Here is a 144,179-nt window from a genome sequence, read left to right on the forward strand (position 1 = left end):
GACACAAACTCACTTTTAGCTGCAGCCCAGTCATGGTCCCTTCTCCTATCCTCCAAAGCAGATCCTGTTGTGAGGTGGAGCTTTGTGCTACCCAGCATGGAATTACACTGACCTGTTTTCCACCAGTGAGATGATGAACTTGCAGGAAAAAAAATGTCCTAATACATTTTACCATTTGGACATGGGTCAAATTTGCCTTGATTTCCCTGGTGTGAGTCAGAAATGGCTCTGTTACACCATTGTAAATTGGATAAGCCTTATTGGCCTCAGTGGAATGACTGAATTTGGCCCATTGCTTTAATACTGTGCTATTGAAACAGTCAGTCTTCTGGCTGCAAGGAATAATATTTAAAAAATAAAGTTTACATATGTTGGGATGTGCTCTGGATAGCAGTGGAGCAAGACAGAATATCAGACTTAATCACGTTTTGTCCCACAGTGCTGACAGCATATATGTGGCAGCACTGCAGAAAAAAGCAGCCTCCTCATTGTTCTCAGTGTGTTTTGCAGCACACCAAGGCATCTGGGCAAGGAGACTCAGAACTATGTCAGGGCTGGAAAAAAAATGCCTGAAATGAGGTGTAAAGATGAATAAAAAATTATTTCCTTATTTTAGCTTGAAGAAATGTTGTTGGATTTTTTTTCCAAAAAAAAAAAAAAAAAGCAGGAAGATAATTTGAAAAGATTTGCATCTAATGTGAACCGTTACATGTATCTTCAATTAACATAAAAAAACCATCAAAATCTACGATTAATTATGTGTTTCCTTAGTCCTGTTCACATTATACTTACATCTGAAGTGAAACCAATGCCATTTATTAATAATTTCATTAAAATAATGACAAGGGGTTTTTTGTTGTTGTTGTGTTTTTGTTTTTGTTTTTGGTAGCATGGAAAACTGTAAACATTAATTGACTAAGGTTGAGAATCATGAAATGCAATCTTAATTACCAGAAACTAGGATAGTCAGCTGAGCTGAGGCAAACAGGACACCAAACTTTTTAGAAAGGCATTTACAGCTGCTAGGGTGGAACTAACATCTTAGAATTCTGAGTTAGTCAGTACTTGGAAGTGCACAGTATTTTGGAATAAACCATTAAAACAACATAGGATGTCATCATTCTGCATTTCTTTTGAATATTCTACAGCCCTCAGAGCTTCTCCCCATATTTTATGTTCCTCTTATCTGCCAGCCCCAGGGCTTAGCAGTAAATCTCCAAGCCAGCCCTTCTTCATAATTGCGTTTCTGTCTTGTTGTTGCTCTGCTCACTACAACTAGCAAGGTTGCTTGACCATGAATAAAGATTCCTGCATCTTGCACTCTCCTGGGAGGAACTTCTCTGGCTTGCCACACAGAAACCTTCTTCTGGTTTCCTGACTGTCCCCTACTTTAAGATGGGGGGCATTTTGTTTCAGCTTCTCTGCTCAGGTTTTTACCCCTGACCCCGATGTGTTTAAAGAAAAAAAGAATTCTTTTTGTACTATCAAGATAAGAAAACAAGGTGTTAGAGCCTCCTCTTGTAAGATGGACTCAGCTTTCCCTTGACTATTATTTCTAGTTTGATTTCAACTTTCTTTAATATTGGTACCAAAGTTGTGCAAAGCTTTCTCTCTGGCTGTAGAGCAGAATGCTTTTAAAACTGGGTCACTCTCTGCAAGGGTGAACTTTTACTCCAAGTTCAAAGTCAAAAGCATCAGGAAGCTCAGAGTTATCACCCTGAGGATAAAATACAGAGCTTTTAAACCATAAATGCCGTCCATCACAGCATCTCTGTTACTACAACATGCCAAAACATGACACTGTCTGCTTTACAAGTGACACTGCCTTTTCTCTCAGTGTGTTCGTTTCTCTGCCTTTCTCCAGTGCCTCATTTCTGACTCATTGTATGAACTGTGCCAAAGAATAGGAACAGAGAGCTCGGGCTTCATGTTTTCCTTCCATGCCACTCCTGCACACTGGGAGATAAGAATTTCCCAGTTCTCTGAGTCCGTAAATTGCAGCAGACCTACAAAACATGCAAAAATGGGAATTTTTTAAGAGTTCCGATTTTTTTTAATATGGCATAATCATTAAATTAGGTAAAACAACTCGCTGGCATCACCATTTTTAAAATTGAAAACGGTTTGAAATGAGGACGAAATGAAGAGGTTGTTTGATGAAACCAATAAAACTCACGGACCAGCCAAAAAAAAAAAAAAAAAAAAATCTTAGTGAAGTGCCACCTTGTGCCTGCGGTGTGACATGGCCGAGCCTATGCACTTAAAGGAGTGAGCTGGAGCAGCTTCAGCCAGCACATCTGGGCCCTGGGGCACATGGAGTGATCAGCTGTTCCCAAATTCACTTGCAACTACCGTGCTGCTTCTCTCATCAGTGCACAGAGCAGTAGGATGCTGCCAGGAGTGGGAATGCTTCCCATCTTTGTAGCCTGCTGAAAAGCATTTTCTTCTGGGTTTATTAAAAATTAATTTTTTATGGTTTTGTTTTTAAAACGTTAGCACAAATTTTGCTGCTCGTGGCATTTTCTGTGTGTATCAAAGTTTCCCTTTTTATTTTGTGATTTGTGTTTTCTTGAAAATTAAGGGTTTTTTAAATGCAATTCCAGCCTCAGGGAATACAAGGAGAGTAGAATTTGGTGACATGAAGTGCTGAATTAGTACAAATTTCAGCAATATCTGAAATGTCTGTACTCCTTAGTTTGAACATGTAAGATCTTTATTAGGTTTTATTTAATTCTACATACATTCATCAGCTCGGAGTCACTTCAGCAATGGCAACTTACTATTATTAAGTCACATTTGCCAGGAGCACTGATGTTTGTATTCTGCCAATAGCAGAAGATGGATATACCAGGGCTGTTAAACAACTAGAAATACAATTGTCACTTACTAATTTTTCTGTTCATGTGTAACATAACTATGTTTGTCTTGAAGATAGTTTCCATAAGAAAACGTGGGGGTTTTTTTCCCCTAGAAAGCAAAATAGTATTGAACAACCTTGCATACTTAGTATAACAGAAAAACTTCTAGTGGTTTACGTGGTACATCTATTATTTTCAGAAGTATTACTCCCACAGTGAATTTCAATGCTAGTCAGTAAGGTCTGACAGTAAGTTTTAAGGAGAGAAAATAGAGTTGTGCTTTTATATGGACAATGAGCTGATTTATTTCCTGATAGTAATGATGAGCTTGTGTTTGTATAGAATTGATCAGTAATTAAATTCAGACTTTGGCACAATTTGAAGTGTTTCATGCAAAAGTGAATCCATGGTGTTTTAGAAGTAAGAATGTAGGAATCAGAAAAACACCCACTTCACAGAAATGAGAATCCAAATTGTGTGGACTTCTGTTTGCAAGTGTGAGTCCAAGAGAAGTGTTGGTTTTCCACATCCCCATCCTTCCCCAGCTCCTTCTCTTTCTCTGTCTGGTATTCATCCACTGTCAGATTATAAATGGAAGCAAAGGCTTCATGCCTAGTGTAAGCAAATGTCCCAATCCCTGTTCTTCAAGAAGTCTGGGTCAGGATTTTAATTCTTGGCTCTGGCTCCTGGTTCGATGTGTTGGGGTGCAGACTGACTCATTCACTTTTAACCAGTGCTATGAATGCAGAGCAAGGGCATCAGTTTGTAAAAACAAAATATGTTATGGTGGTGGCCAGAGAACGATCTAAGGCTGGAAAACACAGAGAAATCACTTCTAGTTTACCATAAGTCTTTCAAATATTGCTATAAAGCAGAAAGCCAATGACTACTGTGTTAAGGATTCAAAGCATGCTGGCAAATTGCCTGATAAGGCAAGTAAGGACATCTCACAATCCAGGCTTCACAATCCATCTTAAACAAGAGGGAGCAGCAATTTCTTGCATTCTGTCATTTGGCAAATACTCAGTTCTCAGATGCAACAGTACTGAGTATTTTATTGAAACTTTCAGACGTCAGCCTGCACTCTCCTTATGTTCAGGGTTTTGCAAGCTGTTTCCATGACAAAACGAGATTGATTCTGGAACCAGATAGTTAATTGGTTAAATCAATTTTGTTTACCAAAAAAATGTAGGCAAAACACTGTTCTCTTCAATACAGTAGACAGATTCCTTTTTTATGTTTTGAAACCTTCTTTTCCAAAAACTACTTTGTTTATAAAGCTTTCTCTGAGGAAGATATTTCCTTCATTACTTTTTGTTGTTTGTTGTTTCTGGTTTTCTTTCTTAATCACATTTCATTCATTAGGACAAGAAGGTTTTTTTGCTATATAGAACTTCTAAATCCAACCTTTTAAAATGCCTGTTCATTTCTGCTGTCTTCTGTAAGAGTGAAACTCCCAGGTAGCCTATATTTTGCATGAGATACTAATCATGGATCAATAGAAAGAATAATGTCCACTGTCTGTATCATTAATGTACGTGTTATAAAGTTGCTATAATCAGGAAAATGTGTTCCTGTTTTTTTTTTGTTTGTTTGTTTGTTTGGTTTTTTTGGGTTTTTTTTTTGGTTGTTGTTGTTGTTTTTGTTTGGCGTTTTTTTTCTTTTTTCCTTCAGTATGAGTAAGACAGGAAAACAGTAGTTATCCATCCACTGATCAAGTGGTAAATTAGAATATGTTTCACAAAGGGATAAGTATCATCCAGGAGTTTTATGGAGAGAAAAGCTGTTTGTAATGAAAGGATCTTTCATTTACAGACAGCTGCAGTTACTCTTCAGAAGTGGAAATTGCTCCATGTATTATTTAGAACATCATATCTTCATAGATCCGCTAAAAGAAATTATATTTTAGATGTGCAGATAAAGCCCACACATTTTAAATTATGTTAACTGATGCTGAGATTCAACATTGGAGTTGTTCCCTGAAGTCTCGGTGGCATCAGCTCACTTGCATGGCAGCAGAGGCAGTGGAAGAGGCGAGGGCAGGGGCTCGCGGGGCACACCTGGACTGTCCCCGCACCTCGGGAAAGGTAACACAGCGCAGGGTCACCCTGCACACACACAGCTCTGTGCCAGGGGCTGCTGCACTGGGGAGCCATCGCTTCCACAAGGCTTAGTGGGCTGTGACACTGCTGCTATTGGGACCCAAAGCAGCTGAGAGAAAAGCTGGACTGCAGCTGCAGTCACACTTCTCGTGGGCACTGCGGAGGAACGAAGATGGAGCAGCTGCGGCTTCCCTGCCCTTCCTTAGCAGCAGTGCTGCATCCCAGCCTGCTTCTTAGCAACTGCTGGGACACAGGCACAGCAAATACAGCAAATTATCAGGACTTTAAGGAGCAGCGTTGTGTGTGAAAAGCCATCTTGTTTCCCATTCCAAAATAGAAAGGAATAGGAACTTCTTAATTGCTGACTATTTCTTGTGGGGCAAATCCAAACATAAATCACCCCATTACTGATCACAGTGCTGTAATTGCTATTGTGAAGAAGTTAATTTTGCATTCTTTAAAATTGAAATAATCTACCCTCTTTGACTTTCCAGGGCTTTATAAGCAGCTGACACTGAAGTGAATTTCAGGGAGGTAATTTTTCACTCAGGCTGTTTTCTGTGAAGCCCAGATCAAAGCCTGCTCTGGAAAGTGCAGTAGCCCAAAGCCACAGTACTGGCTAAGGTCTTTTCTCAACCTCTTGTTACAAAGTCCTCTTTGAACACTTTTTTGCCTCATCTATTCAGCTTGTGAAGCACTGGAACAGTTTTTTCAGAGAAGCTGAGGATTCTCCATCCCTGGAAGTGTTCAAAAGCAGGCTGGATGGAGCTCTGAGCAACCTGGTCTAGTGGAAGGTGCCCATGCCCATGGCAGGGGGTTGGAACTAGGAAACCTTTGAGGCCCCTTCCAACCCAAACCATTCTGTGATTCTATGAAATGCAGAACATTATTTTACTTTCTGGTGAGAAGTGTTGTCTCTTGGAGACTGCCTCTGAAGAATGTCTCCATGAGTTTTGGAGCCAAAACTCTGCCCTGTGAAATTTGAAAAAAATAAGTACTCTGATGTTTGTAGTTTTTAAATCAGTACCTGATGCTCCAGATAATTCAGGTTCTGCATAAGATACTTCCCCCCCCCCCCCCCCCCACTAATTAATAATGGACTGTGATAACTAACTGGCTGCTAGAAATCCATTAATTAAAGTATTTACTCTGTAAAAGAAAAAAGGGAAGACAGAGATATAGTCATTCCTTTAAACTAACCTCTCCTGGAAAGTTCTTTGCATCACCATTCAGCTGATTCGAACTGTGTGGGAAGAAACTTTTTATTTAGAAAGGTGCAGCTGAAGGCTCAGTTTATTTGCTGATAGTTGTGTATCTTTATTGAAGGCATCAACCTCTTAGACCACTGTAGCTCATGTTATTTCCCAAAGCCTTCAGAAACCCCTCCATCTTCCATCCACTGTGTGCATTACAGAACTAACAGGGAAAGCAAACAAAAAGTGCCTTTGACTGTTCAAATCCTAGCAGTACTTGTTTGCAAGAGATGAGCAGCTCCATGTGTCCCAGGGACAAGTAAGGAGCACCCAGTTCTTCACAGATCTGCCACTGGCTGCACTGATAATCTACAGAAGGCCACACTATATGAGATTTGCTTGCTCTGTCTTTCTAATTCAAATGGAAAAAAATAATTTGTAATGAATATGAATGTTTCTATGGATTTCAATGGTCTTTAAATTAGGAGCTTGTTGTGTAATCAAATTCAGTGAGGATGAGAAGACACATGGTAAACAGAATGGTTTTGTCTATAGCACAAAGACTGAATTAGATTTAAAAAAGAAAATCTGGTTGGAAGTTATTGTAAGACTGTTTTATGATGCTTGTTTATGTCTTGGGAAAAGAGAAGAGTTTGGCAAGGAAATATTTTGTCCTAAATCCTGGCAAGCACATTCATATGCCAAAAATGCTGTTTTGTCTGCTTTTCATTTTTCTGAATTCTGTAGACAGAAAAAAATACTCACATGTGTTTGTGGACATTTATTCTGTTGTGACAATGCAGATTCATAATGTGAATATGAAATCAGAGGATTACAATTTAGGTATTGCAGCTATTTCACATGTACATGTTGGAAACTTAAAAGTATTCTCAGTATGCATTCTGAAGAGAAAAATACACAATTCAGTAGAAATGCTGCCTTGATCTTCCATTCACTTACGTGAGTTTTGCATTAGTGCAACCTTAATACTTTCTTCAAGCTTACTCCTGGTTTATCACATTGCAAATGGAGACAGCATCAGGTCTATATGCTTTGGCAGACTTTCATTGATCTTTGATGGGCTGCTGACCTAGTTGTAGAGACATAATTTTAGGAGAATACTAAGAAAGAAATAACAGGTCCTTCACAAGCAGTGCAAAACTTTGTTAGAACATTTATACTTCACATCTTAACAGCATTTGGAGGACATCAGATGTAGTCTAGATAGTTAACAATGTCTGAGGTCTAAAGAAGATGACAAGTATCCTTTGAAGATGGTTTTAGTGCATAACACATCTCAATGAACCAGGCTCAGAGGCACAGGAATTTTATGGACTCCTGGCTTCTGCTTCACCATTTGAGTTGCAAGAGCATTTGCAGTGTATTTCATACTGGTGGGCAGTGAATACTTCTGTCCTCTCTGTAAAATTCTGTTTCTAGTAGTGATTTTGTAGTGAGGAATGTCCAACCTTTAGCATCCAACACAAAGCAGTGAAAATTATATGTGCAAGTATTTCAACAGCTTGTGTAGCAGCTGGCAAATTATGTGTAGGAAGGTTTGTTCTCTTGTCTGTGTATGTGCTAAATACTTACTGGCTCCCACCTTTTAAATATGAAATACTAAATAATGAAATTTAAAGAAATAGAAGCTCTTAGGAAAAAGGTGCATTTGTTAATATATGCCTCATATTTCATTATGCAATGAGGATACACCTCAAATGTCAAGACAGCACTTTAAAATCATTCTTCACTCTCTCACAAGATGTCAACTTGGACTCCATGTGAATCCAAGGGCATTCAAACATATTTTGAAAAGCATTGGCTGGCCAGCTGTCTATAAATAGCAAAGGAACTGAGTAACACATCAGTAGTAATAAAATTCCTATCAAATATTTGTAATAATCAACTTTAAACTTCAGCTAGTATAAGAATCCTGTAGCAGAACCTTTAACAATTATTTTTCACTACATGGACAGGAATTATGAAAATAAGTTACAGTGCATGGTCTAAATATTTTAATACCAGTAAATAAGTAATGTAGCAAACAAGAAAGTACACCTCAAGGAGCCGTACTTTTAAACTGAGTTTATTATGAAATAATTTTGTATCAAAGTAAATTCTCATGAATTTCTGGAGGGGAAAAGAAACAGTTTGCCTGCATCCCAATTCTGTAATGGATTATAAATGGGAAATTTCTCATGCTAAAAATTTAAAGCAATTCATCGTTTTATAGAGAATACAAAGTTTCAAATAAGGCTATTTTACAAAACATGGAATGCTGAAATTATTCAATGGGAGTGTTTGGTAATCCCCAAAACGTGCCTGTGTGAGCTACACTTTATGGGTGTGCCTGTTTCAAACCCTGTCTCCCACTGTTCCCGAAAACTCATTTGGATTTCCTGGACTGGCTTTGGACACAACTTGCTCCTTGCCTTTGTCTGTCACTGTCTAGGCTATTGATGGAACAGCCACTGTCCCAGCTGTGCTCTGCTGGCACCAAGAAGCTCATGGGGCCCAGTCCTGTCTGCACTGTGGTTGCTCAGAGTTCCCTTCACTAAGCATCCCTTCTGTTACTGATGATAGGAGATTCTCAGAAAAGACTTGGGGGATTTCCAGAAAGCTGAAAAAAAAAATAATTGAAAATGGGGAGACAAGTACTAGAAAGCAACAGGAACATCCCCAGAAAGCAGCATGTGAATTCCTAGAACACTGTGAAAGCTGTGTAGGAAAAATTCCCAGAAAATAGACAGGACATTCCCACAGAGTGTCAGGATTTCTATAATGTAAGGGAAGCCCTAGAAAGTAGTGGGAAAATTCCTAGGAAACAGTGAATGAATTGCTAGAAAGCAGAAGGTGAATTCCTAGAAAGCATCAGGAATATGCATAAAATGGACTGGTGAAATTACCAGAAAGCACTAGTAGAAATCAACATTGAGTTCTTCCAGTGTTAAGGGTTTTGCAGAAAGCTGCAGGAAAAGTGCCAGAATATACCAGCATTATTCAAAGATCCAGTTATCCTTAAATCTTCAGAAAATTTATTTTTTATACCTTCATATCTTGTTTGTTTTGAAAACTTGATGCCTCCTTCTGGCCTTAAACAGTCTTCCTTTTTAATGTCTTATTGCAAATGTTTTCTCTTTCATCATGAGGAATTGCAATTTCACAGTCAGCAGCTTGTGGTTTTAGATGAAAGAGAAGAAATTGGACTTCAAGAAAAAAATAACCTTGCTGTCATCCAAATCTCCTTAATAAATAATGAACAGGGAAGAAGGAAAAAATGTAGGCTCTCAGCAGACTCAGAGTTTTCCATGAGAAGTTACTAGTTCTTAGTGAATCACATGAATCTATTAAAATACACTCTCCCTTTTTCAGTGTGTAATACCTTGGCTTGCATGCAAAGTACATGACTAGTCTGATTTGAAATTATTTAGGAGAGTGCCAAAAGAGTAGTCATATGTAGCTACATCTCAAGGGGAAGATGAATCTCCAAAATAGTGCCTGCCAAGACCTGAATATTTGTATCTATTTCTATGAAAGTTCATCCCTACCTTTGCTCTCCAAACTCCTGTTGGCTGAAATGTTTTTCCCGTTGTGCCTGGGGGATAACATGACCCAGCAGACTGGGTTCCCTACCCCATCTCTGCCAGCTCCTGCTCTTGCTTGTGCTCTTCCAAGCATGAGTTTCCCTGGCTCAGTTTACCCTGTGTCTGCTTTCCCTTTCACCCAGAGCTCCCCAGCCACTGTGGAACACTGGGAGATTTGGGAGCCACTGAGTGCCTGGGGGGGGAACTAAATTGGAGGATACCTCCTTCAGGGAGAAATCCATTTCAATGGATTCTGTACCTGAGCAGGCCCTGCAGGTTATGCTAATGGCTACATTTCATAAATACATATTTCTTGGCAAACCTGATACCCATATTTTCATACCAATGATGGATGAATGCACCATAGGGCTTGACCTGGCTATAAGCTTTTAAAATACTGGCCACATTGAATAGTTACAAGCATGCCTATGAATCTCTTGGGGCATATTCCTTCTAGATAAGAAGTTCTCCATTGTAAATGGTTTAAATGCTTTAAGGCACCAGACTTTGAATTCAGCCTTTATTGCAAATGCATCTGGTTAATGTGAAATTAAAAAATCTGGAAAGTACAGGAAATCTGTACTTTTCAGTGTATTTCTTATTTATGTAAATTTTTGGAGCTCATCCATTGCTCAAAACTAAAGTTAATTGGAAACAGTAACAGGCATGAACACAGTCCCAGCAGAACATTCTCTATCTGATGCTGAACTGTTAATTTTTTATTATTTATTCTAAGACTTTGTCCAGATTTCCATCCAGTGAAATCTTCAGATGCCAGGTGAAGGCACTATCTTTTATACTGAATCTTATCTTTTTTTCTGAAGCCTATTCCTACTCAGCAAATACTATTTGTAAGCATTGTAAGTAAGGCTGAAATAAAGCTAAATCTGTGCTCTGGTGACTTGGGGGCTTTGGCCTGCATTTGCAAGGTTTTGGGGACATTCAGAGTTCACCTAAGGCCACAGGTCTATGTTGATTCACTCATCTATGGCTCATGGAATGTGTTTCTCTAAAAAAATTACAGCCCACCAGCCATGTCTGTGGCCTCTCTGTGATGTGTCAGTCATGCTGAATCCTGACACAGTGCTTTGTAGACTGCTCCCAAGTTTAATAATAGGATGGCTTGCTACATGAGACCATTTTCCCCACTGCACATTTGTGCAGTTTTGTCAAAACATTTTCCTGCTTGGCTGAAATTTAGCTGAACTTCTTTCAGCAGAATTCAACCCAACATGTTTGCTCAGAAAACAGCACAGCAGGATCAACAGCAGGCAACTGAGCCTAAGGGTACAGAGAAGTCAGGAACTATCTCTTGGCTATTTTCTTTCCTCCTTTGAGTAAAATGGCTTTTTCTACACTGAAATGCTTTTTCCAACCTAGATATATTGGTTTTAAGTTCAACAAATGCAGGTTACCTGCCAGCATAGTGAGGCCAGCTCAGGCTCTAATGTTGTGCACACTTGAAGCAAAAAGGTAACCAGCTCTGTGCTCAAACTGTCACAGGTGCTGTTGTATTTTGCTCAAGGCAAATTCAGGTGGAAGAACAAGCCAGTGGCAGGTGTTTTTGGAGACAAAGCTCTCCTATGTGTAATGTGCCACTCAACTAGCAGAATTGGTTAAAAATCTCAAGATTCTCTGAGATAACCAAAAAGTTGGTATTAAACCATAATAAAATTTCCCTTTAGTAGGCCATGGTGATGACAGCAAGGGAGGAAGTTTGGCTGCAGGACTCCTGTGGCAGTTTGCAGATGTTATTTTGCAGAAAAAGAAGCTTTCATGGTAATGAGATCTATTTGCAGAGAAGGGCTTTTAATCTGTGATTCTGGTTTTGAAATCCTTGTGCGGCTGAGACCTTCCACATGCTGGAGTCGGTCAAGAAATATAAATAGTAGCAACAAGTAACACGATCTGCACTTTGTAATGGGAACACAAAAGTGTGTCTTGTGTGCCTGTGTCCTCGGGACAGCCTAGTTCCCAGCTGGGGCAAAGGGCTGGTGTGGGCAGGGTGCCAGCAGGTGTCCCTTGGCCAATTAACTGCAGAACAGGTCAGGCTCATCAGCCCCAGCTGAAGCCTTCTCAGTAATTCTGTGTAATTCCTGAGACCCAAGTCAGCATCTTCTGCCAGGTGTGCAGGGGTGTGCTATTGTCTCTGGAGAACTGCAGCTTTTTTACACAGCAAATCCTGCTCAGCTGCCTGAGGATATGTGCATTCAGCCAAAGGCTTTAGTACTTCCAATTTTAAGAATTATTGCTCCAAGCTTTCTTCCCTCCCTTTTGGCCATAACTGCATCTTGTTTCCTTTGCCTTTTTAGCAAGTATGGCTGGTCAGTCTGAAAAAGCAGAGAGGAGGTCTCCTGGTTTCACCAAACAACTGCCAGGTCAGATGGGGGTATCTGCTTTATGTGCCCCTGGGTTTGCATGGCCTCGCAGCTCTTTCAGAAACTTTTTTTAAACTTTTTTTCCAGAAGCAATCATAGTTTCAGGGATCCCTTCTTTCTTCCTAGGTCCTGTGGATTTTACCACAGATATCTGACTCCTTTTTATGGTTTGCCTTCTGCAATATGGGCACTCAAACATGGAAGAGGCATCTCTATTTTCTTCTCAGTCTTGCTCTTGGATAATGGGTAGACATTTTAAAAGGGTCCACATTACTTCATTTTTAGTCACTGCTTGGGGTAAACTTTTCGTTTCATGTAGAACAGACAGCACTTGATTTGTGGCCTTGACCTGAAGCATTCAAGAGTAAACTATAGGCTAGTCTTTAGAAATCAATTCAAACTAGGAAATTAGATATAAATTAGTATCACTTACATTTTGAAACTGAATTGATGAGATCTCTTGGATTTGAACTCAAAAAGACCTGAAAATTATAATCAATTCATAATCCTGAAAGTACTGGTTGGGTATTTTCCCCAAAGGAATGAGAGAGTGAATGTAGTATGTGAAAGTGTCTTGGAGGAGGTCAAATGCTGCTTACAAATATAAGAGGGGTTAAGTAAACTGTGTCAAGATTTTCTGCAACATGTTTCACTGAGACTCAAACATGTCATCATGTTTTTATGGGCTAATGTTTATAAAAGGTACAAATTGCTTTCAAGTGAGGGTTATCTGCTGAAGGTTAGCTGTTAAAAATGTTTCCCTCTCTGTTTAGAGTTTTCTAAATCTGGGTTGTCAGTGGAATTGCTGGCAACTGCTAAGTATTGCACATCTCCAAAGAGTTTGACTGAAGCACACTGTTCTGATGCATTCTTTACTGTGGACAGCGTTAGCTATTACCATGAGATAAACAGATTAAATATTGACTCCATAATTTTAGTTGCCATGATTATAAACACACAACTACTAAACTATGCAAGTAATTCATGTAAGTCTAGATCAAAACAATTTAGTAGGAAAGGAATGTTCAATTATCCTTGAAATGTGCAAATACCCAAGAAAATGGAGTTATATCCCTAGAAGTATTGAGATAAAGTAGGTAGATGTTTTATGTGTTCCCATGGAGAACCCAATTCAAAAATTGCTAAAATCAGTGGGCTTGCTTTCAGTGGTCATAAAGTCCTAAGTTATTTCACTATATCTATTTCTGTAGCAAATACGTGTCTAGTCAGTAAATTGAGACTGCAGCTCGAAACCATTACCCTGCAGTCAGCTCCAAATGGTTGGGCAGATTTTAGGGAAACATTCTAATGCATGTCTTGAATTTGGGGATATAGTCAGTCAATTTGATATGACTCAAATTCTAGAGCACATTTTCTAATGTGAACTTAAAACCACGAATAAATGTATTTTTGATGATTTGCAGAATTCAGAGAATTTTGGGGTATGTTTTCCTACTCTTCTATGTGCTTCAAACCATGAATATTTGCTTTTAACTGCTGTTAGAAAAGCCAAGGCAAAATTGTCAGAACAACTGTGATTTGATTTGAGTTTTAAGTCTTTCTCAGAAGATAAGGTAAACCAAAACAAATTTCTGGATCACAAATATGCAGGTTGCATTGCAACATTATTTTCAGCTGTTCTGGGAGCTAATTAATTTCTCATTATATCTTTTGTCTAAACATAATTTTCTATCAAGTAATTAAGCGATGAGCTTGCAATCCTGTTTCTCATAAGCATATGCTGAAGTGTATATATAATTCTCTACTGGCAAGGGGGACTGTGGAAATATTGCTCTGATTAAAAATCATGACCTGATAAAAAAGGAATTAGAGTGATAAGAAACTTGTGGTCCCATAAGATCAAATACCATTTTGTAGCAGTAATGGGCAATGTGCTATGGCTATACATTTATATACAGCTTGTAGTATTAGTCTGTACAATTAGGCTACCTCTTCTCATAATATAATCAAGTCTTTTGATAATATTTAGTTTTCATAGTGCTCCTAAGATGACAAGGATATAGAACACATGTCTCAAGTGATCTCTTTTTGTTGCTTGGTTTACATATTTTTTTTTCTCTTTGGTCTCTGGAAGATATCCTCTGGCCATGTATTACTGTTAAATTCAGTGACTTTTTGTATGGACTTGCTTTGCAATTCCTGGGTTCCGAAATTTGCTTATTATAGGTGTAACACCTATCTATAAACTGACTAGAAACCAGAAGATGTCAATACATTGACATTTTTAAACACATTTTCCTCCATGATGTAGTGTTCATGTTTTCTCTACTGTTTTAAGGCAACAACCTCAATACTGAGAAGATACAGAGTTTGCAAGGCTACTGGTGAGGCAATTAATAGGGGGAAAGTGTAAAATATCACATGGTGTGCTTTATTTCTAATTGTCAGAGGCTCAAAAGAAGAAAATTTGACCTCATTACAGTTCTAGTTTTCTCTTTTTGAAGAATTGAACAGGACTATGTCTTGGTTCATTGTGGAGCTTTCTAGTGAATAAAAGAAATATAGTTCAGGAAGAAGACCCAGTTTTAAGCCATCTTTTGTAGAGCCCATAATTTTCACCTAGCTATCATTTAAACAGTCATGCTTCCATATACTTAATTCATGCCAGGACCCTGCTTTATACCTGCTGCTTTGTATTTAGCCTATTCTGAATATGGGTATTCAGAAGAACATCACTCAGGCTTCATAGGAAAGTGCTTTTTTCCAGAACAAATCTTGAGGAGAACAATTGTCTGTAGGTTTCCATAACTTGGCTGCCAAATTTGAAATGTTTTTGCCATTTGTCTGTGCCCATTAGAAATCCTTGTCACCCTCTGCCTGGTGGTTGCCTCCACCATTTTATAGAGTACTTTTGCAGCATCCTGGATATGTAAATCATTTTAAGGGGCTGTTCTGTTTTTCACGGGCAAACCTTGCCTCTCTAATTTTTGGCCTTTCAACACTGCAATAGGAAAAAAGTAGTTATCCCTTAGGAAAATCTCAGCTACTGACTAAGGAGTAAACCATTAGATCAGATCATTGCTGACCTGAGATATTCTGATGTGCTCTTTCAGTAATGAGCATTTGCTTTGCTGTCAAGATTTTATTGAGGTTCCTGGGAGGACAAGACAACCAATCAGTTTAACAAGGAGCTCCCCAGCTCAGTGTGGAGCATTTAGCTCACATTCCAGTGTATGTCCCTTTGATATGTTCTGGCTCCTTCCAGTATAGTGGAAGTAGCCTGTTCCCCCACAGCCTCTTGCATAGAAGAGAACAGCTACCTTTCTATCTTTAAAAATATTTTAAAACTGGTGGCATTGCTTTATTTAAGCACAACAAATAACCTAAAAATAGAACTATAGCTGGAATGTGAGATATTCAACATGAATTAATGTGTTTGTTAAAAGTCTAGGGATTTCTGATGGTCTTGTGAGATACACATGACCTTTTCATGATGCTCCCTAGAGATACTGGTCATCCTGTCCAAAAGTAGCATGACATTTTTCAGGCATACACAAGCAATGTAATTAGGGCACTTTGAGCCTGGTAATGGGGTATGAACATTGAAGTCTTGCTCAGGTGGCATTTCCAAATTTACCACAGTTTTCAAATATTGTGACTATTGGTACAATTAGTACAAGGGTCTTATATCTCTAGATATAACTAAGTTTTGTGTTTTCAGTGTAAAAAGTAAAGAATAATTTTCTACTTTTAGTAAGCTTATGCAATGTGCATCTCCATGTAAGAAGGAACTGAAACTGTGTGCCTGGAGCACAGTGATCTCAGTTTACTGAAAATCCATCCAGTCACCAAAACCACTCAACATTAGCTATAAACTAATTCACATTAGCATTCTTAGAGAGATCAGGGACTGCACAAATGGTGCAGGTTAATATATCTTCCCTACAGCGAAGGGCTGAGTTCAGGATCAAAGATTATGATGGGGCAGTACAGGAAAGCTTTGGTCATTATCACCCCAGTGCTATGGGACCTCATCATTGTGCTTAGCATCACACAGACACGTAGCAAAAAAAATGTCATCACTCAGTCCTTAAATCCTAATCACTGTCCTCACCACTTGGGCACAGGGGACCTGGGTGACCTAAGGATGGCATTTCCTATGTCCATTGTATTTGCTCACTCCATTTCATACTTACACTGCTGCTGACTGCAGAAGCCATACCTCTGTGAAAACATGATAGAACTTGTTCTTATAAGCTACTTTTTAAGAGCTGTTAAGATTTTCAAGATGTCCTAATTAAGACATTCAAATAAGACATTAAAAAAGGCAAGCAGCCAGATGAACATAGTCCATGTATTCAAGACTGAGACACATAAACAAAATGTTCAGAATTAATGTGATCTTGCCATACTCATTGCACTTACAGCGTGTATTTTATGTCAAAATAATGTTTCTCTAGTGTTTATCGTGCTGTGTCATGGTCTTGGAAAAAAATAATACAGTAAGTAATGGTGATAAACAACATCCTGTCCAAATGGAACTTAAAACCAGACTTTGCTTAAAAAAATCTACTAGGGAGTATGGGGTTTTATTAATGATTACAAGTGCTGTGGCTTTTGATACATAACTGACAAAATAATCTAGATGGTGCTGCAGGGTTGATACTCTGAAAAAAGTGTTCTTTAAAGGGTTGCCTTTCACCAGGAACTTCTCGTTGACAGGTAAATGCTTATGGAAACAACCCTGAAAACTTCTGTTCACCTCTTCTGTATGTGTCTCATACCTGTTGGCCAGAGATGCTCAGCAGACAAGTTGCATGCCTGAGGTATCTCCTTATGCTTAAACGCTACAATAGGTTTATTTTTTTTTTTCAGTCTAAGCTTTTATCTGACTCTCAGAACAGCTGGACACCTTTAGTCAGCCCTGAACTCCTCCTAGGTGGTCCTCTTCCCTCATAACCATGAAGCCAAGAATACAGGATTGTTCTGACAGTGATAAACTTCCCAAAGTCACTGTAGGAGGAAGGCTTGTGGGATGAAACCCTCCAGAGCTGACTCAGCTGCAATTTTTTTAGAAGCCTGGTGTGTAACACTTTGCTCTCCCACAACCCAACACACTGCATGCCTGTGGGGAGCATCATTGTATATACCAGGGCAGAGGAGGGAGATGATAATGAAGGAAGATGTGTTTATTATCAGGCCAAATAAGAGCACATAGGAAAGGACCTCCTTTGTATTTATTAAAAAATAAATATTGAAGAGTAGTAACAGAGGAGAACACATTCAGGAGCATCAGTGAAAATGATGACAGTAGCAAAGTTCGTAGCCAGAGTCTGTGATGTTACAAATCTACTAAGAAAAATAAGTTTGAAAGTAAAACAAGCTAGTTATTTTTGAGTATGGTTATCTCAGTCATGGTAACATTAAAAGATCATCAGAGAGGCTCACGTCATAGTTCTTTGACAACTTTTCACTTTTCTAAGCTGTACATAGCTGCTATTTGGGCATGAAGTTAAGTTTCTACATGTGAAGAGAACTTCTGACATTCCTTGCTCTCCCTGGATAGCTGTACTCTGAAGTTCACTTAATATCTTTTAGGAATATGTTTGCCTCTGGCTTTCTAATTGCTAATGAAATTACTTGAAGCCAGATATACAAAGAAGAACTTTGTTAAGCCTAAACACTTTCTGTCCTGAATCTGGAAGGCAAGCTGATTGTTAGTGATTTATGCATCATATCCTGTAATACAGTATTTCTCAGGGTCAATCTTGTACAACAAATAAAATCCACCAATACCTGAACTATGTCTCTTGTTCTAGTATTTCCCTAGCAGGAAATCCAAATCCTGTGCACTGTAGATCTGCCCTAGTCAGATAATTATTGTTCTGCCAGGTTGCTGTAAGCAATACATCTGATCAAAGGCAAGGGAAAAAAAGTGTAATTGCCATGTGAGTTGTCGGATGTCCAGTTTACTAGCAGCATATGTTTTGAAATTGCATGGAACCACATGTATTTTGAAATCTACCTCAAAATTGATTGTCTTCATGTAAATGAAATATTTTGTGTGGGGTCTAATGCTCAGTGGAAAGACTTAGGTAAGACAGGAGCCCAAGAGAGAGCCAGAGGTTTGCTGCCGGTTGTATCAGAAAAGGAGGTGGAAAACTCAGAAGAAGAAAAGGCCTACTTTCAAGTGTGTTAAATATTTTGGGTAAATTTAATTGGTTTAAAATGTAGGGTTGACTTCTTGTGTTGAATTTCAAAGAACCACCTGTCATAGCAAATGGGGCTGAAAATGGCTTCCATTTTAAGGAAGGATTTTGTCTTTTTGTGTCAGAACAGATTGAAATGCCTGTGTTCCTATCCATATTTTGTTCAGCCATCATATATTTTCTTGGATTAGAAGCCCCTGAGGTGATAATGGTATTTGCATATGTTACATTTGCAAATGGCCTATGATTTTGAAGCATTCGTAGTTTTGAAGACAATGTGGTCCTGAATCAGTTTTCTGTTCTGCTTTCTTCCTCCAAGACTTGATGGAGGAGCCTTTGCACTTGCTTTATTCCCTGAGACTCCATGGAAATCTGGCAGATGGTTCAAGTCTCTTTTTATTTGTGTTTCTGATAGGTGTTCTGCAGTGCAAGCATCTTCAGAAACATGTTGATTCTATACCCTGTAAAACATTCACCTGCAGGGAAATACACGTGTATGAGATGGAATTCTCTCTGCACTGAAGCCAAACAAGCTTCCTGCCTCATGGTGGTGCAGCAGAAGTCTCCTGCAGAGTGTAGCCACCAGCTGCTAATGTTTTAAACACCTGAGATGGAAATGAAGATGAAACAGTTTTTGTCTTTATATTGGGTGCTTCTAATGGAAAGGTCCAGACTGCCTGTTTTGAGCAGCTGCAGCAGGGTTCACAGGACTGGCAGTCAGGTAAGTTCCTACTTGTGCTTTCTCTTTTCTCCACTGAGGTTTCCATTCCTCCCCCCTGTGCCCCACCCTTGATTTCCCCCCCCCGCTTCCGCCTTGTTTCAATAATTTAAAGATGTTCTAATCATCAAATTTTGTACCTCTGCTTTGGAAAACACCACCACCACAATTTAGTCCTTTTATTCTAAAATAAATTATTTTTAAAAGTCTGTCTAAAAGGCATTAACAAAACACCTGCCTCTTTAATTTAGCACTGCTTCTTTCCAAGCATGTGCTGCTGCTTGTGCTTCACGTTTGTTATCTAATGCCTCGGTCATGCCACAGAAAGTGTTGCATCTGTTCAGTTCTGGCTGATTGTTCATTTCCTTCTATTCAGATGCTGACTTTTCAAGTCTTAACATAGTGTTTACTTTGCTGCTTTTTCATGCACAGCCGTGTTTATGATGGGAAGGCAGGCAAGGTTTCCTGAGAAGAGTTGTGCAGTGAAACAAAGTATTGTTATTTCTGAGGGTGTGGAAAGTATTCTTCAGCTATTAGACTATTATGTGCCTAATGCTGAGGAAATAATAGTATTAATGTGCCAGACTGGTCCTCTTAATGGTACTGAGAATGTCAGAATTTGCACCCAAGACATACATGTGTGTCTGATAGGAGATCAGAAATCATTGCTGGTATAAGCTGCTGGTTATTCATATTCCCTATCTTACAGACACCTTTGGAAGGAAGTTGTGGTCAACAAAGAGAGAAAAATTATATAAATGTCTTGTTCAGCTTAGGACTATGTGGATTTCTCTAATATTTGATTCAAATATACAAAGAAACTCCATGGTAAAAATATTTACCTATTACTTTCTCCTCTAAGACTATGCTATTAGACTGTGCAAACAAGCAAAGGCATTAACATTCACAAAAAAAAAAAAAACAATTTAAAATATTTGTTTAACAAGTTGTAAGTGCAAAATAGAAAACAAAAATCCAAAGTACTAACTGATGGGTACTGCTTTTTTTTTTTTTCCTGAATAATCCTGCACTATTTTTAGTAGTGGCTTGAAAAAGAAGGCTTTTAATATTGTGCATGTTTTAAAGAAGCATTCGCTTATGCAATAACAATTGTACTAAGCAGAAAAAGAGCAGCTGTTACTGAAAGTTACAGCTAATTGTTGTATTTCCCAGCACAAGGTTGTTTGGTGGGAACAGAGGGGAAAAAAATGCAAGCAACTGCCAAAAAACAAGCATGTGAGGTGAAACTTGAATTTGCTCTCATGAGAACTTTTTAGGATTCATAAGTAACTGAGGAAAGCACACTGTATTTAAATCTCTGGAGATGTATTGTGCTGTATGGAGACAGATCACAGTGCACAGTGTTGTCAGAAGAAGGAAAGAACAGAAAGTCACAGGCTGATAGGAGGCTCATCAGGATGGATAGAGGATAAAATGCCTGCTGCCACTTCATATACTTTTGTTGAGGGTTGTTTTTTTTTGTTTTGGTTTGGTTTTTTTGGGTTTTTTTTTGTTTTGTTTTGCTTTTCTTTTGTGGTTCTCAGAGTAAATTTGAAGCACCTATCCTTTCCCTTGCTCCCATAGCACAGGTTTTCCTGTGCTTTTTAAACAAAACAAGCAAAGCACGCCCCTGGTACAAATCTGTAGAGGAGAAGATGCATAAATTAGCTGGGGCATTTTGCAAGCCCTCCAGGCAAAATCTGATGTGATATATGTATGCCTAAAAGCAATCTTTGAAGAGGGACTTTAGCAGAATATTCCACCTGGGCTCTGGCTGTTGTTGGAGCGGTGGGAAAGCTGTGGCAGAAAACGTCCCTGGGCAGGCTGCGGGCAGGAAGGGCAGAAGGGCCAGGGCAGGAGGCCCTGGCTCTGTGGGTGCCTCTTGGGCTGGCACTGCCCATTGCTCTGCTCTGGCACTGCTGCTCAGCCACAGCATCTGCCCCAGGGGCTGGGCTCTGGGAATCCGGCTTGTTAGTCCATCTGTTCTTCCAGAGCAAGGCTATAAAACATTGTGGGTCATAACAGGCAGCTATTTACTTCTTAAGAACTTAGGTGCCAGAGGGGAGATTTCTTTTACATATATAAAAATAGCACTGGAATGCATTTATTAGGAATTGACTGTATTTATTTTGAACCACAGTATTTGAACATCCAGATCCACAGACAAAATTCCAAGAAAGTACAATGTCTGCCATACTCTGAGCTCGGTCCTCTGATCGCTTATCCTTGCCTGTATTGCCACCCTTTGTGAATATTTTCACTGACTTTAATAAAAAACCGTGCAGTAGCCAACTTTTAATTCAGCTTTCCAAATTGCTCCAGTACTAAATTTAGCTCTAAAGAACAAACATGTTGCTCCCAAAAAGAACAAACCCAAAATGAAAATTGAGCAATGCCCTGAAATGAATTTTTTCAACATTAAAATTGAGACTGATTACTATTAATGCATTAATCAAAACATCTTTCAGCTGGAAAAACTTGTTTCCAACTGTTATTATTAGTTTAATGTAAGTGTGGCCACTGAATATCAGTTGATATTAGGAAATTGCATAGTTTATACAACGTCAAAATACTTTTTTGTTTTTTATAAAACAGCTAATGTCAGTATAAGTTTATGGAATGAGGTGATAGTTATTGTTCCCATTCCCTCGAGGAGATACTGGTCATGGTTTTGTAGTAAAGATTCAGCTGAGGTTTGTCCTGAAAACAGGAATTCATTCCTTGAAATTTAAATTGTCAGTCAGAGACAGGTCTTATAGACCTTGTTACTGAATGAATTTCTGGCATTTGTGAATCCAGGATGAATTGTGATATTAATACCATGTGTCTCCAGGGAATTCACAAAATATTGAATGATTAATTAAAATATAAGTTCTTTAAGCAAACTCAGAATTGACAACAATTTGAGAGCATATTTTAAGACATTGTTATGCTATCACACTAGTGTTTCATTGCTTAAGATTTGCATGTTAATAACTTCAGACAAGTAAATGTCACTCATACAGAGATTCTGTGCATAGGAGTGGCATGAGTAGGAGAAACAAGATTTTATGTTTTGTAGACAGAACATATTGTGATCAAAAGGATTTTGAGAAAATGAACAACTTTATGTTCCTTAGCCAATGCACAGGCATAGAGTGAGTGTGGGCTAGTCCCTGAGTAAGCTGTATAAATAAACCGTGCCTTTCTCATTCCTGACCTGTATTCTCCTTTTTTCCCATGTTTTCCATGATGAATTGAAGAAGCAGTATAGTGATGCATATGGAGCCTACTGACTATTCAAAATTCTAACACAAGCGATAATCTGCCATTACCATTTTGGATAAAATTGGTTACTTCTGGTTAATTAGCTGTTTCTTTTTATTTTCTGCACAGATATTTCATATTAGATGTTGGTGTCAGTGGTAGAGTACGTGCTTTTTAGAGCTGAGGGCAGCCCTCAAGCTGTTCCTTCCTCTGTGATCCCTCTCCAGACACAGATGGTTGGCAGCCACCTGGGAGTGCTCCTGCCCAGGGATGGCCAAGGGGTGAGAGCCAGCACTCACTCCAAGGGGTGGGGTACAGCAAAGGATCTGCAACTGCATTTACACCTCATCCTGCTTTATGTAGTGCAGTTTATCAATACCCAGGACAGAGGATCTGGCTTGCCTCTGCTGCCAACAGAAGGGCTAAAATTAGGACTGATTTTCACGTTTTACTTTTGATTCTTCTCTGCTCAGACTGAGAACTGTTTCTATAAGCTCTCCCTTCTTGTTCCTGAGACTCTCCAGCCCATGATACAAGGATGCAGTCAAATGTGCATGGATATAGCAGAATTTAACCCACAGCAGAGACACACTGAATGACATGAGCATTTTGCAAAGGGCTGATATGTCTCTGGGCAGCCTGAGTTCATTGCAGTTATGTAAGTATTCTTAAAAACATAATTACAATTGGAATTATACTCCCCGAAGTATACTGCAATATCTGACTTGGAGCTGCAGCAAGCAGAGCTTTGCTTGACCTGCTATTTCCCTTTCCTGCCATGAATTTGGCATGGCATCAGAGGGAGTGTGATCAAGACAAGCAGTGGCAAAGACCTGATTGGCCCAAATGCCGAGGCAGGTTCTGACCACAGTACTTTGTAAACATTTTCTGCAGATACTGCACAGAAGTGCACAGGCTATTAGTGGCAGCACAAAGGACTCCTCACTTCAGGAGTGAAATTGGGAATGTAGTGTGGAATTTTAGAGAGCAGAGTTACAGGAATCCACAGGGAAGAGCATCCTGAAATGAATGAATTCAACTGGTGCTCTGAAGTTTAGCCATGAAAGTAGCTCAGGAGCATTGCTGAATCAGATGCCTGTTTATTTATGATCACCACCACCAACCATGGATAGATGTATGCATAATAGAAATAAACTTTGATTTAACTGAATACATTCAATTCACAATGATTAAGCAGAAATAATTTCATTTTCAAGGCTGGATATTTAGGAAAAGGGTATATGTCCAACCATTTCACTTTAGTGAGAGAGAACCCTCACATCAGCACTCTGATGTGGATCTGGGGAATTCTAGATCTAGGACTCACTCTGAGACCAGTTTTTAATTTGAATTACTTCTACCACATTAAAAATTGCTCCCACTATACAGATGAAATCCACCTATATAAATCATCATCATCAGGATTCTTTAAAGCCTATACAGACATAAGCTTTGTGCTGACCTCTGCACAGCATCAGCCTCTTGCTGGGCCATCTCCACAGGAATGAATTGTATCCACAAAGCACAGCGGAAGCGATTCAGATTACTGTTCTACATAAGGCTTTTAATATTGGGTAGCATAAAGGTCAAGTAAATAGTCTAAAAATAACTAAACATTAATGCTATGAAGACCCTGTGCAGAAGTTACCCTTTGTCTCTTTGGTGCTGATCTTACAACAAACAGTTTTTACCTTTTGTGATCATATTGTGAGTTACTGAACCAAATCACTGAGGAGCTGGTTTCTTGCTGATCGATAGTGGCTCCATGAAATTTAGTGAAGTTCTTTTAAACTGTTTCAATTGGCATTTAGCCAAACGGGGGTGTTGTTTTAAATGTTTAGGCAAGCCATTCTTAAGAAGTGAGTGATGCTCTTGCACATTAATTCAGCACTGAACACATTAACTAGCAATGTGTGTAGTTTTGTATCAATATCTCAACTATTTTCAGTTAATTAGGCAACATGATTAAGATCATGTGAGTTAAATTAACAGGTCAGTGCCTCGTCTCACTACAATTGCATCTTGGAGATAACCTGATGTAAAAGCCATATGAAAAGGACAATTTAGCCTTCCCATTCTCAATATACCAGTTTTGAATGTGATCAGCCCAATGTTTCATGGAAAGACTTCAATTTTGAACTTGTATACAGAAATTCTGCTTTGAAAGGTAAATTCCTAATCGAGGCGTATGGATTTCAAACAGTGGTCCCAACAACCATTTGCATAAAAACTGCACAACAAAATGACAGAGGAAATTCTTCACTTCTTATGCCATATTGGTCAATTCATATTTAGTATGCACCTCATTTTCTTCTCCTGGCTGAGGATCTGAGTGATGAATTTCAATAAAAATGATATAGATCATTGCTCCAAGTACACCTCCCAGCAGAGGTGCAACTATAGGAACCCACCACCAATTATTACCAGCCCTGTAAGACAAAAAGATCAAGAATTAGTGTTATTTGTTACTCTAGTGAACACCTTTCTGTGTGTTAGTCACTGAACAGATCCACTGGTGTGCCACTTGCTATAGTGTAGACCTTTCTATTTTTGTCTCCCATTTCTGTAAATGGGTGACACCCCCCTCTGCCCCACCCAGGCTGGTTCTGATTGAAATGCTAAATAACAAGCACCAGACATGTTCTAAAATGTACTTGTATTTCAGAAAATAAGATTTTTTTTACTGCATGTCTCTCTGGGGACAGAGGATGATTTCTCCCTTGTGAAAAGCTGATTTTTCACTGACTTGCAGTGAAATGAACAGGGACATATTTATTGCCCAGCAATCTTGACTTCTGCTGTCCTCAGATACTTGTGAATAGATTTGCAGTTGTTACAAAAGTGGCTTATTTAATCTGCATGGAAACTTGCAAGTTTACACCTGCAATAGTATATGCTATCTTCCTCTTGACAAATGTAATAAATTAAACTGAATTTCGAGTATATTTACCTTAAGCAATGTAATAAAACATAGTGACTGTAACATTGATTATCCTTGACTAGAATGGTCAAGATTCAAATTTCCTGATGTAGTATCTTATCTATGTTTAAAATGTGTCTTTCAGCAAGAGGCAAATAAATGCTTAGAAGTTTATACACCTAAAACTTAATCTTGGAAATTTTGTATCCACTGAAAAAGTCCAATGTGCTGGTTCCACTGAAATATTTACATTTGTACAATTACTAGGATTCAATTCTAAATATGTAGATTTACAGCCATATTTAAAGTACGAAGTTCACCATTGAACTGTATAAAACAATAAATAACAGCCTCTTTATGCAGGAATATCGGGCTGGTAGAATTGCTCTCCTTTTCCTAGAGGTCCACATTCAGACAGTAAATAGCTGAGTATCCATTTCAGAGCACAAAATCTCTTAACTGTACTGATTCATTAAGGTGTTTTGGTTTGTTAAAGTGCTGTATTAATTGAATATGTGAATCTCTAGTGAAAATCCAGCTACCTCAATTTCATGCATATTGTAACTGGAGAGGTTTTTTTTTCTCCCAGAAATACAAAGGGACAAATTAATATATGAGAGGAACTTTACAGGAAGCTGCAGGAGAACTTTTAAACTGTCAGGATTATTATTCAGCATGCAGTTGTGTAGATTTATCCAGAAATGAACTTGTGTTTGTCAAAATGCAAGGATAGAACTGGGAGAATATGGGTGCCCTGTTGATTATACTATTGCTGTTGTTCAGAAATGCCTTGGAGGTGTATATTTTACCTTTGGAATTATTTCTATTTTGCCCTGAGGTTATGAAAGAACTTGTGATGTTGTTTTACTGAGTTTGTAAATCTGTTTGTTTTTTTGAATCACGGATGGTTGCCGAGCTCTTGAATTTCTGGAACAAGCAAGGACTACGGTTTTATTGAGTTAATCAGCAGAACAAAAGCTACGTTAAGTCCTAGCATGCGTTCTTCCTCGTGATGTGTTTTTACACGGGTGTGTCCTGAAGGTGTTTCTTGGCAGATTTCTCTCAGCTTGTTCCATGAACTGGCCCGCGTGCGTCCTCCAAACGCTGTTTGCAGCGGCTGCTGTCAGCTGTGCACCGGCTACCCTGAGCTGAGGTGCTGGGGTAAAGCCTTTGTGGAGGGTGCTGCCAAAGCCGCGGCGAGATCAGGATGCAGCCGAGTCGGAGCGTCCCCGGCTCCCAGCGCTCTCTCTGGAGCAGGAGCGCTCCGCGACAGCGCCGGGCAGCCGGGACAGAGCGCCCAGCGCCGCCGGTGCCTGTGCGGGGAGCCCGGACAGCAGAGCTGCCCTCGGCTGCGGAAATTACCGGGAAAAGTTCCCTGCAGCTCCAGGAAATTCAGCGTCTAAGCTGCCGGCGCGGGGAGCGTGGACCCCTTTAAACTTGCGGGTGCGCCTTTCGCCGGCCGGCTGCTGCGGGACGGGGAGACCCCGCTGTTTGCGAGGTAATCCGGGCTGCGGGGCTGCGCTCCGGGAACAATGCTAACTACTTCCGAAGCCGCTTTGGCGTCCAAGTGCCCGTGCAGACGGGAGATGCCCCTGCCGCCCGTTCCCGAAGCTCGGGTTCGCCCAGCGCTGCCGCCTGTCCCCGGTGCCGGCGGCCGCGAGGTGTCAGCGTTACCGCGCCGAGCCGGGCTCGGCACCCAACACCGCTCTGGAGAGCCCTACCTCTCGCTCTCTTATTGCTCTTTCACGCTTGGTTTTGCCTCTCAGGATCCAGTCTGGCATTTGAACTCAGCGCTCTGGCCGTTTTCTCACGACAGGCAATCCTTTGCTCCCCAGACTCTCCTTAAGCTCATCAGAATATTAGGCACGTGCTTTGGAAAGACTCCTGGTTTTCCGATGGAAGCCTTTAACTAAAGCAAACCATTTGCATGGGCTAGGGAAACCACACCGTAGCTTGCATCTTCTGGCTTGGTTTTGGGGAAAATGCTCCTTCAGGTGGCTTTGTGCAAAATGTAGTAATAGCAACATTTAGAAAACGCCTGCTTAAATGAATTTTATCATCTGGACAATTCCATGGTCCAGTACAAGGGTTCCCCTCCAGTCTAACTCCCTGCCTGAGAACATGCTAAAACCAGCATTTACTGTACCTGCAAGCAGAAAGAAGGGTAAAGGGGATTTCTCTAGGGGATTTCTCTGCTGTGAGGTAACTATCTCCATGTTTAGAGCATCTGCTTGGGAACAGTGTAGAAAGTCTTGCTATTGTGAATCTGATCTATTTGAAAGTGAGGCTTTCCCAGTGCTCCCTGGCTGTTCTGTAGGCAACACTGGACCGTTCACTGACATGGACTCTACTGCCTTGGGAGATGCTTCCATCCTCCCCCCAAAGAATGTTCAGTGTCTCCTGAGTATTTCCTACTGCTCAGTTTGTACAGCACTCCCCTCATGCCTCTGTGGAGGTTTCATGCTCAGGTCCCAGCTCCTGGATATGCCTTTACTAGAGAGCTGAAGCACCTGTCTCAAGGCTGTGAATTCCATTGAAGTGAACATATCCAAGGTTCATTTGTCAACGGTTGCTGCACCCTTTTAAGTTGCCCAGGCACAGCAGAGCATCAGGCAATTTAGGATCCTAACTACAATCTTTCAGGCTTTTCCCATGGCTATTTCAGCTGCCTAACAAGGCCCAGGTTCTTCTTAAGTCTCACTTGGATCCGTGCAATAAATAAATAAGAACATATTCCTGTTGTATAATTCCCTTGGACTCAGTTATAGCTGTGGATTTTTAACTGAAGGCAGGGAGGAAGATTTCTTCCTCAAATTTTCACATCCCTTATATTGTTGTAAGTTTATTCTGGCAAGAATTAGAGATCTTGTATCTTAGTTTTTATGTTCACGTTTAAAAATTTCTTAACAAGGTCTTTATGGTGGGACTGCATTCCCTCTCTTATATAAAACCTTAAACTACACTAGGAAAGAGTCCATATCGGTATAGGTGTAGAGTTTCCTGGTAGTTTTTTAATGTAAATGAGTACAACCATACTTTGGGAGAGAAGGAGAGTTTGCAGGTATTCTGTGACTAGATCACAGTACAATCAGGCTTTCAAACTTTCAGTAATGGAATAGTCAACTTCATAATACATTACCAATCATAGAATGACACCATGGCTAATACCACAATCAACAACTCCTTGTAATTACACGGGCATGAGAGAGGAGAATCCTGAGTGTGGGATGTCACCCTGCATGTCCTTGTTTTTAAAAAAGTGCAGTCCCATGGTGCAGTGGTAAGAGCTACTGGGGAGGAAAAATTTGGTGGTCACTGGACCAATGAGCTGATGTCCCAGCAGCAGCTCACCAGAGCTGGGCTGCATGCAGTCTTGGCTCTGGCCTTTGCTGTGGCTGTGTGCCTGTTTCAGCTATGCCATGCCTGGCTTTTTTGTATGAGAAAAGCTTTCCTCAAATAAGGTACATGATTTGTGTAAACAGAAATCCTACTGAATAAATAGAGATTATTTGTGCTTCTTTTATTTCTTGCTACAATAAAATCTCTACTAACCAGAGCTCTCCAGTGCTACAGTACTACTGGGGATTTCTACTTGTAAATAACTGGGAAAACAAACAATACAAAAATAAACCAAAAGATCTGCTTCCCGATGACAGATTACTCTTACTTAGATACCCCAGAGTGCCTCTTCCCCTGGATACGTGTGAGATGTGGATTTGATGTGCAGCTAATTAGTTGTGCATTGGGCCAGCCAAGAGCGTGTGCGTGCACATGGGGATTTGAGAGGGCTCTGAAATGTGGGAAAAGGAAGGGAGCTTTTTCATTCACTCCTTCGCTCCCAGCCAGGAAGTCAGGCTTTTAGATTGTTGTATGTTTCTGCAGTAACTCAGAAGTAATCATAGGCTAAATCAATCTGATATGTCTCTGGTTTTTACAGCACCCAGTAAATATTTCCTCCTAATTCTCTCCTGGTTGTTTTTTGGTGTGTTTTTTGTTTTTTTTTTGTTTTTTTTTTTTTTTTGGTGTTTTTTTGGGGGGGGTTTGGTGTTTTTTTTTTTTCTTCTTTTTTTTCTGAAAGCTTCAGGACACAAGAAGAAAGCACTCATATTTTCAGTGACCTCTAAGAAGCTCTAATATTTCAGGAAAGGTCATCTTGAAACAATGATTGATATTAAAGATTATGCATGTTTGATTTGCCCTAGGAGCAGGAAATCCTTTTTAAAGCCCAGTTCCTAGAGGATATCTGGCTTAAAGTGCATGAATAGCTGCTTCTGGTATGCAAAGAATTACCTGTATGTATATAAAGTATGACTTGGTACCATGTTGAATCAGGATCTTACTTTCCTAGAAACAATTTTAGCCAGGAGCATTTGACTTCATACTTACGTGAATACTTCCATCCCCCATCCTGCAATGGCTGTGAAGAGCCTTGGGCCAAGATCCCTGGCTGGGTTCATGGCACAGCCACTGTTCATTCCCAAGGAGCAAGTAAGAACAATTATAAGAAGTCCTACTGCAATTGGCTCCAGGCCCTTGGGTACGCTGTTATTTTTGGTGTCAAAAATAGCAAATATAGCCAGAAGAAGAACAGCTGTTGACATCACCTGGCCAAAGCAAAGAAAAGAATACTGAATAAATATGTGTAGATTCTTTCCAATAATGAAAAGAGGGGCTATGGCAGCTCTGTGGATTGGAGTGGCTTAGAGCTGGTATTCAGTTTTATCCCACTATACAGACTAGTAAAATTTGGAACTCAGTGCCTTTCTACCTCACAGTAATGAGAAGTTTTGACATCTGTGCTGAAAGACAAAGACAAGAAATGTGCTGAAGACTTTTGAGGAAAAAAAAAAAAATCTGCAACAGCCAGGTGGGGAAAGAACAGAGGATTTAAAAGGCATCTCCTGTGTGAGGTCTAATGCTTTGTTTCCACATTTTTTCCTGTCAATTTTACCCTTTTATTAACTCAATTTTTGGTAGTTCTGCCGCTATAGCAATGTAATCAGTTTCATTAATACAAAAGTGTTTTATGTGAATGTAGTTTACGCTGATGAATTAGACTGGAAATGTATCTCTTTATCCAGATATTAACATCAGAAGAAAAAGTGAAATCTGCAAAGTCAAAACTGAGCAGCTAAAATAAGAAGTACCCAAATGAGAGTTGCACTTATGACTGTACCATGAACCCTCTATTGCATATGCTAATTGAGCTGATGAAGGAAATTTTCTTGGAATTACTTCAATGCAAGTATAGCTCTGCTTAAATCAAATGCTTTGTCAATTTTGCTAATAATTAACTTGATGGGAAAACATACCAAAGCTTCAGCAATATCAAGATGCTCAATTTCTATACTGATCTGAAAAAAGCTTAAGTTTGATGGGTTTCAAAATTATTTGGTTTTCATCTGCTTTTAAGTTTGTTTTGAAACATGCATGGGTAAAAAATATCTTAGGGGAAAATCTGTTGACTGATCCAAAGATCAGAACTGTCTTTCTTACAAAACTTCAACATAATGTTTAGATTTTTTTTGAAGCCAGATTGCACAATCTTTTATGTAATGAATTTCTGTGTTCAGGCCATCCCTTGTTTTTCATACCTTACTTACGCAGTATTTATTTCATGTATTCCTGAAGAAGATTGGTAAATTGATTAGAAGTATATAAAAGATACAAAACTTCTTTTTTTTTTATTTGCTGTTGCATAAGTGGAATTAAAAGACACAGCTTAGAAATTAAAGTGAGGATTTTTCAGATTCAGTCACTTGAAAAATAAATACTACAAATCTATCTGCAAAAAGAAGGTAAGAGAGGAGAACTGTGCAAGCAGAAAACTCAGTTGTATGTTAAATACAACATGTATGTTAAACTGTCTGGTTAAGCATTGTTTGAGGAATAATAGGTCCACAAAATGGGCTGGATTTTGATGTAAATGGACATGACTGCTGAGATTTATGGAGAAACATTGATTTATGCAGAGCAAAACCTCTTACATATATTGCTTTAAAGACATTTTGAGTGCAACAATTAAGATGATGTATGAGAAAAGAACAACTTGAAATTATTTTGCTTATAAAATATTACTAAAATGTAACCCCCAGAAAACAGCATTACTTTCTCATTGTACTGTACAAGGGGACATCTGGCAAAAATGGTGAGATTTGGCACACTTTTTAGATCTATGTGGTTTTTAACTGCTTGGCTTTACAGGTTTTTTTATGGTTAATTTGTAGAATTAAGACAGCAAGTTCACTTACCTGATCTGCAAATCCATTTACGAGGGACAGATAAGGAGCTGGATATGTTGCAAAGATTTGGGCTGTTGCATTAGGTCCTGTGACTTCAAGTTTTCCATCACTATACTCCATAAAGGCATCTATAGAAAAAAACAATAACTGCTTGCACTTACCCATAAATTTTTCTAGGTTTTCTAGGACTAGAATTTATGTGATAGGTCTGAGCACTTCACCTTCTCAACTGAAACTGATCTCTAAGGTCCCTTCCAACCCAAAGCCTTTGGTGATTCTCTGATGTTTTTCTCCTGGGAGCACCATTACTTGATTACCAGTATTGGAGTGATGTACTCCTCATACCCTCCTGTCTCATCTCTCCTCCTGTGCCTTGAAGTACTTGTTTTATGTACCGCAGCTTTCCAAATGGTGCTGGTTTTCCCATGCTTATAGCTCCAAACTCAGTGCCAAGGAGCATTTTCCAATTCTGAATACAGATGTGTTATTCTGCAAAAGGTGCCACATTTGTCATGATGACCCAAGAAATGGACAGCATCCTGACTGTGCATTTGTGGATTCCCAGTCACCAGGATTTCCATTTGACAATTGTGCAGTTTTAGAAATAGGGAGATATTAAGATGGGGTACTCAAATCATCATAGAAAGACAGAAGTAACAAATTCTAATCCACTATTTAATTAGTGAATCTGGTGATGAGATGATTGTGAGTATGACTTGTGAATAAAGAAATAGTTCCCCATCTCCCAGGGAAGTCATGGTGAGAGTGATAAACTCCTCCTGAAGCTAGCAGACAAATCTATTTCTCCTTGTTTCTGTTTTTTCTGGCTTTGCTTAAAGCCACAACATGAGTGCAGAGAATTTTAGTTGTTCACTTTGATTAGACTCTTATTTGATGTATCAGATAGTTCTGTGGCATTTAACTATTGCAGGGAAAAAAAAAAATCTATGCCTGTTTTTCTACCAGTGACTTTTCAGTGGATCTCAAAGAGTATATGGCAGTCCTATAAGAAGAGGTTTGGAAATTGATTAGAGTAAGAGGACTTGAACAGAGATAGGGATATGAGAAAATCCTGCATTCCTGAATATGAGGAAGATGTCCCTAACCTAGATCTAAGCTTCCTACTTTGGCTCCCTACCCTACTGCTGCCCTTGTGGCAGAATACAGTGACTCCCCTGTCAACCCCATGTACATGTTGACACACTGCACAGCCATAATTCTCACTGTCAGGCCTGAGGAGGACTTAAATTCAGATGGAAATCCTGTCCCAGAATTCCAGTTTCCAAACTCTAACACTAATCTTAAAAAAAGTAAACAACTCTTCCCAAAACAGTTATCATCATTCCTAAAGATCTTCCTCTTTGGGGTTACTGTGGGTACTGAGCACTAGCTGACATACAAGGGGCATTTCCATTTTTGTTTTTCCTCTGCTGCACCTAGACCCAGTACAGTCTGCAGACATAATGCCCACAGGAGAGAGATGTTGGTGGAGATGGGCTGGGCCAGTAGAAGCAGAGTTTTGGAGTAGGGGGTTGGAGCAACTGATCTGACTGAGTGGATTCAGTCAGTCAGTCAGTTACTGTTTTTTTTCCTTTTGTGGCACACTGTGTAAAAAAACCCATGCCTCAAGAATAGGGGTAATTTTTTTTCTGTTTCCCTGTCAAATATGTGACCCCTTTATCACTGTACCTGGAGTTCATTGCCTTGGAGAGTCACCTCTCCAGGGTGGTCTGAGGTTTGGTCAGGAGGGACTTGATCTCATATCCTGTACCCTCAATGAACGATGATGGTGATTCTTGCCTACAGGCACTTGTAGCAGGTCTTTAATGTTTCTAATTTGCTTGGAAGATGGATAGCCCTATATCCTGGCTATTAAGTAATTTAAAATCCTTACTGAGAAATACATGATCTCAGAGTATCTGATTTCCCATGAATAATTTTTCTAAATATCAGAACATTTCCTGGAGTATTAAGTGGTTCAGTAAATTTGTACCTGGAATGTTCAAGCCATTGTTTTTCCCTTCAAACTCTTTATGCTCCTTCCTTTCTTCTTTTGTAGCTTTAGCTTCATTCCTGCCATTAGCCCTGTGTGAACAAGAGTCCTCTGCCTGCCTGACATTCATTGAAAAACTGGGGCCTTAGAGACTGCCTGACCTCTAGTTTGTCCTGTGAACATGTCTAAGGTGTACTTACTGTAATAAATCCCAAAGACAGCCGCTGCTCCAACGAATGCTCCCAGGAGTTGTGCTAATATGTAAATTGGTAATTTGGTCCATTTTAATCTTCCAGTCACGCACATGGCTAATGAAACAGCTGGGTTTATGTGACCACCTGAAAAATAAATCACAAATTAAGTCATGTGAATTACTCAGATACATAAGAATAGGTGAAGCATTTGTAAAAATGTGGGCACTTTTGAACACCAGAACAGTGCATGCTTTTCTAGATGTTCTTTTGCAGTTAAATGCTGACTGCAATTAAACTGAAACAAGATGGGTAAAACTAGAAGAGACAGGGCAAAAGCCACTAAGTTCCGTATTTACTCTTGATGCATGTGGACTGTGCTCTTTATCAGACTGCTGTCCTGCAGTATGTAACTTAGAGACAACTTTTCTAGAAAAATAGTAAATCTGCCCCGTTGGTTGTGATGGGAGGGTCCCTTATTCTGCACATATTCTCTCTCCTCGAGGCCTTTGGCTTCTTATTTTTAGGGGAGAACTGGGGCAGAAGAAAATTCCTTTAGTATCCCAAGCACATATTATGATTAAGGTTAAGGACTGTTACTGGCTTGATCGTATATCTTGAGACAGTTCTGGATTTAAGTCATGTTTGTGTCCCTGTCTTCAACCTGGGGTTACTTAGGAACTCAGTTTTCATTGAGACAAAATCAAATAATGTTAGGGCTGTCCAGTTTCATGTTGGCTGTGGGGATCTGGGGGCAGTAGTGCATAGTCCTTCACTGTTTTTTTATCTAGTTCTTGTGCTTTCCGGAAAGGTCCATGATAAGGAAACTGATAAAGTAGCTGTGCTGAAACAAAGTTCAGTTTTGTGTGAAACTTCCTTCCTTTTTGTTCAGGAGTAGCTACAGCTGAACTCATGTGCAAAAAATATTTCAGTAACACTGGAATTCTTTGTGACAATTTTAGTTTCTAAAATATATTTATTATGTCATACGGTCTCTTCCCTCAACACCTTTTCTCAACAAAAATGGTGTTGTATGCTCTTGGAAAATTTCATTGTTTACAGACACGTGGCTGCTACTTAAGAAATACAAATTGCCAAATAAATGAACAGGTACTTCTTTGTAATAAATAATGAATAATAAAACCCCCAAATTTTGCAAGGACATAGTATCCTTTGTTTATCTTCCAGGTAAGGTCTCATTTGAGTCTGTATGAATATCAGAAAAAAATGGCCTTTGTCTCTGGTAAAATAACTGAATGAGCAGGTATTTTATCTGTCAAAGGTTAGTGATGGAGAAAGGGCCTCTGTGTACAGTTTCTGTGTTTGTTTGCACTTCAGGTCAGTGAATCATTATCTTATGAAATCCAGGCACCTTTGATACATAATGAACTTAATGAACTGACAAACACAGATAATAAGCTGGATAAAACCTTCTTTGTATCATTTCCAAAATGCTGACCTAGTAGCACCAGTCTTGAATTAAAAGTTGAATTCCTCACTGTGTTTCAAATACTTCAGCACAGAGCAAGTAGATAGATGGTACCTAATTTAACAGTCCCTCATGTGAATTTAGATTAATTGTTGTCTTGTCTTTTGTTCCTTACTCTGACTGGAATTAATAATTTTCCTTTCTTTCAACACCTGATTTTTTTCCCCACCTGTATATAATACAGGGTGACTATGATGGCCAGGACAACTCATAATAATAATAATAATACAGAGGGCTGATTAACATTAAATATGGAAAAGTCTAATTGAAGGCTGTCATACTGACATAAGGGAGTTACAAGATTCTTGGTTTCTGTGCCACTGGTTTAAAAAAAAAATCACTTTGGACACCATGTTCCTCATTCTTTTGTAGTTGCAGTGAACACAGTCATGGGTTTGAGATGTTAAGTTGGATAAAACAGTGGGAAATTATCTAGACATTGAGGAAAACTGGATGGAGGAAAATTTAAAAGGGAACTTTTCTTTAAAAAGCTCAAGTGCACCAAGCATGCAGACTATATGTTTTGTTACCATTAATTTAGAATTACATAATGAACTGATGAAAAATATTTTAGCAGTACTTAAACATGAGACTTTGGCCTGAGAGCCACAGAAATTGCTAACAAATTCTACATAGGAACTTGTATTCTGAAATGTCCACTAGCAATCATGTGTTGGATAATAACAGCCTGTTGAAATATCTGTTCCTATTTTTCACAGAGAAAATGCACTGCATGCAGAATCCTTTGTCATGGGAAAAACACAGGAAGCACAATACTGCAACATCTGCAACTGCTCTGCCCTGCTGGGATTGAACTCTAATTTTCTACATAATGATGGAGATGAATATCCCTTAAAGGTGCAAATGTAGGACAGGTCTTCACAGGTTTGTTTTCATGATATTACATTAGAAGAGTTTAGCTGCCTACATGTAAACCAAGAGCTGTAGTTAAAAGTTGTTCAGATTATAGGATTGTGTTGCTGAATTAATTTTGTGTGATATTAAGGAACAGTTCTGGTCTGTATCAATGACAGTGACAAGACTGCCTGTTTTGTAGAACCTGGAGCACTTACTAATGTGAGACTTTCTAATGGAAACCTTCTGCATGGTGCCTCTGTAAAAGAATTTGTAAAGAGAAGAGAAATGGTCACAGTAATTTCTGCTAGAGCAACTATTTCTAATGCCCTAATTATACCCAAAGAAATTTGTCCAGACCAACTTAACCCTCTTTATGAAGGGTAAGAAATGCCTCTATGAGACTTGGAGTACAGGGCACCATTTGCACTAAAAGCCAATATAAACTCTGCATACAACACAAAGTATTGTGTATTTTCATGCACAGCATTGTTGTTACAGCCCATCATTTTCTATTTTAAAGTAAGTCTTTAAATGTTAAAAGCAGTTATGCTAATGTTTCTGATCCTAGTTTGGCCAAATTGAATGGTGGAACTAGGAGACAAAGCAGCATCCAATATGGCACCTGTGGATACTGGTTAGTTAGCCCAGCTAACTTAGCCCCAGCACTAAGGAGAAATTCCTGACCAGTGCATGCTGAGGAAGTGTTACAGCAGAAATAAAGGGGAAGGGACAGTACACTGACAGTGTGTCATTGAATGTATCCCTGGTACTGAATCCTTCTGCTGTTTCTGACTTCTGTGATCTGCTACTTCTGTGAATAATCAGACAGGAGCAGACTTGCTATTGCCTGTCATAGGACATGAAGAAATAAATTGCACTCTGTAAGGTGAATCTTGTTCATTATATCCATTAGTGGGTCATTCTGCTTTCTATGTAGCTGGCCACCACTTTATCTGGTGACTACTGGATTGGTCTTCATGGTTATTTCTTTAAACACAGTGCCTGTTCTGACCAGGATCATCTCTATTGACAGAATTTTCAAAGCAACACCAAGCAGATTTCTGGTTTGCACAGAACACTTTCCATAAAAGTCAAAGTTCTGCCAAGGTTTTCACACTGTAGAGATCAGAATTTGATGGGACATTTTGTCAAATACAAAGAATAGAAGGAAATAAGAACACACAAGATTTACTAGCAAAACTCCATTGTGGACTCTGCTGCAATGGTGCTTACTGTTGCTAAATTCATGATTGCTTGTACCACGAAGTGGAAGCCTTTAACAAGGGAGCCATGAGACGGTAGCAACAAATGCTATATTAAAAAAAAGTCACTTACCAGAAACGCCCCCAGACACGTACACTGCTATGGTGACTGCCATGGCAAATCCCACTGACACCGTCATGGGCCCTCCATGTGCTCCCCTGCTGAGCACAGCCTGTCCCACACAGCCACAGCCAAGAGCCTGCGTTGGGAAAGAGAAGTGTCACACACCAGCGTGTCTGCCAGATGTTACTGGCTGTGACTTCTGCTGTCCTGGTATAGCTGCAAATGCTGTTGAACACTGAAACAGTGCTAGAATTTGTCATGTGTGCCATTGGTGCTTTTGCTGCAATGCACGTTTGCCTTTTATTTTCCTCATCTCTGTCACGAGGAAGAATGTCGGCTAATGAGGACCTCTCTCCAGACAGAAAACAGTTCTCAGGCACAATGGGATACAGATCTGGGATACAGATCAGAACTTGGAGCCAGAACAAGATTGCACAGCCTCTACAACAAAACTCTGCATCCGAAAGTGAAATTAATTCTGTGTGGTAATTTTTGAATTCCAGACTGACATTATAAGCGATGAAAAATTTACTGTAAAAGTTATGAAAGATAGTTCATAAAGTTTTTAATGTTTAATGCTGGAACTCTGGATTGGGACCTTCTGGCATTTCCAGCGTGTGTTATTGTTGTGCTGACTTTATATCACATATTGCTCTAGCAAAATATTTCACTGGCTCTGCAGCTTGAACAATTAACTGAAGTGGAGATACCTAAATAACTCACACTGAATAATACTAAATGGATATAAACTAGTTTCAGATTTTTGTTGCTTCCCCTCAGAATAAAGTTCAGTAACGCATTTAAATATTTGCTTAAGATGGTGCTTATTCTGTTCTAAAGCCTCTGCTTACCTTCAAGTATATGTTTAGATCCTATTAAAGATGACAGGAAAGAGATTCAAAGGGATAAAACCTTTTAGTTAGAGATAGACTGTCTGATCCATTTCTGTGTCTTTGAAAATCTGCTTTTTGAATAAATGCTTATGTGCTCTGCTGCACAAGGAGCCCAATACTCTATGGAAGCTCTCAAATAATTTCCATAGTCTGAAAACTTTTGCTTCTCTGCAGCTATAAGTGATGTGAATCATACAATTTCTGCAATGTGACTAGATTTATCTTGAGCAACATTAATTGCAGTTGAATTCAGAAACTGCAAAGTAATGGAAAAATCTCTTGCCTTAGAAATAGACAGTACCAAAATGATTTGGTGATCGAGGTTTAACAAGTAAGTCCTGCTAGAAGAGATACAATTTAAACAGGCAAAGTCATACTTTCGTTTCCATCATTTCCCCAAGGGTTTTAGCTAATACCAAAATGTGACAGAAAAGCTCTCAATAAAATTACACTCTTAACCAGCTTTGTAATGCAGACAGTGTTTCTAAGTGCCCTGAGACTGTGTCATATACCCAGGTGCAGCTCTTGCCTTGAGGTCAAAATCATGTAAGCAAACAAAATATTGACTGGTGCAAGAGTGTTGCAGCTCTGGTTATGTAAGGGTAGGGTGGTGTTGGATAGCAGCAGTTTATTGGGCTGTGTAATGAAAGGCTCCAGGACACAGTGCAAGCTGCAGTCAGCTGCTGTGCACTGGATGAGACACGCGTTAGCCATGAGCTCACCTCACAATGCATGTGGTAAGCACAAATGCACACACAGATAGCAAACCAAGGGAAAACACACTGGGGCTGTTCACAGATGAAATTACATCGTTTTTTTAAACTTCATATGAGACCATTCATAATGCATTTATATGTGTAATATGGAAAGGATGGCTGTGCTGGAATTCATAAGAATCTAGAGGAGGTGGAATTAGCATACTCTAGTCATCACTTTCCAGATTTCTCAAAGGGAGTATTCCAAAAACTGAACCAAGCAAGATTTTGGGAAAGATATGGCTCAGATGAGGAATAAGCTCAGTGGGCTGCTCTGGGCCCCTGCACACACTGGGGTGCAGGTTGAATTCAGGTAACCAGCTCAATCTACAAGTACAGTAAGCACTTGTGTTCTGAAATGGCACAGACAGAGTTTTGCAGATTCAAAGAAAAGGCCATTATTTTGAAAGCATTACTTCTTTCTGTAAGGATGAGGAAAAAGAGAACAGAGGTAGAGGGGATGGCTATAGAAAAGGATAGGGGATAGCAACTTCTGTGTGTATCAACTACAAATTCAGAAGAGAAGGGAAGGAAATAATGGAGGGAGGCTGTGGCATCCCTTCATTACCAGAACTGAGGAGAGCCATACAGAAACAACTCTTGCATTGTAGCTCCTACTTTGCGGGTCTTAGGGAAATACACAATTTCTGTGCTAACCAATCTCTCTTCTACAGAGAAGACATGAGCTGGAACACAGCTGCACTCAGTGGACCTGCTCATGTCCAGTGACCAAACACTACTGCAGCCACAGTCAGTGTGTGTGCCCATCCAGGGATGGGGAAACTGGGAACTGAGCCTGCAGATCTGACCTGTGTCACTGTAAAACTTTCTCCATTTACTGACCTTTTAAGAAGGAGAGAATAAAGTTGCCTCATATCTACTGTAGCTCGGTTGGTGCAACTGAAATCTATCACCTAATCATGTAATTACACAAACAGCATTTTAATACCTTGTAAGTCCTTGCTTGAGTGTGTTAAAGCCAACTAGATCATTGAGTTATAATTAAACATTCTAATATTTTAGGCCAAGCTCAGCCATCAGTTGCACCCACAAAACTCATTTATTGAAGCACATGGAGTTAATGGGAGTTTAATTCACAGTAGAATATAGCCAGATCTCTTTATCTTATCTTGTCTATCTTACATTGCTGGTTTTACTCTTAGCTGTTGTCTATAGCCTGATCTGCTTAAAATTTCTGGAGTACTTTCAGCACTGGCTTTTTATTTTGTTCATAAAGTCATTAGATTACAGTCCTAAAGAACATGCTTGGGTGTGGAATAGCTGTCTGAACATTCTCTGCCAAAAAAACTTGCTTCATAGCCCATTATATCCTTCTCTCTGTCTTGGATAACAAGGCTAGTGTTAGGAAAGGAAAACAATTGGTCTTCAGTGAGTATAAGGTCCTATTACTGCCTGGAGGCTTGCAGGACTTTCTGTATCCCACTCATCAGAGAGACTAAAGATCATTTTGCTTCCATCTTACTATTTTCAGGATTATCCCAAATGCTTGTAATAGCATTTTTCAGTGTAAATAAGATTTCTGCAAGATCTGAAACCACAATTTTAGGGAATCTATTTTCCTACATGGCCAGTAAAGTTTTAGACATCTTAAAGAATGCTTATATAAAAAAAGCCCCCTTCTTATCACACAGTCCCAGAAATGGTGTGCATTTATAGTCAGACCCTCTAACTGTCACATTAAAGAGGAAGCCAAACTTTTTAGCAGTGTGGAGGCAGTGAGCTGTGCCGTGTTGGACCCTGTGCTTCCCCAGCTCCAGCTGTGGTGTGACACACACCTGCAGTGGGTTCCACAGGTGTCCCTGCAGGCTGAGTGTGGCCTCAATGCCTGCACAGCTGATGGTGCTGTGCATGACCACAGCAACTCAATGTGTTATAAGGAATGCAGTCTGGAGGTGAAAAAAAAAATAAATAAAAAATCAGTACTTAATCATAAACTGCTCACTTTCAATCGTGAAATGCTAGAAAAACAGTAGCTGCATTTGCTCTTCCTTGCAGGTAAGGATCTGTGCCTATGAAAACTTTACAGCATTCTTTATGGCATGCTGTGGTCTTGTGCAGTTCCCCTTACCCAAAATTAATATTTACAAATAGGATTATCTACTTATAAAAGTTGTAAATAAGCTTTTCAGTTTGAGGCATGCTAAATTGGTGGTGTCTTCCTAAGGGAGTGTGTTTTAGAACTCACTTTCATTTCCACCCCCTTCATTTACAAAGCAAGTCTGCTTAAGAATTTACCTATTGAATTTAATAATAAAGTGTTCTTTAATATTAGAAACTCTTTCCACATAAATGTATTTTTTGCTGTGTATTACATAGGATCTTAGTTCAGACAAGGTTCTAAGTATTCTTTCAGCAGGGATAGTAATGCTAAAAGCAACACAGAGACATGTTAGATCTTCTAAAATTCAGGGCATTAGCTCCACAAGAATTGAAGTTACCAGAAAACCCCTTCAGGAAAGACCAGTCCTCATCCAATTGAATGTTTAATATTTGCTATATGTTGTTAAATCAGAGAGTACTTAAGCTTTTAGAGGTGAGATAAAAATACAGCTTACCAGTCAAGTAATTTCTAAATACTTTTAGAGCACACAGCCCTTATTTTACCATTAATGAAATGTTTTGGTGGGGTGGGGAGGATTTCAGTGCATTATGATTTAATCAAGCTTAGAGCAATAAAAAGTCACTCTAGCCGTTCTCCTGATGATCTTCTGGGAAACAACCAATATCCTCTTGGGTTGAGATGGATTTTATTTTTTTTTTTTCAGACTTGCTATCTAATAAATAAGGGGTGAAAAAAACCCCAAACCCCTATCATTTAGTTAATTAAATAGTATAGACACAAGCCTTAAAATTATTGCCATTTTGAAAACATTTTCTAGTGACAGAAGGCATTATTACTTGATTGTAAATTTAATACAACTTCGGATGATTTGTGTTTATAAAGCTTTTAAAACATATAAATATCAAGTTCAAATTGCTTTGTGGGAAAAAATAGTGAAAATACTGAGGGACAGACTATACTGTGTTATATAAACTGATGCTTTTAAATTTTATTATTGCTTTTGCATGTGCAATAGGAGACAAATAAAAGTTTGAAATCACCTGGAGAGAATGCAAAAGCCTGTATTTACTCATATTTTATTATGATTAATATTGCACTCTTCATCCTGAAATGCTAAATGTTTTTCTTTCCTGAATTATAGAGGGCAACTGGTTTGAGTCAGTTTCTTCAGTGAAGAATGTTTTTATTTTCTTACTAAATTTTAGAAATTCAGGAGAGGAAATGAAATGTGATATTCAGACACAAACTTTCAGGAGTGAAACATTGCCTGTTGTGCTAGGGCTAGAAAGAAAAGTCCAGGCAAAAGAACAAAATCTTACCTTGCAGCCTAGGAGGGAAAAAGAACCTCTTCAGGTGCTGCTTCCCTCCCACCTTACTCATCATTTCTTGAGCTATGATGCTTTGCTTTTTACCCCAACTAAAAACTTTAAATCTTTTTAAACTCCTAAAACATGTTTGTGTTAATATCTGTGTACCAACTCTTGGGGAATTGTAGCACTGAGAAAGTGTGCAAGAGTGGGCATTGCAGACTCCAAGAACAGAGGTTTTCCATGCTCTCCTTGGAGTATAAGAGTACATGAACCTTTTCTTTCTCTAGCTCCTTTGGGTGCAGAAACAGGGGGCTGGATCTTTGCTGTGCCCTCACGGTTAGAGGTACATGGTTAGGAGTAATTAAAGCCTAAGGTGTTTGCTATTGAAAAAAAATATAAAAAATGCTTTTAATAGTAAAGAAAGGTGAGGAACGGGTTAGAGGAACTGAGTCCCGTTTGCCTTTAAACTGGACAATGGATTGGAGAGCTCCCTAGAATTCACTTTCAATCAGAATGGTTTATTGAACTGTTGAGATCTCGAAGATATGAACTCACTGCATAGCACAAACTCCATTTATTGTCTTTTATTCTGTTCTCCAACTGTTTATGACAGCTTAAAAACGTTATTATTTTTATTACCTTTCTTTTATTTGGTGAAACTTTTGAAAAAACACCTTGTAAATTTGTGTCTGTAAAGCATAAATTCAAGTTTTGCACTCACAATTGAATGTTGGATAGATGCAAGTCTTCTGTAAGTCTCAGCCAGGGGTGTCTATGATTCAGTCCTATTAGATGTAAACTTTCTGGAGAAAAGGGTATCCACAGAAAAAGGTTTTGGGAAATTAAGTTCAACTTACTGAAACCTCTTGGTTAAACAATGAGTGGTGAGTTACGTGCTGGGGCTGACATTGCAGAAATGAAGATCATTTTCTTCAAAGCTTTCATGTAACACGACATCTGAGTCACATAAAACTTTGAAATGTCATGTACTGGGAAACCTAAGTTTGGATGGAAAACAAAAGATGCCCATGATTTTTCAGAACTATTTGCTGCCATAAGTATTTTGGGGTAAAAATACAATTAGCTAACCTTCCTTTCAATTTTCTCACACTGCTAAATATTCAGCTGAATTAAAGAATGCCTTCTAAAACAGAAGGGCTGTCTAGAAAAAGCCTGATTCTGATAATAATAGGATTATAAAAATAACTGCACGATATTCAAGAACACCTCCTTAACCTCAGTACAACTAAGGGTCTTTGTTACCACTTTGTCTTCTGTTTGCAATGCTGATTTAATACAGTTTCAAAAAGAAGAGTTTGTTTATCTTCACCAGAATCATTAGCAAAATGTAATGCCATCAAAATATATGCAACTATATAACGTTAGATTCATTAGTGGCATCTATTATTTATTGGTTGTACTATATTATTGCTGCTAGAGACCCAAATGTGTGCATCTCTGACATAAGAGCTTCTTTTCAAAGTGAAAACACTGCTAAGGCTCACGGTATTTGTGGCATTACGTAATATTTTAAAAGCTGAGCAACAAATCAAAATACCAATAAATAAGTTTTAATATCCGCTTATCTAGCTTTGACAAACTGAAGTTCACAAAGAGCTAATTATACAAGATTCTCTACTCCAGGAAATTCATTGCTGATGGTAAACAAGGCAGCTGTTAGAAGGGGCTGATATTTAATTTTTTACCTTAGACAAAACTTACTATATTTTCATGCTATAGATATAAGTCTCCCTTTCACAAAAAAATTGGAACTTGGAGTTCACAAAAAAATTGGAACTTGGAATTTATCTTTGCTTTAAATTTCTAAGTAGTTAAATGTTAAACACTTATTTAAGGAGCAAAGGATCAAAAGCTATGCTTGCTTTCACGTAATAACATAATGTAATGAGAATTCTAATGGATGTTTATAGTAAGGGATATATGTTACCCTTTAGTATTGTAATTCACATGCAATGGAATGCAGGGACACAAAAAGTAGATATAGAGAAGTTGTTTAAATTTTAATCTTATGGACTGAGAAAATCCATGTAATGCCAATCTTGAAGAATTTTCTGATGAGACTCAACTCTGCAACAGAGCAGGAGTGATAACTTGCATAATGAAGTGGTCAGAATATGAAAACAAGATGAAAATATTTTGATGACAAATAGCCTTCCTCGTTAGCTGGACTATTTCAGGGTTGTCATGTAGTCAGTTCATGCTTGTGCCCTGAATCCTCTAAGCACACACAAACATTTGCTTCAATGGGAGTTGCAAGAGGCTCCTCCACCTCCAGTGGGAGACCAGGCTTATAGGAACATGTACATAGGAATATATATATATATATATATGTACATATTAGGAGCATATATGCTTGTATTTATATGCTAAATGGAAGCCTGTGTTTTGTCTCAGCAAGGAAGTGTATGCTGCTCTGGCCTCAGGAGATCCTGGCTCCTGTGCAGCTCCTTTCTGGGAAACTCTGTTCAGTAAGATGCTCTTGAGAGTGAAAATGAAATACAAACTATGTTAGGTGAGCAGTAGCTGTTAAAGGAAGCCACATGGCCTATTTGGCATCTCTTTTTGGAACTGTTTCAATTCAGATATACTTAATGGGGTAAGTCAGAGTAAATCCCATTTTGGTTGAGAGCAATGCAGTCAAGTTCCAAAGAGGAAATATGGAGAGAAGCATGATTAAAAGCAGAGACGCTGTTGGATAGGTGAGTTCCAGGCAGACTCACTAAAAAGCCACATAAACCATCTATCTGATGCAGCATGGCTTCCTGACTCCTTTGTGCTGGCACACAAGTGCTGTCCTCCAGATTAACTCACAGAAGTTCCAAGAGGAAATGTACTGAACCACGAAAAATGATGGACAATAAAAAGCTCCCTAGAGAGCTCTTCCTCAAGGGAAACCTTGGGGACAGTCCCAGCCACGGAAGGCTGAGACTGTCTGAGGCTGGGAGATTTGTGTGTGCACTGGCTCTCAGCCACCACGGTGCAAACGGGCAGGTGTTCTCCCAACTCAGGATGCTGCCAGGCTCCTGGAGTTTCGTGTTTCTTACCAAAATTGGGTGCTTTGCTAAGCAGAGAGTGTGGCTCACATGGGCTGTGCCTGTATATCAAGTTGTGTAATGTAAGCACCTGAAACCTGACTGTGGCTCTCTCAGGAGGGATTACTTATTTGGAGCACCTCCAGACTGATCCACTGGACTGAGCATCCATTAATGGTCAGCACATTTCACGTGATTCTCACCTTCTACTTTATTTTCACCTGGGAAGAATTTCGTCTACGTGCTCTGAGTCCATGCTGCAAGGCAAACTGCAGCATGTTAAGTAAGGCTGACCAGGAGATATTATCCAAACTGTGTGCCCAGTGTCTTTCTCAAGGCTTGTTGTGTCAAATCTGTCCCACATTGCAGCCGCTCCCTTCGCAGCCTGAGGTGAAGGCTGGGCTGTCTGATGAGTGATTCCACTTTCTAGATTTCCTGTTTGGAAGGGAATGTTGTAAGGCTGGGAGTTAACCAAGAGATGGTAGTTTAGGCTCCTATTAGTTTGTGGCCTGTGATGTTATTCTCCAGAAAAAAAATTAGAAAGAGGTGATTTGAAGGGACAGCATTTCACCCAGCTAACTCCCAGCCATGGGTCCCAGATTTAGGTGTGGTTTAGCACTGGTTTCCAGACAGAGCCAGGGGGTAGCATAAATGCTGTCTCAGCCTTGCTCCCTGGCACAGGTGCTCTCCACAGTCTCTCAACCCCATCACAGCTGTCTGAAATGGCTTCAGCAGAGACATGAATCAACTGTGCTGTAGGCCATGAACTCTCCCCTTGATTTGTAACAGCTTTGACACACAGTTCTTACACTATCCTTTTACTATAACTTCTTTTGCATACATGCTGTCTGTTTTTCAAGGATTTCTGTCCTCTGACTTACCAGGGTGCCCTTTTCATTAGCTCCAGTTTAAATTAAGGGTTTAATATTTATCTGTACCTCAAGTGCCTACTAGCTGACAAAGCTTAAAAGCAACAGAATAAATAGAATTACAGAACAAACTAGATTGGAAAAGACCTTTGAGATCATCAAGTCCAACCTATCACCTAACAATACCTCAACAACTAAACCATGGCACTGAGTGCCATGTCCAATCTTTTTTTAACACCTCCAGGGGCAGTGACTCCACCACCTCCTTGGGCAGGTGATTCCAGTCCCCAGTCACTCTTTCAGTGAAGATTTTTTTTTTTTTTTTCTGATGTGTAAGCTAAACTTCCCCTGCACAGCTTAAGATAACAGCAGGAAAGGCAATTTCTTCACAATAAACACTTAATACTGCTGCTAACTTGTGCAGTCTGAACACAAGATGAGGTATCCAAGCACTGAGAAAGCTGCAGTTTAATCCAGGTGAGGCTCTTTCTGCATTAGACCAAGGCTGAAACTAGAAAAGGTAAGAGAAATGAGAAACTCAGATTGTCAACAACAATTTGGTAGCTACTACACTCATACGGTGAATATACTAGAAAATGGGATCTGGGTTTGCATTTCCTTTCTAGCCTTGTGCAGCAGGACATTAAATAATAGCATTTGCAGTCTAATCTGCACTTTAATATGTTTTCTTCTCTTGCTTAATTTTATTAATGGAAAGAGGAGGAGGATCTTGTGGTGAGGACAGAGTACTGGAAGTCAGGTGATGTGGGCTATATTCGGAGTTCTGCCACAGGCTTCCTGTGCAGGCTGCTGTAATCAGGTTTGCTAATATACAAAATGAAGATAATGACATTTCCCCTCCTTGACAGGGTGTTGTGACACTTAATTCATTAATGTTTGTAAAGTGCTCTGTGCTCCTTGCCTCTAAATGTGCTCCTTACTGTAATAATGTCTTATGGATGGTATTAAATTTGAGAATAATGTTATTTTAGTGCCAGCAAACTTCAGCTGGCTGAAATGTAGTAAAGACCATAATTTCCAGTATTTTATGAGCTACTGGAATTTTTAGATTACTTACTTGAAATTTAGCTAATACAGTTACAGTTATAAAACCTATGTCAGTACTGTGCCTGCTGCTTTTTTTTTTTTGCCTTTTTCACCATGATGAAATATTTAGCAATAAACAAGACTGCATTTTCCAGACTAAAAGGAGAAAGAAAGAAAAGAAAGAAAGAAAGGAAAGAAAGAAAGGAAAGAAAGAAAGGAAAGAAAGAAAAGAAAGAAAGAAAGAAAGAAAGAAAGAAAGAAAGAAAGAAAGAAAGAAAGAAAGAAAGAAAGAAAGAAAGAAAGAAAGAAAGAAAGAAAGAAAGAAAGAATTTGGCATAAATAGTCTAGCTGCTTGACTTCTAGCTCTGCTACACAGCCTGCTCTCTCTCCAAGTGAGACACAGTCCCACTGCAAAATGCACAGAAAAACTGAGCAAGAAATAAGGTTAAAAAAACCCAAAAATCTGGGTTTATAAAAAAAAATAGGTATTCATCTAAATTGCAGCAGTACTAGAGGACCAAGCAATATATGCATAATTTATTTGGTACTGTTAAAAACAAAACAAAAAATGGTTAACTTACAAAATCTCAGAAGGTTTAGCAATGTATCTCCCAATAAATTCACTACAAACCACACAGCTGAATTCCTATATTGCACAGGAAAACAGCTCAACTGAATTTTTCTAAACACACAGTACAACACATTTGTTAATGACAACAGAATTTGTGCATAAAATGAAGTGCTGAGTTTTTAAAAAGCAGGAGAGTATTAACAGCATTCATTGTGCATATCTGGATTGTTCAGAATGTGCTCCTTCACTGAAATTCTGCACCTAGATGAAATCTATGCTAATCAATCGTAATACATAAAACAATCTGGTTTTTATAGGCAGTGATAATTGCATGGGGTGAAGAAAGGAATTACAAACTTACCGTCAGAGGAGCAATTCATTCGGGCTGTGCATGGTCAGGCTGTAACCTCACTGCTGGCACAGTGCAAGAAAAACGTACATGTCCCCTTACAAGCACTGTCCAACATTAAATTAGTAGGAGGAAAGGAAAGCAGCTGACACTTACTATCAGTATAAAAGTTCCCAGGAACTCTGAGAGAGCTTCTTTAGCCAGGCTGTTCTTCAAGGAAAATTTCTCCTTTAAACTGCTTTTGCTTTTCCGGCTCATTTTGGCTTCCTCTATTGCTCTGGTGCCCTAGTTACAAATACACACAAAATTTGTTCTGTATTCGTCCCTGCTTCAGCTGAACTTTGACACTTTTACTTAAACATTGAAATATGAGATTTCGTCCTGTACAGCCAGTGAAATCATCTGACTGCAAGCATTGGCAGAACCAACTCAACATGCCCTAACAATTCATCATGGGTTTGTCATTCTATGCCTTCTCTGCGTGCACTTCTATTTATACTGGTTAGATAATACCAGTAAGTTCACAATCAGATTTCTTCTTTATTCTTACAGAATGGATTAATCATTGCCGTTCCTATGTTACTTTTATTTTTATTTTTATTTTTTTAATCCTGGTAAGAATTAATAAAATGTTGTTTCTATCATCCTTATCAAAAAGAAAGGCAAAAAGATAAACCACAAAGTAAAGAACCAAAACATAGTTGCAAATTTCTCTCTGACCTAGATTGGCATTTAAACCATGCTACTATTGGCTGTCAAAGAATTTTTCAAGTGGTGGTTATAAAGAGAGTGAATGCTTGGAAGAATGCTGTGCTGTACCCTGTACAATAACCCTTAACTTCTGAGATATTTCAGTGGCTAATGACGAATCTTACCTTGGTGGTGTGTGTTGAATTTGCATATTCACTCACAATACTCTTTTTGGACTAAATGTCTTGCTCTCTAGTGAACTTCCCTGTTTACAAAAGAGCAATGAGGCAGAATAAATTAGGAACATTTAATGAAATCTGCTTCAGTCCAGTGGCTCCCTGCAGAACAGGGAAGTGAAGCACTGAGTGACTATATATTTCCTATATGTTTAGCTTAAAAGTGCATGGGTGCTATAATATGGAGCATTACAATATTATTTTCCATGGTCTTCAGACTTGAAGTTGCCAAATTTCTCAAAGAACTGCATCTCCTAGAGAAAAACATTACATCTTTATTTCTTCAGCATCTTGAACAGTTTTATCAGCTGTGATACCGACTTGGCACTGTCTGGTTGATTTACAAGTATTTTCCACCTTTTGACTTGACACCAGAACCTCAGCCCAGTTCTGGCAGATTATTTTGGCATGTGTTGTAGCTGCTCAGTGCAGCTGAGGTTTGTATCTGTCCTAAACAGGGCAGAGCCTTACAGGGTTAGGGAAATGTGTCACTTCTGTTATCCCATCAGTGCTCTTCCTAGCCTCCAGCTAGGTCCTGATGTGTGTTCCCTGCAGCAGTGGTCACCTTACCACCAGCAGCTTCATCCCTTAACCACCCAGTTCTCCCCCACCGCCCAATTTTAATCCTTAACTGCTTGTCTGTGTCCTTTTACTCACCTTTCTGTCTCTCTGTATCCAAACACCACTGTGCCCTTAGGAGGTTCTGAAATTGCTGGCCTGTGGAGCACCCCGGAGCTGATGGAGCAGCAGATGGCAGCGTCTGTGCTGGTGCTGCCTGAGCCGGGGACACCTGGGCAGAGGCGGGGACACTGCTGCAGGACAGCTCCAGTCCTGCTCTTCAGGTCCTGCCTGTGGCACAGACAGCTGGGCCCGCCTCTGGGAAGCCCCCAAAAACAGCCTGTGTATGGCAGCTGGAAAGCCTTTACCCCACACCGCTGAGAAACAAACATATTATTCAGGACATTCATTATCACAGCGTGCTAGAGTATATGTTTGTTATGTCTGTGAGAGAAGCCTTTCAGAATCATGTATACGTTAGAACAGAGGGAGGATGCTTGGGGGGACGCTCATTACAGCAGGAATAAGATAAACCACTTCCTCTCTTTCAGGAAAATGATGAATAAATAAACATATTTACGAAAGCAATTTTTAGTTGCTTGTCCATAGCGATTCTTTCTCTTATGCAGATGCGAGTCTTGCTCACAGCGTAGCATGTAGACACCTCTGAGTTTGGTCTCATAGCAGGTATGAAGACACTAATGCTATTTTTCAACTAATAGTGGGGGAATAACATGTCAGAGACAGAAATTCATACTCACTTGTTCAGATGTTGTCTTCCTTGTATGAATTTTCTGTCTTTGCAGTATGGAGAACTGGTACAAATACATCTATTTCACATCTGCTTTTATCAGATTTTCTTTAATGCTTTTCTTCTATTTAGAAAGAGATTCTAAGACATTTACCAATTTTAACAAATATGTGGGTAGCATTTTAAGAAAGACAAGCAAAGTGTGAAGATAAACACCATGAAATCTTCGGCTTTAATTATCATCTATTTGATTAATTCTCTGTTTTACTGCCTTTTAGTTGTATGCAATGGAACACCTGGTTGAAAAAGGGAAAGAAAATGCACTGTGATTACTGTTTTCTACTGCTCCTTCACCTGGGCCCTGCTCCCAGAGCCAGAATGATAAGGATACTGGCAGTGCCTCCCATAAATATTGACAACTGTGTCATCTGAGGGAAGAAAATGAAGACATCTTCCAAAAATGGAAGTTATGTAAGTAAGTAAGGAGCATACATTATTAAATGCAGAACCGCAAGAAAGCTCACCAAAAAGATTTTAAGGTTTTGCCAAGAATGTGAAAGTAACAGTACAAATGTTTTCAAATTCCATTGCCAGAGGAGTCCTGTGAGACTGTAAGAAGCTAAAAGAACTATTTGCCTTGCTAGATTTGGTGGGCTGAGTGTGAGCAACTGTGTGAAAATAAATTGTCATCAGGAAACACTTCAAGAGAAATTGATAAATTAACCAATAACTAATTGCTGGAGCTGTGCAGTATTTCCACCGAGGGATTAAAATGCTCAGCTTCTCAAGTGCTAGTGGCAGTGGGTTGGTTTTTTGCTGATCCTGATCCTAATGTCAGCAAAACAGAGCATAGGAAATGTACCAGTGATCTGCTGGTGCTTTGAGAGCGTCCTTCAAAGGTGATCATAGGAACAATAAAATCATCAGTGTGACTTCTGTGCCAGGAAAATTACATGAACTGCTGTAAAAAGTGAAATCAATAGACACACAGATAAATCTGATGCTCTGTAGAAATATCAAATGGATTCTGTTAAAGGAGGTTATGCCTCACAAATCTACTGGCATCCTTTAAAGACATCAAAAAGAACATTGTTACTATTTTCATTCTTGAATGCGGGATCAGTGTAACCTTAGATTGCAAGACTAAGACTCTTGGGACCCTTACCCCCAAGGCAGTCTGGAGTCAACTATTTCTTCTGTTCACCTGGATTCAAGCAGAGCAGGAATTCACATGATGTATATAACCTAACCATTTTTATAGTCATCTTCACTCCTATGGAAATAGCAAAGTAGAGAATAATGCACATAGCTCCCACAGTTTAAATCCCATGGGTAACAATATATAGCGTACTGAATTTTTAATAGTACATTATTCAGGGTATCACATAAATTGTTATTACTGATGTAATAAAACCTAAACCAACACAGCTGGAGAGACCAAGGTTGTAAATACACCATATATTTTTTTGTATTGTAATAATATGGGCCAAATTATTTTAAAGTCTGCTGATTTTAGTTGAATTAGACTAACTCTGAATGTGTACCTCTAATTCAGATCCCTGGTCAAATGCCTTTGCCTAATTTATATCTCAATTTTCATACAGAAATGCTGCATGGTGCATAAGGGGCATTCTTTGTTTTATGGATTGGATTCTCCTGCTGGGGAAGTCAAAGAAAAATTTCAGGTGAGGAACATCTGAACACACTGTAATTCAGCATTCTAAGTGCTTCAGTACATAAACCCTCTATTTTTTTTTTTTTTTTGTTCTTGTGTTTTCTGATCGCCCCTCTGTCTCTATCATAGTCCCTGGTGAAAAAGTGTTCAAGGTGAGAAATATTTGTAACATGCAGCTCAGTTTTAGCTAAGCCCACCTTGGAGGAGGGGCAGGGAACACAAGGGGACCCCTTTAGAATTTGTTCTTCTCTGTGATCTCAATGTCCAGATAAAATATTTCTGTCTGTATCATGAATATGGGATCAAACCCCCACCACGTGTGTGTGCTTCAAGCTTTTTGCTCATGATCTTTAAGGTCTGGCATATATATGTCTGCTGTTGCTGACGCTGATTTCAGGGAGAACTAAAATGGACTTTCTCTAAAGCAGGATCCAGGGTTTTGCTTTGTTCTTGACTGGCTGGGCACACCATTAGGCCTCAGTGCATAACTGATGCATACACACCTGATGATACACACATATGTATTACGTATAGCTGTATAACTGATAGTAAATCTCAAAGCTTGTATGTGTAACACAGGCCCTGCCTGAGAGTTTCTGAGCCAGTTTAATCTCCAAACAGCCGTGTTGGCACAGAGGGGCACAGATAACATTCCACTGCAGGGGGCCCCATGACAGGGCTGTCAGTGTTGGCACCACATGAAGTGTCAGGGCAATGCTGGACAGATGCTTACGTGCACCACTGTTATCAGCTGCCTTCTCAGCTCTAGGAGGAGCTTATCTGGTAGGTTATGGTATGGGCAAGTCTTACTTCCTGAATGCATCCAGAGAAAGAACTGTTTCACTATAAGAAATATTTTGGTTTTAAGGCATAGATCATTTCAGTACAGACAAATGCTTTGTTTTAGCCAATTCCCTGCTCTCTTTGTCTGCATGCTCCCTTTTCTCAAATAGTTTTGCTATTAAAGACAGAAGGCATCTTGCTAAATATATTAATGCAGCATGAAGAAAACCTCAAAGTATATCCAGTGGACTTTGCAGGCATCTAAGGCCTGTGTTTTCTCAACCTGAATGGGATATGTTACCAAAACCTTTCATTATTCTACAGGGCACAGGTTCCCTATAGCAGCCCTGAGCCTTATTAAGGCTGCGTGTAGGGTTGTGAAGGGGAGCAGATCTGAGCCTGCCCAACTAATAACAGGAAATAACATGAAAGCCAGAGATAATGACAGATTTGACTCTACTGACACACAAAAGCAAAGTTGTGTGTTTGGCAAATAAATGGAGCTAACTAGGACAGTTTATTCATGGTTCTAAAACCTGATTTCCACTAGGAAAGTGACAGTGTTTCCTGTATCTGACTCACCAACCCATCTACTTTCACCTGTCTCCCACTCTACCTGGCCTTCCAAGGAAGCCATCCAGCCACAATCTGATCCTCTGTTGGAGAAGAATATTCTGTAAGAGCTGCTGCTGCCAGTGCTTTACCTCCTCTCTCCCACAGGAGCATTTGTTTCACCTCCATGTTCCACTCATCCCTCGTCATTTAGTAGGTGAGTTGTCAATCTGCCTGGTTTTCATTCCTTTAATGCCCTTTCATTCAGAATTATTCACGTTTGATTGCTTAAATCCTCTGTCCTTCCAGATACAAGTTTTGCTTCTGGGATTCCTTTTATGTGTTAAATATTTAGAACATATATGATAGATTTTTCTCAGGCCCCTGTATAAGAATATTAGATTGCCAGGCCAAATTCCTTTGAAACTCCACAATCAAGAACTTTTAATTAAAAAAAAAGGTGTTCTCAGGTTCATAGCTGACCCTTTATAGGGTATACTTGGGAGCAGACCCAGCAGCAATCTTTTGTTACTTCTGCATGGTATCTATGTTCATTAAGGTAATGAAGCTATTAATTGAATATGTAAGTTCAGGTAATTAAATACAAGACTTATATCTTTAGTTTAAAGGGTAATAATAAAAAATTTAAACTTGCAAACTAGATCGCACATTTAGTGATGATGAATGTGAGCTGGAAAGTGCAATATTCCAATATGAATTAGTTAATTACATCCATTCATTAGGTGATACACATTAGCAGAAGGTCAATCCATTTGAGGCTCAATGTGTTTTACAAATAATAAATTTCAACAGGTAAATTGAAGAGAAATTCAAAACCGGAAGTTTTTTATACATTTAAATTCAGAATAAAATCCCTACACCCAAGAACACGTTCCCTGGAAGTTCACAGTTACCAGCACATGCTCTTCACAACATTGCTGAGGTCACTCTGGCCAGTGAGGGACAGGTGACATTTCAGCTGCTGGCTTAAACTAAAATGCTGATTTTAAACTGACCCAGTTATAAAGTGAATCAAACATTGAGCTTTTTCAAGCATTTTCTGCTTTATCACTCTCACTGAAATATTTGAAGCTTGCTTAAATCCTTACATTTGCATTTCAGTTTTGGACTAAATTTACCATAAATTTACTAAAAATTCAGCAACAACTGGTAAATTTACCAACTGTATCTGAATCCCTGTTGCTTGAACAAATTATTCTGCCCTTTAGACCTCTTTCTTCTGCAAATTTCGTAAATTTACCAACTGTTAATTTGCCAGTGTTTAACAGTTCTACTGGGTATAAAATGGCCGATATCACAGGTAAGAAAGCTGATCTGTTTGACTCATTTTACTACAAATTACCCATTTGACTCATTTTTAGTAAAAAAGTGTTACATCAAGTTTTCATTAGACATTTGTGAATATTCAGCAATAAAATGGTTGTTCTTGATATCAGCTTTTTTTTTCCCCTGGTGTTAAAGGTAATGTAGAAGCAAGGAAAGTAAAAGTAGATTTTATTTTGTTGATTTATAACTTAAGATACATCCAGAATCAGACAATTATTAATAAATTTTTATATTAAAATAATTGATTCTCTGAGATATATGAAAATAATATTTTAGAGGATCCTCACAGTATTGTGGGTGTTGCTTCACAGATCATATTGCTTGGGTGTAAAACAATACCTTTTTACTTTCTATGTATAATACAGCTTTGTCTGGAGCAAGGACTGCTCTCATCCTGCAGACAGCTCAAGGGCCATAATTCTTAAAGAGATTTCAACCAGTGAGCCTTTTGCAGTGGTCAGGCACAGAGACATTTAGAGAATTGATTCAATTAACCTAGAGGAAAAAAGTGCTATAATGTGTGATTTATGTTTGCAGATAAATTAAAATACAAGTATCTTCTGAAGAGCATTTGCTGCCCTCATGGTCAGTAATGAAAATAGCAGGCAATTAAAATAGAACACCTGAGGTTGAAGCTTTAATGTATATATCGGAAAATGAAGTTCAGATTTCCTAAGTGGAAGTCTGAGCTGAAAAATAACTTAGGGGAAGTTTTTATTCGATCTCTGCTTTCCTTCCAAAAGCAATTTATAAAGCACACAAGAAATAGGAATAGACATTTACTGAAGCAGGAGGCAAAGGGTACAGAGGAGTGGGATTTCTCAATCAATACTGAATTTGTATGAGGAACCAGGAATATCCTTGCTAAATGGTAGTGGAACAGCTGAGAGAAAAAGTTAAATATAAAAGAACTTATGGGTCATGTTGAAATAATTTTGGGGTAGATTTTGCAGTTGATCTTGAAAGGAATCATTGGAAGTGTCTGATAGAGTGATGTGACTCAGTTCCTTCCTGTGTGACAGTGCTTTCTGGAGCTCACTCAGGAGCATAAGAAATGTTCACGGATTAGAAATAGTGAGAACGGAGAGCTCTTGCTTGGAGTGTCGTTGGAGTTGCTGCATCCACTGCCCATTTCAGTGGTGTATCCATATGTGCTTTGGAACAGCCAATCTGCCCCAAAGACGTTTTGAGGTACAAAGAGTTTCGCCTCATCCTCTAGACAACAGGTACACAGTAACACAGAGCAGACAAAAACAGTACTCTGACTGAGAAACCCAGGAATGCCTTAATTACATCTCTATTGTCTTCAACATTGCAACTTTGTCTTTTGCACCCTGTCTGGCTACCACAGGTCCTCTTCCCATCAGATGGTGTTAGTATAAGCCAGGTCTATATCCTTATCTATAAATAATACCAGCTGCTGGGGGTGGGTGGAGAAATTGAGGCTTATAAATGTAACAAAGGTATGTCTTCAAATTATACATTCAGATGGCTCCAAATGTATATATTTTTTAAAAAAAACGAAGGAAAGATTTTGATGTTGGCTGTACACTAGCTTACATTCTAACACTGAAGCAGGAAACAGAGTCACTTGGTTGTTCTTCATTTTATTGACAACCATTTCATCACAAAGTGTGAAGACTGTCATCACAATCTGAAACAGAACATATTTGTCTCCTGATTTGCTGTCTAAGTAAAAGTTTAATTAAAACCCATTCATGTGAGAGAAAACAAGCCAGTCGGACTTCATTTACAGTTGATTTAGTTTTACAAGTTTAGAAAAAACCAAGCAAACAAACACCCCAAAAACCCAACCAGAAACTACAGCACTGCAATAAGTGGTTTTCTGTTGTACGGAGGTGTTTAGGCACCATTGGACCAAACCCCAAGTATTGTTTCTGTTCCTTATTTTCTCTTTTTGGATTCACCTTTTCTTTCACAAATTAATTCATTTCCTTCCTTATTCTTTTTTTTTTTTTAACAGAGTTATTGTCCTAGTGTCCTAGACAATCTCTTCCACAGTAAATTACATATTAAATATTAAACATATGCTTGCATGATTTGAAGCCATGACTCGATCTGCTATCACGAAGTAGCCAGTGGGGTGCTGAAGCCTGGAAGCAGCTCCCCAGGCTGGGTCCATCAGGGTCCCCAAAATCTCTAAGACTTCATTCCTCACTCTGCTTGGTAGAGCTGCTCTTGTCCTCGGTGAGAGCCCACCTTGGCCTGGGCACCAAGGGCTGAGGCATCGGTGTCTTCCCCGGTGGTGGAGGGGGAACTCCAATCATTCCCTCGCTGTCCAGAAGAGCAACACGTGTGCTGTGACTTCTGGGGAGCCCTCCGGGGGTGGCTGCACACCAGGAGCCTGTGGAATGGTAAGTGCAGTCCCGTTCTCCATCTGGGAGTGCCGACAAGCCCTTGGTATAAAGGTCTCCGAGGGCTTTTGCAAACTGAATTGCTTTTAGATGTAAGAAGAGTGTGGTTTGTACAGCAAGAAGTTGATGAAGGTCGCTTAAGCAGCTCCAGAGTAGGTGGGTTTGAGCTGCATCTCCACACACACTGGAATCCCTTCTCACCAAAATCGCCTGAATTTTATTGACCTAATAATGAAACTGTCATACAGTTTCCTCATTCCTGAAACTTGTTTAAATGCATTCATTTTTTGAAGGAGCACATCCCCACTCTGATTTATTTTAAAATGGCTTTTAGAAGGTGTCATCCTTGTGATGAAGTGTTAGGTCTGTGTTGCCAGTGTGCCATTAAAAATTGAATTTCTGACGTTTAAATGTCTCACTCATCTCAAGTGTCACAGTTTGACAGCTCTGCATGTCACATTACAGCAGAATATTATGAATCCATTTCCTCTGTCAGGTCAAAAAAAAAAAAAGAAGAAAAAAAGACTGAAAATGAGAAAAGGCAAAATCTGCAGTCTTCTTCATTAGTGAGACAGAAATTTACAGAAATTTACATGTTAACCCTAAAGTGACTTAACTGGCACTCTGTACCTTGTGCTGTGCCCAAGCAATCTTTGTCCCATGCTCCTGTACAAACACTACGAGAATGCTGGGACAATCTTTCAATTATGTGCAAACTTACCAGAGATGGAGTGAGGAATATAAAGGGCATCAGCAAACAAATAGTGTAACAAAATCAAAACATGGCCAGATCCCCCTGTTTATTCTTGACTATGTCAATGAAAAGGTCATGTGGTGTATTTCTTGTTGCTTTGTTTTGCCAGCTTTAGACAGCTGCAGCTTTGGTGTCCTTTCTTTGTTCGTCTATCTGGTATGTGATAACTTCAAAACATGACATCTGATCAGGTTCAAAACATCGGGAGTGCTTGCAGCAGTAAGCAGAACTTCACTGGTTTTGCCTAAAGTAATGAAAAAGGCCTGGGCTTTCAATGTTTTCTGCCTAGAAGGTTTGACCAGGGAGGGCATAGGACTTCGACAATAACTTTCGGTTGTCTGTCCGTGCGTATCTGGCTCCATTTGGCCGCTGCCTTCCCGGTAACCCGCTGTACGGCATTGCCCAGCCTCTTCTCTTGCACGACGCGGCCTCACGCCTAGAGGGCCCCCCAAAAATCAGGCGGCCGGTGCTCGAACGAATCTTTCTGCCCTTTAAGGCTCTTCCTTTTGCAGAGGACTTCGGGGAAAAGCGCGGCCGCGGGGCCTGCCCCGGCCGTGAGGCGCCGCTCCCCTCAGGCTGTGGCGGCGGGCGCGGCCGGCAGGGGGCAGCAGGCGGCCGGCGATGGCGCTGTGGCGGCGGCAGGTGGGGCCCGCGCGGGGCCGCTCGGCACCGGGACACGGCGGGGCCGAGGGTCGGGGCGCGGCCGCTCCGGCGGCACCGCCGCACGGGAGGAGAGGGGCGGCCCGGGGAGCGGCGGCCGCGCTGCGGGCACGGCTGGCGGGGACGCTCGGGGAGCGCCCGGGGGCGGGAGCGGGGCCGGGCGGGCGCGCGGCCGCCAGGTGAGGCGCGGAGCCCCCGGCCGGCAGGGCGGGCGGCCCGGGCCGGACGGGGAGCGGACACGACACGGACACGGGCACGACACGGACACGGGCACGACACGGACACGGGCACGCTGCCGCCCAGGCTGCGCCCTGTCCGTGCCCCCTCCGCTCCCCGGCCCGGGTCCCGCGAAGGGTCGCCCGCCCTGCCCCGTCAGCTCCTCGCCCGAGCTCAGCCGCCCGCCCGGGGCCGCGCTGCCGAGGCACCGTGCCCCGGTCAGCCCGGCCCGAAAGGGCTTCCCTAGTGCAGCCCCGGTCTCCCCCCGGACGCCGCTTCCCCCGCTGCGGCCGGGACTCCCCAGCCTGTGTCGAGCTGGGGCTGCCCGGGCTCTCCGCGGGATGCCGGAGCCGGGACTGGCCTCTCCCGGCCGCGGGGAGCCGAAGGGGGAGCACGATGGTCCCGGTGACCCCGCTCCCCGCGGCCGTTCCCCGGTGCCGCTGCCCGGGCGGCGGGCAGCGAGCGCTCCGGGTTCTCCGTGCTCCCACGGCGTGCTGGGAATCCCCGGGACGGGACGGGACGGGACGGGACGGGACGGGACGGGACGGGGCGCGGGGCCAGGGGCGCCCGGGGAGGCTGCGCCGCAGTGAGCGGGGCTGTGCCGCTCTCGCCCTAGGTAGGATGGACCTGCCCCCCTGCCTCTGCCCCCATGTCCAATAAGAAGAGACCCGGCTTGACACCTGCCTATATACAGAGGAGGAGAGCAACATCTTCAGCGCTGGGCTTTGGAGGGGGGGACCAACCCAAAACACAACACAGCATCAGGGCAGAGCGGGGGGCTCGGTGGTATTATAAAACCCCCCCAAGACTATGACTTCCAGTAAAATTGAGATGCCAGGGGAGGTGAAGGCAGATCCTGCAGCCCTGATGGCATCTCTGCATCTGCTGCCTTCTCCCACTCTCAACCTTGAAATCAAATACACCAAGGTAAGTTGTGTTCGTTTGTTCTGGCGAAGAAATTCATAGTTTTCTCTCCAAAGGAGGGATTTTGCTTAAAATCAGTTTCATTCTGCCCTTCCCAACCTGAGTGTATAGATTTAAAAAAACCCAAACAAACAAACAAAAAAAAACTGCTAAAAGACTGCCTTGGATGTGTAATAAAAGATTTTTAGCCCTGTAATCATCTGAAAAACCACAGGATAACAGAAAGCTAATTTGATCTGATGGGATTGGCTTTACCACTTCTCTTTAAATGTACTATTTTCTACAGAGCTGTTTGGGTTTATTTTCAGTGCAAAATCAGTAGTTCTCGGGTGTGTTTTGGTTGCTTTTGATGTACTTCATAGGACATTACTGTACATACCTGTGTATCTCAATCAGAAAATAAAAACATTTTCTTTCTTGAATTACCCTGTGTGCCCAAGGGACTCTTTTACGTTTCCTGGAGGACTCTTAATAGTACCAGGTTGTTACAGCTCTGGAACAGGTCTCTACAAACTTCCATGATTCTTGAATACACCCTTGAACAATTTTGTGAGAGGGCATGTTTTTCCTACAAACCTTGAAGAGTGATTTTCATAAAGAAGGGGTTAAGAACAAACCCACTGGGTCAATGTAGAAAAATCTGCTGGGTTTCTGTGGTGTCTTATGAGACAAAATCGGTTTTGTTGATTAAAATGGGCTTTAAAACAGTCATCTGTTTGTGAATGCGTTTTGCATTTTTAAATTAATTTCTATATTTTTCATCTTTGCATCTTCAGTATATTTAAAGAATGTTTTAATTTCTGTTGTAGAGGTTTCGGATCTATTGTATAAACAGATTACAATTGTCAGACTTTGTTTCTAATTACCAAGTAACTTAATAGGAAAATAAGCACATCAGCACTGGAAAAAGGTGATAACATTTTTATCTACTGGAAATACAACTTCAGGAGCTTTAATGCTGATAGGAGACTCATTTTGGCCGATGTAGTGTAATTTTTTCCTCCATATCATCACTTTAAAAGCTTTTCATCTTTTCTTTTTTTTAGTGGGTGCCAAAACTAATTTGTCTTCTAATTTGTTACAGCAATTCCTTGTTCTAGAAGAATGTTTCAGAGGAAAGTTCAACTATTTTAAATTTCATTACATTTTAATGCAAATTGCAGTATGCAAATCTAAAAATGCATATGGTTTCTTGCTCATAATTTCTTTATAAGTAGTTAAATAAATAAGGAATTAAGTTATTGGATGCTGTGTAGTGCTGCACCTCGGGAGCAATCCTACTGTGCAAAGAGTATTTGGCATAAATTTTGTTCATTGCTGGTTTCAGTGTGAACTGTGCTTCAGGAGGGTTTGGTGGGAAATAACTTGAGAGTAGTATCACAGCTTTTTTGCATCATAAATGTACTTGCATTTCTCTGTTCTAAAACTGGAGAACTGTTTCTAAAAATTATTGAAAAATACAGCAGTCATCAGCAATCATAGCTTTCTTTCTGTGAGAATGTACAGTGACCTTTAATAAATCAATACATAATACCATCATCTCAGATCTACAATGTTACAATGGAGCAATTAAAAGAAAGTTATTTCATTTCAATATTAAGCCAAAAACAACGGCAATGTGTTTCTTCTAAGCTTGAGTTGGAGGTATCAGGTGACTTTTCGTCGCTTTTGAGAAAATTTTTGGTTTAGGACAGGTATCAAATGTTTCACTTGGCATATCCTCTGTCTCTGTTTTTCTGTCTTGCTCTTTCCTCCTTTTTCTCTGCAGGAAATTCAAGTGATTTATAGATAATTGGAGTCTTCAGCTTGGAGTTTTGTCTTGGGCAGGACTTTTATCCAGGATCCACTTTCCCACCTATTACAAAGAAAAACAATCAAAAATTAAATAATGGATTGTAACTTGATTCTTTCTTTTGGGGGAGTGGTCCTAAATGACAAACAACTTCCATAAACAATAAATAACATTAGACTAAAGCACTTTGGCAAGGAAAAAAAAAAAAGAAAACAACAACCCCAGACCTTGTAAAATCAGACATCTGTAAGCATTCCTAGCAGTCTCTCCCCTGCTTGTTAGCTGGGAATTTTAAATACACAGCCAGGACACAGAATTCTTGAAGTCTTTATTACAGGTGTCTATAAATGTAAAAACTTAACCATTTGGGAGTTAATTCTTTATGAAAAATAGAAGTATCTATGAACATTTAAACTTAGGGAAAAAAATAAAATATTTTTTGCAAATTAAATTCTATTTGTGTAATTCTAAAGTTGGTAAATAGACAGGCTCTTTAGGGTAGAACATGTTAAAATTCCGGGATTCCCCAAGTGAGTTTTGTTAAAGATTTGTAATATGTACCAGAAAAAAGAAAAATTTTCATTAATCATTTAATAATGCATTACCCTTGGGGCTGCTATGAAAGCTCCTTCCAACTACATAGATGAAGCAAATGTCACCTGTGTAATTTTCATTCATTCAATTATTTAGCAGAATTGTTGAAACTCATGAAATACTACTCCAGTAAGTTTATTGAAATAAGCAGAAAACTGTATGTGAAATCCTTCCAATCCATACACCTGACAGAGCACCCAGAGGCAATGTAGGTTTGGATAGGTCAGAAAAAATAGGATTTAGTGATGAAAATTACCCGATGCCATGGTTTTATGTAAGATGTGCAGCAGTAGCTATTGGGACTTAAGTACTGGAAGTCAGCCTATGCTGCTTTAGAAAAACAGTCATTAGAAATATTTTTCCCAGTTTTTTAATACCTTGGAACAGTCTATGAAAAATAAAGTGTTGTAGATGTGTGTAATAAGAACTGGTGAGCAGGATGTGAACCAGACATGCAGGTGAGTGTTCAAGCACACAGGGTTAAGTTTTGTGTGGCTGGCAAGTACTAGAACTGCTACATTCGGGATTATCTCTCTTTTCACTGTGATGACTCCTTAACCCTCTTTAACATTATCATTTGGGGAGGGATTGCATCTACAGAATAGGGCGTTTTGGAGTATTGCATGGGATTAGGTTGTTCCAAAGCCCTGTGGCACAGCAACCCCTCCTCAGGCTTGTCAGGAGCCTACTGGAAATGATGTGCTCCATATGTAAGGGGGCACGTAGGTAGGAAGGGGATCCAGCCCTCCCCCGGGAATAAGTCGCACTTCTACAAAAGTCAACTTTGTGTCAGAAACTCTCCCAGAATGGGCTGTTCCAGAAATATCAGATGTGTGAGAGAAGCAGTAGCATGATGTCTGCTAAGGACATGTATTAGCATGTTTAGTATAGGCAGCACAGCCCAGAGGGTGTGCTGCCCACACACCCACAGCTTCTGAGGGTGGTCAGAGGATTTGCACTCTTACACTGATGCCCCTCTCTTTTAAGCTTTTACAAAACTCCATTTTCCTTCTGGAGACTATCTCCCAAGTATCTGACAGTAGATACAGAACCAGCCCAATGGATTGAGCCCTTTCAGTGTTTCCCTCCTCCTGTCTCCACTTGAGGAGCTAAAGGTGTTTCTGCAGGATGTGGCTGTCCTTCCTTTGTTATGGCATAATCACATCTGCTTTACAAAATATTTACTTTGTGGTTTTAAATAAGTCATGTTGGCTCTTTTCAGGACAGCCTGGTATAGAATGAAGACCCCAGGGCTCTGCCCTGTTGCAGCTCTGTCACTCTGTCAGGTAGCTGAATGAATAAACATTCTCAGTTTGCATCATATTGAGCAAACTAACTGATGTTTTAAGTTTTGTTTCTTGCTTGCCAACTGATTTAAGTCTGAGCAAGAGCTGAACAATTTTAGCATAAGGAAAAGCTGAGGAATTGTGGTTTTGAGAGCTTTTTAGAAAGAGGTGCCCTAAAGGGATGAAGTTACAGTGCAGTGGCAGTGAGGAAGTACATGAAACCCTTCTCTATTAACAGCCTATGATTTAGGTGACAATCATATCTTCTTTGTCCTGTATATGAGGTTTTGCCTCTACCCTTACACTACAGGCTAAAATCTGTCCAGTTTCTACACACAGGCCAGGTAAACTACCCAGCACTGCAACAGAAAGCTGTATACAGGAGTTTGTATGAAGTGTGGGCAAACTGCTTCTGGGTAGACAAAAGCGAATGAATACATCTCAAATTGTCATATGATAAGAATCAGGGTTTGAAGTATTTTATTGCTAGGTTTAATATATCCATTCCCATTGCGCTTCCTTGGCATTACCCTTTCCATTAAAATTTCCAGCACATGTTCTCCAGATAAAATTCTAGACTAACATTATGATAGAAGGCAGGAAATCTATCTTATTTAGATTAATATGCAGAATCTTTGTTGTTTTTTGAACAGAAGACAAGCTTTGGCAAAACTCAGGTAAGTGAGGAATACATGCACTTTCCCATCTGTCTTTCCCTGAACGAGCTACTTTAGTGCCTTTTGAAGTCAGATCCACTGAGCGATGCCTGAAGAAAAACAGCTTGGCTTTTGGGTCACCTAGGTGAGCACTGTTCTTTTACAAAAGATGGGGCACAGAAAATTAGAGACGCTTGCATGAAGAGTAGACAGAACAGCTACTTTATGCCTTTGTGGAACACTTCAGCATCTGATGCTGGCACTAGGGATGCCGCTCTGTATCATCACATATGATGTTTCAGTGTATATACTCTGTGCAGATTTACTGTTGTTTAAATCTGCCGTTTGAATTCTCTTCCAGTGAATTCACACTTTGTGTTCGGTATTACAATCCATCAGCTGAGACAGTGATCGGAAAATATTTATGCACTTCTTTCCAATTAGTAGCCTGAGTATGGGATTAGTCTTTCCTCCCAGACCTTTACAGTCTTCTTCACAAACCCAGTTCACCCAGGTTTTGCATGAGGGAACAAGAAGCAAACATAGCTTTACATGTATCCAGTCCCTGCCTTTGCTATTCCGGTACAGTCACAACAGCCGTGAGTCTTAAAAACGCAGAAAGCACGGGGCTGAACTGGCCTCAGCTAGAGAACTGCAGCAGAGTGCTGTGTTACTGAGGGGTAACTATGGCAGCAGTGACCTCTTACTGTGCTGAATCTGCAGGGAGAGGCTGGATATTTAGGGAAAATGCATCCTGGTTTAATGCATCAAGCGGTACAGTAATATATTGCTGGCTCTGTCCAGTTGGTTGGGTCAGATGATGCACTGACTTTCTCATTGCTTTTCTCATTGAAAAAATGTTTAACACTTCAAGTATTCAAATGCAAAAGATCCATGTATTTATTTTCCTACCAAAACCAGAAGGCCAGTAATAATCAGAGCACACTTGCTTTGAGTTGAAAGGCAGACAAATTCACACCCCTGCTCTGAAGCAAACTTCAATATGGATCACTAATTTCTGTTAGGGGATAGGTCCAAATTTTGCCAACTTTGGCTGTCTTTGGGAAGAATATCACATTATCTGCTGTTGGATAATTCACTTCAAAGTATTTATGAGGTCCCAGACATCAGCTTGATAGCCCAGTAGGCAGGACACTAATGAAGGAAAATTAGGATTCAGGTCTGTGCTTCAAGAATAATCATGATGTTGGACTTTGGACAGATCAAGGAATAACACGCACCCTCTCACACTCTTTCATTCTGACAAAAAAAAAAAAAAAGTCCCTCATTAATTCTCTGTTTCATTTTGTTTTTCGGAAGCACTTCCCACAGAAGTTGACCAATTCTGGTGCATTTCCATATTGCGTTTCTATCTTGTAGATCTGCATTTTCTAATACATCCCACTGTCCAAAAATTCTTGATGCAGCTTGTCCATCTCCCTGTCCATGCAAAATTGTTCCCTGCAGATCTTAATGGGCTCTGTCAGTTTGAAATTATTCACTGCCATGAACTGCCTTGGATGACCACACCATGAAACCACTGGATCCAGTTGTCTTCCTTTCTGTACAATGCACATGAACGGTTCCCTTCAGTGAGCTGTTCATGGACATTGCAAATCAGTGGGCATAGATCAGCATCCAGAAATTGTCTGAACCCTTCCTTCCAAGAGGCTTGACTTTGTATTTCCTGCCTTAGGCAAATTTCATCTCCCTTGAGTTGCCCAAATGTCATTTAACTTCAGGCCCAGTAATGTTTTCTCTGATTAGCCTGAACATTTTTATCTACAAACTCTGTACCTTACTATTAATGATCTGCAAAGGCAGGTGAGCCAAGATATTGATTGCCAGTCACAGTAATGAAGGGGCACCTTGCTATTAACCTCTTTCCAGGGAGAATTATCCATTTATTTCCAGTCTTTTTATCTTATCTCTTAACCACTTTTTAATCCATGGCAGGACTTTATCTTTCACCATATGGTTACTAACTTTCCTTAATAGCCTCTTGCTAAGGACTGTATCATCAAAAGCCTTTTTAAAGCCTAATTAAATTGTATCCACTGATTCATCTTGGTTCCTCATTTGACTAACTATCTTCCAAGAAATCTCACACATTTTCAGAGATAAATTACAAAAGATGAGTTCAGTGGTCCATATCATAAATTCTTGTTCAGGTCTTGCATAGTCATATTTCTTCTTTTAAAGTTTTGCAGCTATCTTTTGTAAGGCTGGACTGTAACATTTCTCTATTTATGTTTTGAAAAATATTTAATTCTCCCCCGTTCTAAAAAAGCCTCACAGCTTTGTATCTGTTTAGGGTTTTTTTTAGGAGTAGAACACATTCCCTGAAACAAGTAACCAACATATCAAATCTAGTTCAGCTGAAAGAAATTATAGACAAAAAATGCAATTAAACAAAGACAAGATCATAAGGAGGCTATGTAAATGTAATATAAGCACAAAAGTGTAGAGGTTTAAAAAATCTTCAGAAAACTGCAGTTCTATGCAGTTCTCTAGTGAGGAATTCTCAGACAAGGGACAAGACATCCTACTTAAAGCACAGTAAGTGCATTAGTAGCTCTGTGAAGATTTACTACCAAGTATTGTGCAGAGAACGATGAAGTGATTGCCATCCGATGTCGATTGCCATCCAAGGGCTCAATCATTCATTACTGTTGTGTTTAGCAAATGAATTCCTGTTCAAACTGCATATTCCTCTCTGGTTTTCCCCAAAACACAAATTTCCTATTTCAGAATTTGTCCAAAGCCATCTTTCTATTCATCAGTCTATCTTTTGACATGAATGAAACATATCAATGCTAAGTCACATGGTGAAGTAAAGTTTAGGAGCACTTAATTACTAGAAGTTTCCTATGTGAAGACACATCAAAGTCTTGCTCCAATAGCATTGCTGTAATAGTCTCCCAAATGACAAAAGAAAAAAAAGAACCTAATCCTTGATTACTTGGAGTAAGTGCCTTTCACAGAGAGCCTGGTGAACTATATCGATGACTTGAAACATAGTGCATTCCAGCTTTGTTGGACTGAAGTGGGAAAATACTGCAGAGAACCATCCACATCACACTCTGTGACCCAAGTGAAAATATTTAAGCTTAGCTCAATCTCAGTTGGCCTCAGCTGGAGGCTAAAACATGGGTGCCACACTGATCACTAGAGTGTACAGACCGTAATCTGTGAGGGATTCATAGGTAATGAAGCATTTGAATTGAACTCAGAATCTAAGAGTATGCTGTGGTACAGCTGTGAGGGACCTACAGGTGGTGTGGTTACAGAAAGGATATGTCTGCTAATTTCCATGTGGATTTATAGTACGCCCTAATTTAAAATAAGTGAGTTACAAAAGAATCCGTTTGGAAAGTCACAAAAATACTGGAAATGTTGCATAGTAAAACAGGCTGCTGCCCCTTTGCTGCACTTGGAAAGACGATGCCAGGGGGACACTGTCCTCTTACCAGCTCCGGTCCTGTGGCAGTGATTACACTAAATCCATTGGGTTTTACTCAGAAACTATCAGAAAGTGCCTTTCCAGACAGAAATTCCAAGCATGTATTTACACAGGTAAGGTCTTATCTCTAAAGTGAGACTGATTTCTTTCCAAAGCAGGGCTGTTTACCATTTGGGGTAAATATAGATATTTTTAGACCATCTTATCCTCTTGCGAATAGGTCAGCATGCCTCAAATTTGGCCCCAAGTGACTAGAGCTGGTTAGAATGCCAGGTGTACGTTTCATCTGAAATAGATCTCTCCAACTGGAAGATCCTTCCAGGTCTGTGCTGTGGCATTGTTTCCTCATGCTTCAGTGGGAAAAACACCACTTAAGGCATCATCATCATCATCATCCTCCTCCTCATCACCCCCACCGTCACTCTGGTACACTCTCAGTGGCCTTTAAGCAATTCCTGATGCCTTTTGAAAACTGGAAGAACTGATGCAGTAGATTTCAGGATGCATTAGCATTTAGGATTTCTTTTTATTTCAGGAACTTTATTTCAACTCCTTGCAACACAATTGGGAGTGAGGAACTGGGCCTATCTTGGACACAGCCTTAAATGATTTTTGGTATACTGCTGGTGTTAGACTTTTAGTAAAGATGATTCCCCAGAACAAGTATTTTACCTGTCATTTTCTAGTCTTCTAACTAGTGGCTCTGCTTTTCTAATTTTTGAACAGAAATACAATCTACTTTGGGATATCCAAATAAGGATCTCCCCAAAATGACCAGCTACCTGTGGAAATATCTTCAGTCTCCCTTCCATAGCCTGGGTTGTTTTCAGAATCCAGTGACTCTCCCACAGCCTGTAGCTGCTTATCTATTTATTTATATTTATTGTAGGCTTCTATTAGCTGTTTTATTTGTGTTACCTTTCCAGAAATTTTCTTCAGAATATTTAGTATGTTTAGTAGAAATTTTTATATTTTGTTTTTGCATTCTTAGTGTTTTCCAGCCTACTTTTCCTCTCATATATTCCTTTTTTGCCACCCCATTTATTTTCTTGCTTGTGCCTCCCGTTTTCAACCTTGGGAATGCAAATCTTCTTTGACTCTTTCACATTCTTAAGCCTCCATGCTGATTCTATGGATTTTAATTTCCGAGCTTCAAGCAGGGAGTTTCTAAGTTACTTCCTCTTTTATAAAAAATCTGCTTCTTGAAGTTCAGTATCCCAGAGAGTATGGCTTCTTCATATGTTTCTCTCCTGCAATGAAGTTAGAATTATTTACATGGTAACCATTTCTCAGGGGTTCAGACACAATTTTTAGTCCTTGACGGGACTATGTCAAATGTTGTTTACATTAGGATACAGAAAACTCTGTTCTCTACACTCTTTCACTGCAGCTTTCACTGAACTAATACAGAGTTATTTTGGCTCCAGCCTTACTGCCTTCATACTCTTTTTTTCCTCTTCAGTACCACTTCAATGTCACTTCAGTTGCTCTTATTTAGAAGTCAGTACCTCACTCCTGCTATTATCCTTCACGATCTACACTGCTTCTATATCTGGGGGTCTGCATTTTGTGTTATTTCTCTCCTCCAAGCAGTGCCCACGCAAAGCGTTGCACACAGAGCTGCTCCCCCCTCTGCAGCCCGACTTGTCCTCCCTGCACAGCTTACACGTAAAAACTGTGGTATGCCTCTGATAATTCTCATCCCCTTTGCTCAAAAAATGCTGTTTTTTTACCTCTCCGTGATAGAGTCCAGATCATCCATTTTCATACTCAGCTTTCTTAGTCTGGTTTATAGGCACTTGCACTTTTATATCCCAATTATAAGATGACCTAGATGAAAATTGTGACCTAGTTTGTTGAAAAACCCTGTAAAGTCTTTTCAGCTCAATTGCAAAAGCACTTCCCATGACACTGCACCTCACTTTTATTTACCACTCTGCTAGTGTAAAATGTCTTTAAAATAGAATTTAATTTTAAATTGGGTTTAATAGTTCTTTATATTGTCAAATTGATTTGAGAAGGCATTTATGTAACTGACAGGTGGATACATAGATCTCTTTTTTTTTTTTTTTTTTTTTAAAAAGGAACCACTTCATTTTGTTGTCTGAAAGATACTTGGAGTATATTTTAAATATTCTTTGCACCCACACATAAAAGCACTGTCCTGATTCCACTGGATATTTTCAAAGCTTACCATAATATATGCATTTTACATTTGCTTATGTTTCTTTTCAGCTGTAACAGAAATAGTTTATTTTTGAGTTGTTCGAAACTAGAAGGAAATTACCACCAACCTTTCAAATCAAGAGACTTCTTATTTTTTCCAGTTGCTTCAGCTGTGACACACTGTTGCAGCAGTCCTGTACCAGAATGGCCTGCATGGACCTTGAGAAACAAGCACAGTTGGTTTTCAGGACATCTGGCTAAGCCTTTACCCCCTTTTCCATCAGCCCCTGACATTTTGTTGGTCTTCCTCTTTTTGTCCTAATCACACTTTCTTTACCCTGGCTACTTAACGGCCTCTTCTCTTTTGTGATGTTTATTGGATGCTGTTTTCCTAAGAGGTGAAACTCAAGCTCTGCTTTTTTCACTATTCATTTGAAATAGTGATATAAGACTAACACTGAATGTGCTATAGCTATGCTGATGATGGCCTGGGAGTCTTGGTGGTCCAACCCTTTGATAGTGATTTTTAAATCCATTTGTTACATTACTAAAGATGTTTTTAGCTGGCATCACTCAACTGCAAGTGTTAATATTCTGCTCCTTCACATCTTTCAGAAGGCATTAATTGATTCAGCCTCACTGTAAACTGTAAAACTCTGACAAGGTTCCTTCACAGATGGGGGAGTTTAAATTTGTGGGAGTGTTACCATGACTAACTCAGACAGTAGGTCAGTGTCAGAGGCAGGATCTCTTGCTAAACCAGCCAGACTACAAGAAGATTAAGCCTCTATTTTTGTACATGGTATTCTGGGAAATGGCAGTACAGATGAATTTTGGAGCTGGTGTTTACCTGTGGATGCATGTCTGCGTTTCTGTATGTTATTAATTGCACGCTTCTCTGTGTACTCACTACACACACACGCGCGCGCGCACACACACACACACACACACGGTATAGATGAAAAAACTCCTTTCTTTTTGCTCTTTGTTCTCTTTCTGTGTCACTTCATCAGGAATTGTCTCTGTTGTTGTTCCTCTGAGTGTTGTCAGGGAGGCAGTGCCCTTCTTGCTGCAAGATCTGCATAATGAGTTCAGATGAAGCTGGAGATGTTGTTCCCCTCTGTACTTCTCTTTAGGAGAAGGAATATTCCCTCAGTGCAAAGCAGTGACAGTACTGAAACTCCAGTTCTGGTATCACTTCCATTCATGTCTGAAAGGTTTTGTATTAGTAAGGCACTCCAGCATGGAGGGAGAAGGAAGACCCCTCTGTTTAGACACCAAGCAAGAGCCCAGTGCAGAACATGCCCACTGACTGGTGCAGCACAACTCTTCCTCCCATCAGCCAAGACAATTGCTTTTAATATCTGGATTCTGCATGCAAATCTGTTCATGCTCTTGCTCTCTGTCTCAGTTAATTTCTTTCCTTGAGGGTGCAACAGGACAAATCCTTTGATAAATTGTTACCTGGTTAGAAGCCTTTACCTGCTTTCCCAGAGTGGTTCCCTTTGACTGGGAACCTTTGTAGTCAGCTCTTCCAGCTGTTTGCCTAAATGGTCTTTAGGGAGACTAAAAGCAGTGACCCAGGAATAGCAACATCTGACTTCAGCCAGGCCCCATGGGAATTTAGTTATTACTCACTGGATTGGATTGGCAACATAGCTTGTACCAGGTACCTGCCAAAGGCTGCATGCCATGAACCTCCACCAACAGCTGTCACTGGTGTGCTCCTTGCAGAAGTGGGGCACTGGGTGACATGCTCTAATTAATACAATGTCTGGGTGAAAAATTTCTCAGATTAAAGTCTTGATATTGATTTTAGCCATTTAGTGATCATTGTGTTCATTACAGGCATAGTGTCATTGTGTTCACTACAAGTATAAATCCTGTCTTGCAGACAGCAGGGAAACTAATGAGATTTGCACATATTCTGGCATCACTACAAGGGGTTCCAGCAGAGAAAAATGGAGTTTGGTTAAAAAAGGGGAAAAGAAACATGAATTTTAAAGGAAATGGGGAGAACAGATCTCAGGACTGCACGTATGAGTACTGAAGTTTTTTAAAGAAGGCTCTTTATTAACAACACTTACAGTGTGCTTTGTTCATTTAAGGAAAGCTCGGTATAACCAGGTTTTGGTTTTGCCCTAATCCACTTTTTTAATACTGCATGTTTGGCAAAAGTTTAGGGTCATGTTTTTAATTTATATACTCAAAGTAATTAGTCTGTTTCAATTTAAAGTTAAATAGAAGAGCTCATCTTTCATGCAACCCTTCATCTCTATACAAAATAGCTTGTTGGTCATGTACAAAAATGTTAAATTCTATCAAATATTGGCATTATTTTGGTATATCCTCAGGTGTTCTATTTGATTGAGACTGTAATAGGCTCTTGCAAGAACACTCCACATCCAGTTTTAGTCTTAGTACCACAGTGTACTTTGAGGTGTAAATCTGTCAGGTATCCAAGCACAGCAGGATACTTCAATAGTTTAAACCCAGTTCTCCCCAATCAGCCTTATGAGTAACAAAAAGCAGAATGGCCTATTCCAGTTTTGTACATGTAAAGACAATGACTTAACAGAAAGAACTGGAGGAGAAATCAGAACTGAACTCCGAGGAGAGTCTAATGGTTTCTTCTCTCCAGAAGAATATTATAAAGTAAATAAATAAGTATTTTCCAAGACTTTTTATTGAAAAGAATTTCCAGCCTGAGAGGTTTCATTGCATCATTGAATGAGAGGTATCGGGTTCCTTTGCATCTTCTTGAAGAGCAAAAAGAATTTATAAATCAGACTTCTGGGAATTGTTATCTCACAGCTTCTTCTAACAAACACAACAATTTGTTTTAAAGGCTTTCACCGAAGATGTCATAAGTGGTAATCCCTATGTTGTAAGTGGGTACTTAATGTGATTTAACTTAATGCTGATGATGCAAAGGTATTCTCCTCCAAAGCCCATTAAGAACATCCAATTTTCTGGTAGACTAACACTCCTGCTTAGTATCGTAGAGATAAGTGACTGTTTAAGCAGGACAATAAGGAATACTTTAAAACCAAGGCTGCAAAACTGAGTGGGCACAAAACTGGGGTTTTTTTAAAGTTCAGACTTTGAATGTAAATGTCACAAGCTGAGTTTTTTCTTTTTAGGAGTAGTTTGAATTTCTGTATGTACAGACATATACATACAGGCACTTTTTATCATCTTAATGGGAGTACTGGTGAATATCATTATTTATGGTAACAGTAGGCATGGTCTAGTAAGAAAAAGGCCAGTGCAAGACATTTGTGTAAATTAAGTAAAGAAACTGCTAAATAACGAGTTTTATTTCATGTATCTCTAAAGTGTAGATAATTCTAACAGTTTATCCAAGATAATACTTCTCTTACCCCATGCTTTTTGTGGATTCTGTACATGCAGAACAGCACAAAAGGAAATGGCTCTGGCATCTTAACAAAACATGCTAGCAGTAATATTTGAAAAGCTTCAGGATGCAAAGAAGAAGTGAAGGCAAACTTTTCAGGAGCTTAAGGCTGCTCACTTGGGTCTAATATAGACTTAGCACTTTGCAGGTCAGTGGCTCTGCTATTTGTCTCTGACCTAACAGATCTGGAGTTCTTCACATCAAAACCAAGTCTTGCTGAGCTGAGATCAAACGTGTTAAGGTAAGGATCTTGCCAGTGATTTATCGTGCCAGGGAGGGTGATCAGGCCATAAGGGGCCACTGCAAATGAAGCTGACATTCCAGCAATTTCTCATGTGTAGTTATAAGGTAATTTTCTCAAGCAGAGCTTTTAAGTCAAAATAAATTTGCTCATTGTATTTTTCTGTGTTGTCTATAATGTCTGAAATCCTAGGAGGAATATTTATTTATTTATTTATTTGTTTGTTTGTTTGTTTATTTATGCAGCACAGATAATTTCTAAATAAGAACTTGTTGCTAGTGATGAACATTTTAAATGGCAGTTACTTACAAGGGAGATTAAATTCTTCCAAATGGTAGAACACGTTTCCCGTGTACAGATAAATAGCTCACACTGTTTTCTGTAACGTGTAAGGAGCACATAAGACCTGCAATGCAAAAACAATGCACAACACAGGACAACTACACAGAGTAATATGAGTCTTGTTTGTACAAACCCCTCTTCATTCCCACCATTTCAAATGAGTGCTTCTGGAAGGGTTTCCAGGATCAAGTTCTTAATAGCCACAACTTCATTAAAGCCCAGTGACAGCCCAGTAATTGATTATGTAAACAAATACTCCTCCTCTCCACTCTTGATTTAGTGGATTTTAAAAAATCTTTCATTATTTCACTGTTTAAGGTGTAATAAATGACATCAAGGATCATACTCCATAAAAACCACTGCCATCCTTACCCAACTCATTCAGTGATGGCTTGTCTGCATAATTATTGAAAATGGAAAGCATGATTAATTTTTTAGTCATCCTGGTTTCACAAACACTGTTTTCTGATGCAGTTAAAGAGAGTAAATGTTCTTCCCCAGCAACTAAAGAGTCCCACTGATGAAAGGATAAGTAAAGACTGGGAGCTTAGTTTCTTAGGAATACATGAAATATTACCTGAACTATGTTATTGCTCCTGTATTGTTCTACTAACAGCAGACAGATTCTTCATTAATTGAAAAAAGTAAAAATTACTTTGAGGAAAGCCTTTATGTGCTGCAATGAAAGTTTCTTCCCACAGGTTTAATAAGGCAGCCAAAAGGAGTAAAATGTTTGTGGTGGGTATAGTTCAACAGACAATACAATCTGAAGTTTCTTCTCTTTAGATTAATTTTCTTGAACAAGCAGGCACAAAATAATCCCTTTAATGAGACTGAATTGAAATAATGCATGCTGTATCAGCATGTGGCACAGTGAGAAACTAAAATAGAAAAGGGTATCATCACAGTTTGGCAGCCTGGGTTTTGTGCAGGAAATACTTGGGGGGGAGGAGGAAAGTAAGCACGCTACTGCATGTTGTTAAGACTTATTTAATCTTCTTAACTAATTACTCACACTTCCTAATTCAAAATCATACAAACAAAAATGTTTAGATAAGCTGGGAGTTTTTTCAAATGGGTACCCCCTACAGCTTAGAAAACAAACATGACAGGTTTCCCCTGTCTGATGTGCTGCCATTTGCAGAAGAACAGACCCAAGTCCCAGAAAGACAGAAGACTAATTAAGACAGGAAGACAGGCAGGTCAAACATTTGGTGTGAGGGATGTGGGACATAGGGGAGAAAAAAATCATGTTACATTCCACTTTCACAGCAGACTGACAGGAGGCTTCAAGTCCTTTCTCTGATTCCATTTGCTGCTCAGAGACCCTGGATTCCACTGGTTTCTCCTCCCATCACATTGCTTTCCTAGCATACCATTCCCTAAATCTCTTCTGTTTGTGAGCTGGCTCAGTGGGGGACTTGCCCTGTCTGCCTTTAAGCACCTGAAGAACATCCAGGTGAGCAGAACAGGGCAGCAGCCCCTGCAGACAAGTCCTGCTTTGTCCTCTCCTCCCGTCTCTCTGGGACTGAAAAGGGGCCAAGCTCCTGCTTCCATCAGGGCTTGATCATGAGACTCCTCCTTCAGCTCACATCAGCCACACTGAAGCCTGACTTAATTTACACAGGCTGAAATGTCACTGAACCTTGATGTAGTCACTGCTTTCAAACACTTGGCTTCTGATTCAAAGTCCACTGGTATGAAGCACTGGCTTTAATTTTGGTGGAGTTGACTAGGCCTTGCTACTTGGGATTTACACCCAGAGAAGGCAAACACCCTGGTCTTCTCATCAGACACCTACCCTTGGCACAGGACTTTGCACAAACAGGATTGTACCAGAGCTGGCTGCTCTGCTGCACTGACAGCGAACCAGAGCAGCCCCACTCACTTCTTGGGGCATTTTATTTTCAATTCCACTTTTTTGATCCTCCTGCTGTACTATGTTTGTAAAGGTTTAAAATTCTCCAGCCTTCTCAGTACACTCAAAAGTGCGCACTCTAGATTTCTTGAGTGCAATTTCAAGCTTGAATTTATGAAGGTAATTTCTGTACCATTTCTGGAAAACCACATCCAAAAGTGATGACATTATCCATCAGGCTCTGAGGTCCGAATGAGAGTTTAAAAAAGATGAAGCACCCTACAGCACACAGAGCTTTAGAACGGAGCTCTTCTTCCTTTTCAATTTCTTTTTTTTTTTCCTTTCTCTTTCTATTTTTTTGGTGTGGGGGGGGTATGAGTAAGGAGAGAGAAGGACGACCCAGCAGCCAAAGAGGAAAAAGAAAAATCAACATATTCTGGTTTTGTTTGGCCTCTCAGACCTCACAGGCTCTAGAGCATGCGTCAAGTTTCCAATGAACAGCTTTGTTTCCCATTACAAACATCCCTCTGGAGGCTGTTGCCACTGACTCCTTTTCCTCAACCGGGGCCTGATTCAGCTCCCACTGAAATCAGCTGGATTTTTCCTTTTGTTCTGTGCTGGACCTCTTGAGCCTCTTGTAGCTGAAAACCAGCTATGTCCAAGAGAGCTTGCTTGCCTGAATTAAATTTGGTGCAAAGTTGTTCCTGTACTGGTACTGTACTCTCAAACAATTGCAGTTCCTCCACAGCTGAAAGACATCTCACTAAAGAACTCAAATCTGGGTAATTTCTGAGGATGATTCTGCTCTGGGGTAATAAACAACACGACAACCACCTGTGCTGGGGTGCTGGGCCAGCCAGGCTGCCTTGGCTGGTGCAGGGGTATCCCCTGAAAGCAGCACAGCCACTGGCACTGCCCACAGAGGCTCGTTCATGGCCCAGGAGCAGGATTCTGCACTGACAGTGCTTGCGGAGGTTGGACTTGAAGCCCATTACTCACCTTTTGTGAACTGCCACAAGAAGATGTGACTCTTGCTGGTCACCTGAGCAATCCTTTTAAAAAATAAAATTAAATGGCACTGCTGATCCATCGCCGGTCATTCAGCCAGCCGACTGCTGGTATTGGCTTTTGCTTTCCTAGTGCCTTCTTATAAACCAGGTTTTCACTGATTCCATAGCCAGCTGTTGGTTTCCAGTCACTCCCAGGAGTGCCTCACAACACACTCTAGAATGTGAGAGATTTGCTGTATCAAGACAGCCATAAAAGTGAAGGAAAACAAGGCCTGTGAAAATAAACAAGCTGCACCTCTGTTTTGCAATCCCACCTAGTTTCAGTCCCTTACAATCATACTAATCATTAGGACCCTTGAAATGTTTCCCAAGGAGAGGAAATGAAGTTGCTGAGATGGGAAAGGATATGAAATTTCCTGACCAGACTGAGGCACAGGTGCCCGGTATCTGGGATGTTATGCACTATTTACCAAGGGAAATGCTGCTGCTGGATTTTTTGCATGCCTCTAAAATTGTTGTCCATCCCTCCTAAAAAAGAAGTGCCATTATGTACTTTCTAATGCCTCCAGCTCTGAGAAGATGCTGAGGGCCAAGCAGCTGTGATTCTCTTATAAAGTACTTTGGCATCTGATGCCCCCTCCCCCATCCCAGCAGATTTAGTGTCAAAAGCTCTCTAAGGAAAAAGCCACATATGAAAAAAGGATTGTTGATGGAATGAAACTATAACCAGCTACTAAATCAATTGAGTTAGGAAATTCCCATTCCTTCCTCCATTCATCCAGAACCAAATCTCCTGTGGGAAGCCATTATTATTTAGATGTTAAAATCCTCTTCCTGTACCAAAAAACATTTCTGGAGCAGCAACAGCACAAAAACCTTGTTTATTAAATCCATGGGAAAATAATTCCACCTCCAAAGAGCTGAATGCTGGGCCACTGTCTGTGCACTGCCTGAAGTTCTTAGTTAAACAGCTGGGGAGCCTGAAGAAAATGTCTCATGACATCATCACTAAGCAATATTGAATTAAGAATGTAGATCATCATTTCACTCACACATCATTTGAGAACATTTTCAAGAAAGGAAATGAAAAGTTACATTGTTGCCACCTGTGTTGATTATTCTTATGAATTAAGAGAGCCCGAAAATCTTTTTTTTTTTCCTGTATGTTTTAAGGAAAGACAATAAAAAAGAGAGGCAGAGAACATGCAGGAATCTCCAGTGAATGTAAAAATCAGTTCAATTTCCCAAATCCAGGGCTAGCCCCAGGCTCAACAGCAGACAGAATCTGAAATGCCATAAAACTAAAGCTCCTTCAACTAAGACCTGCAATGGAGATATTAGTGCTGTGCTTCATTTTAATTAACTATATTTATACACACGCTCATGAAGATAGTTGTTTAATGCTTCCTTGCTGGTAAATAGTGATGAAAACACAAAATACATTTTCTCCCTGGTCTAAACTTTTATATTGCTGCACTGCATATCAGAATGTCCAGCCTGGGTTTGTACACATCCCTTCCTCTTTGTATACTTGTCACTCCAATTACCTGCATGGTTTAAAATTAAAAATAAGTTGCTAATAATTACTAAGCCAGTGGGGATGGATGGCTACTGAAACAAGAGAGTTTTTATTTGCAAATTAAAGAGTTGTTTATTTGCAATTCTAAATTTGCTTTGTGTTATGCTAAAAACATTTACTCTGCGCTTGATTTCAAAACTGATGAGCATCCAAAATGCTATTGAACTCAGGGTGTAATGCTTGTGAAATGCAGGTCTTGTGCAAAAAGCAATGTATGATTTTCATCCAACTACATGTCAGCATTCCAAATACCTTGGAATTTTTACATGGTAACTTTGCAGTTTGCTTTTCCTTTGTATACTTTTCAGTGTGATGGTGTGTCTCCAAGGCTCTGAACAGTTGCATGACCTGGAGGATGAATGAGATTGCTTTCTTGATGAGCCCTGTGGAACTCTCTCAACAGAGGCCATATATAATTATTTATATAATGATATTAACAGGCAGGATTTGAACCTAATAAAGACATGGTTAGGCCATTGTCTTGCAAAGTTCTAGCAAAAGATCTGTGAGAACGTGTATATGAGCAAGAGGTTATTGTCAGTACCAGGAGGGATGTGACTGTTTAAAGATAACAGGATTAGGAAAATCCATGCCCTCTCCATCTTTCATTTGGAAAGGAACAGAAATTGCCCAGAGACCTGTGTGATGTGATCTCATGAAAATGACACTCCAAGGGGCATCACGTTCACAGGGCAGCTGGGAGCTTCCACCCAGGCCTGTCACATTGGAGTGTTTGGAACAGCCCCTCCCATGCCCTCCAACCTCACATACCCAGCACCTGCACCCTCAGCTCCCTGCTGCCCTGCTCTGCTGGCCCCTTTGGCATCGCTGGGGAACAAACGTTTGGTTTCCTCCTTTGCCCACTGCACACCAACCACAGCCTCCACTTACAGGAGGCCTTGGCTGCTCTGCCACTTGGGTTTTTCTTGGCTAAACCGCTGCACTGACTGGGACATCTCAGCACAGCAACAAAGTTGGCCTTCTATCTTTGCTCTGACATTACTGCCATTACTGCCTCTACTGAGAGTAAATGTCAAACAAAATGTTTGTGTATTCCAAGATTCTTAAAGTGCTCCCTTCTTTCCTTTGCCTTTTGGCACAATGCTATTGATAGCACCCAACAGGCCAGGTTATTTAACTACCACAATACCACATAGCAAATGCATGACACATTATAGATTTTTCTTCTCCCTACTGCATATCACAAAAGGTAACACTAGGACTCAAACAAAAACAAATTACCTCAGTAACTCCTGGAAAACTCAAGTGGTTAATCAGTTACCTTTTATTTACATATATATGCTTAATGCTGAATTAAGTTGTAAAAACCAAAGGCTGATTTATAGCCACAGTCAGCCTTAATTAACATTGATTCCAGGGGAATAGTAAATGTGAATAGCCTTCACAATTGAGGTTGAACAATGAACTCACTGGGTGTTGTCCAATTTGTAGCATGATTTACATGGAAGCAAGCCCCTCTTTTTCTAAGGTTACTCCTTTTTTATCTGGTGTTTAGGATGGGTTATATATAATCCATAGATAGGAACATTTGCTGTCAAATATTCTCCCTGATTTAGAGTCAGCCTTTACCATGGTCACTATAAATAAGGGAGAAAAAAACCCAATTTGAGGCTTTGCAGGGATTCCTTTTCCTTGCAATGTGTCATCGCTTCTCCATTTCATGGCATTTTTACGAAGTGGCCATAATGAAAGTCAGATTAAATGTACAGGATATATACATTTAATCAACAGCCATTGGAGTCAGTAGTGCTGGAAGAGTTATAAAAGCCCCTGTGAATGCAAATTTATTGCAAAAGAATCTGCGTCTCGGTGGTAGGAATATCTGCTGAATGGTACTACCTGACACAGAACACCTAAAACTTTCAAAAGTGAATTATTTAAGTGTAAGGCTCTGCTTGTAAAGCCGCCAGCTGCTGGATTTCAAGACTTGAAACTGTTCCAAAACATGGAACTAGGTACTTTATTTGTGCACTAGAGTAAATACTCTGATTTTACTGCCAATTTAAATGTGCTCAGTTTACAGTAATGAGCTTGTATAGGCAATACCTTGTTTATAGAAAGTGGAACAGGAAGAAACTAACATTAACCATTAACAGTAGCAATTTCTCTTGCTTTCAGCTCTAACTTTATGCCAAATAGATCCTTCCCATGTCCTATCTGAAATATTTACTATTACTGTTCTTTTTCTAAGTCAGTGGGATAAATGGAGCATTCAATAAAATGATACAGCTTTTCCTTCCAGTCAGCTTGAATTGCAGCACTCTTTTGTAATTCCAAGGCACTATTTCTCATTCCTATGGTGAAATGTATTTCAAGAACAAATATATGTCCTGTGTACTAGCAAACCTGATGATAGGTGTTAATCCCAGCAGAATGGGAGTTAACATTTTTTAATCTATTTTAAAAAGAACAGACCACTTCTCTAAGGGAAGTGTACTGAATTGTGGCTGCCACGACTTCTCAGGTTCTTGTATCAACCAAACTGCTTTATCCTTTCGATGCAGCTCACACGAGAAGCCCATGTGTTTATGTACATCCTGTCACCTTAAACAAACATGCTTACATCTTCTCTGGCCATCTGCTCCTGAAGCTGGAAGCTTTTCTCCCTTCCCCTCCCTCCTCAGCACCCCCTGACACACTCACTGGGTGCAGTTAACTCTGAGAAAACTCATTGGAAAGCACAGACTAAATTCCTTCTTCCACACAGGTCACAGATCTCAGTGTTTCTTTGCTTCACTTAAGGTCTAAAAGAGACAATGGTACACCAGAGGATTTTGGCCTGTGGCACTGGTCACTAGAGATTGTGCTGGTGATTCTTTCACTGTCTCATTTTTGGTTAGCTCCAGAATGTCCTAACAGGGACCAGTACTTGGGTTTGTTGGAACAGTGTCATCACTGAGCAGGAAGACACCAGCACAGTCTGAGGACTTCACAGTCCAAGGACACAAACAGATTCAGGATAAATGGGGCATGCAAGGAAAGCAGTGGTAATGGTGTGGCAGGTCCTGTGGTAGGTAACCTCTGAAAACCTGAACAGAAAGGGCAAGGAGGAGTAAAGAAGGGACTCTGGAATGGATAGAGGGGCACACAGCAGAGGCTGAAGTTTGAGGCACAGGGAAGATGAGGAAACACAACAGAAACACATCCATAATTGCAAATGCACTTGGAATTGTTGGTTTCTGTGTACAGTTCTACCAGCAGGGTCTTTTCAGGCACAGCTTCCTCCCACTCAGGGTCGCAGTGCGCTGGACACAAGTGATCTCTGGAGCAGGAGCTGTGACACTGCAGTTACTGTGGCATCGAGCCTGAGCTAATAAGCCCTGCTGAGAGGAATACAGCTACAGGACTTCCATTTGGCTTGGAGAATAGGTTTGAGCAAGCTCATGTCTGGTAACTGAAAACTCTAGATGTATTTTTTGCCTTCATGTGTATAAAGATGGACCAGTTTCTCTCACCTGAGTGTCTTTGATTGGAATGGAGACTCCTCAAGCTCTCAAAGGGTCCCTGTCTTTTTAAGCACAGCCCTGTATAAAAAAAAAAAAAACCCAAAACCCAGGTGGTGAACATTCCTTCCCTCTGCCTGTGAACTCCTGCTTTCAGTGGAGTCAGGGGTAAAATTCCTGTGTATTTCAACGAGGCCAGGACATCCTCTTATACATTTAAAGTTGTATTTCATTGAATCCAATAAAAGCACATTGATATCTGGACTCCAAGGAACCCAAATGGTGTCTGGACTTTTTGAACACTTCCAGTCTTAGAAAGATTTAAAAGACACAAGGAGTCTGAATACCTGGAAAACTTTTTGCACAGTCATTTTCCTGTAGTGGTTTCTTTAATACTTGCTGAAAGAGAATTGCATCCTGTTCTTAAAAGTCATTCAGCAGAAAACAACTGACATGTATGCAGCTACCAGTAAAAATCTACTTTAAATAAACTCATTTGTCATTACCTTTCTCAAGACAGCTGTTGTCAGCACCATTACCATTTAAATTTGTTTTGCCCCTGACAATTAAAATATCAACACTGAGAGAATGTAACAATTTCCATTGTTCCGAGCAGATAAGCAGGTTCGTTTTGTGCTGCAAGCCGTCACTGTAGCCATAATTAACTGACTGTGTATTGAAGAACTGTGATGTTTGAGATTATTCAGCCTTGACTGGGATGTATCAGTGACTAAATGTTTACTTACTGAACTGAGTGATTACTCCAAATCCTTGTCTTGTCTCCAGCAGTTTCAAGGCTTTTCTATGATACAGCTATTTCTTTTTTTAGTTTATTTGTTACAGTTTTTGAACCAAATTTGAACATCAACCAATGTTTAGACTTTGATGTTGCTTCTATAATGACACTGCTATAGAATACAGAAAGACATCAGGGGCTGACCTCAGCCTGAACTCTTGAAAACTGTAATTTTCACATGCAAAAGTAAGTTTCAGTTCTTTTGTATTAGAATCTGCAGCTTTTCTCGTGAGTTTGTTGTTATATACATTACTGTTTGCCCATGCAAGAGACCTGATGACTTTTCTTCCTTTTCTAGATTTTCATCAATAATGAGTGGCAGAATTCTGAAAGTGGAAGAATATTCCCAGTATATAATCCAGCAACAGGAGAACAAATCTGCGACATTCAGGAAGCTGACAAGGTAATATAGCCCATGAATGGCTACATGTTTAATGTATAAATTAAATGTATAACAGATAATAGAAATGTATAAATAGATCAAAGCAACCAGTCCAGAATAGCACTATTGGACAGTTCTTTTATTAATCATATTTCCAAAACCCATCATGTGACTAAGGTTGTATAACAGCAAATTCCATAAGCCTGCTTGTGTTATTTACCTGTGTCTTCAATTTTCTTCTTCCTTCTCCCTAGGTTGATACAGACAAGGCAGTGAGGGCAGCTCGGCTGGCTTTTTCCCTCGGTTCCGTTTGGAGGAGAATGGACGCCTCAGAAAGAGGCCATCTTTTGGATAAGTTAGCAGACTTGGTTGAAAGGGACAGGGCGATTCTTGCTGTAAGTGGCACATAAAAATCAGCAGTCAAATCAGTTGTCAGTTTTACATTCTGAGAGCCAATTAGCTCATGAATGGGTTGATATGAATTGTACATGAAAAACCACCCGCAGCTTCCTGGCTGAAATTGCTCTGTCTACTTACAACGTGATGCGAAACCCATAAAAGCCACCAAGAGGCTTCCAGTGGGCTCAGATCAGCTTTACATTGGACGCCACACAAAAGCAGGGGTGTGCACACGTGCGTGCCTGCCATGCACTCCTGTAGCTCCTCTAGAATAAGAAATGGCAGGTTGGGATGATCGGTGCAGACAGGAAGGGAAGGGCGAGTGAGGTGCTTAGGGACACTCAGCTGGTGACACAAATTCCGGGTGCGGCTCCGTTTCACTCTGGGATGAAGCCATCGGAACGGTGGCATTGTTAATGTTGTTTTCCGCATGTCAAGTGCTTTGAACTAAGCCCATGAACATCTTAATTCCAGCTTTGTCAACACTTAAATCATCTTACTGCAGCGGATACTGTAAAATCGCCATGGGGAGAAGGAAGTGCACAGCAAATCAAGTTTACTCTGCCTGTCATTTAATTTTTATTTCTGGAGCCAAGTTCTTTGCTGAGTTGCACTGCAGGCAGTGCCATTAATTGCTCCTGGGGATATAAGTCAGTGCAGAATTAGGCCTCCATTCTTCTCTATAGAAACTCATCTGATGGTTGGTGTGTTACACATGGGTGTCCTTTGCCCATTCTTAATGATTTCTATTAGACAGCTATTGAGAACAAGTTAAGCTAGTCAACATCTTAGGATATTTTATTGGATATTTTTTTTTGCTAAATGATCTTAGGAACCCCTAAGAGGATAGCTTATAAGATACTTTTAAAAATAGGAATATTAACTAAAAAATAAAGACATTATCTTGTTAATTTATGAGCTTCCCTAGAGGAAAGTTTGTTTATTTGATGGTAATAAATAAACTGGCTGTACAGTATAGATATCTCAGACCTCAGCAGGAGTCTTGGCAACCATATAGAGAAATTTTTATATTCACATCAATTATATAAAGAGGGATGTGTCCATTCTTCTCTTTATGGATTCACATCATTAATACAGGGTTACAAGGAGCCCCTTCTCAGCTGTTATCATTAACATAACAGAACCCAGTTTGACAGGCATTTTTATCTTGGCTCCTGATTAAAGCAATTCAGCATTTATAGATCTGGACCAAACACAGTGGCTATTAGGTTTAAAGTACACAAAGGCACATGTACATGCATGTGGATACACACATAAACCCACAAGACAGACAGACAAACACACATAAACACACACATACATCCTTAAAATCATAGCCATTCCAGAATACTACAGAAGAAACCAGTTTGGGTCTTTCAAGGAAAGTACTTTTTGTTCACATTTGCGAGAAGTAACAAAGGGGATCAGATAATTGTTCTGAACCTTCTGTGTTAACATTACACCCAGGTGTAACTGATTGGTCTTCATTAAAATCTTTGTCACGGTTCAAGAGCTGTTAAGATGTGACTACTTAGGTACAGTAGTCCAAAAATGTTACTATACTTACATCTCTTTACTTTTTCTTGTCCTTCAGACTATGGAATCACTGAACAGTGGCAAACCGTTCTTGCAAGCTTTCTATGTAGATCTCCAGGGAGTCATAAAAACCTTGAGGTATTATGCTGGTTGGGCAGACAAAATCCATGGAATGACCATTCCTGTAGGTAAGGGGAATTAAAGCACAGCTATGCACTAAACCTTCTCATGGCCAGACTAAAAGCTTAGTAGCTCACAGCTTTGTGGAAAGCAGAGGAGAAGCCTGGGATGCTCCTACAGTGTGTAGTGTGTTGCTGAAGCAGAAGTTGGAAAGTCAGGAAGGGCAGGACTGGGTGCCCTGCTCTTGTTCTGCTCCACGTGCACATGTGAGGAGGGCTCGGTTTCTTTTGCATGTGTCCATCTGAGAAGTACGTAGTGTTATACCTACATTTAATTATTGATACACATATAAAAATGGATGAGGTATAAGCCTGAAAAATACCTTGGAACTCATGAAAATAGTGCTGGGTGTCTGTTTAAGAAACAGTATCATTATGTATAGATCTTGTTTGTACATGTCTTCTTACTGCTTATGCCAATAATTTTACCTTAGACTAACACTGGATCTAACTTAATTTATACTTTTAGAGCATTCTTAATATTACTATAGAGAACTACCTACATATGAGATATATTTTGTAATAGATGCTTCTTCAAATTATTCAGTGGGATGAGTTTTATACTGCGTATATGAGAGAAACCTTCATGCATGCTGGGAAATTATTATGTTCTTATTCTTTTGCTAAAGAGATACAAAAAAATCCTTACAATTATTTAACAAGTCTCTTCCTCCTGCCCCTCCCTCCCAGCTGTTTAGTAAATACAGGCTGCATTGTCTGATGCAAACATACTCATCTGCAGTCTGGACTAGATGCACCAGGTGCTATAATTACACAACATGGCAAAATAGCAGAAAATTATTTTATGTACGTGCAGTCATTAAGATAAGTGTACTGATATTTCACCTGTATAAAATAAATCTCTGGAAAAACGTTAAGGAAAATGAATATTCATTATGTGGATTCTTTTTGGCTTCATGGTGCACATGTTCATTGCACATGCATGTTTATTCCACTATATCCAGTAAGGCCAGAAGGGCACACTCAGGGGTAAATGCCCATTGCTGTTGCCCAGCTATTTCCCTGGTGTTTCACTGTGTGACAGTGTCTGCAGTGCACTCACTCACCTCTCTACAGCAAAGAACCAAACTATCCCAGTGAGGCAAGCAGATAAATTGAAAACATGCCTCCAAAATTTTCAGAAGGGCAACATCATGTAATTCTTCTTGCAGTGTTACTCATCTTGGTGTTTCACCTTATTAAAATTGCAGTTTGCACTGACTGGTGTTTATCTTCACTATCTTATTTTCACCAAAGAAATGACAATAATATTTCAGGTGTAGACATTCCTGCAAGGACTCAAAGTTTTCCACAGTCATTTAGGCTCAGATTCGTAAATCCCAGTTTTGCTGTTTGCACTTCACATTTAATCATACAAAAGTGCAGACCACACTATAAATTCATGTATTCAGCAAATTTCCTGTTCCCTAATCTCTTTCTCCCTGGTCAGTGAATGCCTCCTTCTCACTCTTTAGCCCCACAGGTACACAGAAATTAGGTCAGCCACCAAAAGGCATTGCCAGATTAAGGAGAATAAATATTCTCTGCTTATTCTTGGTTTCAAGTGCCTTATAGGATAATACCTGATTTTTTTTTTTCAGTAAGGTGGACTATGCTGGGCGAGAGGAAGGCACATTTTCAGCATGCCTTCCTCAAGGCAAACTTCGTGCTAACACAGTTTTCAGTACTGTAGAATCATAAATCCATTCACAGATCTTCAGGGGATCAATTAGTTCTTCTTCGTTTAACACTTCTCTTTATTCCTCTACTTTCACACTATAAATTTGTCATTCTCATTAAGCTATTTTAGGGCAAAGCCAGTGTTAAACAGCGGTACTCTTTACGTTCACTTACCATCAGCTCACCAAAGATAAACAAGACAACAAAACCAAAAAAACCCCACTATTAAATCTTGTCTTTCTATTCAGTGTGCTAATAAATCTGAAACCTCCCGATCTTTTGTTGTTGCTGTTTTTGTTGAAGTTTTCTTTTCCTGTAAAATAAAAATAGGCAACTGATAGACAAGTAGGAGAAGTGTGTTTTACAGTCACATTCCTTTTGGTCCCAGAGCTACAAAACCTTCAGACTGCCCTTTGCTTGCTCCCATGCATAAAGCCTTGATGATTTAAATTAAAACAAAATGAGGCTAAACCAGAAACTGTTAAACTAATAAACTGAATGCAAGAAGAAATGTATCTTTAAAGCAATATATGCTATGATACAGTTTAAAGAACCAATTCAGCTCTCCTCACCCACTTGTTTGCTGTGTCCTGCTATATGAGGCATAGGTTGTTATGCAAATAAAAAAATCCGTGTTGGAGACTCCTGATGGAAATCTGAGCAAACACATCTGTGGAAGATATTGCTGTCCCAAAGTGAGATCCCTGGATAAATGGGACTTGCTTCCTGATTAAAAAATTAAAGTCTTTGGGCCAGGTGCTAAGCAGCTGTAAATTGATCTTGCCCTATTAATATCAGTGAGGATGGAAGAATGTCAGTTTACCTCAGCTGAGTATATTAAAAAAAAAACCTTTTTAACACAAAATTTTAGATTGTATGTAGGATCACTGTCAGGTCCCTCTCAGGCAATTTTCTTCTGGTGGCCAGCTAGTAAAGGGCAAGAGTAATAACCATCAGCCACAGCATCTTAGAATAAGGGTCATTAGCATGACTTAAAACTCTCAAACATTTAAAAAGTCTCCTGTATAATTTCTAAGCACAAGGGACCTTTCTATGCTCACTGTTTAGAATAATAGAATTAAGCTCATTTAATCCTTGAGTTATTTTGTCATGGTAACAGCTTGTTCTACATTATGGACAGGGTGGCTCTTAGATCCACCTTTGGCCTGTCCAGAGACATCCAAGGCTTCTGAATAACTTCAAGTCACATATGTTCCCAAAGATATTGTTAGAAAGCAACCTCAAAAATCCCATCTTGACAGAAAATCTGTGGATGATGAACTTTGGAAGTAGGTGTCAAAAAGGGCAGCTGTCTTGAGTCTAGTGGGAGACAGCAGGGAGAGCAGCTCTGCATGGGAGGCATCGCTCTGCGGAAAGAACGTTCTGCCTACGCTGGGCAGAATTAACCACCATTTGTCTGCCTTGGCAAGAGGTTCAGGTTATCTATAACTCTGTATGATGAAGCACGCAGACATGTGGCAGTGATTATGCAGTGACAATCCAAAGTCAGACAGTGCTAATGTAACTGTGTTACTGTTATGTTGCCACCATCCTTCTGGATGAGAACCCACCTCTCACAGTACTACCGAGTACAAGCTGGTATTTTTAGCTGACTCCTCTGTATTCCTCTTGAGCATTTAGACAGTTTTGCTTGTATGTAGTTCTCTGTATTTTGACTTCTACTTTGCTTCTGTCAGATCTGATGAATCTTCCTGTGGTCTGTGAACCACTGCTAGCATCTGTGAAGGATAACCTGGAAAACCAAGCTGATCATGTCCGTCTGTGACACAAATATTCTCATCTCCCTTGGGGAGTTGTCAAACATCTGGAGATCAAAATGTTACAATGACATTTTGTCAGTGCAGCACAAACCAACACAAACTATTTTCTCCTGCCTTTTCCTGAATCTCTTTTCTCTCTTTCTCTCCCTCCTTTATTTTCTCTGTTATGTCCCTTGTCTTAGTTGCAAGACTATTGTTAACTTTCTCATAATTATTTTGTGTCTGGCCCCAGCTGACATATTAGCTACTCCAGCTCAGGTTTCTACTGAGCAAATCCTGTAAAGTAGATGCATAGAAATAAGTAGACCTGACAACAAGTGATTTCTAATCAAATTCAAGTTGAAGACTTTTCTTAAACCCAAGAAACTTTAAGGATTAACCTGTTTATTGTTACCAGATATATCTTAGAGGATATTGCAGCAGGTTGCCAAAACACACTCTCCATTGTGAAGTCAGGCCCTTCCCCAGTATTGCACAAGGGTGGCTGCAGCTCTGGACTGAACGGGAGAGAGGCCGGGGCAGCCACTTCCCAGCGCAGCCTGGGAGGGAAAGCACATACCCTGTGTCAGACAGAACAATGGGGGCAAAAGCCCTGTAATCTCTCCTTCTCCTCCTCTTACTCCTTTCCACTGTCTAGCCTTTTCTTATCCTGGTAAATCATCTCCTGCCATTAAGCCTAGGTAACCTCATCATTCTCACATACTTAGCTGAAATTATTTTCCCAAGTTAAGAGATTTGAGTTTTTCTAGATGACCAAGCACTACAGGCCAAGGGGCACATTCAGCTCATGCCTTTAGCATAGCCTTTCCCTCAGCTGTAGCCTCACTGAAAAACACCTGACCTAAATTCAGAGATAGTTTGAGTCTGGGCTAGTTTATACGGCTACGAGACTCAACTGAGGTACAAAGATGCAGTAAATCTACTTTGCACAGATGCAGGCTGAGCACCCTAACAAAGCTACTGGTTAGACAGTACCTTAATTGATCCTTTAAATGGTCCCCACACATCAGGTCCCTTCCTGGCTCTTTGTTAACTGGGAAGAAACCTGCACGTGTAACCTCAGCATGTGCTCCCAGACCACAGGAAGTAAATGATGCTTGGTGACAAAAGTCACAAACTTTCCCTCTTCAGTCCATATCTAGAGACTGTGGTACATAATTCCATCACTTCACACTGCCTGTGTCCTCAATGGCAGATGAGTCAGCTGACTGTTACTCTATTTGCCCACACTGGGTTTTAGACACACCTTTATATTGCTGTGTTCCACTCACGCCTTTGTTACTCTTCACTTCTCCTACCCTTAAATCAGCTGAGGCCAGTAAGTGCTTCCATGCTACTGCAATTTTATGTGCAGTACAGGTCTTTGCCAAGGAACAAAGCAGGTTACTTTCTGATGGGAAGCCTGCTTCCTTTGTTCTACAGAAAGAACAATTAGGTTGCTCCTGAACCTAGGTTTCCCATGCTGGCTCACAAAAAAAACACTTCCATGACTTCTTTATTTCTTTTACTGCCATCAAAGGCTGATCCTTAGAGTTTTTTCCCTCCCTCTATTTTAATTTTTTTTTTGTTCTGCCAAGTCAAACTGCACTTGAGAGTAAGCATGCTCATCTGTTTCAGATGGAGATTATTTTACGTTTACAAGACATGAACCCATCGGAGTGTGTGGACAGATCATCCCTGTGAGTATCTCTACTAGTGCTTTCTATTTATTTTCATTTGAACCAGCTCTCTTTAAAGACACATAAAACATGGTCTTCAGCTATGTGTGTTTTCCATTACGAAAAAGCTGAGCTCATATTGTTGACATATCTTTAACAGCCTCCCTGCAAATGCTTATTTGAACATGCTAATAGGGTTTAGGCTCTGTTATTAGGAGTTAAGTTCTCAAGTCATAGAATTCACATGATTAAAATAAGCAAAGCAAAACACAGTGTTAATATGCTGTCAGTGGTTATGGATGTTCACACAACTTATGGAAAATTGATGCTTTGCTGTGGTAGTCTCTTTATTTATTTAGTTTTTACTGTGATTTAACAGGCTCCTCAGTTCCTGGGAGAATGTGATGTATTTTAATTCCATTCTTTCCTGCTATTTCTTCTACAAGGCTGGAGAAGAAAAGGAAACTCCAGGAGACATATCATTACAATTAACATTGTGTAGCTAATAGAAGACATGAAATGTTTGTTTTATTTGTTGTGAGAGAGAAACAGATCATTTAATCAAATCCAATACTCCCCTTACACCCCAGCAGACACCCTCATAGCAAAATCTTGCTGAACACTGCATGGGAATTGCACCAAAAGGGTAACTTTTTCAGAAGAGCTGGTTAACCAGCTTTGGCAGAAATTTCAGTGGGAGGCTCACATATAGCTATTAGAATATTGTGTGGAAGCTTTTTTGCTTGACAAAACACTGGGGGACTAATCAGGCAATTCTCTGAAATTTTTATTGATGTTGATTTTTTATTTTGTTCACATCACCACAAAGCCACTAAATAGAAATGCAGAGCAATTCCATTACAAAAGGAGCAGCCAGAAAAGATTACTTTAACAATGTTAAGCCCTTTTTCCATATTTATGTTTGTTGTTATTTCATGTCTTTGTTAAGGGGTGGCTTTTGTGTTTGGCAGTCAGCAGAAGCCCAGAGAAACGTGCAATGACTCAGAAAGTCTGTGGCTACAGCCATCCTGCAAACACCTACACACTCTCCTAACGTGGTCCTTATGAATGAAAGATTCCATAGCTCTGTCCCTGTTCCTCAGCCAGGCACATGGATAAGCATTTACTAAATGACAACCACAACATCTAACCCCAGTGTTGCTGGACATCTCTTATGCTCGTTTCACTGAGCTTAACTGATAGACCTCCTGAAGAAACTTGGCCACAGGCTGAGGATCATGCCAAAAGCCAGGGTACCCAGCCATCTACCATACGTGTTTGTTCTTCCCTCAGTTCTGTCCTCCAAAGCCTGAAGATGGCTGTCATATCCATCTATTCTAACACCACTGCTGATCTGTTCTGTATTTCCTGCACGCTACCAGTCCCAGAGGACAGCCCAGGCCGCTGCATGTGCTTGGCCACTGCCTGAGCAAATACATTATTCAAAAATAAAATTAAACAGCAAGTCTAACACTGAACTCCTCATCCTCTTTCACATCCCAGCTTCCATCAAAACATGAGCTCTTTGGCAGTGCTGTAGCATAAACAGGGCTATATAGTACCCTATAAAACTGCTGTGAGCTCTCCTTGCAATGCCATTAGAAGTGCAGGCTGTTAGCACACTGCTGGCCCGACAGCTCCCCTCCCAGGTTTATGTACTGGAGATGGAATTAAAACATCACTTTGTCTCTGGAGTTTATAAACAACAGAGGGAGTAAAAAATTGGGTGTTCAGTGAAGGAGAGACAGTTGTGTATTTTTTCAAGCTAGCCAGGGGCTAGAGAGATGTCTGAGAGTGGCAGCTGATATGCATCAGGCAGCAACACGTTCTGGCCAGTGGCTGACTCCATGACTGATACTTTCTATTCTCCTTCTAAAATAGACTGTTGCATGCATTTGTAAGAGTGATTGTGCAAACACAGTTATTTTATTACTTTGACATTTTCACTAAAATCTGCAGGACTATCCACTTAACCTGCTAGGATCAGGCCTTGGTGCAAAAGGGTCATTACTTTTATCTTTATTCAAGGCATGTTTTGTGCTTTGAACTTATATAATTCCCTACACCATCTGCTGCAGTTCAATGAAGTTATAATGAAGGACAATACAAAATTTTACAGCAGCAGAGTTTCTCAACTTGTTTTTTACTGTCCTTTTAACATCCTCCATATAGATATTACAGTAAGATGTCTTCAAGAAAAATAAATGCTTTGATTGAACATTGACATTTATGGAATTTTTACTGTAATTCCATCAATGAAGGATTATATAATTTTGAGTATAGATTTTATATCTTAAGATGTATTCAGGAATATGAAATTTACATCCAAAACTGCTTCAACATGAGTAAACAGTTCTTTCTAAATGTTCTAAATCAGAAGCAAGACCTATTTTCATGTGGGAACTAAAAGTGCCAATAGAAAAACAGTAAATTAAATGAAAAGTTGTTACTTAAAATGTTAACAGATAATGGAACTTTTTTAATGGAGATTGCAGGTGGGGGTTGCATTTCTTTGAACAGGAGAGAAAGAACTAAGAAGTCACTGTTGTTGCTTTCTTAATGGCAGTATTTTTTTAAAAAATCCTTGCTTTGTGCTGGGAAAGATTTATGTTGAGGATCAGCCTGAGAAATAAGTGAGGTATCAGCTTGACATCTCGAAAACAAAACACCACAGTAATATTTTTCCTTTTTTTTTTTTTTCCCTACAGTGGAACTTCCCCCTGCTGATGTTTGCATGGAAGATTGCTCCAGCTCTGTGCTGTGGCAATACAGTAGTTATTAAACCAGCAGAACAAACACCACTCAGTGCTCTCTATATGGGTGCCCTCATCAAAGAGGTAAGAATAACTGGGGGGAGTGATGTCTGTCTCTCCTTGTGGGAAGGGAACCACCAGCACATACCTGCTTTAATGTGCTCTAACAGTTCTCAAAAGTCATGCTTACCTTCATTCATTCCTATTTTGACAGGCTGGTTTTCCACCAGGAGTCGTCAATATTTTGCCAGGATTTGGTCCAATTGTTGGTGCAGCCATAGCCTCTCATGTTGGCATTGATAAAATTGCTTTCACTGGATCCACTGAGGTAAGAGAATTCACACATTACTGTAAAAGGTGAATAAATCATCCTCGTGCTACATTTCTTATTGTCTCTGAGTAAAAGAGTTACATCGTAACAACAGTGGTCTGTGCTTCCCAGCTAAACTTATGTACCACAGGACTTCCCAAGCACAAACAGCTCCTTTCCTCCAGCCCCTGCTGTGCTCAGCACCTCAGCACAGGAGATATGCCTGGAAAAATATTACTGGGATTTCCTGTGGGCTTATGAGGATGTGAATCACATGCAAGTAGGCAGAACATCCCCTGTATATCACAGCACACAGAAGTGCTGCTTTAACGTCCATAATTTGTGTATCCTGCTGTACTTGGGGAAAAGGGAGAGGAAGGGAGCAAATTGTGCAAATATACTTCAATTTTGATGTTGCATTCAAGTATATTGAGGATGAGGAGGAGGCCTAAAAAGGAAGGAATGCAGGGAGAAAAGGAGATTGTCCAAGGTGTCAGTTCCCAAAATGATGGAAAGAAGCTAGCCAGAGAATGAAGTGAGTCAGTTGTCTCCTGGATGCCAAAATGTCTTGCTATGAGTCTATGCTGCAGATGTTAGAGAGGAGGCTCTCTTAAGATGCAGGCTGCAATCTACAGCAAGACTAAGCCCCAAAACTCTCATCAGGTCTTGCTCTCAAATATGTGCCAAGCTGGCTGTTATCAGGGCTGGGGTGGGGATGACAGAGGTACTCCAGACTGAAGTCACAGGAGAAGGGGCCTTATCTCATCGTCTGAAGGCAGACAGAAAGGAATCTCTGTGGGAGTTTCAGGGCTGGTTATATTTAGAGAGTGCTAAACCCAGCCCTTTTCAATTCAAAATCTGACAAACTATTGTATGGAAGGGGCTAAACCCCAGGGATCCAGTGTCTCTTTGATATGTTTGACTCCCACTCATGGCAGTGGAAGGCTTTATGCATCCTAGGAATACTGCTCTTCACAGTAAGGCAATTTGTTTTTTGATTTGTGTCGATAAATTCACTGACCATGCAGCCCTACTAGATATGTGTGGGTATCTCCCTGGTGGGCCCAAGAATTGCAGAGACCTGCTTAATCATTTCAAATAAATTATTTTGGTGGAATTATTCTGTAATTGAGTTTGCAAGTCACACAAAAACTAAATTACCAGTGAAATGTAGCTGCAGTTGTATGCCTAATTTGCACACACAGGTGTTTTGTAATTACTATACTATATGCCTGCACATGATTTCTTAATGACAAGATTCTAACATACACAGATTATATTCTAAATCAATGGCTACATCAGATTTCAGATTATTCTATGGAATTATTCTAGTCATTACATCTCCTGTATCCAATTAAGATTAGCATCCTAGAATACTGAAAATTTTAATATGAGCTGATTACCCCCCATAAATTAAGTTGAAACAATTGTTTTCATAAAGATATGTGGTCTCTGTTTAAGATAAATATTCTATTATACAGGATGTTGCACTGTTTGGAAGAGGAAAAATACAGATGGGTTAGGTTTCAAAGTTGTCTCTTGTAGCCAAAATAAATTTTTATTGTAGTTCCAGACAGCTTTAGTTTTAATAGGCGTTTAAACTCAAAAGCTGTGGGTTTTATACTAACTCAGTGCCTACCTTTAAAAGCCTTACTAATAGGAAGTGAAAAGCATTACAGAGATGAAAAAGCAATTCTCTAAGAACCTAAAGCAAGAACAGATGGATCGTTTTAATGCAGAGTTAGTGTAAACTATTCCATATTGTTTCTGATTTCCTGTAACACTGAATTTTTGTAACAGCAAGTCAACATTGTAACATTTTAAACACCATATTCTGATATGAGCCGGACTATAGTCTCTGACTCCTCCAAAGCAGATTTCAGTTTTAGTGAAATAATAATGGAAATATTTTGTCCCTCTGGTACTTGTCTGAAGCATATCAACTGTACACTCCAGTGATGGGGATTTCCAATAGCCAATAGGCATATAAACACCACTCATTAACTCCATTCCTCCATTCCAGCCATGTGTTAGTTAAGGCAATTCATGATGGGCAAGTTAATGATAAAACCTATCAGTACAAATGCAAAGATCATAAAATTGAAATTCTGAAGCAGAGGTTTTTCTCAAGTTTTTACCATGAGGTTCTTTTATATAAGTTCTTGACCTTTGAAGTATACTTATAGTAAATGAAAACTCCCCATTTGCCTGTAAAAATCACAAAAATGGGCCATTATAATCTTTTTCCTGCAGTATTCTCGAAAGGCAGAAAACAGGCTGCTTCTCCTACCAAAAAAAAAAAAAAAATTGAATGCTAAGAAGTTTCAATATTTGTAGAACCCAATCCATAGAACTAGGAGCTAAAAGGCCAAGTTCACAACCTTAACTCAATAAAGCCTGACACAGCCACACCACCAAGCCCTCCAGCCTCGCACCTTGCCTTGCAACAGGACCAGTACCAGATGCTCAAAGAAAAGAGCATGTGTAGAGTGATCCTTTCCTTGCTGCAGCCTCCCAGCCTCTGACAATCAACTACTCACACACTTCCTGAGCCCAGAGGTGCATGTGGACACTTGTATTCCATGTGGCAATGGCCTTGTCACCCGTGCATTAGTCCAGTACCTGTCCAGTACCTCTTGACAGTCCTGGTGACTGGGAGGCCTCAAGCTCATGCCCATGCAATGACAACACAGAAATAGCTTTCAGCTTCTGCTTCTGATTTCTTGTTTAGAGCTATCCAGTGTGCACTCTCTTCTCTGGGTTTCAGATTCTCAGGTGCTCTGAATTTTTTAAAAATACTGCTATTTACTTTTCACACACACATACACACACACAAAATAATGCATGAAAAAACCACAAAGAGCTCTTTTTCTCTGGTGCCATTACTGTTTGATTTCACTTCTCTCCATCTTTCCTGCTGCCCTTCCTTTTATGGGTTAGCCTGCATATATTAAAAGAATAGTCTGCCAACTCTTTCATCCCTCAGCCTATCTGCTTCTTGTGAAACACCCTCCCATGGATCATCTTCCTCTCCCAGTTCCCTAGTACATGGATCTCAAAACTCTTCCCTCCACAGCTCACTTGGAAAGGGAAGGGTTCTGCAAACACCTGGCAGGCAGATTTCACTCTGACAACTGTCACAGTGAAAGGAATAAAATCATACTGAGTATGAAAGCCCTCCTAAAATACTGTGCCTCCTTAGATTCCAGTTGCTTTCTTGGCTTCTCTGCTTGCTTTGGTTCATTCTTCAGCAGCCTGTTTGGTATGGACATTTTAACCAAAATGTTTATTTTTACTGTGTTGGTTTTAGTGAACCAGGGCTAATCCATGATCCTCCTTAATTACAGCAATCTCCTCTCAGGCTTCACTGACACATTTTTTCCTCATCTTCCATGACCAGATGAAATTTAAACTACCATAACCAAACTTTCTTCCAGCCAATATGATCATGTTAACTGTTGCTCCTATCCTTTTCTTACCTTTCCTTGAAAGTCCATAATCAATTTATATATCTCATTCCATCTTACTGAACTTCTCCTTGATCCTTCTGGTCCTAAGCTGCAGGGTGAAACTCTCACTCACTGGGAGCATGGAGAGGTACTGGAAAGCTCAGCTGTGTCCCACTATGCCTGCTGTTTACTGTACATGCCTTTTCCTTTTGCACTGCCCCTCTCTGCCTCAGCTTCTTCACTGTTCCACATATTCTTGTCAGAGTTCCTTTAAAAAAATATTAGCAACTATTTAGTTCAAACTAGTAATTTAGAATTTCTGAGTTTAAGAACAGGTCCAAGCTCAGGATGTCTAGCATTCCCATGTGTCTGCTGTTAGGCTGCAGTGCTCAGAAGTGCAGGAGATGTTCTACAAGTCTCTTGCCCAGTGAAATAACATTGGGCTTTATGTATTTCCAAGACAAAAGCTGATGAGGGGACAATTTCTACACGTAACACAAATGCAAAGAATTTCTTCATATTGCTTTCCTATTCTCTGAAAAAAACTTTTGCTGTGCAAAAAAGGTGAGATGCCTTCAAATATCAGAGAAAAGCAGCCATCAGAAGCAGGTTTACTTTTAATTTGCCTTTATTTCCATTCAAATCTGTGAGCACAGTTAAGGCCTTGCAAATACAGCAATTTTCCTGCTGTGAGCTGTCTGCCCAAGTTGCTACCTGTGTGCTCCATCTGACCTGGAGTTGGTGTGAGGATGGTGTACCCCTAAGTTCCTGGTGCACAGGGAATAGTTGAGGGGAGTATGTTCTGAGTTTAAAATTAGAGAAGATTATGAAGAATAAGAAGTTATAAATATTTTTAAATGCAGATTTAAAGCCCTGCCTAGGATAAAAATTGTGTTTTGATTGTTGCAAAAGTTTAATGAGTCCTAATAACTTCTGTTTAAAACCAAATGTGTAACCTCCAAATCAGACCGGCTTACAACTCCCTCCAGTTGTTAAATGCTCTCAAGATGAGAATTATAGATAGCACACAAAACATTTGAAGTTCTGGCCAACAAGAAATGTATCCTAAGTGGCTGGTTTCCACTTTGCTCAAACTACAACCCATTAAAATGCAGACAGATTTAAGATAGGATTCAGGTCTGTGTTCAGGCAGTTCTGTGGAGTAACCCAAATAAATATCCAACAAATTGGTTTGGATGCCTGTGTAAACAAAAGGTCTATAAACAACTGCAATAAACCCCAGCAAAAGAGACTGCATTTTGCTTGGCAGAATGTTTTCTTTATGCACTTAGATTAACAAACCATGATCTCATCATTAGTCAACAAGATACTAGAGAGACCATCAAAGCAAACTACGGGAGAGTTGAGATTGATTCATGCCAAACAAATGTTTGTAGCTAACAGCTGTATTACCACTGATTCTAATTTACTCAGCAGGATTCTCCTTTCATTTCTAAAGTGAGATAAATGTCCCAATGCATGATGTAGACAGAATGTCTTCCTACTGCACAGGCAATGGGTTGTGTGAGCTCTCCTGGATCACACAATCTCTTGCTGGTTTTAGGCTTCATGAAGAATTGCAACCTGGCATTTTCTACTTTAGTAATAAGAATCCTAAAGGTGATCTGACCTGTTCTGAGAAGTCTGTGAGCTTATAGTGCTACATACATGCCCTGTGTAAGGATTTAGGGAGGCTACATTAACATTCATTCCTGCTCCTGCAGAATCTTTTGGATCCTATCTTGGACAGTTTGTGACTCCTGAATGTGAAGAAGTTGTTTCCCTTTTCCTTCCTCTGTGTTTTTGGTAGCATTTAGGAAGCTGTCCCTGGGGAACTGTTGTGCCTCTTTGCCTATGAAAGTTGCACATCAAAAGGAATTCCTAAACCCAATACAAATAGGATGGTGTATCAGTTCTCCAACATTAGCAGGAGTTTAGCCACAGACTTCCATGGGGGCCAGTATTTAACCTATGGAACAAATGAGCCATTTATAGCTTAAGATTCTCTCCACGAATTTGTTTCTGGGTTTGCCTTTTCACTTGAGCTGCACACTATTCAGCATGATCTTTTCAGGGCTGCTTGTCACATAGGGCATCGCAGTCAAATAAAGCTGCTCTTCTTTGTGCCAGTATTTCAAATTCACTTGTCCTTGCAGGAGACACACCCTGAATGTGCCAGGAGGTTCTAAAATGCTTGTCAGAAAGATTTTGCATATAATCTGGAATTCATAATAAATAAGGCAGACTGAGTGAGCAGCAGCATGGGTTTGAGGGTTTTGTCAAAACAATGACATCCAGTGTCTCAATAGCTGGAGAGAAAACTGTACTTCCAGAAAACATTGAAAATTTCTGTATGGCCACACCATCTCCCCAAAACTTAACCAATCTCTTGTAACGTAAACCACTTACTGTTCTTCAGATATTCTCTCAATATACCAAGGAAGGTATAGAGGGTATTATTTAAAATGCCTAACTAACTGATGATATATATCTCCTTTGTCAAATTTTGCATTGTCCATGGAATCTTTTAATCCATACATTTCCCTGTGCAGTTCTTCCCTTCACTGTCTTGTCCATGGCAGTATCAAGAACCTGCTGTTCAGCAAGACTGCAGTTCCCCTATATTCAGGTGTTCCCTGATGATTTACTATTTATCTGTGAGCAAAGGAAGGTTCAGAGCAAAGGATAATCCAAACATTCCAAATGACAGAGATGAAGAGGAAGTATCACAAACCTTGGAGGTTTGCTTTTGACTCATGAGACTTTGAGTCCTCTAACAGTAACAGGCAAACAAACCCACCTTTACAAATACAGATTTCTGTCTGAAAACAGAAAATTAAGAGAATGTGAAAGGCAACAAATCTTTTCTAATTTCTGCACAAAGTATTTTAAATGCGACTGCTTAAGCTTCCTCTTGAAAGAGACTTTAAACTTCCATATAGAGAAGGCATAAATAAACAACAATCAAATGTTTTAGAGCGTGATACATTCTCACTACCCAGTGTCACACCACTGACAGTCCAGAAACAGACCCTTCCAGGACAATCCTTCAAATAGCTTTGTTGCACAAGAGCCTCAAACTACTTTTAAAATCTTTGTTGTTGTTGGTCTGCATAACAAACTGTTTTCTTTGAGATGGACCAAATTACGTCTGCCTCACCCTCCATGCAGCTTACAAGGTTATGGTACTTCACAAGCTATCCAGGGATACTCCTGATATCAATCTTGAAGCCTATTCAAAACAAGGATAGGGAGTCAGGCCTTTCTCTGCCAACATTCCTGCTGAATAATCACACAGCTCCATTATCTGTGGGGGAGTCCTCTCTTCCAGCGTTCCCTCTCCAGGCTGTGCTGCCTATTGGGAGCTCAGGGATAGAGAGAGCTGAGAGACACGGCGGGAAGCGTGTCCTGAAAGCCCATGCAGATTGCAACACTATCACTTATCCCTTTCATGCTGTCTTTTCTCCATAAAGAGAGGGTCAGTCACAAAAGACCGCCTTTGTCAGTAAATAACCACGGTGCTGGTGCCTTCCCTAAGACTTTTCTCAACTTGCAAGTGCACACGGCACAACAGGAGCACAGTGAACAAAAATGCTGAGCAGCATGAGCCCCACCATCCTGATGTCTACGCCCATCTCTAACAGGAAAGACACAGTGAAGCCTTCTATTAAGTTTTTACTTGGAAACTTGACAACAGCTTCCCTGTATTAAAAATACCTCAGACTTCACTTTTCCAAATTAACACCGCTGTCTCAAAGCCCTTTGGACTTGAATATTTGCCATATACACTACACTCAGACTTGCATGCTTGTCAATCACTTGTTTGCATGGAATCCTTTCAAAATCTTTACTTACTTGTACCAAAGTGTTTTGACATTAAAGTAGAATGGAAGGCAGAGAGATGAGGGCTGGACACATTGCTCTGGCTTCCTTGGTCTGTCCTGCTTTTTTGTGAATTTTTGAGGGGAAATAGCTGGTTGTTGTTCTTTGAGAGAGGGAGGCTCAAGGCAGTGAGGGTGTGAATGGCATTGGCTGGCACGGGCTATAAACACAGAACTCTGGTTTCCAGTGTACATTTTCAGCACAGTTTGAGAGGCTGGAATTTCCAGATGATGTGCTCCTTGTATGTGGTGGGGGTGGAAGGCAGAAAGGATCCTTTTTTTTCAGGTTCACTTCTGGCTGTCAGTCAAACATAGCAATAAAATCAGCTCCAATTAAGGGGATATGCAAGGAATTTCATGATAATGTCAACACTCCATTCCATCAATACAGGGGTAAAGAAAAAAAACTTTTTCTTTTCTTTTTTTTTTTTTTAAAGAAAAACCCTCAGTCACACTCAACTGTGGTATCACCAGATAAACAGTTAATCACAAAGGTACATGAAGTGGTTCACAATTCCTTCATTATCCTGTGGGGTTTTTTCTTTGTTTTTTTTTTCTTTGGGGGCCCTGGTTTCTGTTTCATTTGCTTTCTGATTACTCCAGTGCTGACTTAACTTTCTCTAGCAGACTGCCTTCAGTTCTCTAAGAGGTTCAGCTTCTCATCCATTAACCCCTTGCTGCAGGGAAATCTCACTCACATAACCTTAGAAATAGAAAACAGATAGCGAGACCAGAGTAATACTACACGAAGAAAAAAGCCCAGCTCTGGACTCACTCCCATCTCCCACTTCACCTCTAACCTTCTGTGTGACATTAAAATATGTCTCAGTTAAAATAAAGCACTTACCAAAGTTCTTAGGCTTCTCAATACTCAATAGGTATTTTTAATTCTGTTTTTTACCATGTAGGAGCCTAAATCTACTTGTGATTACTTCCTAAGCTGCAAAATGGTCACAGTTAAACTGCAACCATACAAAAGCTGATCTGTTTTGGATTTGTTGATCCAGGGAGAGGAGAATTTCCAGGGAGCACAGCTGCCCCTCCAATTCTACTGTTGTGGAAGCACGTCAAATCTATAGCTGTCAGATTGTTACTCCATTTAATCTACTCTCATGTTCATTGGTGAGATCTGCAATCTGTGGCTGCTCCAGCTGACCCCACAATCTACAAAGACATTTTGGAGGTGATTTTGACCTCCCCAGCCCATATTAAGATTATCTGTGGTGCAGCCATGGGTCAGGTCTGGTATGGTGCTTTTGTAACTTCTTGCCCACTTGGTATTCTGCTCTGTGCTGTTAATCCTGTAGAGGAGGATGATGATTTCATCAGAACTTGATGTATTAAGCCTTGTGAATATGTCAGTGGTTTGGATTGAAGTAATTGTAGTTACATCCATTACAAATTTCGGCCCTCCTAAAATGCCCTAAAAGAAAGCCCCAAGCCATTTTAGCATAGCTGCATAAGGGTGAATGGTACACAAACTTAGTGCTGTGCCTTATCCCCTCTGAATTTTTAAGAAAAAAAAAAAAAAGAAGGAAAGCTGTCCACTACTGATGAGAATATGTTTGGAACTAAGAACCTGCTGGATTATTTAAAGCTCTGCTCTACTGATAGCCAACCCTGGCTGTTAAAATGAACTGTATGACTACATTCCCTGTAAAATGTGTCTCCATTTCCTTTCAGGTTGGGAAGCTGATCCAAGAAGCAGCTGGAAGGAGTAATTTGAAGAGAGTTACACTGGAGCTGGGTGGGAAAAGCCCAAACATTATTTTCGCAGATGCTGATTGTAAGTCAGCACTTCCATATTTTTGCTAAAAACATGATTGCATTATTTCTTTTTTCTTTTTTTTTTCCCTTTCTTTTTTTCTTTTTTTTTAACTAATTTGAGGGCACATCTTTCATATAAAGTGAAATGAAGCCATACAGCTGTATCTAATGGCACTTTTCAATCTTACAGAAGCAACCTAAGGTGTGCTACCTCTTATAAAATACAACTTTTGTACCCATAGATTTATAGTCAACAAGAGAGCAGAAAAAAGATTATAACCAAGCATATAGACAGGGTGTTTTCACAGTTAGTCCCACACACATTTGCCATCCTATGCTCTACAGCGAGGTGATTTTGTGCTTTAAATCTGGAAATTCTGTGATTTTTTTGGTTCAAAGCAATTATAAAAAGGGAGGACTTTTATGTACACTTGACTTGCTAATCTAGTCAGTGCAGTATTACTTTGTTAAGTAGCTGTAAAGGGAGATTATTCCATTTTTAAATTTTCCCAGCTAAAGAACTGTGTATTGAAATATCCTCACTGCCACTGTCAGCAGGGAGCTGAAAATTTTGGCAGATGTATGATGTTATGCAGCTGAGATTTCTGGCACCTGAGAAGGTACAGGACAGCTGTTTAGGATAGGATATAAACACAAACTGGAAGTTCCTGCTTAAATGATCAGCAACGAAATAGTTACAATGTTGATATCTAAATTGTCAGCAGGAGGTTTTGAAGTTAACACCCCCTTAAGATGAATGAGATGGTTCACACCATCTCTCTGAGCTCTTGTTTCAGGCTGGGTGTAGGCACACGGTAATCAATGCCCTTTCTGAGAACTTTGCAACCCAAATAAACAGACACATAAGGATTTAATCTTCTCATTTAAAATGGGGAAGTGAATAGAATGATTTTGAATAGCATGATTTACAAGAGATGGTTACAATCCTGTATCCATTTTCAAAACTTACCAATATCTGAAAAACTAGGGAAAGCTTGACAGCTTCCAGCAGATTTCTACAGAGATGCTTTACTAAGTCGAGGATTGAAACTTCAGCCACAGTCATCCTGGTAAGCTAAAAAAGCTCTTGTCAGCTGGAGCCAGACACAGATATTCCAGCCTTCTAGCCCAGTTACTCGTCTCCACCTCCCACCAGATATCACCACACCTCAAACGTCCCTCACCTGCTAACTCAGACTTGAACACCTAAACATTTCTAGTAGAGTGACATGTGCCGGGGCAGGTTTATGACCTTCCACTAAGGAAGGTCTGTCTCTGTCTCTCTCTGTCTTCCTACAATTACAATCTCCAGTACTTGACCTAAGATTTAAACTTCAAAGCCCTGATTATTTAAAAACAGCAACTGGCTCACTGTTCCAAAGGAGTTGTTTGTTCTGCTTGAGGAACAGTGTGTGCCAAAAGTTAGCAGAAAGCATGATAAAGCTGTTGAAGGTTTAGTGCACCAAAAAAACAGAGAAGAATGGTTAGAGCTCCTCATGGTGAAAACTGTTAACAATAGAGGAAGAAACATTAGTTAAACACAGCTATCCACTAGTGCTTTCAATTTCCATGGAGCTGCCAGGGAAAATTTGAATGTGGTCCAGGGAACACCCCATATAATTTTTCTAAAACCATACTGAGGGCATAAAAAGACATTTCTGTTAGACAGAGTTGTCTAGAATGTGCTGAAAGTAAAGCACTGTTGCTTTGTTTAGTCCATAAAAGGTTATATTTTAAGCAATTTTCCAAAGGGATACAACTGGTAACAGAGGTATTACAGTGCTGTAGGACATCACTGTTTAGGGATTAATTCATTATTCTTGTCTAGTCAGTTATTCCACCCAAAGTAAGAATGTGGCCTTGAGTGTCTAAATATGATCCTCTCTCCTGCTTGGACAGAATGTGTGAGATGTATCTCCAAGGAAGTTAGAGCAGAAATCGAGGGTTGATTGCTCTATAACAGGCCTATAATTTTAAAGTCTTACCCAGTCATCTGCATGGGCCAAGTGGAAATTTCTATGTTGCAGAAAAAGAATCTGGCTTTTTGAGAAGGATGGGTCTTGCCATTGTCAAATTCTCACATGTATTTGGTTTTCTATAATTCTCACACATGGAAGTATTAAACACAGTGCCACCTTGGGATCACAGACAAATTTTCCTTTCCTCCAGTGACTCAGTCAGATGTATTTATGCGGGGCACATCCTGCTTCTGAGATTCCCTTAAGGGGTTTTACTTGGTAAACAACATGTTGCTGGATATAAGACACTGGTGAAGTTGTATACCTTACTCCTGTTGACTGCTAAAGCACTGTCTTAATTTTTCCAGTGGGAATCATCCTAATTTCTGACCTGACACAACTATGGGATGTCTTGATTTAGTTTTATTTAACCAAATCCTACTACTGAAGTTTCAGGAATGTGGCACTGTGTAATACACACAGCACTGGTGCAAAGGCACATTTGCCCACAGTGGTCCAGTACAACATGTGCTGTCTTGGTTTTCAGTGGACTATGCTGTGGAACAAGCTCACCAAGGAGTGTTCTTCAATCAAGGTCAATGCTGCACTGCAGGCTCACGGATTTATGTGGAAGAATCAATCTATGAAGAGTTTGTTAGAAGAAGTGTAGAACGTGCAAAGAGGAGAGTTGTGGGGAGTCCTTTTGACCCAACTACAGAGCAAGGTCCACAGGTAAAGGAGTAGGGCTTTGGCTCTACAGCCCAGGAGGTGCCTGGAAGTATTTAAACTCCACTGAGGAGAGGTGAGTGAGTGCACACTCACTCAAGGTCCCAGATAGCTAACATGATACATACTTTCAAGATTTAAATTCAAAAGGAGTAAATAAGCTGTGCAGCTCTGAGGTGTATTCTTGTTAAATAAAAGGTATTCTTGTCAAATGAAAAAATCTCAGTTTAAATATCAATGTTTGCCTCCCAGTTTTAGGAGCAAGATTTGGCCCTTTAGCCCCCCAAATATAGCTGTAAACTATGAGAAGCTCTTAAAAGACTCTGTGAGCACTTAACTGTCAATAACTGTCTACAACCATAACTGTGCTTGGAGATCCAGGAATTCTAGCAGAAGATGGGCACAATCAGAAATAAGTCTTTAGAAAATGTTCCTGCCACTAATAACCAGCTGAGCTTATAACATTTTCAGGAAGTTAATCTGAGACAAAAACTAATGATCTGCCTTTTTTTTTTTTTGTGGTTGTAAACTAGGTTGTTTAGCAAGAGCATGAGTTAAGCCACAAACATAAGGTGACACATCTTAAGAAGTCTGAGCCTGAGGTTACAGTCGACACCTGCTTGTAGATCTTTGGCATCTGCAGCTCAAAGAGCAGTGAATGGAAGCAGGACCCGACTCTCTGGAACATGACTTGTCTAAAAACACCTATTTGCACTTGTCAAGTACATGGTCTGCACATCTAACAGCTTTTTCTCTCTTTCAGATTGATAAAAAACAATACAACAAGATCTTGGAACTGATTCAAAGTGGCATCACTGAAGGAGCAAAACTTGAATGTGGGGGAAAGGGGCTGGGAAGAAAGGGATTCTTCATTGAACCTACAGTGTTTTCCAATGTAACAGATGACATGCGGATTGCCAAGGAGGAGGTATTCACACGTGTGGGCAAGATCCTTTCAACATGTCCTAAATATTACTTTTTCCCCCTTTGTTTAATTCCAAAGACAAAAGCTTCAGAGTGAAAATTGTGACCATATTAAAAAAATAAAATCTTTTCAGAACTCCTTATGCACACAGCAGGTGACATCAGCTAGGTAAGGAAGCGCAATTTCTGTCACTGACTGTAAGGTCTCAGATATCAAAGAGGAGATATGGGTAGAATGGACAAATTCCCCTGAGGCACCTGCTTTGGGAAATTAATGCAGTTTTACAGACAGATATTATCACTATTTATCACTAAATTTTGCTGTGGGAAATTTTAAAGAATATAATAGGAGAGAGAAGATAATTAAGAAAGCAGAATAAAGCAAGAATAAAATGTCTCTGAGAGGGGTAGTTTATTAACTATTAATCTTTCTTGCAGATTTTTGGGCCTGTTCAAGAAATACTGAGATTTAAAACCATGGATGAAGTTATAGAGAGAGCCAACAATTCTGATTTTGGGCTGGTGGCTGCTGTCTTTACCAATGACATTAACAAGGCCCTGACAGTCTCTTCAGCAATGCAGGCTGGGACAGTCTGGTAAGCAGAAGTTATCCTACTCCCGCTCTTGAAGATAAAGAGTTTGAGTCGCTATCACCATTTCACTTCAGTTTTGACCCTTTGTTAAGAACATGTGTGCAGCCCATCCTAGTGGTGGATCACTGGCCAAGCCATGGATCAGCAGTGGGAGGTGCTGTGGCTGCCCACTGCTGGGGAATGCTGCTGGAGCTGGAAAGCATCTTGTTTCCCAGGAGCATGGCAGCCACTGCTGAGCAGCTGTACTGAAAACAAACAGGATAAACGATCCTTTCTGGGGAGGGCAAGAATCCTGGGAGGTTTTACTAAAGGCACAAAAGATTATATACTTTCTACAACATTAAGAAACTGAGGGGACACTTCCTCTCCAGTCTTTAGGAATAGGGAATGCCAACTCTAGAGTTTAGTAGCTTGCAATTTATTATGTCAAGCCCGAGTAAACTAAAGATTTGCAAGAAATTAGGGAGAAAAAGGACAAGCTCAAATCTAACAGCTCTTTGTTATAAACTGGCACTGAGGTTTAGCAGCAGATTAACAGTCCATTACTGAAGATGTGTCCAAGGTATGGTGCTCTCCTCTGGCCCTCACAGGTCAAATCCAGTTCTCTTTAGAAGAAGACTGTTGTTTCTGTAGCATAAATCCCTCATTTCTTTTCAACATGAAACAAGTTTGTTATTACTGAGAGGTGTAGTGTCCTTAGCTCCACAAGTTTCAGCCTCTCTCTGACTTATCCAGAGGTCTTTCTGGCAGTGCAGCTGGATTTAATGCCTCTTCCTGTTGCAGGATAAATTGCTACAATGCCTTAAATGCCCAAAGTCCTTTTGGAGGATTCAAAATGTCTGGCAACGGGAGAGAGATGTAAGTATTACACTCCTGTTTTCTAAATTGTTTTCAACTCTGCAACTTAAGAAATATTAGTGAATGTTTCCATGCAAATTAAGATCCATAAATATTCCAACCTGAGAATGAGGGCATAATATAAAGTAACCTTTAATCATCATTGCCAGCTCTAAACGCAATTGATTTGCATGGTAAGATCACCTTTTTTTTTTCCCTCAACTTGTAACCTCTGTTTACTGGAAGGTTTTCTTAGCCATATTAAGCATCACTTTTCAGAAAGACTCTCTCTTTGGTGATGCTGAGTGCTTGTTGACTGGTTTGGTGTACCTGTCAGAGTTGATTTGCCATATATTATGCCTCTCTTGGTAGTTTTTCCTTTTCTTTCTTCAGTTTTCACTGTATTTATTAATATAGGTGCATTTGAATTTCATTAAAAAGTTATCAGCTTGCAGATTTTTAAACAACGAAATCAGGCAAAGAGAAGGAAACAAATGTGTTACATCCCTTTGAAAAAAAAAACCCAAATCACTTGCCATTATAAAGCTTTCTGTCTTTCTTATTCTACTTAGCACTAAATACCACATATTTTGAATGGAGCTCCACACTCAAATATTTTCCCATGTACCTAATTTAAAGTCTTACCAGTTTCTCATTCTCATTACAATCACAAGGAAGTTTAGCAATTGCATCAGCCCCAGATTGGTTACATACCAAGGATTCAATTAATTTCTGTGCAGGAGGTATGTGTACCAGATATGTCTCACCTAAGTTTTCAAAATAGCTTATGGCTAATGGCAAACTCAGCAGTAAAACCAGAGTAAGGTCAAACTCTTTAAAACTTTAAATATGTTGAAGTATACAACTTGATCTATAAAATAAGCTTTATGTAATCTGAAGTATTTTCCCTCGTTAGGGAGTACTTTGAATAACACATTCATACTATTCACATTCATGAGTTATGAGGTGATCTCACACTGGCATAAATATGTCAGGTCATCTAACTCTTATCATTGTGAAAATATTCTAAAACTACTAAGCTTGATAGAGCACATGAGTAACTTGACACCCAGGGGTGACCCCATTGACTCCAGGGAGGTTCAACTGCACAAACAAAATATTCACATATCAATGTTGCAGAGTTCTTGAAAGGGGGGCGACCCAGGCAGCACCCCAGCTCTCATGGAAAAATATGTGGTAATTGCACACCTGATTCCCACTACAGCTTCGAAAGTATTCATCATAAACAATAAATGTTTGGAATGGCAATAATCTCCATCTCACAAAGACACCTGAAAAACTACCTATGAGTAATTATTCTAGTCCTTTCAGAACCTCTTTGATCAGATATCACCTTCTAATTCACCTCCTCCACCCTGCATTAAGACATGCATACTTTTGATTAAAATACCAGTTTCCTACATTCTTGGTTTTGAGGCATACATTTTACAGCATAAGTAATGTTGAGTTGGGCAGTTAAAGAAAAAAGTGTCTATACATAAGTGTGTCATTGCTAAGGTGACACTATGGTGCAGCCAGATCATAACTTGGCCACTGTGCTGCCAGTGCCAGCACTGCATTATCTGGGACTTGTTTTGGTCCTGCATTTAAATTCATAGGTTTTCATCACACACAGGCAAAAAATTAACAAGAAATTGAGAACTGTTACACTCATTTTACACTCCCACAAAATGTAGCAGAGTATGTGCATTCCGGTAGAGAACAAGAACTCATGTACACAATAGAGGTGATTTCTGATTGCATTAATACTACTTCCAATATTCTTGTATCCTTGAAGAGGTCTGAAAGACATGGGTTTGAGGTTTTCTTCATTCATGTTTCTTTAAAGCTTCTTATCACTGCCTGGGAGATGTAAAATTTAACTCCTGTAACTAAAAATTGGGTGGTTCACCCCAGATAGCCACATGTGGTCATTTTATATTAGAGCTCCCCAAAATTCTGGCCTCTGTCCAAATGTCTGCAAGGGAAGGAAGTGCCATTCTACTTCAGAACTCTCCTTTAATGTCATAGGAATTGTTATTGTATGGATAGCTCTGAGATACAGCAATGCACACCTGCATTCTGAAAAACAAGTGCAAGCAGGAGAATGGCTTGGAGTTGTAATTCCCTTATCTTTTTTCTCTCCTGGACTGAGGGAGGGAAGAGAATATGTAATATTTATTCTTGAAAAGCATTTTGTTCCCTTTCCCTCACACCTACACAACCAAGGGATAGCACTGTGCAGATTTGACCCACGGGCTCCTTCCTTTTCACAGACACAACCTTTGTTCTCACTCTGATACCAAATTGCAATCCCAGAAGACCCAGAGTGGCCATGGAATAGGATGGTTTTGCTCCCTGCATTAGGCTGTGGGGACAATCAAGCCCTTTAACTGAGCACACACTGACTCTTCTGCTCTGAATGTCTGGCATAACTCACCTTCCTATTCAGCAAGTGTAGCTTTTTAACTTTTGAAAAATATTTGCCTTAGAATTCATCACAATTGTCCTTTTCCAAACTATTGACCAGAAAACAAGTGTGTAAAGCCCTGAAGCCACGAGCTGAAGAAACAGACAATAAATATCTCTAATTTTGTTTGGCAAACCAAAATGAGAGATCAAGTGGCATTTGGAATGTACATAAAGTCACTCACTGCTGTCAGCTGGGTTATCTTATTGGCTTGCAAAAATGTGTTCAGTGGGTGTCTGGAGCTACACAGCAGCCCTGCTGAATCCAGAAACTTCACACAGACACTTACTAGCATTAGTTATAGGGCTCCAGGCAGCTCCTGTGACAGCTTCTACTGAGCCCTAAGGGAATGCTTCTGATAAATAGCTAAAGTTTTTGGTCTTTCTTTGGTGACAAATCCACCACTTTCTACTGAAAGCTGGGGGTGATGTGGTCCAGATCAATGGGAACCTTTCACATGTAAAAAAGCCTTCACTAATATTTTCTTGCAGGTACTTAGACTCTGGCAAATCTTAAAACTTCCTACTGAACCATCAGTCTGCTGTATCCCTTAAATCCTGACCACTGTATCACAAATAAGGCTTACCAAGCCAACAGGAACATCAGTTTTCAAAACTGCAGATGATGTACACATGGGCTGGTTAATACTGATGTTTCTGCTCAAATGAATTAACTTTCCAAGGAAGGTTACAGGAGTTTCACCCCAATGTTATATTTTGCGCAAAATCTGCAGTGTAGAAACAAATACAAAATGGGTTATGCAACACTGGGGGCCTGCAGAGGGGTTTAATTGCCTTAAACAGTGGCCTCTCACTCCATTCTGAAACACTTATTAGAAGGAGGTTCTGAGGAATTCCTCTGAAATATTCTTTATGGTTCAGTTGGCATTAAGTCCTGCAAGGAGAATCCAGAGGGGAGGCAGTGTCAGATAGTCAACATGCTAACATCATATCCATGCCAGCATGTTCTACATTTAAATATAAGTAATAGAGCAATACTGTGTGTGTCTTAGTGGTGAGGATAAAAATTCACCAAGAAACAAATGTCTGTAAGATCTCTTGCAAAATAATCCTCACTGAGTTAATATGAAAAAAGGTATTCTACTTCCAGATTTGGACTGTACCTGCTTTGAGGTGGGGACAGTGTTTGCTTTACATCCACAGCATCTGGAAGACATAACTTCACTAACAACATAAAGAGACTTCTCCATTACTCAGAATAGGCACAGGAAAATGGAAATACCTGTACTTCAGAGAAGACAAGCACAAATCCTAAGAAGACATGCAACATCCACTCTAAACCTCAGCAGAGGGGCTAAAGAGATGACCCAGGCTGCAGCTGACTAAAACAAAATGTTAATAGCCCTCATAAACACCCACTTTTAAAGTGCAATCTATCCAAAGCAGAATGTGTTCCACTCAGAGCCATGTGTCAGATGACTGGGATCTAGTAGGTGCCTGGGCTCTAGCAGTGTGGAGGTTCTTATGTAAGGTCCTGTGCCAGAACAAAATGAGGAATTCTACAGGGAATCATAGAAGGGAATCTGAGCAAGCTGAACCCTCTTCCACGTGCAAAGGTACCACTAGATGTTTTGCTAGAACAAGAGAAAAGATCATCTTTATCCACAGTTTGAATAGCTCATTTTTCATTGTGCTCAGTGTGGACCTTCCCTTTCTTGAGTGCAATATAAACAGTAATTTCACTGGCCAGGGGGGGAGGCCTTGGTGTTTGGACATTTTCAAAGTCTAGAAAGGACAGAGGACATTAATTCACTCCCAAAAGCTCCATCAACAGACAGTGAGTATTTCTGTGTTTAATGTTCTGTATCTCCTTATCAAATTCTGAAGCGATCCATTGTTCTGACCTAAACTGAACTGCAACTTTGGGTTATATCTTAACTTTAACAAGAAATAACTTTGCAGATTTTTGCTCGATAAACAATATCTGGTATAAGCTGATGCTGCAATTTGTTCTTTAGGGGTGAATGTGGATTGAGAGAATATTCTGAAGTTAAAACTGTGACAATAAAGATCCCTCAGAAGAACTCCTAAAATGACAAAGGACCGTGTTGTGCAGAAGAGCACATGATGCCACCTTCTCTATTCCTTATGGAGACCAGCACTCAGGAATAAAAAGTGTTACACAATATATATTTAAGAAATTAAGTTGCAACATATATACTGGGCACATAACTGAGTACGTAATACAAACCAACTCTGCATGTTTTCATAAAACTCTCTTGAGAATCGTTACATCTTTATAAAACAAATCATAACACGATAAAATTGCTACTGGGCATCATTTAATAATGGTTCCAGCTATGAAACTGTTAAATGCAAATGCATGCACGCACACATTTATCTCTTCCTTAAATAAACAAAATAAGTCTTACTGCTTTCAGGTTGCCTTCTCAAACAGACCTGCCTTGTACTGACATTGTAGTTTCAATCAGGGCTCTACAAGAACAGATTATACTGAAAACACTAGCAATGAACAACACAAACAAGTGTCATTAACATTCTTAAAAAATAAAAGACTGAATGGTAATGGCCCCAAACCTGGTGTGGTGGCACCTTTCCAATTAGCACGCCCACAGAAAGAGGTCAGACTAGGGAGGGAATCAATCTGCTGCATGGCCAATGAAAGCCAAATACTTTTCAGTGAAATTTGGCTTTCATGGCTCACAGCAATTTAGATTTCAAAGCTTATTTTCATAATTACTTTATGCCTTGCTATAAGCAAAAAGTCCTTCTTTTACAGGAACTTGAAGGGATTTACCTGCCTGCCAAAAGAGCAAGGCCAGACAAGGGTGGGTGGGTGTTAACAAGAACAGGAACAGACTCCAAGGTTTCACAGAATATTTTAGCTTTCACTGCTTGTCTAGTTTTGTTGTTGTTGTTGCTACTGTTGCTTTCACCCTTTTTTCTTTTTTTCAACAATTATATGCACGCACAGGCTCCATTTATTTGTCTGCTATTAAACTGCCTGTGATTACACTGGGAATCACTAAGTACTTGTTACAGCTTTTACTAAATGATGTCTTGCCATCCTCACCATGCTTATGCACCTCAGGTGATGTTACTGGCTGGTACTGACCTTTCAATTATTTGGGTGTTTTTGATCCAGGACAAAAATATGACCAAGTTCTTTCAGAACTGAGGTGTTTACAGCCTGTCACATTATTACCTGCTGCCTACAGAATCTCTTCAAATCCATCACTGATAAAGTAAACATTATCTCTTTATTTTTTCAGCTGCAGAGCTCATCAATTCCCCAGATTTTTTTAAGAGGTTTCATTTTATCTTTTAATTTAGAATTAAGAAAATCTATTTTAGAAGTACAGTAAATCATCCACACAGTGTAGCTACATAATCTGGGGTGTAAGGACAGAATTACAGCCTTAGGTGTAAGTTTTCCTAGCTGCAGAGTCTATGCTAAGAGCTGTTGAAAACTCCAGCCCTGATCAGAAACTAACTTCTACATGTTCTTAACTTCCTTTAGTCTCTGAGGAATTCCTCTGAGATTTGAAGTTGCATGTGTCCTTCAACATATTGCTGGATCAGGACAAGAGTCTCCAGCACTTTGTAGTGTGGTGGCCCTCAATATTTTGTAACTCATGTCAAACTCTGTACATGTTTTTAAGCAATACATCTACATGTCGTTATTCAGAACTGATAGTACATTCACAGACATGGAGATAAATCAAAGTATTCCTGAGTTGTTAAATTCAAATGCTATATACTTCTACTACAGTGTATGTCAGAGTGAAGAAAAACAAAATACAACAATTAAGAGATTAGTTATCTTTTAAACTGCAATATAAAATGTGAAAAAGGAGATTCACTTCTTTTCTCCTATTTACTTAAAAAAGAAATTTCCTGTGCTTACAGCATTTACACCATGTACTCTTTTGTATTCCTTTTGTGTATTTTGTATGTCTGTGCTTTATTCCCAATACATTCAGGTAAATAATATAGAGTTACCATTTTTTTCAACCCTGTCACTGCAGCTCCATTTGATGTACATGGGTTTGTGAAATCCTTTTTTAGATGTACCATCTGCATGGATCCAACAAAACATTTTTCCAGTCCCTGCAGCTTTTTGTTACAGTTTTTAATCATGTATATAGTTATATGTTATTAAAAAAGTAAAAGGATATTTTCTATGAAGTTTTTTCCATTAAAAAGGTTTAGAGAAAGACTTTAGACTGTGAGACTCCTTTATTGTTGACAGAGCTATAAAAATATTAAAAAAATATTTTCTTAGCAAAAGATCTGCTCTCACAGTAGCTTTATTTTCGTTTGCAAAATGAATGAAGTAAAAGGCCAATTACATTTTCTGGAATATTATTGCAGCTGTATGAAAACACTTGTGAATTGCAGATCTAGGTCATAGTCAAAGTTCATCCTCACCCTTATGGTCATAAAGTTTAGATATTGGGGCAGGTCTGAAGTAATCAAAATCAGTGGGGCACCCTTGCAAACTGCTGCATCACAGCTTGATTTTTTGGATAATGTTTTAAAAAATCATGATGCCTTTTCTTTCCCTAGTAGATGTTTCACAAAGATTATTAAATTAACACTCAGACCTTTTATGGAGAGATAGTCTACTTAACTTTGATTTGAAAATGCTAAATGGGACAAGGACAGACTGAATTCACATGGCACTGTACAACTCTCCCTCAAGTAATGCCTTTATTCCAGGTTACTTTCATAAGGAACTGTATTCCTTTTTGAAATGGTGCCTATTTAGGTAAAGTAACTACTCAGTTAATACAGCCAAGCTACGTTATTGCATGGCAAGCAGTAGTCATACCTCAGTGTCACAGAATAAAGTCTGAAAGTCTGAAATATCAGGTATATATTAAGCAGAGTATGATTTCTATTTAACTAGTGCCATAGACAACTCTGTCATGGGACTTTGGGTGGACAATTAGCACTTTCCATATTCCCCATCTCTCTGACCCACTTGCCACCTGTCTTGGTACTCCACGCAGTCACACAGGCACAAGCAATGGAGACATTTTCTGAAAGCAAAACAAAGGAAGGAAGGAAGGTTGTTCAGGAGCCCACTGAAAACAAGGAGTGTCTTCTAGTGAAATGAGCAAAGTTTAGTCCATAGTAAATAAGTACTCTGTGGAGCTCCAGACAGTGAAAGTGAATGTATCAAAAAAAGTGTACAGGTGTAGTAAAGGGAAAGTTTGGAACTAATTGTGCATTTCTTCTAGAAAAGAATGTGAAGAAAGGCAAAAAATTTCAATTCTGTGGCCTTCAGACAAAACAGTGGCTATTGATACTACTTGGATAGGATTCACACATTTATTGATGCCCTGTTACAGAGAATGCTCTTTCTCCCCACAGAGGCCAGAATGAAAAGTCTCGCCTTGCATAGGCAGTGGCACTTGTGTGTCACAGTACCCTGTTAGTTCTGTCCTGGAAAAAGAGAAAACCAAAATAACACTGAATTCAGGGTACCAGCTGAGCTAGAGAAGACGTAAAAGACAAGCAATACACTATACTTTTTACTTATGACTCTGCATGCTTACACGTAGAGCTCTGGAGAGCTACATTTACCACCTTACATTTGCATCCATACGTCTCCATTTACTGCATGCTAAGTCCATCAACACAGGAAGTTATTTTTCTCATAACAACTTCATACCACAATGACTGATATTCACAGTGCTATATCTATCAGGAAGCAGGAAAAGCCTCTGTGGTTATTAGATGCCATCAGCATTCCCAACCCATTCAGACAGATCTCTCTCAGCACATTAGACTACAGCTGCATAAAATGCATCTTCCTCCCTTGTGGAGGAATTAAACACACAGTCTATAATTCTTTCTGTATCTTCACTCTATATTCTGCGTCCACTGACAGTGCACAGGTATCAGGGAACTGTGTGTGGCTCAGACAGAAAGCTCAGGAACTCCTGAAGCAAGTGAAGGACTTAAGCAGGAAATCGGGCCATTCATAAGGATAGATTAGTCCAAAGTGAGAATAGTGGTATAATCTCACATTACTAAAGTGTGGCTAGAATATACTGCTACTAAGGCTTGAGGCTTGGGTTCCCACTTCCCTCTTCCACCCAGCACAATGTGGAGTGCTGGGATGCTGGTTTCAATAAGGACTTCCCTAATTTTTCTCAGAGGACTGGAACTGACATGCTGGAATTCAAGGTTAACACAAGTAACAGATGATTACAGCTGGCTGCAGCACAAGTTCAGGTATTTCAGTGGTGCAGAGCAGATTAAGTTTTCTGTGTAGCCACAGCTGCTACACTGGGTAGTACAAAGCACCAAGTGCCTGGTTATGTATGCCTTAGGTCCAGAGGCTGCACATACACACAGGACTGAGAATCTGTCCCAAACACAGTGAGGAGAGGCACAAGGCTGATTTGCCTCTTGGTACATCTGGGGTAAGTCACAGCTGCTGCATAATGTTCCTACCTAAGTCCCTTAGCTTACTATTAGACACGGAGGAAAAGCACATCTGCATGCCTCTGGTTCCTAAGAATGGTTGATTCTGGAACAGTTCTGCCAGCTGAGTTTGCATCCTGAACCCTCACTAAAAGCCAGCTTCATCCTACTAGCACAGGTATTCTAGAGCTCAGTTGCATAAAAAGACTATTTTTTTTCTAATTTCATAAATTTAAATCCACTCAAGCCAGTACAGGATAGAGACTGCATCTAAAATCCACTGCTTCTTTATGGTAAGCATTTGTGCTGTTACTTTTCATGGGTTATTAGGATGAGTTTCATCAAACAACAGAGGCTGGCTTGTACTGTGCACAGTACATGTATTTTTGGCTGTGCCAGCAGTGCCAGGAAGCACTCTAGGGAACACTTTTTTCACCTGATTTCATGTGAAATTTATAAACACATTATGGAGGGCCTTTGCCATCATCTGTAATACCATGAAGCTGCCAATGCCCAAGAAGGCTGGGACATCTGCTGTGACAATCTGCCATAACAATCAACTGAGTCTACATTACTGATATGTTCCCCAGTTCATTGCTGTAACCATTCCTTGTCTTGTCATTTAATCCTAATATCTAACATCAAATCCTGAAACTCCAGGATGCTTTCAAGGTGTTTTTAACCGCCTGGATTCTCTTGATGAGACACAGTACATAAACCTGCATTGTGCAACCATCACAGCAATAGACTAAGAAAAGCTCCAGCTGCAGAGGTTGCCAAGGAGTCTGTGCACACAGCAGGCTGGAGTAACCCAAAAGGGTGCTTGTGAAATGTTTGTGCTGCTGGCAGGCAGCACATTGCCAGGACAGATCACACATCATGCATTTGCACATCAAATGAAGCTGCACTGGTCTGAGAGCATGGGAAAGGCCTGTCTTGAACGGCATGTGTCCTACTTCCTAAACATGTATATTTTACACTTTACGCTTGGTTATTGGCCAGATTGAAAGTACCGCAAGTTCCCCAAAGCTTGTCGCTTTGCCTTTGAAGTAGAACTGTTTGGATAATGTTTCCTTTGGCAATTTATCTATGTAACAAAGCAGGAACTTAACTGCCTTGGCCTCTCAAGGATCCACCACTAGCTTTTGTCAAAGTCTTCGTACTCTTGTGTATATGCACTCTCACAGAATTTGATCATTTTTGTGACCTTGCTTAGCCCCTCTCCTTCTCCCTTATGGTTCTGTGTGGTGAGGCTGGTGCTCACATTAACTCATCTAATTCTGATGGTTTTCCCTGCTCTATGTATGCCTGGCTGAGTTCCCGTTCCCTAGAGCAGCCTGACTAGCAAGATGTTTGTATGCACCTCACTCCTGCTACCAAACAACAACAAAAAAAGTGTTTCTACTGCTTGCCCTTGCAAAAGGGCTCCAGCTCATGGTCAACTGCTTTTCTCTCTCTCCATACTCTCACCATACCACAAGATAGGATATAGAGCAGGATTTCCTGAGAAGTTTCTCCTGTTTTATGCTTTTTGTTGGTCCAAAACCTCTCCCACAGTCTTTGGCACTTGACAGCTAATCTCAAAGCACAGTCAGTGCATGGCAAGAGAGGCCTTCTTTTAGTTTTTGATTTTGAACATTACAAGCACTCAGGTTTCTGGGAAGAATGCTGAACAGAAAGGCACTCTTTGCTCCTACCAAGATACTGCAGATAAGGGATTTTGGCTAAGCACTCCTCACTAAAGGATGCCTAGTGGCATCTGACACTACTAGGTCAGAACTCATAGCTTGTTCATTCACCAGAGAAGATCGTGGATCTTGCTCAGAGCTGGCTGGTAAAATGTCCTATCTGAGGCTGTACAGCTGTGGGGACTAAGTAGACAGACTCTATTCAAATCAAGTATTCCAAGGAGTCCAGAAAAGTCACCAAATACTCCTCAGCCTTATTCCTCCAGCATCATATGCATGCATGTCCTATTTTAAATACAACCTGGCTGGGAAATCAAGGAGAAAAACATATTGTTGCCAAAGAAAATGGCATTGAGAGAGCTACCAGTGTGTTGTTCCTGAGTAGGATGCTGTTCCTGAGCAGTACCAGGAAAGCTCCCATACCCCGATGCTGCATTGCCCCAGGGGTGCCTTACCACAGAGGTACCACTGGTGTGAGGGAGGAGACTGCTGAGAGCACCACCCCCCTTCTATCCTGGCATGAAACTAAACTGGATTGAGACCCTTTCTTGAAAATCTCTCCCATGTTTCTCCACAGTGCACACTGCACACCTTAAGCCACAGGAAGCCATTGCTACACCGCTCCTGGGATCTGCTAAATTGGCCAGGTCTCTCCACCTACTCCCATAATGAAACTGCAGCAAAACCCAGAGCAATTCCTATTCTGTCTTTGCTGCAGCCCATCCTCTCCAGCAGTCTTCCCCTTGCAGCATTTGCCTCCTAAGGACAAACACACTTCTGGGGGAAAATGCCCAGGAAGTACAACTGGTAAAATAGACTTTTACAGGAGTTTCCTTAGGGAACACCTGGCACTCACAAGTCCCATTAGATCTCTTTTGTGGACATTTCTGATGGCACTATTTCAGATCACTCTAGTAGGAAAATTATTGTAGGCTCCAGCTGCCCAGTGCCTTTCAAGAAGACACAGAAAGATGCACATATCTCCTGTGTCTGTAGCAGCTTCAGTCAAGTCTCCGAGACAAATGTTTTAAGTTAATTTCATATTCCATTATAGAGACATAAAAGCAACTATGAAAAAAAAATCACTGGAGAAACTGTTTCCCAGTGTTCAAAATCACCTTGTAGCTCTTTCCTGTGAAAATACCAAGGCAGTTTTCTTCCCTGTAGTGAACTGCACGTGTATTATAGAAGGGCTGGTGCAATGCTGTGCTAAAAGACAGGATTGCTGGTTGCTTTCTATTGTAAAAATACATAGAGCACCCCAAGCTTTCTCAGGGTTTTGGCAAAGGGGCTCTTTTAACTAACTGTGTTCTTAGGTAGAACAGCAAAAAATGACTTGATGATTTGTTTTTACAATGTCCTCTCTGGGAAGACTAATTACCAGCTAACCTTGTAGCATGCAGTTTCAAACATGAAAAGAGTGGGGCCCCATTCCTTTTCAGGAAAAATTCGTATTACAGAATCTCCCTGGGTGAGGGCATTTTGCTGAAAGTTTCTAAAAGCTCTAGGCTTATGGGCTGGCCAAGAAATTTCATGATGCTTTTAGAATTTTGCTGATAGAATGAAAAATTTTAGAATTAAAAATTGAGTGGAAAAATCCCACGCTTTCCTCAGTTTTACTATTTGTCTCTTTGGGGTAGTTATACAGTCACCACACCAAAGCCACTGGAAATGCTGTTTTCAGCTGTTTTGCTGACAAAGCACAGAAGAACAAAGGTAAATTTCATTCATTAGCTGTGGAAGTTGTGTTCAGCAGCAAGAACCATGTTGCGCAGAGCACCGAGTTGAGCCACCAGCAGATTCTGCCTGAGAAAGGAAATCAAACTGATGGGCTTCTTCCAATTTGTCTTTGTTTCACAAAAAGTTTCAGGACAAGCAACTTTTCTTCCTTGTTATTCTTCCTATTGGACTTCTTTCTCCCTTCTCAATTCCTCTTCCTCTTGGAATAAATGGTGCCTCTCTAAAGATTCGGGCTGAGGCAAAGCCCTGAATATGCATGTAGTCTCTGCTAGTAATTTCCAGCTGTGCAATTAAACACTGGGAAAGCCAGGTAGTAGCTTCTCATTAGACTGTGGGCCTGGGTGATTCCAACTGCAGAACCAAGGCAGCAAACATCTCTTGAGTTTTCTACACAAGCTTATCTTAACCATCCTCTCCATTCCAACATGCCTTTTCCCCAATTATAGTTATCAAGCTTTGCAACAAATGATTTTGTAATCTGCTTTTACTGGGCAACTAAGCAGCAGCAAACATAGTGTATGTTCAGAACTCATGGTTCAAATATGGTTTATAATCTTTAAGATAAAAGCAAACTTGCTGGGTTTTTAAATCTTTCCCTGCTTTGAATGTTATTAAAGCTCTGGAAGACATGCTTGATTACTTTAGCTTAAGTTGCAAACCATTGCAACCACAGGCTAATTAGGATCTGAGCAACTGTAAATGCTGCTGAGCAGAGAGAAAAACTGATAAACCAGGACAAAATTTACAGAGGGAATAGGGAGCGGGAAGCTTAAATGGGTTTTCACTTCCTCTTTTCCCCACAGTCCTTAGCACACCTCGTACAGCCTCATGCTCCACTCCCAGTGATGCGCTCGGTCACATCTCCTGCACAGCTCCTCCTCTACAATTCTTCTTTAAGTGGTATTATTTCAGAAATTTAAATGAAAAGGTTCCTCTGCATATAAGACATCTAGTTACATAAACCTCATAAAATATTCAGAATTTTCAGAATCCATGTAAAATCCAAACCCATACATTTGCTTCAGCTGCTTATTTGTGTGAGGGATTTTCAAGAAGTTCAGACCTGGAAAGAAACTTATCCTCTCTTCATGAGACTGTAGATATCATCACTTCCTATAGAATATATTTACAACATGAATAGGCTTTGGACAATCTACAGCCCAAAGTTACAAGAACTGTGGGAGTTCCAGTTACAAGGTAAGCATCCATTTTGAAACTCTTCTAATAAAATCAAGTTGTTTCAGCTGCAGTGGCCTGCAGGGACAACAATATTTACTTTCTTTTGCAACATCTTTGTCAATCCTCATTCATGGCACAAAAAAAGAAAAAGTTGTTAACTGATCACCTGATTATTTGTATGCACTTCATCAAAACCATGGCCTCACTGTCCTCTACAAACATCCTAGATTTGGTATAGGCCTTGAAGGTTTTAAAAGTAAAATGAAAAACCATGAAGAAAAATATTATTATTATTATTATTATTATCATCATCATCATTATCATTATCATTTTACAGACAAGGTGATTGAGAAAAAAAATTGAGTAACTCATCCCAAGATTACAGAGGACAATCTTCTCTAAAGGCTGGGACAAAGCATGGATCTCCTAGCTCCTAGAATAGTGACCTGCTTGATACTGACTTGTTCCTTATATTATTGCAAAGGAAAAATTAATACATGCAAACACATACACAGAGATGATGAGACCCTTGCAGAGGAATTCAGTCTGTCTAAAGATCTGTAAAAGTAGAATTTATGCTCCTGACAAACTGAGCTGAGGAAAGCCCTTGAAATTCTTTGGAACGAATGATCTTTTAAGGCCTTATGTAATGGATTCTGATTTTCCTTGTGACACATAGCCACACCAGCCACTCACTTCTACATATTTAGAGTCAGAGCAGGATCTCTCAACTAACAAATAGAACCATCAGCTTTCACCATGGCTTGGCCATAGACAAGTGAACCTTTCAGCACTTGTATCATTCTCCTGCAGTTCTGGTTGTTTTTTTCCATTTCTCCACATCCAACTGGCAAGCTCCATCTTGGATACACCTGTGATTTATTTATTTGTTTGCTTGATTGTTTATTTTACACGCACACATTTTCAGCCTGCAGGTTTTTTGTTTGGATGTGCATAATTCAATCCCCTGCATTCCCTTTCTCTCCCCATTCCTACAGTAGCTCCACACAACAGGTGAGTTTGCAGAGGACCTAAGCACTGTTCATCCCTGATGAGTTCACTGGGAACTGACTGTGTTCAGAACCTATAAAAACCTAGGATATACAGCTATTTGAGTACCTCTGAGGCATTAATTCAACGACGCAATTAGGGATCAGGTTGTGCTTAACACCAATTAATTGCAGCCTGACTAAAACTCTTGGAAAAGCTGAGTCTAGAGATGGAACCCTACCTGAGATTCCTAACAGAGGGCCAGCCAGCACAGGTAGTGGTTTTCAGGGGAGAGGTGACTCTGTTGGCTGGATCCCTTAAGACAGCAGTGGGAGATCAGACACACAGAGCATATGTCAGCACCTCCAGCACAGACTTATCAATTTAGAGCAAGATTCATCTTGTCCAGGTTCCTAATTTGGGAATCTTATTTTAATCTCACCCTGGTTAATTCAAATCATATGCAATGCTGCATGTTTTAAACTCACAGCTATTGATGACTGAAGGCAAAGCTACATTACTATGCATGTAATGTGCTGGGCCACCCTCAGGGAATTCTGATTAGAGCCTCTTACCAACTTGTTAAAGCCTGAGGACTGAAAAGGTGCCAATAAACAACTCCACTGTAACACAGGTACATTAATGTCTTGAGAATGTAAATAAATAAATAACTAAAAATAAAAAATAAAGTGCATGCTTTTAAGTAAAAAACCCCCATAATTTTAGGAAAACATATACAGAGAAAAAACACATAAACAGAACCTAGTATAAGTTCATTCTGAGCTCTTGACAATCACCATCCTAAATGTTAATGATTCTGTAAACTGATTAGGTAATTCATGTTGATATGCTTTTTCTTAAACTCTTGCCACTTAATTATTTTGGTTCCTTATGCACCTAAGCATTTACATAGTGTTATTTATGCAGCCCTGTATATTATTTTCCTCTAGTCTTTTGCTACTAGTCTCAGCATTCTTTTTTGCTGTCTAATACTGAACAAACAGCATATAGTCACAGTAGCTCCTTCTCTGAGCTCCTGGTATTTTCTTTTTACAGTGCGATTACAATGCAATTCCCTCCTAGAAGGTACTACAAACAATTCAGCTGACTTCACAACTACAATAATATGCTCAAGCCAGTGCAAACAAGTGATGCAATGCAAGCTGTGTTCTTCCCAAGGGTGGAGAGCACTGCCCAGCCAGACTCTCAACTTGTTTCTTCCCAAGGAGAATAACTTGCAAGGCCACTTTTGAACCCTTACGTCCCATGGGGTGGCCGCAGTTCACCCACCAGAGCTAAGAGAAAAGAAAATTAACCTTTCAACTATCCTTGCTCATATACAGTGTACATGAACTAGCAAACAACAATACATAACACTAATTGCAGCTTCACTTGCAAGGATTGAAGGAGTCTCCTAAATAGCCTGAAAGGGCCCACAGCTATTAACAAATTCCTGTGGCTTTATTCAGAAGCTCAAATGAGATGGAAATATCTAAGCCTGGTATAAATTCCAAATGCACAAGCTTCAATTATATTCTTAATGTTTCTGTAACAGTTGTATGGAAATAATGATTTCCATACAAATCTGTAATTCAGAAAATGTTTTAACTAAAAGAAAATCAACACAATCTAAATAGAATGCATCTTCATACTGCTTGCTGTTTAAAGCACTGTGGAAATAGATAACACTAAAATATATTATTTAGTGTAACAAAAGAATTTATGGGATTAGTACTATAACAATTTTTTAGTTATTAATCAGGCTTCTTTATATGACCATGGTGTGATCACTCAAAACCTACATTTGTTGTTCTGATGAATATAAATAGCATTTTTATTATGATTTTATTCTTTAAGCTGCCAAAATATGTATCTCTGAACTGGCCTGTACTGGCATTTGGACTTCTGGCAGTTTTTCAAATATATAACTAGACACAAGCAGAAAAACATATAAAAGGGGACATTAATTCAGATGGATTAAGAAATACTTGGACTTTGGTAAAATGTTCAACATCTCTGAACTCTGACCAAGGCTTAATACCCAAGTACACCTGTTGTCCTGTACATTACCCTGCTTCATTCTCATTCTGTATGTTTTTCATAGTTCAGTGCACCAGACAATTTTTTCTTGTCATGACAGTCTCAATTCAGCTGACTCTGGTTAGAAATCTCTTCTTGTGACAGCCCAACCCATTCTCCACTCCAAAGAATGGTGATAAGCAACCAGACTTCTTAAAGGCCAGACCAACATTTTTTCAATATCTTCAGACACTACTAGCCCATAACATAGAATAGAACACTATATCAGCCCTTTGCAAATCAATCAATATTCTTACCTAGCAAGCTAAAGAGCCTCAAAAAAAATCACCATCTTCTGCCTTAAATGTGTATAAATATATCTAAGAAATAAAAAAATTCTAAACCAGAACCCATCACTGCACAAGGGAATGGACATGAGAACACACACAACAGATTCTTTTTACTCTGTACTACGAGGAGTTCTCAGACTGTGCACAGGGGGAAAGTCTGCAGGGAGACTCTCATACCACCTACCAAACACTGCTGCTGAGACATTTTCTAGCTTCTTTCCAACAGATAAACAGATTCTGGAGTGTTACAAAGGGCCATGCTTGGGCCAGTTTGGACTAGACTGGACTGAAACTGTGCATCTACTACACACAATAAATTAAAAGTTTTCTTGTATGGGGTATTATGACTTATCTAAAATGTAGTCTTCATGCCCATAGCATTCCATAGCATCTAAAAGAATCATGAACCAAAGGTTTGACCTTCCAGTAGGTAACATCTGTTATCCCAGTGATGTGTTCCTCAACAAATACGTACATAACACTACAGATAACATGGGATATCAGTAAAGAAAATCAAATCAAAACAAAAACATGGGAGAGAGAAAAGACAAGAAAAGACATCACATTTTTCTGAGCAGGACAGAACAAATGTTTGACTGAGAAGCTTCAGGTCCGGCTGGGAGAAGGCCAAGACTAATTTAACCTTTGGTCAAATGGTTGGGAGTTAGCTAGTTTCCTTTTTCCTCTTACATCACTCCCAGAGATTTCGACAAAAATAATATGGCCCCGATTACATGACATTACAGGCTCTCATAATGCACTGGGGAGGATAGTGTTGAAACCCCTCAGAGACAAATTAATCCCAGCAAAGCAACAGCTGTAAGATTGCTATAAAGGGGGAAAACAACTACAATGTTTGCATTATGTACTTATGATTTTAATGTAACTTATTAAGGGGATTAGATTATTGGACATTTTAATAGGTCTAACAGCTTTGTATCATCATGAAAATATCAGCTGTCAGGTTGCACATAATTGCCATTAAGGCATTTAACCACTGAGTACATTCCTTTAAAAAGCTAAAGCAGACCCAGGTAAAAGATGATCTCTCGTGCTTTCAGGAAATGTACGCAGTCAGACCACGTATTTTTAAACATGCTGCAATGATCACCACTGCTGTCACCGCGTGCCTCCTAGAGTCCCTGTGAGCACTCGGGTGTCAGGCACCTGCTCAGCCTGCCCGCCCTGGACACTGCTGCAGCCACGGCATTTCCAAATCAAGCATTCCCCAGGTGAAGCAAACACGACCCTCCTGTCCTGCTCTCCAGTTTATGCACACCCCCTGTTGTAATGCACATTCAAACCCCCCTTTTCTTGTACTCTTAAACGTGTTATCAAACATGTGCTGTTCTCACCCGCTATAAAACCACTCTAGTTGTAGCCCACACACTTATTTTGGAAGCAGACAAATTGACCTAAAGGCAGATTCCAGTTTAGGCTCCCTCTCTAAAGTCAACCCACACACCCCTCCCGGATTTTGGGGGCTGCCACTCACGTGCTGCTAGACAAAGCCACCTGCACGCAGCCTGGCAGAATCTCTGTCACAGCAGCCAGCCCTGAGGCCACGTGTGCTCCAGACCAACTAACCAGCCTGGAGAGCTGCAAAGTGGTTGTTTCAGTTGGGCCAGACTGCAGAGGGTGTGCTGGCCCTCTCTACGTTCCTCCCCACCCACACCTTCTGCCCCCACAGCACTGCTCACTGCTCACACGTGAGCCCCACGCACCACAGCATTCCAGGCAGGGATGATGCTCCAGCATAGGCAGGACACAGGACAGGACACAGAACAGGTCACAGGCAGGTTCACCTGGACCAGGTCTGGACACAGCACATGAAGAGAAGCGCTGCAAAGCCAAGCAGCCTGGAAGATGTCCCCAGCCACGAGGCTGGGCTGCTGCCAGGCACTGCCCCTTGTCCCCAGACCCACAGGGGTATGCGTGGGATGGCTCCGTGGGCTCACCACTCACACCCTCACCCTCAGTCACACCACGAGCCCTTACCCATCCTTGTGCAGCACAAACCCCTGCCATCCTCTCACAGCCTGTGTGGCAGCTCTGCCCAAGCAGATGAACCATGCCCTTGTGGGAAAGACTACAACGAAATCCATGGCTTTTTGAGATAAAGCAGCCAAAACGACCTCCCTCAGTTTATAGCAGCCGGTGGAAAGCTGTGCAGTAAGCAAGAAGTGCAGAGACCTCTGCATGTGTTATGAGGAGAGAGGAAGATGATTTTTTTCCAAACTGAGAAAATATGCTCATATGGAACAGTATTTTTAGGTGGTCTGTGTTGCTACTTTGAGAACAGGTTTTATCTTCCCTTACTTAGTTTGGATTGTGCATCTGCCTTCCAGTTCGGAGGAGTAAAGAGAGTTGGTCATGGTAGCTGTGAAATATGACACTACATGCATTTTTAAGAACTGGTTTTATATATGGTAAGGGTAATTTCATCTAACTAAATTGTGACTGCAGTTTGTTAGTGCTTTGTTTAATAAACTGTAGCTAATAATGCATGAGTATAACAACTAGTTCATAGTATCACAAATACTGCTGTGAAACAGCGCATACTGCAACTTAATCTCATTAATAAGCATAAAGCAGTTTTCATAAAAATTTGCATCACTTTTGAATAACACCATTTTGTATTTAAAATTGAGGGGTTTTATCAGGTGAGACAAGATAAGACTAAATATGCTGTTATGTTTACCCATATACTTAATGAAAACATATGGATCCATGGATTTTAGGAATATACTACTGGACCTGCACCTTGATGTATGCTGTATCACTGTTATTGTATGTAATCCACAGGAGTTTAAATATGTAAAAATCCACAAGGGCTTAAAAACATACTCTCTTGCAGAAATTTGAACATAATAAAATAAAATGTGGAAACTTGAGAAGAAGTAATTAATAAAAGCAGTGAAAGCTTACACACTGTGTTAAAAGCTCAACACTACCCCCAAAATTAAAAGCTGTGAAAGCATATGCCTCTGGTGTGCAGGCTGCACTTCAGGCTGGGGCTGGGCTGCTGCCCATCTGGGGGCTGCTAAGGTGGGCCAGAGACCAGAGTTTTCCCTGGTAGCTCAGGCAGGTTCCAAAAACCTGCAGCTGAGACACTGTTACTTGTTCCTGTATAATTCCCATTCACACCGTTCACAAAGTCACAGCACTGTGAAATCAGAAAGATGGAGGGGCTTCCATGCCACAGGCACCACCAGGTGTGTAGTGAACACGCAGTTGCCTGCTGTGCCTTGCTGAGAACAGGCTCCAGCAGTCACATCTGCCCAGGGACCATTGCTGTGGCCTGGCTGCCAGGGCCTTTCTGTATTTCATGAGGGCAGAAAGGGCCTGTGGGGTGAGCTGTTTACAGGAGGTCTTACAGATAAGAAATTACCTGTGTTCTCATGGAGGGCAGAGCTGACACTTCTTAGGAGATGCAAAGTATGTCTCAAAGACAAGGGTCTCCACTGCTATGCAAAGTATGCTTTGATGTTATTCCTCCGAATGATCTTTCAAGATCTACTGAATCGGAAAGGCATCTCTGCATAAGGTGGAAGAAACAATCAGATCTGTTAAGTAACAAAACATAACACAGCATTTTCCTTGAAATGTAATTGTTCTGCATACATGCAAAAGATATACAAGTCTGCTGGGAAATAAACAATGTCTTTCAAGGATCATTCCAGACCTGGAAATCAAGAATGTTCTTACTTCATGAATGCCTTATTAACTGTATACACTTTCATGCATTTTCTACAGAAAGTTCACACTCTAAAGTGTATGGCCTGTGTCAGAAAAAAGAAGGGGGAGAGAGTGGGGCAAAAAATATAAATACGAGCAATGTACGTCTTGCAGAGTTATTTTTCAGTCCTACTTTATTTGAGAACTGTAATCTCAAGCAGGGACTAAGTGCACTAAGTAAACGAGAAAAGCCTATTGAAGTGTAGCCCACAGTGCAATGATTACAGCTTTTTTGACCTGCAACTGATTCTATGATCTCGCCATTGTGAAAGGCCTGATCCTGTCTATCCTCCACCATCTAAACAAGAAAGTGTCATTTGATTTGATAAGTGTCATTGTCAGCTTTGCTCTAGGATGGCAAGTAAAGAGGCTGGATGTCTAGGTAAAGGAATAAAATAAAGAAACCTAGGATGGTAGCAAGAAGGCTACCAAACTAACCTGTGGCATAACAGTCTACATGAATGTCAACCCATATTAATATTAATAATTAATAAAATTCACTCTTTTCAAACAGGACACTAGAATGTGCAACACTGTTCACCCATGAGCATGCAAAAGTAATTCCTTGAAGAAAAACAGGAATCAGTAAACCATGGCACTTATGGCCAAGAAAAGTCAGCACATGGATGAATACCTTATAGGAGCCTAGTGTGTGGCTGAGAGCTGAGGGTTACAAAAGCTGAAAAGAGGTATCCATGGAAAGCAGCAGCTTCCAGCTTCCACTGAGTTCAACCACACAAGGAATACCACCCATCAGCCAGCCCATCTGGAAATCAGCAGGAAATGTAAAGTGCTGCTTTGGCAGAAGAAAGTTGCTGCCATTAGCCCTGATCTGCTTGCATCCTTCACCTCTAAATGCAAAATGCTCAGTGTGGACAACAAAATAACAAACTGGCCACTCACAGAATACTGTTCACCCAAGTAGTATAATACATTGTTAAGCCAGTTTCATGACCTAATTTTGTAATATTATAAAGTTGCTTGATAAAAATTTTTGGGCCATACATTTCTAGTACTTACATGATGAAAATCTTAGGGCTTTTTAGAGGATAGTCTAGTAAGGCAAACTAATCAACGAAGTATATTTAGAAGAGCAATGAGATTAAAGTTTGTGGGACTGTTATATTTCAGCCTTATTAATGATTACAATATTGGGAAAAAAATAATTTTCCAGTACTGAGTAGTCACAATCTGTTGGGTGAAAGAAGGTGGAGGTGAGGTTACTCTCCTGAGTCTCTGCATTAAAAACTTTTGTATGATCCAGCTTTTAATAGAACATTATAACATATTAGAAATAGCAGATTTAAAAACTAATATGCAGTCTCACTGCATATAAATGCAGACACATGAATATATGCATATTTCTGAAAGATACATTTTTTCTTAACTTCTGAATATGAGAGCCATGCTGGTAGGCAGACTTCTCAAATATCTTCCATTTCATGGTACACTTTTATGGTGGGAAGTTATTGACATCAGAAAGGAAGAATAATGAAACTGAGGTCACAGAGTTATTTACACTGGCGGGTGGATCCCACAGCATTCCTGTATGATTCGATTGTTTTGATGACCCTCTTTTTGGGATTCTGTCACACATTACATCTGATGTTTGGATCTTGGTTACTTGAAAGGGACACTGAGAGGTCTGTTAGGTTTCTGTTACTACTGAGTTAACACAAGGTTAAAAAGTCTGTCCCTGTTCAAGCCAATGGCACAATTCCCAATGACCTGGGGAAGTTTCCAAACTCCCTGTCCCAAACTGCTAACAAGGCAAACAGAAGGAGCCATAGAGATACCAAGCTGAGCAAGGGGAAGAATACCTGGGGAGCATCCAGAGAAATATGATGCAATTATTGAGGAGAGAAAGGTGAAAAAATAATCAGCAGTATGTAAGTGCCTTTAAAAGGCAAGCTTTACTTTAAATTTTGCTGCCAAAAGGGAAATGTGGGCTTTATTGCCTTAAAGGCTTTTGTTTAGAGTTAGGAATTGACAAACTACTGCTACATAAAGCAATAAATAAAAAATAGAGCACAAAAAGCCATATTCAGATCATAAGCAGAAATCTCATAAAGAAAAGGAGAAATCTCCCCAGACCCGAGATGAACCTTCCTTTTGTTTTCAGACCATTAATGTAAAGCTGTTAACCTTCAGAGATACTGTACCATTGATTGTCTGCCCAGCAGGAATTAAAAACCCAGGCCACAGTGATTGAAAAAACCAGAGTAGTGACACATTAGCAACAAGGACGTGTACGTATGGCTGTGAATAACACAACTCTGATCCTGGTGCAGGAGCCTAGGGCTTCATTACATTTAATTACTTCCGGCTTTAAATCAAGGCCTGCTTCAAAATGAGGGTGGTTGCTATTAAACTAAATTACTTTCCCCTCAAGCTTGTATGGAAAAGTACAGTACCAAAGGAAGACAGCTTCTATTAAAAGCAGTATGGTAAAGGTGCTGCTGCCGGCCTGGAGATGGTTTGCAACTGGGAGCAGCTTATAAATGAAGCTTTATATGGTACCTGTCTTCAATATTTTATAAGGGAGAAATGATTGTATTTGGCTCAGTTCTTTTCTGCCTGATTCTTTTTGCAGCTCCTTGTGCTGCTCTGAACTGCTACAGGACAACTGTTCCTAATGCAGAAGTCACACATCAGCACACCCATCCTTCTTCCTGTGGGTTTCCCCTCTCCAGGGTGGATATAGGGAGTGCCAGTACAACACTCAGCAACACGAGACTTCCCAGAAACAGAGCGCTCTGAGAAGCAGGCAGGTTTGGATGACTGTGTTTGAGCATGTATTTCAAACATAAACACATTAAGTGATAGAAGAAACCTTCTCCCACAAAGGTCACAACACTAACATCCTGGACCTACCCAGATGACAGGCCCAATTAATACTGGTTAAAAAACCAGTACAAAGCAAAACACCAGCAACAGCCCGTGAAAATAATCTGCTGTCGATATACCAGATTTCTAGCAGACAAGCTGAAATTAAAATGAGGGATGGGTTACTCAAATCAAACCAAATACAAAGTTAATGAGAATTTACCCAAATCTTCTGACAGATTTTTTTAATCCCTGTTGTGTTTTGGCTCTCACTCATATTCAGCATCTGCTCTCTATCCTTGATCACTATCCGAATACTTGTTCCATGCACTTAATTTAATTCTCTTTCAATTTACAGCCTGCCTGGTTCATTTGTTCATTCTTTGATTTGCCCTCACATTTTCTCAGCTTTTCATCTCTTTCTGCTTTTTTTTCTCCATCTCCTGGCTTTATTGTCTCTCTCTCTCTCTCTCTCTCTCTCATTTTTGTTGCCTTAGCCTATACAGCCCTAAATTTCTCTTCCCTATTTCCCTGTTGCCTTCCTGTCACCATTTGTTTTCTATCACCCTTCTTTTCTGCTGGTTGATGTTGGAAATATTTCAGGAATTTGTAATTCTCAGTGCCATGAGAACCGTTATCTTTGCATTTTCACTGGTGAAAGTACTCTCAGCATGGTGAAGATGATGAGGATGATGACGGAACGGGCCTGGGATGGACTCTTCCCTGAGCCCACTTTGCCTCCAAAGTGGTACGCTCCAGTGTGGAATGTGTGAGAGGAAGCTGGGTCCGTGGGGAGTGCACAGGCTGGGGGCAGGGAATGAGTATTGAGAAACCTCAAATTCCACACAACAGAAATGAGCACAGGAGAAACTGAAATACAAGAGAGAAGCAAGATGAAGGACCAGCTGGAGAAGGGTGGCTGGGGGGAAGTGCAGGAAGAAAAATACACCCACCACCACCACACCCTAGCCTTCAAGTTTTTCTTTCATGCAGGTGCAGATGAGCAGCATACCAGCCCTTGTGAATATTCACTTGCTCTGAGTAGTAATACTAAGAAAGTCTCAGACTGTAATCTACCCATTATTTTTTTCCCTGAGCAGGGTCAGGGGTCACCTTTAAAATAACAACTGCAAACAAAAGGCAATTACATGGAATAAAAAATCATCAGTGACTGAAAAAGCTAGTCAGTGCATGGAGTGTGGTGACTTGTCATTGGAATATGACAATATGCCAATTCAAAGTCACCACAGAAAGAAAAATAAATAAACGGATAAGTGATTGTATTCTAATACTTAGAGATGTCTCAGGAAAGGACCATCAAAGGTTAACCAACCTGCTTTGTTATTGTTTCTGCTGCGCCTGCTATTGTTATTTGTATTCTGGTATCACCAAGAGGCCTCAACCAAGATCAAGGCCATTGCATTAGATACAAGATAAATATGCACAGGAAGAGAAAGTTCCTGTTTTAAAAACCTAAAGCTTAATGGATGAGATGAGCAAGTTGAGGAAAAACTGAGATAATGAGAAGTGAAATGACTCAAACTGAGTCACAGCAGGTCAGTTTGACAGTCCTATCCTATCTTTTAGAGTAGCAAGAAGCTGAATAGGAAGAAATTTGGAATATTGTATATACTATTATGATTACCGTTTAGAAAGGTAAGAATTCCATAGGCTCTTCCTTCCTTAGTGATGAAAGTCTCCTCTGTATGTGGAGATAAAAGTTAGTGTTTGCTGTTTGCTCAGTTGGTCCTTCACACGCTGACCATAATGTCTCACCATGATAAGCACACATGGTACTTCCTACCATTTATAGATCATGTGCATGGTGATGAGATGAAGATATGTTCAGCTAATATAAAATATCTTTGTCTTGTCCAGCTCTCTTCCTTCTTCCCTTCAGTTTCAGTGCTGGCTTTAAGTTAAGAGTTAAGCTCTCACAGTTTCAAGAGCTGCCAGAATTGTCATGCTGTTACAGAACAGGTGACCTCCAATCAGTAGCAGGACTTAAGAGCTCCTTGAACTCTGTGGTTGTCTCTGCTTCAAGTTCACATTCTCCAAATACTACTGCGAAGAGTTTCCTAAAACATTCCCCTCTGCATTTCAGCTTCAGCTGAAATCCAAATATTAAAGCTAGTAGCTGGTAAAGTGAAGCCACATCTCCACAATACCTTTTGCCAAATAGGAGCAGCACAGCATAACGTTCAAAACCACGGTTTCAAAATCTTCAGAAACATTTTGCTAAAACCTGCTAATGTAAGATAGTGCAGAGATGTCCCTAAATGTCAATTGCAGACATACCAGGATGGGGCTCTTGAAAGAAGTACTGCCGATCACTCATCACCATCCATGTTTTTCAGAACTTCAGACTTTAAAAAAAACATAGAGTAAACCCAGGACTAGTCCTGTGAAAACAGCTACTCCCAAGACTTGAGGATGGATACAGAGTGGTAGTGAATGCTGCAAGACACTCATATGATAATGAACCATAAAGTTTTCTCACACTGGGTGAACAGGATACACTGGTACCATGTTTGAGAGATGCCTGGGCACTAAACTCACAAGTGTTGAAAAGTCTTCCAGCATGGGTCATTACTATCAAAGAAAAATTCTCTTCTGAATAATCGAGTAAGCAAGCTAATATCTGTAGGGATACCTTCCCCTACCAAAAATACTTTTCCCTCTCAAGATCAGGGACGAGAACCCCTGAGCTGACCAGCTGCCAGTGCCAGTCACAGTGTCTTCCAAGCACCACGCAAACTCCGAGCAGAAGACCTGTGACTACGGCAGAGAACACATTAGTCCTTGTCCTTATGATTTCCCCTGAAATCCTATTAATTAGGATTAGCAATGACTGGCAGTTTTCCTACAGCATTGATTTGACTCTCTGTACCAACGTAGCATATTTTTCAAAAGCTGTTGAATGGTTTAAGATGGCCAACTGGAAATGAAACCATAAATTACAAAACTCTGGCATGGAGGATGAGGAGAGTTTTCCAAAATCCTGAGAGAAACAAGTGAGGGGAGGTACTTCCATCAAGTGTGCCTCTCTCAGAATGACCTATTCCTGAGGACCTATTTCAAAACTGTTTGTGTTCAGCGTATAAAAATCCAAAACCAAGACTACTCAGCAGTGATCAGATGAGAAACAAATCAGGGCAACACAGAGTACATTAAACATTGCAGCCTGTTTAAAGCACTTAGAGGTGGTCCTTTATTCTCAGTAGTCCTCAGGCAGGTCAGCAAAAAATCCCTTAAAGAGAATGATCAAATTAAATGTACTTAATAAGGAGGTTCTGTTCCAAATACTTTAACTTCATTTGTGATCATTAAGCACTAGTGGTCTCAGAACACAAAAGATAGAGTGGAAAGTCAGAAAAGGATTCAGATATGAATCAAAGTATGTCAGATCATAAAAATACTTCATCATTATTTTCTAAGCTTTTGAAAAAAATGTTGAAAATATCAAACTGGAACTGCTACCTCATATGGTGTTCAAAATGTGGCATAGCTAAGCAGATATAGCCACACCAGACAAGTAAAAGCTTACAGAAAATTATCTATGGTTTCTTGTGGCTCACAAACTGAATAGGAGTCAACTATGTCATGCTGTTGCAACAAAATGTAAACAGAAGAGGACAGAAACAGAAGCACAAGCAGGAAGACAGAATACAGTTGTAAATTGAAGATGGTGAAGTTAAAATAATGAGGCTGACCAGGGACTCTGACAGCATGTTTGCTGAAAGATTCAATGAGCTGGAGGTATGCAACCTCATGAAAACACTCTAGAAAGTGACTGAAGTTTGGCAGGTTTGGAACAGTAACAACCTCTGAACATGTACAAGGCTATACAAAAAGGACTGGACAAGTCTGACTTCCATGTATTTAAACTGTGGCAGTGCAAGTTCAGATTAAGCATTAGGGAAAGCATTTTTAATGCTAAATATTATACTGGATTAGATAATCAGAAAAACTGTGGTGTCTTCATCACTGAACCCCTTTAAGAATAGTTAAACACTTATTTGGAATGACTGACAGACTGTGTCACTTCTTGGGGCAAGAAGATGTTTGCTCAGCATAATGGTTTTTTGCATTTGTTATTGCAATTGTTACCTGGAATAGGAGTCACTTCTCTGGACAGGGAAACATCACCAGACTTCTGGTAATGTTCATAATCAAATGCTCCAGTTGTCAAGACATTTATGTTAGTGAATAGGTTCAGGAGAGCAAAAAAAGGGAAGTTATCAACAAATGCCCCAGTTGTCAGACATTTATGTTAGAGAATAGGTTTGACAGAACAAAAAAGGAAAGTTAGCAACATGTCTTGAATAGTAATCTGGAGTCTAAAAAATAGAAAATCAATTCAACTGTGAAAGACAGAATGCATTTGGAAGTGTCCTCAAATCACTTCTCATATTGAGAAATCACAGCCATAATTTATTGTGCAACTGACAGTTTTCAAATACTGAGGCCACTTTCACGTTACCTCAGGTACTATCTCTTTTCATGCTGTCTGATGCAAAATTATGCTCGATTTTTCCTGTGGAGAACAGAGGGTAAGGGGTCTCCCTACAAGGTTTTTGGGCAAAACCAAGAAAAAGTGGTTGACATTTTAAACTAATGGTCTTGATCACCTCTTGTGTTAGGTTCAAAATATTATCTTCCTTGTTCAACATGTCAATCTGTTTGACTTTTGTAACTAATACAGTCAGACCTGTGCATATTGCATTTCAGAAAAGTTTTTGGGGTTTTTTTGAAACATCTGTTTGGAAGTGTTAAGGTTCTGCTGAAAAACCTCACACAGATGTGGGCAGCATGCCATATTCTGAACAACAATAGAATTTCCAAGCATCCTCCCAGGACATGCTTAAATAAAATTCCCAAAGAAGAATGAAATAAAAGCTTTTTAACCCAAAATTTCTTCTGCTAAGCTGCACATGGTGCCATATCTGTCCACTAGCAAGGAAGACCAAGTCAGTTACCATTTTCTGGCAGTGCCATGTATTGCACTCTTGTGCTCAGTCCCATTTACAGGATCCCACAGTATGTTTTCCACTATCCCATGTCTACTGTAGCCTAGCAACATTAGGCATAGGAGAAGAAAATGGGGGAGAAAGCACCACAGAACTCAGAACAATTAAGGTTTTCTTACTTCTTCCCTTTTTGCCATTACTGTACCATGCATGTGCTAAATTTCTGCCAGGATTCTCCACCCAAACTTAGTGCTCTCAATTCACCCATGCTTTTCAACACTTCTCTTGGGATTCTCATCCCATTGTTTCTTTCAAATTTCATTTTCTTTTCTCTTTAACTCTCTTGCTTTCTTTACTTTCCTCTATTTTTCACAGTCCCTCTCACCCCTGCAGGAAAGAAAGAAAAAAAAAAGGAATGAAATGAACTGTATTTTAACAGTCAGAATAACAGTGAAACAATGCTCTTGAGATCCCATCTGTTGCCAACACATCTCCCAAGACAGCAAATGATGGGCATTCCTTGCTAAATAAAGAGAATTTCCCACACCCATTAAAGATCTACACAGCAAAGACTGTTGCCTAAGTATTTACTTTTTATGGCATACAAGAAAACTACCTGGAATTGTAAATACCAATGACATATTGTTCACATCTCTACCAAACATGTGGTCAGTGGCCATATGGATAACTTCTGAGTGTGAAATGTCCTTTCTCTTTTTTACAGTGCTGCAATATCTTTGTGCCAGAAGCTGGGTTTTTTTAAAGTTTAATTGCATAATTCTACCTCCAGTGCATGAAGTTAAATTCTATTTACAAACAAAACTCACATCCCTTCCTACCCCAAGAATCTACCGAAGCAAACTGACTCAGTTCCTATATCCTACCTAATAAAGAGCTTTTTTTTTTAATTCTAATTAATTCAAACTTTCTCTGATTAGGATTTCACAAATCTTGATCCAACACAGAAACATTTATGCACACCATTTATATAATCCATCTAATTCACAAGTAATAGCAATTATTTAATTATGATTGCCCTGGATTTATAAAGTAGACTTATCAAAAACAAAAACACTGGCAAAACACTTCTCAAAGCTAGACAGTTTACTAAGTCCTTAAATGGGAACATACTGAAGCTACAGAAGAGCATGTTTAAAGTGTCATTTCTCATTAAATTGATAATGAACTTCTTCATTAAAAAAGGAAAATGACAGACTCTTTAAGAGATATTGTGTGAGTTCTTAAGAATTTTCTTGGGAGTTGCCTTGACATCTCTACTGTTTCAGCTTTAGGTCTGCACTCTAAAGAAATGCAATTTCCATATGGTTAAACAAATGTTTCTCACTAGCATATCTCCAAACCCAAGTTATTTTGTATCTCCTTTTTCATTAGAGTTGTATCCCAGATGGTGCTTCACAACAATAGGTGTTATTGTGAAAATACCAAGGCTTCAGAAATGCAAAACAACTAGAGAAAATCTGAGGCAAGGATGGGAAAAAATGTTGCAAATTAATATCACTTTATTTACATTAGCTCTGAAAGACTTTTTTAAAATGGGTGGAAATCCATGATCCAGAAAAATGAAGTAAGGAAAAGGCAAATATGGAAGACTGTAAGAGCAGATAATGAGCTTCTATTAGTTGAAGAGATTAAAGGAGACAAAGATGATCCCAAGCAATTCTAAAATCAAGCAATCCTATTTTTGAAGCAGCCTGTGAGTTGAGTGGGGAACCATTTGAGTTGTTTGAGGACATGGATGGTTTGGTTATGGTCTCTTGCATAGGATAGAATGTAGACAGCACTGCTCTGTATAAACTAGAACCTGGAAGGGGGGTAAGTACTGAATGCTGCAAGGAAAGAAACTACTTTAGGAAAGGTGGAGAGACAAAACCAGCCAGGAAGAGGATTATGGCTAAAGCAAATCCAAAGCCAGACGTACATTTGGTGCTTCAGAAGTATGACTGATGTGGTAAGGAGGAATTATTCAGTGATCAAGCAGAAGGCTGAATTTCAAGGTAGCAGAGTCAAAAGATCTGAGCAGAGAAGGGAGGCAGATGAAATTAAGTAATGTTAAGGAAGTTGCCCTGCTTTTGTAGAGATATTTAGATGAAGAAATTAGCCAAAATACATTTAGTGAAGGCTCTGAACAGATTTACAGTTGAACCTGGTAAGAATGAAAACAATGACAAAGTAAGACACAGTTCATAGGCAAGGATAGCATCTATTATTACATACAAATGATGTAGACCTTATTGATGTAATTGAAAAAGTCTTTCAAATAGAGAATTACCTCTTCTCATTCCATACAAATACAACACAAACCATGTTTTGCAATAACTAAAGTTAAGATACCCAAGAAAATAGTGGAAAAGACAGGGGCCCAGACTACATAAAGGTACATACCTTCGCAAAATGTACTGCCATTACATACAGTATAGAAGAGAAGACAGTTGTCTGGTTAATGTACACAAAACCTTGGAATGAGGAGGACAGCTGAAACAGTTCAGAGGGGTGAACACATTTGAAAGCAGAATATATGCACTACCATTATCCTCCCTACAACAAAATCCTTTGTTGAAAACTATGGATGATAAAAAGAAGATTTGTGCCAAACTACAATGTATTTCTCCAGCTGAGTACAAGCATCTCTGAAAGCTCAAGGTTTGATCCTTATACCCAGAAAACACTATTTCAAAAAATGTTCTCACTCTTCAGTGATACAACATCACAGATAGAATATTGCTGAATTGATCATCTGCTGTGATAAACTATTTTGGAAATACAGTCTTTCAAGAAGTAACATAAAACCTAGCTTCTGCCTACACATAATATGCTGGATTTAGTAATCCATTACTCAGCAAGTGCACAAACTGCTTGTGTCTCCTCTATGTGTTAAAATAACCATAGCCAGAAGTAAAAAGTCTGAGTTTCCTCATACAAGGAGGAAACAGGGAAAACGTGTCAGGAGGAAATGGTCACACCTGTTTAGCAATGCCTGACTGATAAAATGGTGTGAACACTTTTGTAAACGACCTGAAATGCCTCAAGGATTACACACTGTGGTTACATTTATGTTTCCTTGTCTATTCTGGCAAAGTAACAGTCTCTCACATTTCTAAAATGCTGCCATAAAGATGCAGGAAGCACATGCATCAGGTACAGCTTCATATTCTTTCCCAGTTGGAATTTGTTAAAACATTTTGCATTTTCCCTTCTCTATTCCATGTCCCCTTTCACTTATTCATCTTGAGATCTGTTTCCTTATCTGGCCACGGCTGTGGAATGGATTTATACCATGCTGCACATGCAAACATTCACTCTCATATTCAAATCAAGGACAGTGGCATTTTCCTACAGTTTGTTGGGTGGGAAGAGTAGGAATATGTTCTATAAACAATCCTGAAGGATTATAAATAGTATCTGCTCCTGTCTGTGTGACAGATCTCAAGTCAGCAAGAACCAGTTAGCCTTATGCTTTCCATCTCTACTCTCTCTAAGAGATAAAGAAATCCACAACCAATTTGCTACTTGAAAAGAGGAAAGGATGTAAGGAGCACAGTTCTCTCCCAGATGATGAGGGCTGAATTCACAGCCTTTACTCTTCAGCATCATTAATACTACCTCAATTATGTTTGATTATGATGAAGATATAATTAGTATAAAGAACCATTATGTTTTATTGATGTTAATTGTATGTTGATTATAAATGGGACAGGATGTATTTACATGAGCTTCACTATTCGAGGAAGGTTGTGAAATCAGAGTCCAATCCTGCACCAAGAATAAAACCTGCACCTTCTATAATTGTAATAGTATCCAGATGTTCCTCTGTAACATGAATGCAGGTGGTGAAAGCAGTAAACTGGTATGGAGCAGATGTGCTCTTAGCACAGGTGGGACTTGCTCCCAGTGCTACAGTGAATTTTGCACTCACTGACGTAACAAAGGAAGAGTCCAGAAGATAGAAGTGTAATGTAAAAAATGAATTAAAAATGTAAAAAAAAAGTTTCCATCTTGGTGGTGCACCTTGATTGGTGAAATTTCAGAATATCTCACAAGCAGAGAAAACAGGGATTTTTTTTTAAAATTGAAACAACAAAAATCAAAAGTGGCCAGCAATGGAGCATGTTTAGATGCAGAAACCCAGGAGGGTGTGGTGCTTCACACTTTGTGGGATGTGCATAATGTGCATCAGTTGCAGAGATTGCTTCTGCCTCATACCACCACATACATAATCACTGTTGCCATGTGTTTTGGCTACATGTTATTCACCGGACACTTGAGAATTAGATTCTTCTTTACTGTTCTGTTTTGGTAGATATGGGAAGACTGATTTAACTTTGTCAGCAAGCTGGGCTAACCAGCCTTATTTCGATTAACTTTTCAGACTGCATGTAAATAAATCTAACAAGTCTTCACTGTCATATAGAACAGATTTTCTGAAATTTTACATAAAGGCTGAATGCTATTTGCACTTCTCTGTCATTATGTAACATCTGCTCCCAAAATACATGCACCATTTAGACCCTCTCAGTGCTAGGTGTCAAACCAATCTGTACCAGTCTAAACAAAGATAATCTGTGCCCCAAAAGTATGTACATTGAGAGACAGTCCACTGGATATGAAGTGACAAAATGCACTTGGAAACTGAGAACATAGTATCACCTGGACAGGATTGCAATGATCATGTTCTCTGTAGACATATAAGCAAGGGAAAACACTAGAGAGGGTGTAGAAGGGACGGAATGAGATTATTGTGGATGTTTTGTTATGTTTTGCTTGCCAAGTATAGAAGGCAGCACTGGAGTATATCCAACAGGTTATGCTATTAAGCATCTAGATACCAGAGAAAGAATACTCTGGATGCAGAAAGGCTAGGCTGCAACAGACTGTGAAAATGAAATCTGAGATGGATGGATGTTCTGGACTACCTGAAGGATAGGAAAGAAGTCCCACAGCAGCACTCTGAGTGGATCTAACAGTGCAAGACTATGGGTGACAGAAACAGAGGGAAAAAACCACCACATAGTAAATTAGGACATTATGCCAATTCAGTGTCCTTGGCCTGCAAAAACACTTTCAATAAACCGCAATTGCTTGGTCACCAATGCACAGATTTATGTTGGGTTAGTTTTCATTATCTCCATGCCATAATTTATGCTCCATGCTCAGGGACACCACACAAAATAGGTGGTTTATAGACAAATAATAAAGAGCCTGGTTCCTATCCCAGGGAGTTTGCAGTCTAGACAAAAACATCTCTGCTATTCCTAATCATATCAAGCTGAATCTGGCCATTCACATTTGGAGCCCAGATGAGAATAAGATTTCTAAGGCATGCCCCATGACTACTTTCCCTCTGTGAGTTGAGTAATCAGGTTATAAACCATACCATGATGGACTGGGCAATTAAACATTCTCTAGCTCATCTGAAGAGATTGCTATGGCAACAATTTCTATACCAGCTCTATTGTTGGTCTCATTTCTTTTACCTTCTTCTTTATTTAGTAACAGTCATTCTTTACCTTATACAAGGTGGTTATGATAGCAGCAGACGTACATACTGTAAGAATGCTGCTATACAAGGAAAATAACATGGCTATGATATGTCTGGATCAAAGAGATAAAAACATAACATACCTAAATTGTGATAATAATTCCCTGTATGAGCAAGAAGCTTTATGATGGTATGCTGAAAACTTTAACAGTGAGACAGCACAATAGCTCCTTAAGCAACCTCCAAACAAGTACTTTAGGGGACAATCACAGACTTCAGTGTGTAATTGTTTTGATATTGATAGGAGCTAATAGCTTGATGGCTGCAAGATATCTTACAGTGGGTGCAGTGCACTGTGGCCACATCTAAGTTAGCTTTAAATTAGCCAATAGTAATACCAATCACTGGACAAAAGTTAGCTGCTTTAAGACTTCCAGACTTGGGCCATACATTATTAAGATTCATCCCATTTAGGGATGGAAGGAAATGAAGGAAATTTCTTGAAGGAAACCATATGGAGCAGAAGCACAGTTATTGTGGAACTACTGCACAGCAACACCACACATCAAGATCAGAAGATCTAATGATGAATATTGAGTGTATTTGAAACACCCTGTTGCACTAACTAGGCTGATGATAAACTTAAATAGAAATAATTCCCTTAACAGTTTGGACAAAGTAAATCTGTAAAGGGGATATATCCTGACATTACACCTTATCCAAGGAACAAGGAGAAAATACTGTTATATTTTGAAGTTTGAAAGATCACCATTTTTACATTTTTCACTGCACCCACCTCTACTGTGTACACACAGCCCATTTAATAGAATTAAAGTTCTTATGTATGTCTATAATACCTCAACTTATTGAGAGGAATAAATATCACAGTCTAAAGGTATTGGACAACTATTCCTATGATTTTGACCTTTCCCTACAACCAGCAGAAGTCAGCTCACAAGAGGAAGATCTATGCCAATGTGTAAATTTGGAAACGAAGTTTTAATCCCATTATGGGACAAAACTGACAGCTGCAAAGGCTTAGGTGTTTTCTTCTCTTTCCGACTTTTGAGTTAAGAGAAAGGTCAGATTAAAAAAAAGTTTGGAGTCTCAGAAAAGTGAGACAATCCAAGAAGGAACAAACAACTAGGAAAAGGCAAAAAGTGATCTGCTTTGAGAACTGTGGGTAGGTAGAACTGTGCAAAACTATTATGATGGAAGGGAGAAGAGAAAATTACTCTTACCTGTTCTAAGCATCAAAAAATTCACCCTACCAAAAGAATCAGTCCCTGAAAAAGGACATATTCTGCATGTATCTTCATATGTAAGTTTACCTGATATAGTGTGGATATGATAAAGCCACTAAAGAAAATGAATACTCAAGATGCAACTCACCTCTGGTAATAGCAGGCACATCTGTGACAGGAGTGAACCAGCAATAGCAATGCACTGATTTGCAAGAACCTAAACATCACTGATGTATTGTAAAAATGAAGGATGGCTGAATCTCAGATGATTCTGTTAGCTACAGCTGATTACAACACTTGAAAAGTCACAGAAATTCTAGCCCAGAAAATTGGTTTCCAGTAGCATGAGTCCTAGGTCCTCTCTGTGCAAAAGACTGCTAATAACTCCGGTCATGCTTTGGTGTTCCCACATAAAAGGTACCAAAGAATGCATATGTGAAAATCTTGGGATAGAAGTTGTCAGTGGCTTAATAAATATATAAATGGCTCCAACATGGGTTTGGTTTGACTTGGAACAACTGTTACAATGCAAAACATGAGACAGTTTGGTTCAAGAACCCTAGGAGTCAGACTTACTTTACATATTATAATCATATCATATATATGAAACAGCCTTTTACTGGAGTTTTGTTTCCATCATGTGATGCAAATGTGACCTCTGTTGCAATGCAAGATATTTACAGCATAAATTAATTTATTTATTACAGCATTTTTTATCCTTGTTACTGCATTGATATTGACTACCTGTTTAAAATAAACACTAAAACCAGAACACATCCATATTGACTCAGTTCTTACTTAGACAGACAAAAAAATATCTAAAGGGTATAAATCTTGCAGGAAATTTATGAGCTCAAGTATTACCCTATTTCACAATTGCATTCCAGAATTATTTTGGTTATGTTTACATTTGCAGCCAAAGTTTAAGGTACTTCTATTGAGAATAGTGCCTTTATGTCACTGCAGCTGTTGTGAGTTTGCTTTTATTTTGGGGGCGATAGGGGTGGTTTTTAATGCTTAGTCAACTTCATGCCAACAATAAGGATAAAAACTTGGGGAAATGTATGGAAGATACTAAGAAAAAGCCTGGTGAAAGTGGAGAATAACTAAAGGGATGCTGTTTGGATGCATGTGCTTCCTCCAATTGTTCCACCCCTGTCTCTTTAGTGTTGCCACCTATCCCTCTCCTTATCATTTATATCTCACATGGGCTTTTTTTCAGTTATGTCTGCTGTTCCTCCCTATAAAAAGTATATTAATAAAAGGGAAATGCCAAATCCCTGCTGTCTTCTGACTGATGTGCATTTTTCAGAATATAAACAGCTGGAGTTTTAAAACTCTGTGTTCAGCATTATATGTAGCTGGGAGATGAGGGAATGAGAGGGAAACCACATTTAATTTACTGTTAAGTTTTTATACATAGTAGAACCTAGGGAAACAATTTAAATGATCTTAATTGTGGCGTGTAAAAACTGATACCCATTGTGCCATGGACATTATTGCTGAATAAAGGTCACAGTGTCAAATAGCACCACATTACCACATTGCTCAATATTCTAAGTATGGCTGACACACTAAGCAATATTTGTCAGTATGTGTTTAAGCAATTTATACCAGGGATATAGTATATGTTTGACAAAAAAAGAATTAGCATCAATTCTGAGGACTCCTTATAGCAACTTCTGAAATAAAAACTTTTTCTCACAAGTTATTTATATCAAATTGAAATGTAATTGAGAATTAACTCTCTCCTGAGAACCCAGATACTGAATAAGTAAAATCATTAATAATCAAATTATTTCCTTACTGCAGTATACATGGGGTTTCAATTTAAGAAAGTGAATGTTTTTAT

At 39.8% G+C, this 144,179-nt stretch overlaps 2 protein-coding genes across 5 annotated transcripts; one reads left to right on the forward strand and one right to left on the reverse strand.

Annotated features, from left to right (window-relative positions):
• Positions 1-24,515: 24,515 nt before the first annotated feature.
• On the reverse strand, positions 24,516-49,088 carry AQP9 (aquaporin 9). Its single transcript, XM_062501395.1, has 7 exons — positions 49,074-49,088; positions 48,355-48,483; positions 37,278-37,404; positions 33,605-33,742; positions 31,421-31,539; positions 29,556-29,773; positions 24,516-24,678 (listed from the first exon to the last, which is right to left on the reverse strand). Exons 2-7 carry the CDS (start codon positions 48,454-48,456, stop codon positions 24,516-24,518), a joined length of 867 nt encoding a protein of 288 aa, XP_062357379.1. The 5' UTR covers positions 48,457-48,483; positions 49,074-49,088.
• Positions 49,089-59,605: 10,517 nt separating this feature from the next.
• Positions 59,606-111,718, forward strand: ALDH1A2 (aldehyde dehydrogenase 1 family member A2). Of its 4 annotated transcripts, none has more exons than XM_062501827.1 (13): positions 59,606-59,722; positions 82,683-82,787; positions 83,021-83,161; positions 84,760-84,889; positions 89,959-90,020; positions 92,708-92,836; positions 92,967-93,080; positions 102,076-102,178; positions 104,665-104,849; positions 105,607-105,771; positions 106,206-106,363; positions 107,144-107,218; positions 111,646-111,718. In XM_062501827.1, the coding sequence occupies exons 1-13, from the start codon at positions 59,606-59,608 to the stop codon at positions 111,716-111,718; spliced, it is 1,557 nt and encodes a 518-aa protein (XP_062357811.1). The 4 variants fall into 4 exon arrangements, with proteins under 4 accessions (XP_062357811.1, XP_062357812.1, XP_062357813.1 ...); XM_062501829.1 differs by lacking the exon at positions 59,606-59,722 and adding an exon at positions 81,377-81,400; XM_062501830.1 differs by lacking the exon at positions 59,606-59,722 and adding an exon at positions 81,774-81,782.
• Positions 111,719-144,179: the final 32,461 nt, after the last annotated feature.

This window comes from Cinclus cinclus, chromosome 13, assembly GCF_963662255.1.
Source record: "Cinclus cinclus chromosome 13, bCinCin1.1, whole genome shotgun sequence".
NCBI classification, from domain to species: domain Eukaryota; kingdom Metazoa; phylum Chordata; class Aves; order Passeriformes; family Cinclidae; genus Cinclus; species Cinclus cinclus.

What these genes read in the sequence shown, in the direction of transcription:
- AQP9 (XM_062501395.1), bottom strand. Translation starts at nt 48,456, where the DNA reads ATGAGCCGGAAAAGCAAAAGCAGTTTAAAGGAGAAATTTTCCTTGAAG. An exon ending in TGGGAACTTTTATACTGATA is followed by an intron (nt 37,405 to 48,354) that starts GTAAGTGTCAGC and finishes TTCCCAACGCAG; the next exon opens with GCTCTTGGCTGTGGCTGTGT. An exon ending in TGGGGGATGGAAGTATTCAC is followed by an intron (nt 24,679 to 29,555) that starts GTAAGTATGAAG and finishes TTTGTCTTACAG; the next exon opens with GGCTGGTAATAATTGGTGGT.
- ALDH1A2 (XM_062501827.1), top strand. Translation starts at nt 59,606, where the DNA reads ATGACTTCCAGTAAAATTGAGATGCCAGGGGAGGTGAAGGCAGATCCT. An exon ending in TGGAATGACCATTCCTGTAG is followed by an intron (nt 84,890 to 89,958) that starts GTAAGGGGAATT and finishes CATCTGTTTCAG; the next exon opens with ATGGAGATTATTTTACGTTT. An exon ending in TCTGGCAACGGGAGAGAGAT is followed by an intron (nt 107,219 to 111,645) that starts GTAAGTATTACA and finishes TTTGTTCTTTAG; the next exon opens with GGGTGAATGTGGATTGAGAG.